This window comes from Malaclemys terrapin, chromosome 21 (genome assembly GCF_027887155.1).
Source record: "Malaclemys terrapin pileata isolate rMalTer1 chromosome 21, rMalTer1.hap1, whole genome shotgun sequence".
NCBI classification, from domain to species: domain Eukaryota; kingdom Metazoa; phylum Chordata; order Testudines; family Emydidae; genus Malaclemys; species Malaclemys terrapin.
The window spans coordinates 3,097,983-3,234,121 of NC_071525.1; the positions used below are offsets into that span (position 1 = coordinate 3,097,983).

Consider the following 136,139-nt stretch of genomic DNA (forward strand, 5'->3'; position numbering starts at 1 on the left):
ATCAAAAAAAAAAAATCATTTTTTGAATCAAATGAAACTTATCACACGACCTGAACTGTTTTGTTTTATTTGGCGTTTAAAAAAAAAACATTTTAAAGAGTTTTTTAAATAAATCTGAGGGAAATTCCACAACATCTTTCGGAAACATCTTGTTCCGACTTTTCCGAGTTTCTTTATTCTTGAGCAAGAATTCACCAACATCAACCAGAATTCCTACATTGTTTTGGTCAGCCCAAATCTGCATTTTTGGTCAAATAGAAGTTATTTGCCTGAAATATTTCACCCAGCTCTGCACTCGAAAGCCTGCAAATGTTCTCGCTGCTGATGTCCATACAACCTTAACTCTTCCCCTGGTCAGTCTGCTTTAGTTTAATTAATTAGATGATTGCATGCTATTATTTCGGCAGCATTGTCTGCCATTCAGGAGGACTTACTGTTACCTTATTCGTGATTCTTTGGAGAACTCCCAGGTCATTATGAAAATGTTTGCTAATCTTGAAAGCTTCTTAGTCTTTTACTGTAAATGGTTAGCCACCTAAAATGTCATCCCAGATACTTCTCTAAGTCAGTTTCAGGTACCTAACCAGAGCGCAAAAATGATACCATGGGACCTAGCAACCAGTCACTAACCGTCAATTAGAAAGAGCTGGAACTGAACAGTTCCTGAAAACTGCTCATCGAAACCAGCTATTGAATATTTGCATCCAACATAGTGAGGGCAATAGGTAAAGCGCTGCTAACCAATAAAAGAGGCCAATTAAAAGGGTCTAAATTCACAATCAATGTTATTGTTAGTATGATAGCCGTGTGAGAGGCCACAAGGACGCCCAGGGCCCTGTTGTGCTAGGTGTTATAACCAGGCTGTCCCCGACCTGCAGAGCTTACATAAATCAGTCAGACAAAGTTAGGAGGGGAAACTGAGGCACAGAGTGGCGCAGTGACTTGCCCAAGGTAGGTCAGTGGCAGAGCTGAGACTCTAGATTCTAATTCAGTGCCTGATCCAGCTATGTGCAGTTAGATAGGCAGGGCTCCCTCCCATCTTAGGCACCTACATGTTCCATTGCTTCTGTCCTATCTTTCTTCAGCTGAGGAAAAGTGATCCCCAACTAGATCAGTGCCTCCCTTTTTATAACCTTCCAGTCTCCTCTGTCAGGTGACTCCCTTGTCACCCTCAATAGGTGTCTTCACTGCCAGGCAACCTCACCCCGGCTAACCTAGTTTTCCTAGTTTGGAGCCAGTCCGTTGTCGAACGTGATCACATTTCAACGGGCGAGCACTTAAGTTAAATGACCCCCTACCATTGGGCCACGGCCCCTACCCCCTCCTGTTCCGACATGCAGTTGAAAGGACAACAGAGACGCCAAAAGGCTGCATATTCCATATGGCATTTTCAGCTTGGTAAAGGTACATACAGCGAGTTCGTAACTTCACACCAAAGTCATAAATTAGAGAGATTTCCCCAAAGTAGCACAGCAACAAGTAGGGTGACCAGATATCCCGATTTTATAGGGACAGTCCCGATTTGGGGTCTTTTTCTTATATAGGCTCCTATTACCCTCCACCCCCTGTCCCGATTTTTCACATTTGCTGTCTGGTCACCCTAGCAACAAGCAAGCCGCGTGAGTTGTGGGCTAAGCTGCCAATGTCACGGTGATGCCATGAGTATTTGGTTGTTTCCTACTCACACTTTCTTTCATGCCTCTGCCCCTTTTGTTACTGTCACGGGGTGTGACTGCCTGGCAGCATCACCCACTTCTGGCTAAATGTGGCATTCCCTGCCTCAGTTTCCCTTCTCAGGAACCCAGTAACTCCACTTTAGGCCTCTTGACTCAATAATAATCTCTATATTGACTCAATATTATTCACTATGGAGTGAATTTACTAATAAAAGCTGGTGCCAAATAGTCCAGAACAAACATCTTTAATAAAGCAGAGATTCTCCTGGCATTTGGGGTTGCTCTGAAGCCCTCCCCTTGAGCCCTGTTCCCAGCCTGGGCTACCCCTCAGGCTCTCCTTGTGGCAGGAACCTCCACCCTCCTCCTGGAGCAGGTTAATTCAGGCAGTCGTTACCTCTCTCCTTCAAACAGGAGTCTGCGGCTCTCCCCTGCTGGGAGGAAGTACGTTGGTCCCCTTCTCCCAGCTCATCCCCAGTTGGGAAGAGAGGGGAGCCTTGCCCTGACCTCGCTGCAGGCTTCCCAGCTGTTTCCTTTCTCCCAGGTCCCTCATAATTTGTCACAGGTGTGGCAACTTCCTGGACAAACCCTACTGAATACGGGTTAACCTTCTTGAATTAAGTCTATGTATCGCTGAGTGCCAAGGACAAGGCTGCGTGAGAGACAAGAGAGAGGGAGGTACTCTCTTTTATTGGACCCGTTTCTCTTGGTGAGAGAGACCAGCTTTCCTGCAACTCTGGCTTGTCTGTGCAATTCCCTCGGGGAAGGGAGGTCACAGCCTCTCCGGGTATTCAGAACAGTGCGGGGTTGTTATGCAAAATCCCTCAGGTTGTAACACCTCCCAAGAAGTCCCACAACCAGACATGTCAAACCATGTCAAACCTGTGTAAAAAACACAGAAATTGGGCTTGTTTTTGGTTTAATTGGCTTGTGAGTTGCTTGTTGGCTAGTTTTTGGCTTGTAGCTTTTTGGCTTGTAGCTTGTTGTTTCTTTTTTTTTTTTTTTGATCAGCTCCTGGCAGGCAGGGGCAAGGGGAGCAAGCAGGGGAGAGAGTCGGGGTGCACAGTGGGCCCATAGGTGCCGACTCTGTGGGTGCTCTGGGGCTGGAGCACCCATGGGGAAAAATTGTTGGGTTCTCAGCACCCACCAGCAGCTCCACGCCCAGCTCACCTCTGCCTCCCAGGGCTGGATTAACCTTTTGTGGGCCCAGCGCCAAACATATTTGTGGGCCCCCCTGGAGGCAATGGAGCATGGTGCGGGGAGGTCAGTCCCCAGAGCAAGGGGCCAGCCAGAGGCAATGGGGCATGGCATGGCAGGGGTGGCCCTGCTCCACCCAATGCGAAGGCACTATTTACATACCGGCAGTTGCCAGATGCACAGTGGCCTGCCCGGCCCTGTGCTGCCACTGCCAGCATGCCCCTTCCCCTCAGGGGTGGGCCCATGCCGTGCCACACAGCCCGCCCCGCTCCCACCCAACACCCCACGACTCCCTATGGCCGAAGGTCCCCCAGACCCACCCCCAAATGCACAGCGCCCTGCACAACACCCCCCCTGCCCATAGTCCCACCACAACTGCCCAGCACCCCCCCCACACATAGAACCCCCACTCCCTAGTGCCCCAACACACACAGATCTTCCCTGCCCCTTCACAGGCCAGCACCCCCCCCCCCCATACTTCTCATAGACCAGTGGCTCTCAAACTTTTGTACTGGTGACCCCTTTCACACAGCCAACCTCTGAGTGCGATACCTCTTATAAATTAAAAACATTTTTTAATATGGTTAACACCATTATAAATGCTGGAGGCAAAACAAGGTTTCGGGTGGAGGCTGCCAGCTCGCAACCCCCCATGTAATAACCTCACAACCTCCTGAGGGGATCCTGAATCCCAGTTTGAGAACCCCTGCCACAGACCCACTCCCCCACCCCCTGCCTCCCGGCCGTGTTGGAAGGCGACTGTGTCTGCCGGGCTGAGCCGGCAGCGCAGTCAGGGCTGGTCCCAGGGCCGGGAATCACTCCATCTCCGTGGGAGTGGCGCAATCAACCAAGCCAGGATCTACCCCGGCTGGGCTCCCTCAAGACATATTTGCCTGGAGGGGCCCAGCCAAGCCCTCCACACTGTTCCCCCCCCCCCATCCCACCTGGCTGAGACCGGCCAGGCTTCTGCACCAGTCCCAGGTGCTCAGCTCCGGGGAGACAGGTGGGGCTCCACAGGTAGTGGGAAGCAGAGACTGCCCAGAGTCGGAGGTGCACTGGGGTCTGGCCAAGGGGCAGAGAGGAGCCCTCAGTGGGCAGGCCAAGAGAAGCAAGTGGTGGGCGGGGGGAGCCAGTGGGGTCTCGGGGCGCAGTGCAAGCGGAGCAGGCCAGGGCCCCTGCTCAGCACTGGCCCAGCTCCATGGATCCACTGGAGCCATTGTAAACCTGACACTGCCTCCTCCACTCTGCCTCCACCCCTGAGCACACCGCGTGCCCGCTTTTCCCCCCTATCTCCCAGCACTTGCCCCTCAGTTCTCTAAGTCCCTAGTTCAATCCCCAGTGTGTTGGCAAGATGGTGGATGGCTGTCAAACGCGGCTATTTCAGGAGCTCATTTTGGTCTTGTGTGTTTCACCAGGCGGAGGCAATCAAGGGGTTCATTGCGTTCCCCTGGCTCCCCAGCCTTAGATCCAGTTATGGACGAGGAGGAGAAATCCAAATGCCAGGATGGAATCGGCCGTCTTCCGAGCCAGGGACAAGGGCACGGCTGAGTTTTTCTCTGGAACAAGACAAGAGCCTGTTATTTATAGGATGTGCCAGCCAATAATACACATGGGCTGCCTCACCCCTGCCATGGAATACCCACAGGAGGAGGTAGAACTTGGGGGCAAGGATGAACAGGGGTCTAAGGAGAGAGGAGCAAGGAGAGGATGCCCAGCGAAACACAGGGAAAGCAGCCCTGTCCCTGGCCTGAGTGCTCCGTCCCCCCCTGACTCCCTGTGGGTGCAGCGAGAGCCCCCCTGCTGCTTCAATCACCCAGGATGACGTTTCTCTCCTCTTTGTGCGGACACCCCCAAAACCCAGAGGATCCCCCAGTTATCGACACAGGCTCCCAGAACCTCACTGCTGGCTCCAGAACCCAGTGCCCGGCTGCAATGGCACCGTCCTTGTGGCTAATCCTCTGGGATCCCCCTAGAACACACAGTCTGCACTGCACCTTCCCCAGGGAGCCCCTCCCAGGGTGGAGAGGGACCACACCGACCCCCCACCCCGCATCACTTTGTACCTTGTGCTAACGCAGACACCACACCCTGCACTGGTGCCTCTAATGGACCCCCTTGGTCAGGCCAGCACCAGGGACTGTCCCCGCAACCTCTAGCTCCAAAGCACTGGCCTCGACCCCTTGAACTCAGCCCATCACCCGAACAACAGCCCATCACCGCAGCAGCAGGTGGCTCTCCTGTGTCACAGGCACACACGGCCCTTCCATCCCTGGGCAGCATCACACCACATGGCCAGGATCCGTCATCCAATACGCAGCACCCCCAGCAGCACGGCATTCCCAACCTAGCCCCACGGTGGCTGCAGCTTCACCAGCAACTCACAGCCCAGGGCAGGTCAGCAGAAGACTGCTCTGGGGTCCCCTGTGGGGGAAATACACACTGGGGACCAGCGAACGAGACTCTCCTTCAAAAGTCACCAGAACCACGGCTGCCCTGTTTCAATGGAGACCTAACCCGAGTGGCTGCATAGGTAGCCTCTACAGCCAGATAGACGCAGCAAGAGAAATGAATGCAAAGTGAATGTTACCATTCCACGTGCAAGGGCTTCTGTAATAGATGAAGCCCGTCTCTTCGCTGGCGGGGTTGCTGACGATGCATTTGTAAGATGCGTCACTTTCTGACTTTAACGCAACGTCCAGTGTGCTGCTATTTTTGCCCACTAAATCCTTTTCATTCTTGCGCCAGTGGTAGGTCACTTGGGTGGCATCCACAATGCACGCCAGGGTGACATTGCACCATCCATCTTCATTGGCCCTGATAGTGAAGTTCACCCTGGGTTTAGGGACGGGCTCTGGAAACAGAGAAAAGAGAAATTCAGCAACAGAGATCTAACCCTGGGCCATATCCTTGGATGATGTAAACTGGTGGGGCTCCAGTGAAAGTGATTTATACCAGCTGGGGGTGTTGCCTGTATAGATTTTATACAGAAGGGTCTATTAACTAGACAAATTCAGACTGCAAATAAGGCGTAAAATTTTAACGGTGAGAGTAATTGACCATTGGAACAATTTACCAAGGGGCGTGGTGCGTTCTCCATCACTGACCATTTTAAAATCAAGATGGGACGTTGTTCTAGAAGATCGGCTCTAGGAATTGTTTTGGGGCAGGGCTCCAGCCTGTGTTATCCAGGAGGTCAGGCTACATGACCACAATGGTTCCTTCTGGCCTTGGAATCTATGAATGATGCTCATCTAGTCGGACTTCCTGTGTAATGCAGATCAGACAATTTCACCCAATGGCGCCTGCTTCCAGCCCATTGACCTGTGGCTGGATGAGAGCGTATCGTTTAGAAAGAGGGTCCAACCATGATGTGGAGACCTCAAGTGATGGAGAATCCACCATATGCCTTGGTGAGCTGTGTCAGTGGTTCATTTCCATCCCCGTTAAATGCAAACACGAAATGAGACTAAACTTTCTTCTAGCTTCAACTTTCAGCCAGTGGATCTTGTTCTACCTTTATCTGCTAGACAGATAAGAGAGGGCTCTTCACGATCTTCTCTGTGTGTGGGCACTGCTTTGAGAGCGAGTCACCTTTTAACCTTCCCTTTGATAAGCTAACTAGAATAAGCTCATTAAAAAGTTTCCCACTGGAGAGCCTGTTTTCCAGATGTCATCGTTTTCCTTCAGCATTTTGGGGATCATGAAATGCAGCCCTTGTTTGGATCACAGACATTAGATTAACAATACCAAATTCCCTGTGTATCCCCTCACTCACCTACAGAGTGCATGTGACCCTGGGCTCTGTCTGGGTGTTTAGCCTCCATCACCCCAGGACCTCTCAGGACTCAGTGACCATATCCTCACGCCCTGAAGCACAGAGAGACCCCTGGCCAAGGCCTTAAGCCAAGACTTTGAAACGTGACTAGTGACTGTGTCCCCCGCAATTCTGGATCCCCTGTAGGAGCCCGATTTTCAGAGCCCAGATGCTCAACACTTTCTGAAAATCAGGTCCCTTTAAAGTGTGCCCAGAAAATGGGGCATCCAAAATCCTTAGTCATTTTTGGAAACACTGACCTAAGTGACTAAACCAAATCTCCTGGGTGCCAGTCCAGTGCCTTGGCTACAAGACCATCCTGATTTAGTTGGGGATTGGTCCTGCTTTGAGCAGGGGGTTGAACTAGATACCTCCTGAGGTCCCTTCCAACCCTGATATTCTATGATCCTTCTTGGCCCTTACCAGCTTAGCTTGGAGGGTTATCAACTCATTTCTTTTATGGAGCCCCCTGCCCCAGAGGCCTTCCTGGCGCTCACTAGCTGGTCTCCCCTGCTTTCTGATGTGTGTGTAGCTGTTCCTCGAAGACGTCTGGGTGGCTCCATTACCCCACCTTCTGCCAGCAGGGCAGCAATCTGCTTTTGCCTCTGTTCCCATTTGGTCCGTTGTGGGAGGTCCCAAAACAGGAATGTCATTAAGGTCGGTACCTGACCCCTCCCCTTAAAGCGCCATCCACAAAGATTCCAGAAAGAGCAGCTCTGGCAATGGAGAATTGGACCCAGAACCTGAGATGAGGGTCTGGCCCATTTCCTGGGAGCCTCTTTGTCCCATCCAGGCTGTTACCTGCTCCTTCCCCTGCCTTGTGGGCGTTTCGGGGTGGGGAGAGAGGAGGGTGCATTATCAGGGCCTTTCTAGCTCCCTGAACCTCACCATCCCTGACCCTGTGCGAAGAGGCTGCTCCCGACTCACCGTACACGTCCAGTCGGAATAATTCATTTGTCTTCTTGCTTAGGTTGTCTTCCACTTCCATCCGGAAGGTGCCGCTGTCTTGCTTCTGCAGGTGGTTAATTTCCAGGGTGTGATTTTCGTAGTAACGCAGTTTAGTATGAAAAGAGCCACTGGGGTAAGACTCTGGCTGATTCCATTTTTTAGTCAGGATCTTTTGGGACTTGTTGAACCGCCAGATGATCTGCTGGTAATTCTCTGGGACTGACAGTATGGGGTTTAGATACACCGTGCCACGGACAATCCCATTCACCTGACTGCGCGGCACCACTGTGGCCTCGTAAGCTGTCAACAGACAAAAATCAGGGTTGCAATGGGAAGCAAAGGAACAAACATTACTCTTAGTTGTTGGGGTGAACTGAGACAAGCTAGCGCAAATGTCCCTCACTGTGCCTCAGTTTCCCCCTGTAAAATGAGGCACAGGCCAAATGAGGTCTGCCCAGCTAGATGAAAGGACACTGGCCTGTCCCTCAAAGCACAGAGACCAGGGAGACTGGCATGAGGGAGATGCCCATTTCTTGGGGTCGGTGCCCCAAACCGGCATTCGGGAGGGGGACTGGGCTGTTTATCTCCAGGGGCAGGAGTCTGCCATGCTGCTCTCTTATGTTGAAATTATTGGGATAACTTCGGCAGCGAGGTCCTAGAAATATCTGCGGGGGGAGGGGGGAACAGGGATTTAAATGGCAAATATGGTTTCCACAAAAACCAACATTTTCCATGGGAAAAATATTGATTTGGGCTGAACTATTTCTTTGGCGTGTTGGGAAAATCAAAACGGAATGTTTCGCCCTTCATTTGTGTCCAGCTGGGCTAGTGCAGAACCTCACACCCCTGTTCCCCTCCAGCCTACATCTCCCACGATGCACAGCAGCCGTTCATCCCGAGGGGAGTCCCCACGAAGTGCCACGGCTGCAATCAAGCAGCAAGGATGGGACAGGATATTCTTCCTGCCAGGGGAGATTTAACTGATACACCATATTTTCCTCATGTGCTCTAGCAGGTGGATCCTGCCAAGTTTGGCTACACCCTGACAGCACTGCCACCGACTCACTGACTTTGGGCAAGTCACTGCCTCACTCCGTGCCTCAGTTTCCCCCTCTGTATAATGATTCCCAGCTAATTCCCAGCGAGAGCTGGTAAGGTTCAGTTGAGGTTGACATTTGTTGCTCCTTGGTAAGTAAAGTTGCTACAGAAATGCAAAGTATTGGTTTTATTTCCAGTGTGGGCTTAGATTGCACCTATTTTTATTTTCTCTCCTGCTCCTAATTTGTTCTCTGGGTTCCTAATCAATAACCAACATACGATGGTCTCACCCTTTACATTTCCTGTTCCACCCACCCTCCCCATCTAGAAATCGCCCAGAATTAGTAGGAGAGGCTGCTTTATGCTGAGCCACTTCCTGTCCCATCATTTCCTTTCTCAAAGATCATTTCGTCTTTTGAGGGAGTTGGTTGTTTTTCTAAATCATGGTGTGACAGGTTGGGTCATAGAAACCACCTTGGGACTGCCACCAGATGTGCTGGCACTACCTCTGAGCCCGTTTTCCCTGACAGCTTGGGATTTCAGAACCTTGCCTGGTTGTGCCAGACACACTTGCCTGCTGCAAACACAGATCCATGTCTGAACCACATTCCCCAAAAGCTGCAGGCTTAACTGAAAACAGCTTAAGAAGTGCTCCTGTCTCCAACACCCAGACACCCAGTTCCCAATGGGATCCAAGCCCCAAATAAATCTGTTTTATTCTGTATAAAGCTTATACAGGGTAACCTCATAAATTGTCCGCCCTCTATAAGACTGATAGAGAGATATGCACAGCTGTTTGCTCCCCCCCAGGTATTAATACTTGCACTGGGTTAATTAATAAGTAAAAAGTGATTTTAGTAAATATAAAAAGTAGGATGTAAGTGGTTCCAAGTAATAACAGACAGAACAAAGTAAATTACCGGGCAAAATAAAATAAAACGCGCAAGTCTAAGGCTAATACAGTAAGAAACTAAATGCAGGTAAATCTCACCCTCAGAGATGGTCCAATAAGCTTCTTTTACCGACTAGACTCCTTCTAGTCTGGGTCCAGCAATCCCACACCCCTGTAGTTACTGTCCTTTGTTCCAGTTTCATTCAGGCATCTCCTTGGGGTGGAGAGGTTATCTCTTGAGCCAGCTGAAGACCAAATGGAGTTTTGGAGTCACATGGGCAAGTCACAGGTCTATGCATGACGCAATTCTCTACAGATTGACGCCATTGCCCACATGTTCGCCACATAATGCTTTATAGAAATATGCTTATGAGTGTAAATATGACCTAACTGGAATATGTTTTATGCTAAATCTGCCATGTAACATATCTTTGCAAAGGTTATGTTCTTCTGCATGTATTCATCCTATCCGTATGCATGTATCATTTTTATATCTGAAGTTATGAGTATTGTCTCTATGTTTGTATTTAAAGTGTTTGCTGTAGGAAACACATAAGACAGATTTGGTCAACCTAGTGTGAAGGGGTTATTCAAGTACTTGGGAGTACTTGGAGAACAATGAACCTTGATAGACGCCAATCCACATCTGAGCTTTTCTTGGAATGTCCTGTAGAAAACTGAGTCATGCATGGACATGTGATTTGCCCAGGTGACTCCCAAACTCAATTTTGTAGCTGTGATTCTACACAGGGGGAGAGAGGGGTTTCCACCCACAAGAGAGAGACTGTATAAGCCCCTGGAAACTCCTCCATTTGGTCTTCAGCTGGCTCAAGAGATAACCTCTCCACCCCAAGGAGAAGCCTGAAAGAAACTGGAACAAAGGACAGTAACTACAGGGGTGTGGGATTGCTGGATCCAGACTAGAAGGAGTCTAGTCTGTAAAAGAAACTTATTGGAACATCTCTGAGGGTGAGATTTACCTGCATTTAATTTCTTCCTGTATTAAGGCTTAGACTTGTGTGTTTTATTTTATTTTGCTTGGTAATTTACTTTGTTCTGTCTGATATTACTTGGAAACACTTAAATCCTACTTTCTGTATTTAATAAAATCACTTTTTACTTATTAATTAACCCAGAGTATGTGTTAATACCTGGGGGAGCAAACAGCTGTGCATATCTCTCTCAGTGTTATAGAGGGCGAACAATTTATGAGTTTACTCTGTATAAGCTTTATTTGGATTTATTTGGGGCTTGGATCCCATTGGGAACTGGGTGTCTGGGTGTTGGAGACAGAAGCACTTCTTAAGCTGTTTTCAGTTAAGCCTGCAGCTTTTGGGGGACATGGTTCAGACCTGGATCTGTGTTTGCAGCAGGCAAGTGTGTCTGGCACAACCAGGCAAGGTTCTGAAGTCCCAAGCTGTCAGGGAAAACGGGCTCAGAGGTAGTGCCAGCACATCCGGTGGTAGTCCCAGAGGGGTTTCTGTGACCCAACCTGTCACACATGGAAAGAGCATTTTCATGAGTGACAGAAGTAGCGAATCCAGGAGGGCTCATCTTTAGGGTCAGGGATTATCAGCAGTCAGAACTGATGTCTCACACTTGAGCTAAAGCAGTAACTAACTCTATTAGCTAGTAGCAATAGTAGATTGTTACCCCAGCAGCATCAGAGTCGGAGGGGATGGACACACACACACACACACACACACACATCAGGTGTGTTAAACACATTCATATTAGAAGTTGGACCTTTTGAACTGATAATCTAGCAAACAGAGAGTGCTGTATTCACTGGAGAATGTCTAGAGCACTGGACTGGGATTCAGGAGATCTGGCTTCTATTCCTGGCTGTCCTGCTAGGTGAAGTCACGTCCCTTCTCCGTGCCTCCGTTTCTCACACTGTGAAATGGGGACAACGGTACCAAGCACATTGAGATCCATGGGTGAGAAGAGTTAGGGGTGATTGTTTTTATTTTTGCTTCTTGCTTGGATCAAGCAAAATGCCCTACACATGACTGCTGCAGATTCTGGGGGAAGTTCAGCTCCTTTCACCACTTTATGGTCTCTTGATTCACTGTATGTGCTTCACGTTGCTGCTGTGTTGTAAGCTGCTGCGTGATGATGAGACAGTGGTTTTTGCTGTTTCAACTCAGACTACTAAACTGGACCATCTTCTTCTGTACACAAGAACTACCGTAAAAGGCCATTACTAAGGGCGGGGTGGGAGGGACACCACAAACACCGTGTGACTTGCCATAGACACGTAATGGATGACATAAGGATTAATAAATACACCACCCTTTGCACCAGCATTGAAGGCACTGACACGCCTCTACAAAGTTGGGACTTTCAACTCGCGCCCCTGCCCCACCACCGCCATATTGCCAACTCTGTGCCTCCCAAAATCACGAAGGAGGTCCCTCGAGCATTAGATTGTCTTTTTTTAAATATTAATTTGGGGTTCTTTTTTATGTGCCTGCTGGGTTTAGAACATTTATGGATCATGTTTTCAAGCTTTTCTCCTCAACCACAAGGGCTAGAAAGTTAGCTTTCTTTTTTTTTTTTTTTTAAGTGAGATTCTCACATAAGCACAGGGCTCTGTGAATCCCTATTTCGGAGTAAGTAGAGCAAAACCCCTGTCTGATTCCCCTGGTCACTGTAATGCTGTACACAGGAGGAAAAAACAACCCTTTCTGACCAGAAGTGTGGAGTTTGATGGCCCTGATTTCAGTGCGTGCAGGAACAAATGTTGTCAATGATAAAAAATGACGAGCTTCTAAATCCTTGGAGACTCAAATATTCTAGAATCTTTCTCTGGAGCGTTCCAGTCTGTGGGCTGGGGTTAGTTTCCGCCCTTTGATACATGGGCACGGTTCTAACGGACATCAGTGAACAAAGACTAGGCAGGATAAGGAAATGTCAGTGGTCCAGCACCCCAGCTAACTACAGTTAATGAGTTCTAACAATCTCTCTGGAGCTTTGATACAGAGACTCGTGTGAGCCGCTCGGCTTTGGTCTCTGTGATGGAAAAAATGAGCTTTCGTTTAAAAAACAAAAACAAAAAATAAGTTTCTAAGCCTGTTCTTGTGATGAGCCTGAAAACTGTAACTTGAAAGGAACAAGGCAGCCGTGCTCCACTTAGCAAAGAAATGTCGGCAAAACACTTGATCAGAATTTCAAATTCGGATGAGAAATTTTGATGGGAAGTTTTTGAAAAGTCCCAACACGTTTTTCTTTCCCTTTGATTGTCACCATCTTAGTCACTTCTACAGCCAGAAGCTAAAGGGAACCAACAATATCCTTTCCCCCACCTCCAGCCCTCCAAGATAAAACTTATCTCGCACAAGGCAGGGAAGTTTGAGAAAGAATCAAATCACTACACGTGTGCACACACAGCCCAAATCTGAAACCCGGATCCAAAACGGGTGAGGGATTTTGGAGCGACAGCTCCGCAAAAGAACTTACATTAGAACAGCACCCGCCCACTGCGAAGGATCAGCCTTAAAGCCATAAAGAGAAGTGCCAGGACGGCTGGAAGAGGAATGTGAAGCAAGCGCCTTTTTCAAGAGAAAACACAAAATGTTCGTCTTACCTTGTAAGCTGCTGAGCACCACGAGGCACGCAAAGGTTTGAACAGCTGCCACCATCTTCCCCAGCATCGCGGCAATCGAAATCCTCTAATCAAGTTACGTTATCAAAGGACCTGATTCTCACTTACACCAGGCATGTAAAAGGGCCTTTATATGGGACCAAATTACAGTACACCTGCATTAAGGGTTTCATGTAAATGAGAGACGGGCCAATCGATTTTAAAACAATTACTTTACCAAGGAAATGCAATCAGACTGGTATGGCCGTCTTCAGTGAATATAAAGAGAGTTAAAAGAAAAAGGAAGTTTGGTTTTTTTTTTGCAGCATGTGACCAGCCAACCACAGGAACATGAGCTAACACCGGCTTTTGGATAGATACCGGCAGATGTCTGACGACACACATGCCAGAGCAACAAATTGATGAAAAGATGAGCTCATTAATATACTAATCTATAGGAGGACACTCCAACATTAGTAGGGTGAGGAAATACAAACAAGGACGAGGGGAGAAACCCCTACTGAATAGGCATTAGACAGAATGACGTCAGCATAACATATTATAAAAGTTGTATCCCAGCCTGTGGGCAGGAAGAGAGAGCTGTAGCCCTGGAGAGGTGCCCAGCTGATGGCCACTGGTGATGAGGGGGAAGGTGAGGAGGAAGACAAAGGCTAAGATTTCAGGTTGGTCTGCAAGGGAGGGTGCAAGTTTATGGATCTTCCGATGGACATTCTGTATTGTCTCTACCTACCTTGCAGGATTTGAGTGTTTGTGACTTTGCTAAATGTATCCATGAGTTATCACAAATACCGAAGGATTCCTAAAGTGTGAGCATCACAACTGTGCACAGCAGGGTTCCCAAAACAGGGCCTGATTTGGGGCCTGTCAACCCTCAGAACGATTACTTAAGAATCCCCAGTTATCAATATAATCAATACACAATCCATAGATCAGACTAAATATTGTCTGCTTCTATTTATAGGCAGCAAAAGAAGGACCCATTAGGATTGCTCTAGTGCAGTGGTTCTCAACCTATTTGCCATTATGGGCCACATAGGCAGCTCTCTATGTGTTATGTAGCCCGCATCCACACAGTATATATACACTACCCGTATGGCCCTGCGGATATCACATGGCTGCACCTGGGTGCTGATTGGGCTGCAAGCAGCCATGGGCCACGGGTTGAGAACCACTTCTCTAGTGAATCCGTCCACTTAATAGGGCTGGCCGGAAAACGAGAATTCTGCTTTGCAAAAAGCTGGATACAACATAGACGAGTGATGAAAGCCCCGACCTGCTCAGTAGAAGATGAAAGATCAAGGCCCTGTTCTGCTTTGATTTGGAGTGGGGACTTCAACCTGGGTTTTCCACATCCCAGGTGAGTGCCCTCCTCTGCCCCCAGCCTACTGGGGTTTTGCTGTCTCTTCTTTTGACCAGAAATCCCACCCTGCACCTGCGAAGCCTTCTCATGAAAACCAGGATGTTTCCACAAAAGGTTTTGTTGTCAACGAATCAGCATTTTCTATCCAAAACACTTCCCAACCAGCTTTACTGTTTAGCTCTGTTGGGTGGGCTGTCCATGTGACCCCTCTGCTCAGGGCCGGCCCACAACATTTTGGCACCTGAGGCAGGGAACTCAAATGACGCCCCCATTCCCCTTCACTTGGGCCAAAACTTTGAAAGGTCTCAATTCTGCCTTCTTCCTGTTCTACTCCTCTAATGGTACTGCTCTGCTACGTACCCCAATAAAGAACTAACAACTTAAAATGCCTTGTGCAAAAGTTTTAAGTAACACTTCATTTTCAAACACCTGAACAGCAAATGTAACTTTTCTTGTCTGCATAGTAAACACTGGCATTTTTATCAGTTTGAATAATCAAAGTGGTGCTTTCCATGCCTTCTTGGTTTCAAAGATTTGAACTGTTTCCTGAAAGTCCACAGTCTGGGCCAGCTTGTGCTCTATTGAGATGGTTGCAAAGCTGACCAGTGTCTCCTGTGTCATTGTGGAGCATAGATGTGTTTTTATTAACTTCAGTTTAGAGAAGCTGTGTTCTCCACTGGCAACTGTTACAGGAAGTGTTAGAAGTATGCGCATAGCAACAAAAGCATTTGGAAAGAGGGTGGTCATCTTATTTGTGCACATATATTCCAGAACAGCCTTTGGAGTTGATCCTGCTGAAATGTATCTTGAAAGGGCTTTCAGTTATAATAATAAAATAATAATAATTAATGGAGATATCCCATCTCCTAGAGCTGGAAGGACCCTGAAAGGTCATCAAGTCCAGCCCCTTGCCTTCACTAGCAGGACCAAGTATTGATTTTACCCCAGATCCCTAAGTGGCCCCCTCAAAGACTGAACTCACAACCCTGGGTTTAGCAGGCCAATGCTCAAACCACTGAGCTATCCCTCCCCCATACATAGTTCCATTAATGTCAATAGAGCTGTGCCAAGTAATACCAATTGAGGATTTGGGCTGGAAATTCCACACATCCATACACACACACACACACACACACACAAATACTCTCTCGCTCGCTCTCTCTCGCTCTCTGCAGAGCACCAGGACATTACAATTCCCCAGCCCTGCTGAACTTTCTTCTTGTAGCAGGCATGGAAAGTCCTTGCTCAGGGTTCTCAATACAGCTTCCTGTTAGTGATTCCAATTCATGCTTCGCAGGGTGCAACTGGAGTGGAATATCCTGACCCAGGATTCAGATCATTAGGAGCAGCACACAAAAGCCATTACCCCCTCAAGCGTGGGAAGTCACTGGATGGTTCCAAACTTCCTCTTGATTCTCTCTATTCTGCTGGTTTGCATTTCTCTCAGCCAGGACAAACTTGGCTGGTCAGTTTCACCTTTGTTTCTAGTCAGTTTGACTCTTGCTCACTCTAACAAGACACTGGACTCCCCTTGTATTAGTCTTGTGTAAAATAAAACAATTGGTAAGAGTCATCATCTTCCTCAGGAAGACGCACACTGGTGCAAGTAGAAATCATTTCTTACTGGTACTGCACTCATGTGAAGGACACAAGGAAGGGCATGTGACCACCCCACATGACCCTCCATGTGACTCTGCCCCACCCCCACACCAGGGCCCCCACACTCTCCCTATCCTCTCCAACACTCCCCTTATCTGTCTGAAATTTTACATTGCACCTGTTAAACAGATGCAGTTGTAAAATGATGCTTTGGGTCCCTGGTGCCACCTGTACTTCCACGTGCCAATGAGGATCCAGCAGCACCCCAAATTAAAACGTCTTAAATGAAAGGAGGATTGGAAGGACAATCACCCCACTTCCCCGTAACACACTATCAGTGCCTCCCTTATGTCCAAACTAAGCTTCTGCCAGCTTGCCTTTCTCTAAGTATTGCTCTCCACCAGGCATTTGGAAAGCAAAGATGCTGTGCCATCCGGGTTTGATGGAAAAGAGGCATAGAGCTGTGTGTGCCATGTGCATCTTGATAGAACTACAGCCCAGATTGTTTTATTATTTTCCTCATTATGACATACAAGAGGGGCAATCAAATCAGCCTGGTAGAACGTGCATGAGAACTGGATCTGGACAGATAAGCAATTGATCAAAATCACATTATCTGATCTCTCTATTCCCAAAAGAGATTCAGAAAAATCACATCACATACCTGAGACCCTATGTGCCAGCACTGTCCCGCACTGGAGTTTTGTTATCTGTTATGTAACAATGGAGACAGAGCCAGTTACATGACTCCATTTAGTTTAAAAGGGCAAGGTTAATTTTTAGCTGTTCTGGTGTAACTGCATCTCTAGTCAGGACATACTGGCTGACACACATTCAGGTTAATGGGCTTCAGTGTTCCTTTGCAGTTAACTTTTTAATGTTAATAAATCTGGTAGGTGCTGAGGTGGTTTAAAGCATAACACAGGTTTTAGGTTTGCAAATCTGTGAACCTCTGCCTCTTGGAGATTTTATTATTATTCTTGCTAGTCATAATGTGGAAAGGTCTCCTCTCCACCCTCTGCTCATGAGGTTATGTATTGTCTTGTAGCAGTCTTCTGAACACCACTTGGAAGGAATTTTTTTTTTTTCCAGTAAGTGTGGACTGATTCTTCTCTTAGAAGGCATATACTTTTTTCAGGTTCACACTGATTAACCCAAAAACAAGTGGAGCTGTTAAACTTTCTTCAAATTCCATAGAAAATTAAGTTCAGTTATATTTTCCAGTACAGTGATGAAATAGGTGTTTGTGTATACAACCATCAACATGCTTAACTACTCACTTTCCCCAAAAAGTATGTAGTATTTCAGTCTGTTTATATGGAATATGGGAGTTGGGTGAGGAGCTATTTCAGCATATGTATGACTTATTAAAAGGCAAATTGGAAGTAGAACTGTATCCTAAACTGCATTATGTTATTGTACCCAAACATTGCATTTCAATGGGGGATTCAACTTCTTTTATAGGAACAGACTCGTGAAACGCTTACCAGTCCACAAAAGGGGTCCATAATCTTGCAAATAATCCCATTGTCTTCAGTGGGATTGATCAAATTAAGGGTTTACAGGATTAGTCTCCAAGTTTGTAAATTGTTCTGGATGAAACTGACAATCCCTGAGCTGTCAGATCAGAAGGAGCATCATTCGAATAAAGGTGGACAGATGTGTGATAAGTCTTAGCTCCGTAGCTAAAATGAGGAACATATTTTCAGCAAAGTTTTGGCAGATTCCTGAGGCAGCTAGTTTAAGGCCATCCGTGTCTGGCATTATAATCTTCACTTATAGTTCTCTCACCCACAAAGCTGGAAAATGAGGCATTTGTTTTGCCGCTCCAGTTAGCAAAATGCATATTAGACTAGTTTGGCTGCAAAGAAGAATTCTATGTACATTGGGGACAACACCTGATACCTGCAGACCTGGGCTGACATCAGAATCCAAACATCCTCCGGTCAGTGCAAGCAGAGACATTCCTCTAATGAATTGGACTTGATGTGATGCAGTATGAATGTCATGGATAATTCAGACCAATGGGGAGAAACAGAATCAAAACTACTGTTTAAACACGTTCCGTCCCCCCCACCCCACCCCTTGGAGGACTCCTAACTAATTTAACAGCACAATACATATGCTAACAAACTTAAACAAGGGCTTTGTTTAAGTTTGTTAGCATATGCATTGTGCTGTTAAAGCCATATAAAGAATGAATGCCCTCCCTAGCCGTGTTCTGCTCCTTTAAGAAGCAGAGTACAGCCCCACTCCGCCCTTGGGGGGGGGAGGGGGAGCTAGCCCAAAGTTAGGGTTACCATTCGTCCGTACAGGGCAGCCGGCCGGATGGTGCCACTCGCACGGGGCTCCGGCAGCCAGAGCCCTTCCTTCACTTCCCCCTCCTCTCCTCTGCAACTTGACACCACTCCCCTCCTCTCCCTCCCTCCCCCCGCCCTGCATTCACAGATCGCCGTCCGTCGCCTCGGCCTCCGGCAGTCTGGAGCTCTGACCCTGCTCCCCTCCCCTGCTGCTGAGTGCGCTGCTCTGCAGCACAGTAAGGGGGCCGGGGGTCAGAGAAGCGGCAGGGAGGTTCGGGGGGGGGGTAGTCAAGAGACAGGGAGCAGGGGGGAGGGTTGGATGGGTCAGGAGTTCGGGGGGGGCTGTCTGGGGGTTGGGGTGTAAGGTTTTGGGCAGTCAGAGTACAGGTGGGGGGGGTCTCAGGAGGGGGCAGTTAGGGGACAAGGCACAGGGAGGCTTAGGTAGGGGGTGGGGTTCTGGAGGGCAGTTAGGAGCAGGGGTCCCAGGAGGGGGCAGTCAGGGGACAAGGAGCGAGGGGGTGTTTGGGAGTTCTGGGGGGGCTGTCAGGGGGCAGGAGTGGGGAGAGGGATCGGAGCAGTCAGGGGACAGGGAGCAGAGGGGTTTAGATGGGTTGGGAGTTCTGGGGGGGGCTGTCAGGGGGCAGGAGTGGGGAGAGGGATCGGAGCAGTCAGGGGACAGGGAGCAGAGGGGTTTAGATGGGTCAGGAGTTTTGGGGGGGGCTGTCAGGGAGTGGGGAGTGGTTGGATGGGGCGTGGGAGTCCCAGGGGTCCGTCTGGGGGTGGGGTGTGGATAAGGGTTGGGGCAGTCAGGGGGTAGAGTCCTAGGGGGCCAGTTAGGATGTGGGAAAGGTCTCAGGAGGGGGCAGTCAGGGGACAAGGCGTGGGGGGGGAGAGGGTTGGGGGTTCTGAGGGGGTGGGAGGGAGTGGAAGGGGCAGGGGCGGGGCTAGGGCAGGACAGGGGCGGGGCTAGGGCGGGGCTCCTCCCGTCCTCTTTTTTGATTGTTGAAATATGGTAACCCTACCTAAAGTCTTTTTGGTACCCCGTACCCCCTAAAAATCTCTTGCCAGTACTGCGTACTGGAGAGTACCACCCTACTTGCACTCCTGATGACTCAAGACCTGGGTCTGGGGCTCTTAAACAATTCAGTCACTAAAACTTTTAACATCAAATTCCAGTGCCATTCCCTGCCCCTTAGACACCTCCCTGAAGAGTAGGGGCTGAATCTCCTCTCACTTACCCTGGTTTTACACAGCTGTAGCTTGGAGCTCTGTTGATTTACACCAACAGAGTATCTGCCCTAGCTGACTTCAGTGGAGTTATTGCTGATTTACACTAGCATTAGGGTGAGTTACATCTGTCCTGCTTAGCTATATTTTAAAGCTATGAATAAGCTAATTAACCCACAATGCCCATTGCTTATGCAGTTAAATCTCTACACATCCCTGCATGCAAACTGCACAGGAGTGTTGAACCAGTTGAAATTAACAAAAAAATACCCCCAAACCAACCATCTTTCCACATCAAACCTTCTCAAACAACCTTTCCCAATGAAAGACAAGTTCAGGTATCTGTTCTCTGCTCCTTCTGTGTATTTGTTTTCAATGAGCCTTCACGGTTTGGCCTGGGACTGCATGATATGAATGAAGACGCTGTTATTGTGTTATTTCCGCCCTGAGCACAAGGAGGAAGAACCCCAAGTCTTGTACATCCAAGCAGGTCAGATCATAGCTGTGCTTATCTGCACAGGTGGAGGTCTGTCCATCAGCAAGGAGTCGCTCCACGGGGAAAAGGCCTTTAAAGAAAGGAAGGTAGTGTCCTGCTGCGAGGGGCTGCGGAAGCTAGGAATACAGATGCCCAGGATTAGGTGAAGATGAGCGCTGCTTTTGAGGCTGCCTGGGTCTGGAAGGGGCTTCTTGAACCTACAAGAAAACCAGCTACCTTAATGTGCTTCAATAACAGGAAATCACATCAAACTCAACCCCCCCAGAGGCACCAAATCTACTGATTTTACAATCCTTGGGGGGAGGAGGAGGAGGAGGAGAAGACAGGTCCATGAGGCTGGATAAGAATTTTTGTAAGGAAATTAGCCATGTCAAATGCAAGCACTGATGGGGAGTGACAAGGACAGTGTTTGGATGGGAGATGAACCCAACAAGTCTGTGAAAAGGAAACTGGAGCTGATGTACAGCATGTGGGGACCCTGGCCCTGAATTTTAACAAAGATGTTCATTGGTATCAGTGGCAAGCGGTTGACGCAAGACTGATGATTCTGTTCTTGCGTCATTCGCTTTATAATTAGCGGGTTGTTCAGCAATGCTTTCAAAGCTGAAGCCAGACCGTTGGTGTGAGCATTAGCTGGCTCGCCTGGCAGAAGGGACAGAGCCCTGGAGAACAGGCTGCAGAGAATAGCAGCTACTGAGGTTCCTTCGACAGAACAGGGTCAGACTGCGCCAGCGCCGGCTCTGCGAGAGCAGGACCGCCTCACCCTGCTTTGAAATGGAGCTGCAGCCGGAGAGGAGTCGCTGTCAGCAGAGCGAGTGGAAGCTGCTCATGCCCAGCAGGGGAAGAATCAGGCCCCAGGCAGGAGAAATAAACATGTGGGACCGGATCTTCAGCTGGCATAAGTCAGCCTGGACTGCATCTACTTACACCAGGCGAGAATCCAATCCCCCCCCCTCCTCCCCCCAGTGGTGGGATGGCTCATTTTACCCCAGCTCGGGATCTGAGCCCATTGAAACCAGAGTGACAGCAGATGTAACAGAATTACAGCTCGTTTACACCAGCAGGGAACTTGGCCCACACCTATGTGGGATTTTCCTCTTTTCATCCCTTTGAAGAGCTGGAGGAGGGGTAAATGCTCCCTCCCTCTCCCCACCACGGGAAGTGGGTCACGGGGACAAAACTAGCATTTTGCCCTGAGGTTAGTGGCCTCTCTTAGCTCTGGTGGGGCGTGGGGGAGGGGGCATTCAGCTACCGATAGGGCTTATTGTCCCTCGAGCACCACAGGGGTTCAATGTGGCAGGATTGGACCCCTTACCTCCGTGTAGATGGTCGAGATGAAGGACGGGTTGATTTTCTTCTTCTTGACAGAAGGAGGCTGTGAAGCAGAGCATTTGTCGGTGACGAATGGCGAGGCAGACTGATTGCCGAGTAACAATGGTTCACACGTGTCTTTGCTAGAGCGTGGCAGGGAAGCTGGGGTTTATTGCCTGGCTTACGGATGTTATAATCAACCGTCTTGCTCTGCTTAAGCATCCGTAAGCCAGGCAATAAACCCCAGCTTCCCTGCCACGCTCTAGCAAAGACACGTGTGAACCATTGTTACTCGGCAATCAGTCTGCCTCGCCATTCGTCACCGACAAAGCCATCAGGGAATGAGGGCTGCAAAGGGCTCTTATTCCATCAGGAAAGGTAATGCTCCAAAGGGACAGGAGCCTAAATAGCACAGTTCATGCCCCTGTTGGATGGGCTGCAGGGCGCAGAATGGTAAAGTAAAGCCAGGCATGCGAAGGGCCAGATCCTGCCAAGTGCTGAGTGCTTCCCCTGTGACCCCTTCAAGGCTGGCGGAGATTTGTGTGCCAAGCCCAACAAACATCTGCATGCTCACCTCAGTCCCAACTCCTGTTCTGCTTCCTCCACGCACGGGACTGGCTAAGGCTGTGTTATCAATAGTTATGTAGCTGCTGGTGTGGGGCTATCTGGGGATTGCATGTGGGCAAAACGATCCCTCCACCACTGATAATGCCCAGCCCAGGGTCCACCCGTGTGTTAGACTCTGGGATTTTCAAAAGCACCTACGCGACGTAGGAGCAGGACTCCCATCGACTGGCAGTGGGACTTAGCCGAGCCTTCAGGGTTAGAGGATGGGATGAAATCCTGGCTCCATTGACTTCAGCAGGATCAGGACTTCACTGTTAATGTCAGCAGCACAAGTCCCAGTGGGGACCATCTAAGTCATTAGGTGCCTTTGAAAATGTTGCCCTCCAACCTTTACAATTTGGATTTTCAAAGGGGCCTAAGTCAATGAAAGTTGGGGCCAGATTTTCAAAGGTATTTAAGACCTAAGCCTAAAAATGCAGATGGTGCCTAAGCTTTTGAAAATCCCACTAACCACTTATCTGCATCATTAGGTCCCTAAATACCTTTGGAAATCTCATCGCATGTGTCTAACACCCTTAGGGCCCTTTGCAAACCACAGCCTAGAGGTGCAAATCATGCAGTGCTCCAGTCCAGGTCAATGTGTAACACACCTACCTGCTGACCTTTAATGGCCCCTTCAAACCCCTTTTGTATAACAAACTCACCCTTTTTGCCTGCTTCATTTCAGGGGGTCTCCTACCACATGCCTGACCCCTTATGCTTAACAATCCGCCCCAACTTGTAGTTAGCTCGCACACTGATGGGCATCCCCAGACCTGCTCCTGAAGAGGAGTTCGGTGGAGCTGGGAAGCTCGTCTCTTCCACCAATGGAGGATGGTCCAATAAAAAGAGACGACCTCCCCCATCTGATCTCATATATCCTGGGACCGACAGGGCTACAGCAACACTGCCAACTCCCATTAACATGGATGGGAAATCCTGCCAAGCCCCTTGAAAGTTTACCCTTCACACACTAGTGGGCCCAGCCACGTCGGATGAAACCTTTGCAGAACCCCATACGGCCATTTGCTGTGGCTTGCCCAGATACGGCTACCACCACAGCAAGACAGACTCACCCTCTGGACAGAAGCGTACACCGTGAAGTCTCCGACCTGGGGAAAGTCAAGACATCAACATCAGTGAAGAGCAAATGATGGACAAAGGGCCCAGCTGGTGTAGGTCAGCATAGTTCTATTGACTTCAGCGGAGCTATGCAAAATGCACACCTGCTGAGGACCTGGCCCTGGATCCTTGTACTAATAACAAGGTAGTGCTTCTGGTTGTTAGATCTCAGAACACTTCACTCACTCAGTGAGTCGGCTGGAGAGCTGGGATTCAAGACTAGGTATCCCAAGGACTAGCACAAACCACTAGAACACAGCCCTTTATCAGGGGCTGTTCAAGGAGAGAATTAGTTAGATTAGAATTTGAACCGAGCAAAAACGTTATGGATTGAAGGTAATCAATGGTTCACTGTCAGAATGGGAGGGCGTATCTGGGGGGCCCACAGGGGCCAGTCCTGGGCCTGGTACTATTCAATATTTTCCTTAGTGACTTGGATACGGGAGTGGAGAGTGTGCTTATAAAATTTGCAGATGACACCAAGCGGAGAGGAGTTGCAAGCACTGCGGAGAATTCGAATTCAAAACGGAGAATTCAAAATTGGAGAACTGGTCTGAATTCAACAAGTGAAATTCAATAAAGCCAAGTGCAAAGTACTTCAGTTAGGAAGGTGGGGGGCAGGGAAATCAAATGCACAACTATAAAATGGGGAGGTGGTACAACTACTGAAGGGGATCTGGAGGTTACAGTGGATCACAAATTTAATACGAGCCACCGATGTGATGCACCTTCAAAAAAAAAAAAAAAAAAAAAAAAGCAAGCCAATATTCTGGGGTGTGTTAACAGCATGTTGTAAGAAAGACACAGAAGATAAATTGTTCAGTACTGGGGAGGCCTCAGTTAGAGTATTGTGTCCAGTTCTGGTGCCGCACACTTTAGGAAAGATGTGGACAAGCTGGAGAGAGTGACCAGAGGAGAGCAACAAAAATGATAAGAGATCTAGAAAACCTGACCTTTCATAGGTTTAAAAAACCCCTAGGCAGGATTAATCTGTGAAGGGCTGTTAGAGGATGGGCTGAATGGTTCTCCATGTCCACTGAAGGTACAGCAAGTAGTAACGGGCTTAATCTGCAGCAAGAGAGATTCCAGGCTCTAGCTCATAGAACTATCCTGAAGGTATTTTATGGAGCAGTGATGTGAGGAACCCACAGGTCAACACCTGCAAGATATTTCCCTTTAGTAGTTAGCATAAGGCTTGGAGGCCTCTGAGCCTGAGCATAAGTGAGTTACCCACAGGGTATTCAGTGGCAATTCAGTGGCGGGTACACCGAAGGCGCGGGACTGGCAGACCTCCCACAGGTGCGCCGCCGAAGGCTGCCTGACTGCCGTGCTTGGGGTGGCAAAATACATAGAGTGGCCCCTGATTACCCAACAGTAACCCTGAGCTATCAGGGAACTGAGAATATTGTGTTTAGGGGATTTGGGGTGTAAAATGAGATCAGGGAACCCTAGAGATAGGAACAGAAACCAGCTGTGGATATTTTAGGATAGGAACATTCAGGTGAGTGTGATCATTGTGCATGTCCGGGTTCCCAACCAGACATTGAATTTCATTCTGTTGTGCTGATACTGGGATTAGAACCTTTCAAACCTCAAATCTAATCACTGATCAGTTGGAAATTCTGAAGTCAATATAATCAATAACCACTCAACACAATCAGGCAACAGGTTAGATATCAGAAAAAGCTTTCTAAACTTTCAGGGGAGCTGAGCTCTGGAATAGGTTTCTGAGGGAGGTTGTGGAATCCCCATCACTGGAGGTTTTTCAGAACAGGTTGGACAAGGGGTGGTTCTTGGGTTATTTGGCCCTGCCTCAGCTCAGGGAGCTGGACTTGATGAGCTCTCAAGGGCCCTTCCAGCATGGCATTGCTATGATTCTTCAAGAACCATTGGCCAGATCCTCAGCTAGCATAAATTGTTATTGCTCCATCAAAACCACAAAAATCAATGGAGCGATGTCAATTTATACCAATAGATGATCTGGTCCCACAGGCCTGAGGTGACTCCTTTCATCCATATGCCTGCACATGGAGTAGCTTGATGTAAAACAAAACCTACGGTTTGAAGGCAGCAGAGTGAACCTGGCTTGGGAGGACCACTGGGCACTTACTTGCGGGTTGCAGTTGATCTCAGCGTAGATGGTGTTTCCTACACTTCTGTTCTGTGCATTTCCGTTCTGTACAGGGGGGAAAAATAACAACCAGGTTGGTTTAAATATCTTAGTTATGGGGGAAAAAAATAAGGGATTTAATTTCCTTCCTGTCTCTTCAATCAGGATCACTGGCTCAACTGCTGAGAGAATAAAATTCAACCACCCTTTGGGGCCAGATCCAAGGTGCAATGAAATCAACAGGAACCATTCCACTGACTTCAATGAACTCTGAATCAGGTTGCTAGAGGATGATGGACCCATGAATGACAAGCACCACTGGGGGACTGCAAAGAAGAAGTCATGCTGAAAAAAACTTGATAAGCTTTTTTAAAAACAGACAAGAGAAGTGGATGGCAAGAATGCAGTAGAATGAATCTCTTTGGGGTTTTATAAAGCATTGGATACCATCTCTCCTTAAAGCTAAACTCACAAAGTCAAGACATACAGCGTAGATAGGCCACAGTGGTGCAGACTAAAAACTGACCGGAGGGGACTCAAGTCCTGACAACCTTTCCACAGACAAACATGCCCTCCAGACCACAAGGTTCAGTCTGGCCATACCCTCTGGGGAGGGGTAGCGTAGTTCCATCACCTACAGCTTGTTTGGAAGGCAGCAGCACATTTGCTTATTTGGTCAGGCCTTCAGCGATCACTAACAAATCTGTGGTCACCCAGAACGTCTCAGTAACAGCAGGGGTAGAGCTCAGAGCAGTACAGGGCCTATGACACAGAGGTGAATTCTGATTCCAGTCAGTAGAGGACAGTGGGGCATATACACATTAACCAACAGTGTTACCTCTCTGATTTTTATGCTGCTTTTATACATTAAATATCTGTACTTTTATTATGAAAAACCCATTGTTCATCTGACATTAGCTCCACTTACTGAAGAAATACAGAGAAGTGAAACGTAACAAAACAAGAAAGACGAGACGAATACAGGGAAAGTATTTTTAAGACTGCCGCAGCTCCAAAAGAGTGAGATGAAATGAGTTCCAGGGGGCAGCAGAGGATCAGAAACAGAGCTGCTATGCTGTAAACTGGCCAGAAGGTGGCAGCAGGTGGTTATGAATGAATCCTGCATGTTGATAGGTCAATGGAATGTCTGTCTGGAAAATATATTTCTTATTTCAGATCTTACAACAAGCGTATTTCTATAGCAGTTCTATCCTGCAGGACTGCAAAGCAAAGTATACACTATACACAGATTTCAGAGTAGCAGCCGTGTTAGTCTGTATCCGCAAAAAGAAGAACAGGAGTACTTGTGGCACCTTAGAAACTAACAAATTTATTAGAGCATAAGCTATGCATCTGAAGAAGTGGGCTGTATTCCACGAAAGCTTATGCTCTAATAAATTTGTTAGTCTCTAAGGTGCCACAAGTACTCCTGTTCTTTTTACTATACAGAGTTTACTTCCCCCACCCCTGCAAGGCAGCCCCCTCTGGGGTGGAGCATGGCAGCTGCTTAACAGCTATGCAGCAACACAAATATTTAGATGGGAAGTACAGAATGCCTGTGGCATTCAAAACTTCAGGGGGAATTTAGGCAGGTAAATTATAGTAACCCCAACTGGATACACAGCCCAGTGGAAATGGCACTGGAGCCGGGAATCAGGGGACCCAGGTTTCATGCTCTGACCCTGAACAAGTCACTTTCCTCACTCTGTGCCTCAGTTTCCCCATCCATAAAATGGGGGTAATTATGTTGACCTGACTTCATAAAGTGGTTTGTAATCCATAGGTAAAAGGCAGCAACAGAAGTGCTAAGTTACGTATGGCGACGTGATGCTCCATATTCTTTATAGAAATATGCTTATGGTATGAATATGGCTTAATTAAGATACATTTTATGCAAGATGGCTCATGTAAGATATCATTGGAAAGTTTATAATTTACTGAATGTGATTATCCAATTTGCATGTGTGTATCATTTCTGTATCTGGAGTTAGGAATATTAACTATGTAACAATTAAAACTGTGGTTATACTTGGAGATGCCCACCAGACAATAAGCAATCAGTCTTAATGGGCCATTAGGAAAAAGACAAAGTCTTCAAAGATGTGGATCCCCATCTTGCCGGAGTTCCTTCCTGTGGACATTGCAAATAAACCTGATTTCATGGTTGCTTTGACACTGCAAGATCAGGTGATAATGTCATCTGGTAAAAAGTGCCACCTTGGACACTGCTGGTACTTTTCCACTGGAAACAAAGGCTTCCCGCCTTATGTCAATTCTATTTAAGGCTGGGGGGGGGGGGTAAGGCAAACAGGACTCTTCTCCATTGCTTTCCTGCCCAAGAAGAAAGACAGCTGAAAGTATCTGAAGAGACAAAGGAACTAAGCTGAGGGAAAGACAAGGGCTGAGTCCAGACTAAGACAGGAGTCTAGTCTGTAAAGAGAAATAACTGGAACTCTAAGCTCCAGGAACTCTGCAATTTGCCTAAAACAACATTTATGGTGAGAAATTACTTCTTGAAACCTGTCTCTTTAAGATCTTAAGCTTAGTTTACTGAGCAAATAAAACAAAACATGCAATCTACTTTGTTCTGTTTGCTATCCCTTATAATCACTTAAACTTTAGTTTATTCCAAAACCCAGTTTGTGCAATTCATATCTGGGGGGGAAGGGGGTAAAAAGTTGTGCATATCTTCCTCCATATTGAGGGAGATGGCGAATTCATGAGCATTGTGACAGACCCAGACTAGTGGGGTACAGGAGTCTGATAGAGGGCAAATATACTGGTCACTGGATGAGTAGTTTTCTGTTCCCTGAGTGAACAGAGCAGGGGCTGCACTAGAGTAATCAGGAACCTGCTAGAATCAGTTATGGCAGGCAGGCTAATTAGGACATCTGGAGCCAATTAAGAAGCTGCTAGAATCAATTAAGGCAGGCTAATCAGGGCACCTGGGTTTTAAAAGGAGCTCACTTCGGTTTGTGGTGTGAGTGTGAGGAGCTGGGAGTAAAAGGTGCAAGGAGGTGAGAGCTGCTGGAGGACTGAGGAGCACAAACATTATCAGACACCAGGCGGAAGGTCCTGTGGTGAGACTAAGAAAGGTGTTTGGAGGAGGCCATAGGGAAGTAGCCCAGGGAGTTGTAGCTGTCAAGCAGCTGTTACAGGAGGCACTATAGACAGCTGCAGTCCACAGGGCCCTGGGCTGGAACCTGGAGTAGAGGGTGGGCCTGGGTTCCCCCCAAACCTCCCAATTGACCTGGACTGTGGGTTCTTCCAGAGGGAAGGTCTCTAGGCTGTTCCCCAACCCACATGGTGAATCTCTGAGGCAAGAAAATCCACCACTAAGCGCAGGACCCACCAAGATAGAGGAGGCACTTTGTCACAGCATACTTTGTACAGATCTTTACAGCACAAAACAATATTCTTTTGGGTGCAGTTTCCAGAGGGGAGCTGCACTTGAGTGCTGGGCGATTTCCTAGCTGAGTCTTCTCAGAGAGCTGTTTGCCAACTCTGTGATTCTACAGCTGGTGGGGGCCGGCCGGCCAGAGAGCCTCATTCTGCAAAACAGAGAGAGGGATCCCAGGCTAGTGGAGCAGGCAGCTCCGAGAAATCCCAGTACATCAGGTGGCATCCCGGATGGGGGAGCCAACCCGCCACACTTATTATTACATGGGACTTTCTAGGACATTAGCACAGAAGTCTCTGTTCTCCCTTTGTGCTTGTGTTGAGACAGGGATGTTCAATGACAGTGAAAGGTGACACAGTCAAAGCCAATAAAAGGAACTAGTTGTTCAATTAATGCATAATTAGACCGTGGAACTCACTCCCACAGGATGTCATTGAGGCCAAGAGGCGAGTAAGAGTTGAAGAGGGAATGGAGACATTTATATGGAGAACAAGGATATTCAGAGTTATAGCAATTAATGAAAACAGAATTTTGGAAGGGATAAAAACCTCATTCTTCAGGGCTTAAACCAATCTTGGACTATTAGTGGTGAAAATGAGGCTTTCCTTGATAGCAGGTTATCCCACACCTGCCTAGAGAAGGGTTCTTTCCTCTTCCAGAGGCATCTGGTGCTAGCCATTTCCTAGGGACGGTTTTCTATCTGATCTGGGTGGGAAGGCTGTCAGTGATATCCGTTCCTTCTGCCAAAGCAGGGTGGCGCTCCATGAGACTCACTCTCTGCAAAAGATTTCAGCCTTTGCCACCATTAAGCCGGGCGAGCTGTAACAATACTGCCCTGACCTTGCCTACAAAGAGGGAAAACAAAGGGATTCCCGTCGGACTCACAGCGTTTCTTCTGGGGCGGGCGTCCTCCACTTCCTCGTAGATGGTGATGGGCGAGTCACCCTCTTTGCAGGAGCCTTTGAAGAGACAGAACAAAGTGACTTGTGTAAGAGACCCCATCGCATCCCAGTCTCACAGCATGAAAGTTACTCCAGACAAAGCCCTCTGCTCAGCATTGCACAGGGTGTGGGCAGCTTGCCACTAACAGATCACCCTCAGCCCTGATGTTTCCCAGAGCCACCCACCCTGGTCCCAGTGATCTTAGCATTTCCTCTAAGTCTCTTGCCCTCCTGCCCCAGGGTCAGGTTCCAAGCTGCAGTGCAGTAAATCAGGACGAGCATTTAAAAATCAACAGACAAGAGGCAGTTTCAGGGGGTTACTATGGATTTACAGGGCCAATTTTTCATGTCTGAGTCAGACTTTCAGTCCAGAATGGAGTCAGAGGACCAGTGTGACAATCTAGCCTGATCTCCAGTGTAACAGGTGTCAGCAGGGAGGACTGACTGTGTATAGACAGCTCTCCGCCATCCGTATGTGGCTCTTATCTTAGTCGCTTTCATGACCTGAAGGTGACATTCCTCTACCGGATGAGCTTCCTTTTAACCACTTACGTCGCTTCTTCCGATGCTTGCAGAGGAAGATGAGGGCGAGCACCGTGAGCAGAAGCAGCAGCCCCAGCCCTGCAGCAACAATTGCCCACAGTGGGACTTTCTGAAAAAAGTCTGTAAGAGAGAAAGGTGAAAAGCGGAGCTCTCGTTACACGGCAGAATGCCAGAGCCTTTCCTGACCCTTATTCTGCACCCTACTTTATAGCATGTTTATAATGGGTTAGTTAATGGGCAGTAGATGCTTTAGTAAGTGATAGATCAATTGTCACAGAGCCCAACAGACTGGGAGAAATATTGCCAACCGCTGGTATTCAATAAAATCGTGAGTTTGGATTACAAAATCCAGGTGTGTGTGTGTGTGTGTGTGTGTGTGTTTGTTTTTTTTTTTTTTTTCCTTTATTTGCTCTCTGGTTTCCAATCCTTTAGAGTTCACTTGGGTAATATTTTCAGGTTTGTCTCTCAAACCCATTGATGGCTAGACATTTTTTTTTTTTTTTTTAAGTAAGCTGAGGGTCTCACCTTGTCTCCTGACTCCAGGAGTTGGGGCTTTAATGAAAACACTTAAGGTCATAAGATTTGCAACAAAATCACAAGAGCCTATGGCATATAACCATCTGTAACATCTCCTACAGATGTGCTCATAACACATACCACTCAGATCCTTAGAAAGCTACTGGCCAAGTGCAGCAGCAAGGCTGTCCAAGCTAATCACCGGGGCCCAATTCAGAGACTTTTAGCAAAAAATAAAACAAACAAACAAAAAACCACCAAAAATTTAAAATAAAAAAACAAAATAGACTTTTTGACATCAGTCTGTTTACTCACCCCAAATATTCTCTACTATGTCTTACACGGGCCAGGTTCCTCAAGGTAAGGTGATGTTTCCTCATCAGCCCTGCAACTCTCACTCTCTTGCTTAGAGGGAGTCATAGGGTGACCAGACAGCAAATGTGAAAAATCGGGACGGGGGTGGGGGGTAATAGGAGCCTATATAAGAAAAAGCCCCAAAAATCGGGACTGTCCCTATAAAATCGGGATGTCTGGTCACCCTAGGGAGTCAGGAGTTTTATAAAGGGTTTTTCTACCCAGAGTCCATTGCAGAGAAAGAAAGTCCCTTCCCTTTTCTCTGGATGATTTCCAGTTTGTCTGGCCAATCAGTTCTCTTTTCCTCACTTCTAGTTCTATAGGCACATCACCCACTACAATACTTGCAACTAGAGTGGGTCACAAATGTTTTATTGAAAATATTTGACCAAAAATGGCATTTTTTGAAGAAAAACAACATAGATTTAGTGAAATTTTATCAACATGCTTCATTTTTCCTCCGATGTCAAAACATGCCATTTTCAGAATGAAACGTTTTGCTTTTCATTCTGAAACAAATTTCTCCTATTTTTATTTTTTTTTTTAAGTTGAAACAGTCAAATAGGAACACAATGTTCTCATCTGATTCAAATGAAATGTTTTGATCAACCTAAAATGCAACTTTTTAAATTTTAATTTCATTTGGGAGGGAAATTTCAATTTTGTTTTGTTTTGTTCCACTGGGGCTTTGTAGGTGCTACCGCAATCATAATTATAGCAAAGAGTCACTTCCTGAAGAGTTTATAATCAAGAGGAATAACAGCAGGTCTATTTCCTTGAACAGCACCACTGGTTTTCCCGAGGTCTCCCATCCTCCTACTGAACCAGTTCAACCCTCCTTAGCAGGGACTGGGAGTGCTGACATCTGAAATTGCAGGTGTAACCCTGCCTATCCCTTTACTGGGATGAGCTATTTGAATCCTAGAACCCCAGCAATGTCGGGCAGGAAGGGACCTTGAGAGGTCAGAAAGTCCAGCCCCCTGCGCTGAGGCAGGACCAAATAAACCCAGACCAGCCCTGACAGGGGTTTGTCCGGCCTGTTCTTAAAAACCTCCAGTGATGGGGATTTCACAATTTCCCCGGAAGCCTGTGTGACGGTACCTCCCATAAGGCTTTATGGAAATATGCATAAGAATGCATATATATAACATAGCTAGAATGTGTTTTATACTACAAATGCCATGTAACATATCTCTGTGAAGGTTATGATCTATTTACTCTATTAATCCTATTTGTATGCATGTATCATTTTTGTATTCGAAGTTATGACTATTGGCTACATACTTGTTTGATTCTAAGTAGGCTGTAGTGAAGCAGTTGGTCAGTTCCTGAGAAAAGACAATTCTCAGTAAGTGGCCAATCCGGAAACACTTAAGCCAACAATGAACTTGGAGACACCAGTACACATCTGGGCTTTCCCAGGACTGTGGCTTGGCTGGTAAGGAACTGAGTCATGCATGGGCATGTGACTTGCCCAGGTGACTCCAGAACTCCATGTTAGAGCTGGACTTTGCATAGGAGAGGGGAGGGGGTCTCCACTCACAAAAAGAAAGTCTATTAAGCCCGTGGGAGACCCCTCCATTTTGTCTTCAGCTGGCTAAAGAGAGAGCCTCTCCACCCCCCAGGATACTGAAAGAAACTGGAACAAAGGACAGAGACTGCAAGGGGTGTGAGTGATTGCTGGACCCAGGCTAAAAGGAGATTAGTCTGTAAAAGGGAGCATTCTGGAACTGGTGAGGATCTTATCTGTATTCAGTTTGATTAGACATAAATTTGCGTCTTATTTTATTTTGCATGGTGACTTACTTTGTTCTGTCTGTTACTACTTGGAACTACTTAAATCCTACTGTCTGTATTTAATAAAATCACTTTTTACTTATTAATTAACTCAGAGTATGTGTTAATACCTGGGGGGACAAACAACTGTGCTTGTCTCTCTATCAGTGTTATAGAGAGTGAACAATTTATGAGTTTACCCTGCATAAGCTTTATACAGGGTAAAACGGATTTATTTGGGTTTAGACCCCAGTGGGAGTTGGGCATCTGAGTGTTAAAGACAAGCACACGTCTGTGAGCTGTTTTCAGTTAAATTTGCAGCTTTTGGGCACTTCGTTCAGACCCTGGGACTGTGTTCGAGCAGACGGGTGTGTCTGGCTCAGCAAGACAGGGTGCTGGATTCCCAGGCTGGCAGAGGGAAAGCAGGGGCAGAAGTAGTCTTGGCAGGTGGCAGCTCCCAAGGGGGGTTCTGTGATCCAACCCGTCATAGCCTGTTCCAGAGCTTAACTACCCTTAGCAGGGCCATCCTTACATATATGCAAACTGCGCATCTGCATAGGGCACCAGGTAATTTGGTGCCCCAAATTTCCTGGTGCCCTACGCAGATGCATGCTGCTCCAGCAACCAGCCCAAAAGCTGCCCCCACCCCTGCTCCGCCCCCGCCCCACCTCTTCACCAAAGCCCTGTCCCTGCTCTGCCCTCTTCCCACCCCTCCTCCACTCCAGTCCTGCCCCCACTCCATTCCTTCCAGGGGACTGCTGCAGCAGGTGTCGGGCCTGACCCCACACTCACAGGGTAGCGGGAAGTGGAGCGACCCGGCCCCAACCCACTCCATTCCGCTGGCTTACAGCCGCACCACCGGTGAGTGCTGGGGGGCGGTTTCCTCCTGTCCCCCAAGTCCCAAGGCTGGGAGCCAGCGGAGTGGGCTGGGGCCGGGTCGCTCCTCTTCCTGCCGCCCCGTGAGTGCAGGGTCGGGCCCGCCTTGCAATCACCGGGCGGAAGGAAGGGGAGCGACCTGGCCCCAACCCACTCCGCTCTGCTGGCTTGTGCTGGGGGATGGTTTCCCCGCAAGCCCCAAACCTGCTCCTGCCCCCCGCAGACCTTGGGCGCAGCCCCCTCCCCCATGGGGTGCTGCGTAGGACACCACAATGTCTAGGGACGGCCCTGACCCTTAGAGCTAGAAAGTTTCTCCTAATATCTAACCTAAACCTCCCTAGCTGCAGATTAAGCCCACTGCTTCTTGCCCTACCTTCAATGGACATGGAGAACAATTGATCACTGTCCTCTTTATAACAGCCCTGCACCTATTTAAAGACTGCTGTCAGGTCCCCCCATCTTTTCTCAAGACTAAACAAGCTCAGTGCTTTTTAATCCTTCCTCACAGGTCAGGATTTTTTAAACTTTTGTCATTTTTGTTGCTCTCCTCGGAACTCTGCAGTTTGGCTCCATCTTTCTTAAAATGCGGCACCCAGACCTGTACACAGGACTCCAAATGAGGCCTCACCAGTGACCAGTAGAACGGGACAGTGACCTCTGCTGTCTTACACACGACACTCCTGTTAACACACCCCAGAATGACATTAGCCCTTTTGGTAACTGCATCACGTTGTTGACTCATATTCAATTTGTGATCCATTGTAACCCCCAGATTCTTTTCAGCAGTACGACTCCCTAGCCAGTGGTTTTACTGCAAACATGTGCAGACCACGTGTCCCCTGCACTGGGAACAGAAGGTAGCGTGAAGTTTGTGGTGGTTCTTAAATCCCACAGGAGGAACTTCCATGGGCTTGGACCAGCCCCAAAAAACTGTTGCCTTTGCAGACGAGCTTTACCCTGTTCTAAACTGTTTCGCTCACAGGGTCCTCTGCGCTGGGGTTTGGGAGCTAGATTTACACAGGCTCCTTTGAAAATCCCAATCCTGGCTAAAGGGCTGGTCCAAAATTTTCCTTCACACATATTTTGACCGAAAATTGTTGTGGGTTTGTTTGTTTTTTTGGTTAAATAAAATATTTTCATGAAGAGCATCTGCTTCCGGTGGAAAATTTTGAGTTTTGTGTGGAAAAAAACCCCAAAAATAAAAAAATATGGGCTCTGGCCAAAAATGTTCGGGTTTTGGTTTATTGATGAAAAGTCTAAATGTTGTGTGGAAAATTTACATTGAAACAATTTTGTTATTTTGTGTAAATTTTCTCCGTATTCGGGGAGGGGGGAGAAATGTTTCCCAAAGAGCTCTACCTATCCCACAATCCCTACCTCCCTTCCAGCTGCCTCTGCCCCGTGTGACATTGGGCAAGTTACATCACTGCTTTGTGCCTCAGTTTTCCCATTTGTAAGATGAGGGTGATGATACTACCCTCTTTTGTGAAGGACTTGGAGATTTCCAGCTAAAAGATGCTATTTAAGAGCTATTAGTCAAAGACAGCAGGATCCGTACTAGTGGAAACACACCAGTATCACTGAAACCTATGTGACTAGCCACCAGAGCTCTGGCTGTTCCAGACCCAGAGACCCATGCATTGCAAATGTAAATTGCAGAACACAATAAATCCACACATTTATTCTGCTGAGGAATATTTACCTGTGGCTGGGAAGTCACACAATGATTTGACATCTACAGTGTCTGCGCCCCAGCTGGCTCGGTTACTAGCGTTACATCGGTAGAAGGCGTCACTGCTGTCTGCATTAATCACTACGAGCAGCAGGGATTGGTGCCCAGGGAGCTGATGGTCCCTGTCAGACGGGATCTGGGACGTGCCTTGGTACCAGTCGTAGGTGACTCTGTCAGCGCCGGGCACCGAGCAGGACAGGGTAACGTTGCACTGGCCGAGCTCCGTGTGGGCAGAGAGCACCGTGAGGTTTGGCTGCTGGACTCGGTCTGAAAGGAGAGATCCTGGTGAGAGATGCTGAGGAAGGCGGCTGCCGTCAGTGACACACACTAGGGAAAAACGTGATCTGTGCTACTCACCAAACACAGAGACACGGAACTTTGTGATGTCTTCATGGCCTCCTCCAGTGTCAATTAGCAAGGTATAGAGGCCACTGTCTGACTTATTAAGGGGATCAATCTGCAGTGAGAAATTCTCAGGGTGGAAAGTGACTCTGTTGATAAAATGTGGGGATGACCCAAGGTTAGGGGGACCCGTTTTATTAAATGTTACAATCCGATACGTCTCTGCTGAGTCTAGTGTAACCTCCCAGGTCATTTCTGTCCACGGCTCTGGCAATTTCACTGGCAGTAACTGGACGGATTCCCCTGCAATTGCAGCCACTTCCATTTCTTTGCAACCTGGGGGTTCAAAAGTACAAAGAGCGGGTGAGTGAAGGGTTAACTGGGTCCCCAGCTTGTCAGGGAAACATGGGAAAAACAGGATCATTTCCTGGCCTGGCTTAGGGGTGGGTGGAATTTAGTGCTGGTGAAAGGTACTGAACTGATCAGCCTGGAGTCCTCTATTACACCACAGAGCGGCTGCACCCCAGGCTGTGTGCATCAGCACTGACCTGCACGGGGCGGGGTCAGCCCCCATGGACAGTTTGATCCTTGCTCCACCCCACTTTTCACTGTCACGGGCAAAGGGGTTTCCACCACGTCCCTGGAGAGGCTGATCCTTAGCCCCACCCATTCCACTGTCTCACACTTCTTGGAGCGGTGAATTAGGCTTGTGGCTAAGGCACTGAGCCAGGCCTCGGGACACCTGGGTTCAGTGTTGCCAGCTCTGCCACAGATTCCAGGGCTGACCTTGGGCAAGTTGCTTCACCCCCACTCTGTGCTTCAATTTCCCTCCTGAAAGTGGGGCTACTCATAAGATGCCCTTTCCTTCCAATCTCTGTCTTGTCTCTTTAAAGTGCCAGGTCTATGGGGCAGGGACTGTGTACCTGCAGCATCCCACGTGTTAATAACCCCTGGCTCTTATCGGTACATCTCAACGTGCTTTCCAAAGGGGGTCAGTTTCATTAGTCCCATTTTACAGCTGGGGAAACTGAGGCACAGAGACGGGAAGTGGCTTGCCCAAGCTCACTCAGCAGGAGAGCTAGGAACAAGCACTCAGCTCTGCTGAAAACCATCCCAGTGCTCTAACCACTCAGCCACACATGATGGCCCCTGGGGACTACCAGAATATCATCACTGATACTCCTGGCTAGATGTTCAGTCTCCCTGGCTCATCCGGGCCCCAGATTCTTTCTTCAGTCTGTCAGCTAAGTTGGGAAATGAGCTTTCATTCATTTACATGACAGTGCCAAGTGGGATGGTCTTACGGACTGTACCTTGGACCCCTTTCCCCAGAAGCTGCACGGAGCCCCACACTCTCTTTTCACACCCGCCCCGGAGCAGCCCCTGGGTGCTAGCAGCTCCTGCAAAGCGTCAAGCTAAAAAGCTCTTGAAAAATAACCCCCAAGACCGAGAGCATTTTCTGCTCATCTGCCTTTTCCTGTGTGTGGTTAAGTAGGTGCCATTGTCTCCGAGCCAGCAGCGCAGGTAAGCTGCTCTGGGGACCCTCAGAGGAAGGACAGGCGTGTGCAAATGGGGCTGTTAAACAGCTTCCCTCTTTCCCATCACAGCTGCTGGGGGGCAGGGGGAGACACAGAGGAAGCCGCTGGGGTGAGCAGGATTGCTGGGACCGGAGCTTCCACACTCAATCAGATCATTGGTCCATCTAGCCCAGCCTCCCACTTCCAGCAGCACCCACCAAGGTGCAGGGCAGAAGCTGCTGTGCCCGGCAGGGGCAGCTCCAGGCCCCAGCGCAGCAAGCGCGTGCCTGGTGTGGCAAGCTGCGGGGGGTGGCCTGCCGGTCGCCGTGAGGGCAGCATTCAGGCAGCCTTCGGCGGCATGCCTGCGGGAGGTCCACCGGTCCCGCGGCTTCGACGGCGGGTACGCCAAACGCGCGGGACCGGCAGATCACCCGCAGAAATGTCGCCGAATCCACGTGACCAGTGGACTGCCCGCAAGCATGCCGCCGAAGGCCGCCTGACTGCCGTGCTTGGGGTGGCAAAAAACATAGAGCTGCCCCTGGTGCCCGGTACGAGGACAGCGCTGTTGTTACAGACGCTTTCCTCCCACACCCACTCCCTGGGACGCAGGCAGCCACAGCAGGAGACAGAGGGCCTGAGTGTCATTCACACCGATTTTATAGGGACAGTGCCAATTTTTAGGTCTTTTTCTTATATAGGCTCCTATTACCCCTACTCCCATCACGATTTTTCACATTTGCTGTCTGGTCACCCACCGAGACCCCTTTACGCGGCCTGAGAGTATAAATAAGATTCTGATGTTCAGGGCTCAGTTCTCAGTTGTGCTCAATTTCTATTTGGCTCAGCACTGGGGGCGGGGGGGTACATGGGACCTTTCCACTCTGCTTATCTTGGGCATCCCAGAGACTGGAATGGTCCGTGGCGTAACTTAGATCAGCTTCAGGGCTGCTCTAACTTACTGTGTGCCACCAAGCATCTGTCGGAGCTTTGCGGGCTCTGCCCCACCCCCTCCTGAACCTGGCATGCTCCCCGGTCCTCCCTGACACACTCCCTACCCAAGACTTCCCCTGAAACAGGGAGAGCCCTCAGCTGCCCGTTTCCAGCAGCCTCGTGGTGGCTCAGTGGCGTAGAGGACTGAGCCTTTCAGTAAAACTGATTCCCGGACAGCAGCCTAGCACGGGGCCTACGCGGAAGTGAGGTCTCACTTCAGCCCACAGGACTCAGGGCTGGCCACTGTACAGTGAATCACACACTTAGCTGCTGCCTCGAGCCGGCCTGGCTTAGAATAACACTGTGGTCTGTGCTAACGCCTCTGTGTATCTTCCGCTCAGCAGTCAGGCTGCACTGGATTTAACTCACAGGTCAGCCTCTCCCCGAGACGCATTCTCCAAAGCAGAGCAGTCCGTGTTAGCTTTACACTAGGGTTGCCATTGGGGTTGGAGGTATTCCTGAGGTTGGACATTTTTCTGAAGGTTTCACCACATGATGATCTTTAATTAAAGATTAATCTTGAATTCCTGGAGACTCTCCAGGACAATCCTATTGGCAGCCCTAGTTAACACACACACCCTGCCCTCTCTTCCCCACACACTTTTACATAAATAGCCACAAGGACAAGGTTGAATTACATGAGAACAATCAAAAGGAAGAAGCTAGAATAAGTATTGTCCCATGCTCAGTATGACACCAAAACTTAGGTTTACTCTTTAAGAAACTGAATATTGTAATAAATAAGAATCCGTTTTTCGTAGAGGGCTTTTCATCCATTGATCATCATTATCCTCATTTTACAGGTGGGGAAACTGAGGCACGGAGCAGGGAAGTGACTGACACTATGCATCGTTGTGGAGCTGGGAACGGAACCTGGAAGGGGGAGGGGAGGCAGATCCCCAGCTGGTGTCAATCAGAAAACGCATCTCCATTGCAGGCAATGGAGCTATGTCAGTTTATACCAGATGAAGATCTGCTCTCGCTCGCTCCCACTCCAGAGCCCTATCCATGGATAGCGCACAGCGATGGGCCTGATTCTCATTTACCCTAAGGCCCCTTTACACCCCTCTGCCAGCGTAAAGCAGCCTTAAAGTGGGAGCATCTGTAATTTACATCTACTTACAGCCCCTTTAACACGGCCAGCGTGATATAAAGGGATCTTCGTGAAAATGAAACTCGGGCCCGAAATGTTTAGCGCTTTTAACCTCTCCTGACAAATGAGTTTTTCTGGCCCCTGGATAATTTGTGCTGCTTGTCCATGAATTCCCTTCAGTTTGTAAACTCTCCTGTACTGAATTATCCAACACTGAACCGAGAAACACACAATCACCTCTCTGTTCCGTGATGTGATACTTCTGCATATGCTTCCCCAAAGCACATCAGCTTGCCCCTTGCTGCGCTTATCTCTTTCACAGCTCATGCCCAGGCCCCTAGGCCTCCCTGAACGCCGACAAATGCATAGCGGGAAACTCGCCTGTGTGTTAGTGTCATTACCATCGATAGCAGAGTCATAAAAATGTGTCCAGACTTTATGGAATGCTTGTAGGATGCTGCATGTTTTAATCCTACTTAGAATATCTGTCTCCCATGCCAGAAGGTGATGTTCTAATGTTTGCTCTGTAACTAAAAACATTTGCTGAGACTGTAGATCCCCCCCAGTCAGGGGAGAAGCAATATGAAGTGCGAAATGCTAGTTTACCACAAGCAGGGTTCTCTCCTCCCCACCACCACAAGGTGTACAGACACCAGACAAACCGCTGTGGATAGAAGCCTTTGTTGATTTTGCTTCCCCCACACCTCTGAAGAGGGGACATGTGCAAGCCCACGTCCCGTCACAGTTTGAATGTGGGGGGGAAGGGATTAAAAATGCCTGTTTAGGAGAAATTGGTCTCTTTATGCTGTCTGGAGTCTGAGGGGCAAAGATTCCTAAACGTAAGTGAGAGATCCCCCAAGCTGCTTGGCTTGGTTAGCCATTAAGGACGTACAAGCTTGCTTATTAACAACACATCTATTGCCTTTTGTGTATGTTCACCTGCTTTAACCTTGTCAATAACGCTCATTTCTTTTTCCTAGTTAGCAAACCTTTAGTTAGGTTGTTACAGGATTGGTTACAAGAGTTGTCTTTGGGTTAAGATACCAGTGCAACTGACCTAGGGTAAAAACAATGGCACCTTAGAGACTAACAAACTTATTTGGGAATAAGCTTTCAAGGGCTAAAACCCACTTCATCAGCTGCATGGAGTGAAAAATTCAGAAAGCAGAATAAATATTACAGCACATGAAAAGATGGGAGTTGCCTTACCAAGTGCGGGGGTCAGTGCTAACGAGGCAAATTCAATTAAGATGGAAGTGGCCTATTCTCAACAGCTGACAAAAAGGGGTGAATATCAAAGGAGGAAAATTACTTTTGTAGTGCTAGTCAGAGTGCCCAAGGGGACTGTCTATGGCTCCCTATTAAGGTTGATATAGGGCCTGAGGAGTTGCCACGTGTTACTTGGTTGGTGAAATCTGAGTATAGAACCCACAACCAGTTGGGGTTTGTGTGCTGGTTCTTTACAGTCTGCCCTGAGGTTAGCACTGACGGTCGTGAGCCACTCCAGACAGCGTGACAAGTATCACCTGTGGGTCTCTTTCAGCCAATCCAGCTTTCCAGAGTCCTCTTTCCACTGCAGCAGAGAGATGTATTTCAGTCCTACGGGTCCTATCCCATGTTGAACCCCGTACTCAGGTGGCAATTTCCTGACTGCAGGGAGTCACTCCGGAGGTGCAGAAGTCAACACTAATGGAGCTCAATGCAGGATTTGTGCCATTTACAAAAAAAAAAAAAAAACCCAAATACCCACTGGAGAAAGGGGATAGACAAGACTGGGAGCTTTCAGGGGCAGGGTCTGTCTTTTTTCAAATTTTTTCATACAGCACAATGGGGCCCCAGTCTCCTAAATAGCTCACTGCCTGGAGTCGGACTAGAATACTTTGACAAACGTGCTAATGAGTGAAAGACAGGCTAACTCGCAGCATTGCCAGCTCTTGGAATTTTTCATGAAACTCATGATAGTTCGTGTTTTCCTTAGAGCCCCAGCTCCTGGAATCATGTGATTAGGTGAGAATCCCCCTTTCCAGTTTGCAAAAAATAGAAGTTTCTAGCAGAGATGGTTGGGAATTTTGCGACAAGACATTAAGACATTAAAAAAAATGTCACTTTGTCAAATCTGTTCTGCTTACGGGAAAGGGGCGGTTTTGGCAAATTTCTCAATTTGAAAAAGTAAGTTTTTTACATTGTTGCGTCCTGTTTTGACAAAATGAAACATTTCGGTTCCCTGGTTCAAAACAACTTTTTGTTTCAAAACTTAAGGACGCTGCAGGTAAACAAACCATCTTGGCCCGCCAGCGGGCTGCATGCCACATCCCTGATATGAAGGCAACATGATATTCTCTGTCCTATTCTCTATCCTTTTCTTAATTATTCCCAGCATTCTGTTTGCTTTTTTGACTGCCGCTGCACATTGAGTGGATGTTTTCAGAGAACTATCCACAATGACTCCAAGATCTCTTTCTTGAGTGATAACGGCTAATTTAGACCCCATCATTTTATATATATAGTTGGGATTATGCTTTCCAATGTGCATTACTTTATATTTATCAACATTAAATTTCATCTGCCATTTTGTTGCCCAGTCAGCCAGTTTTGAGAGATCCTTTTGTAGCTCTTCGCAGTCTGCCTGGGTCTTTCTTAACTATCTTTAGTAATTTTGTATCATCTGCAAATTTTGCCACCTCACTGTTTATCCCTTTATCCAGATCATTTATAAATATGTTGAATAGGACTGGTCCCAGAACAGACCCCTGAGGGACACCACTATTTACCTCTCCCCATTCTGAAAACTGACCATTTATTCCTACCCTTTGTTTCCTATCTTTTAACCAGTTACCAATCCATGAGAGCAGCAGCTTACTTTGCGTAAGAGCCTTTGGGGAGGGACTTTGTCAAAGGCTTTCTGAAAATCGAAGTACACTATATTCACTAAAAAGAACAGGAGTACTTGTGGCACCTTAAAGACTAACAAATTTATTTGAGCATAAGCTTTCGTGGGCTACAACCCACTTCATTGGATGCACAGAATGGAACATATAGTAAGGAGATATATACAGGGCCGGCTCTACCACGTTTGCCACCCCAAGCAAAAAAAAAAAAAAAAGCCGCTCGGACTGCCACCCTAACTGCCGAAGCAAAAAAACTGAACTTGAATTAATATGCAAACTAGATACCATCAATTTAGGCTTGAATAGAGACTGGGAATGGCTGAGCCATTACACACATTGAATCTATTTCCCCATGTTAAGTATCCTCACACCTTCTTGTCATTGTCACTACACATTTTTTTTCCTCCTGCTGATAATAGCTCATCTTAATTAATTAGCCTCTTAGAGTTGGTAGGGCAACTCCCACCTTTTCATGTTCTCTGTACGTGTATATATATCTCCTTACTATATGTTCCATTCTATGCATCCGAAGAAGTGGGCTGTAGCCCACGAAAGCTTATGCTCTAATAAATTTGTTAGTCTCTAAGGTGCCACAAGTACTACTGTTCTTTTTGCGGATACAGACTAACATGGCTGCTACTCTAAAACCGATATCCACTGGAGCCCCTTGGTCCACATGCTTGTTGACCCCCTCAAAGAATTCTAGTAGATTGGTGAGGCATGATTTCCCTTTACTAAAACCATGTTGATTCTTCCTCAACAAATTATGTTCATCTATAGGTCTGACAATATTGTTCTTTATTATAGTTTCAACCAGTTTGCCCGGTACTGAAGTCAGGCTTACAGGCCTGTAATTGCCGGGATCACCTCTGGAGCCCTTTTTAAAAATTGGCATCACATTAGCTATCCTCCAGTCATCTGGTACAGAAGCGGATTTAAATGATAGGTTACAGACTATAGTTAGTAGTTCTGCAATTTCACATTTGAGTTCCTTCAGAACTTCTGGGTGAATACCATCAGGTCCTGTATCAGGGGGTAGCCGTGTTAGTCTGTATCCACAAAAACAACAAGGAGTCCAATGGCACCTTAAAGACTAACAGATTTATTTGGGCATAAGCTTTCATGGGTAAAAAACCACTTCTGAAAAAAGTAAGACTTTTACCCACGAAAGATTATGCCCAAATAAATCTGTTAGTCTTTAAGGTTCCACCGGACTCCTCGTTGTTCATCTGGTCCTGGTGACTTATTGCTGTTTAATTTATCAATTTGTCCCAAACCTCCTCTAATGATACCTCAATCTGGGACAGTTCCTCAGATCTGTCACCTAAAAAGAATGGTCAGGTTTGGGAATCTCCCTCACATCCTTAGCCATGAAGACCGATGCAAAGAATTCATTTAGTTTCTCCGCAATGGTCTTATTGTCCTTGAGTGCTCCTTTAGCACCTCGATCGTCCAGTGGCCCCACTGGTTGTTTAGCAGGCTTCCTGTTTCTCATGTACTTAAAAAAATTTGCTATTACTTTATGAGTCTTTGGCTAACTGTTCCTCAAATTCCTTTTTGGCCTTCCTAACTGTATTTTTACACTTCATTTGCCAACGTTTATGCTCCTTTCTATTTTCCTCACTAGGATTTAATTTCCACTTTTTAAAGGATGCCTTTTTTCCTCTCACTGCTTCTTTGACTTTGTTGTTTAGCCATGGTGGCTCTTTTTTGGTTCTCTTGCTATGTTTTTTAATTTGGGGGATACATTTAAGTTGAGCCTCTTTTATGGTGTCTTTAAAAAGTTTCCATGCAGCTTGCAGAGATTTCACTTTTGGCGCTGTGCCCTTTATTTTCTGTTTAACTAACCTCCTCATTTTTTCTCTCTTTTTTCAGATCAGCCACTGAACCAAAAAAATCAATGATTTGCTCAGCATGAGTGAGGAGAGCCTGGCAGAGAGTTGCAGCTGTATTGATGGGGCGGAAAGGCTGGGTGTTATTCTATAGGCCCTACCAAATTCACGACAGCTGCCGCTCTGCAGCCGCTAAGCTCGGAAGGCAGCGTCACCACCAGCAGCAGTGCAGAAGTAAGGGTGGCCTCCCTACAATAACCTGTCAACCCTCCCACAACCCCATTTTGTGTCAGGATCCCTACAGTTACAACACCGTGAAATTGACCAAAATGGACCATGAATTTGGTAGGGCCCAGGCTGGATGTGGTGTTCTGCAGAGTTGAAGATGATGCTTAGGCAGGGATTTCCCTACACCCCCCCTGAATTTCCCCAACCCCCCTGCCCCAGTTTTGTGAACTAGTTACACGCAGGTTTCAGAGTAGCAGCCGTGTTAGTCTGTATTCGCAAAAAGAACAGGAGGACTTGTGGCACCTTAGAGACTAACACATTCGGATGCATCTGAAGAAGTGGGCTGTAGTCCACGAAAGCTTATGCTCTAATAAATTTGTTAGTCTCTAAGGTGCCACAAGTACTCCTGTTCTTTTTGCGGATACAGACTAACACGGCTGCTACTCTGAAACCTGTTTAAAGACACAGCTGATTAGGCTCCATAGATAGTCTTTTGTTTTGTTAAGTGACCACTACAACTGAAATCACGGATAATCAGGTCTAAGTGCTTAGACCTGCTGTGGGACAGTGTTTCTGTGGAAGAGACACCCCAGTCTGCACTAGCAGTGAGATTCCCCCACTGAGAGCTCAGCTGAAATCACAGAGCTGGTGGAACCTCAAGAGACCAACTCACAGAGGTCACAGTGGCAGGTGGCAGCAGAAGGTGACAGCGCAGGGTCATTGGCAACAGAGCGATGGAGTGAACGGTGGCACAATGAACAACAGTGGCCAGAGTGAACAGTGAGCAGCTGGAGAAAAGAGCAAGGTGCCTTCTTGCCCCCAACCTGGGAGGTGATCTCATGTGAAAGCACCTCTGAATCCTGATCTCCACTGACCACGGACAACACCGGTGAGCGTTAATGAGGCTGTGGCATCATGGAATAGAATCATAGAATATCAGGGTTGGAAGGGACCTCAAGAGGTCATCTAGTCCAACCCCCGGCTCAAAGCAGGACCAGTCCCTAACTAAATCATCCCAGCCAGGATGGCTGTTATCTATTTAAGCAAGAGATAACATTGGCCTACAGTTTGTCGTGTGTGGTAAGTGCATTGTCATTTGTTCATCCTGAAGTTGAACACTGGTTCCGAACAAGACCAGCAAATGCTCACTATCTTTCTGCAAGAAACTCAACTGACTGGCTAGAAGCATGTGGTGCAACAGTGAAAGACTCAACAGTTGAAAAAGTGAAGAACTCTCTCACCACACTCAGAAAATTTGCAATCAGAGAGCTGTCCATTGTAAAAGTACTGGAAGAAGCAAAGACTTCAGTCCAGAAGTTGACTAATGAAGGCATTTATATTGAATCCTTAAGTGAAGAGGACAAGAAGTGTTTGTTAAGGCAACTGAAAAAGTACACAGACTTGATTCTTAAAAATCTACAACAGCGACTTCTAGATTCTACTCAACCTCTACGTAGCTTTTACAGATCCCTGTCTTATAAAACACCAACAGTTGAGTGGAGTGAGGCACTACCAAAAACGGGGCGGCCATGCGCTCAGGACAGAATAGAGAAGTTGAACACAGAGTGGAATAGCATACGACGAAGGAATGAAGATTTGACTTCAACTTCTTTTTTATCATCACTAGTGGCTCGACCCGATCTTTGTGCTATGTTTCCTGGGATGAAAGAAGTAGAAATTCATCTCTTGCTACTCCCAGTCCCAACAGCTACAGTGGAGCGTTCTTTTTCATCATGGAAAAGAATTTTGTGTTCTGAAAGAAGTCGCCTTCTGCCTGATCATGTGAATGAACTAATGAGCATATCAATTGAAGGAATGGAAATACCGGACACACAAGAAGCCACCAAAGATGAATACACTGCATTCAAGAAGTGCATTAACAGAGTTGCGCAAATTATAACAAGAAACCAAGAAGGATGTAGATGTCGTGCTTCATAGAAGGCTTGAGTAGCCAACTTTAATTTGTGTGATGATTTTAAAACATGAGTTAAATCTAATAAAATGGTCATGAAACATTTTTTCAGTTTTTACTATGGTGCCATACAGCCCCCCTTCACCCTCACGGTCTCACCCCTCATCGGCCCTGACCCCCACCCCCTGTAAATTCGAACACCCCCCATCCCCCTCTAATTCCTGGGGAAAACACTGTCTTAGGTTACAGGCCTGATTGACGGGGGGAAATGGCTGCTATCCACAATGACTGAAAAAGGAAGGAAGGGGAAGATTAATTTCTTCAACTCCACTGTACCCCTGGATTTAAAGGGATATTCCCAATTGTTAGTCATTACAATCTGAGACCCCCTCTGCTGCCGCTTTAAAAAACCTTCTTGTATGGTCCACAATTCTATTGAATTCTGTTCAATACGAACTACATTTAGTTGGTTGGGATTCTTGTTTTACACCCTAGGTACATTAGCTGCATTTCTCCAGGTTGAATATTTATCTTCTGCCCAAATTTCACAGGGGAGACCAGCGTTTCTCAAATTGGGGATCCTGACGCAAAAGGGAGTTGCCGGGAGTCGCAAGTTTATTTTAGGGGGGGTCGCAGTATTGCCACCCTTACTTCTGCGCTGCCTTCAGAGCTGGGCAGCCAGAGACTGACGGCTGCTGACCACGGCCCCAGCACAGAAGTAAGGGTGACAATACCCTCCTATGCCATCCCTACTTCTGCGCTGCTGCTGGCCGCAGCTCTGCCTTCAGAGCTGGGCTCCTGGCCAGCAGCTGCAGCTTTCTGACCACCCATCTCTGAAGGCAGCGCCTTCATGACAACACCGTGACATTTCAGATTTAAATAGCTGAAATCATGAAAGTTACGATATTTTTAAATCTTACGACCGTGAAATTGACCAAAATTGACTGCGAATTTGGTAGGGCCCTACCCATGGGGCCACCCTAACCCAACCTGTTGTTGTTTAATTGCAACTTGGGGGATGGTGTGAACAGCCAGGCCAATGGGAATTCAGTTTTCAAGTAAGGTTCTGTTCTAATCTTTTACCAAATCATCACCGGAGCAAGGGCTGCTTGCCAGGCTATAGTTAACCCTTGCCAATCATGGCTTTTTAGAAACATGTCCTGTTTCTGGGACTGAACAGTTCTTTTTAAGATGTATTCCCCCCCCACACACACACACACACCAGATTAAAGACAGCGGGTCAGACCATCTGCTGGTATAAATTGGCATAGCACTGCTGGCTTCAATGGATTTACAGCTGCTGAGGATCACATCCAGCCTGATTCGCTTCTCATTGACACCAGTGTGAATCGGGAGCAACCCCTGTGAAGTCAGACTAGTGCAAAAGTGAGAGGAGAACTGAGCCCTGTGCCCTGTATATGTACAGTGTGTGTAGTAGGTACCAGCTGTATTGGACACAACTAACTGTTGTAACGGCAAGATCTTATCTTTGCTCCCCTTCCTCTATTATCTTGTTGTTCTCCCTTGTGCCGTGTCTAATATTTTAAGGGCCAGATCCTCAGTGGGTGTCAGTTGACACAGCTCCAAGGAAATCCCTCAGGCGATTTCAGTTGTCCCCAGCTGAGGTTCTCCACTTTAGTAGCTAAACTCTCTGGCTCAGAGCACATAAGGCATTTTGGTTTGTCTGCACAGCCCCAAGCACGCACCCTGGTGCAGAACAAGGCATAGTAACAGACACACATTGCAGGGACACTGGGCTGAATTCTGCTGTAAATCCAGTGACTCCACCATTCACACCGGTGTCACTGGGAGCAGGAACTGGCTGACAGGGTGTTGTTTAAACCGCATCTGTTCACTCGAATCATTTGCCAGATCCTCTGTTAATCCAGACCCTGATCCAATGGAAGGACTATCGAACAGGCTCCCACAGGACTGATTCAGCAGAGGTAATGCAAGCTCGCCCCATGCTCCCCCACAGACCTGCCCTAAAGGGATCAGCATGGAGGAGGGAGAGGGATGGTGGAGTTTTCAGGCTCTCTTTGGTCTCTCTACTAGGACTGGGGCACAACGCTGTGATGTGCACTCTGAGAAGTGGGCTGAGAGCATTTCTTGCGATGCACCCCACCAAACAGCTTCCAGCTGACGATAGCTGTCCGTCATTACAGACCTGCACCGGATCTGAACCGGGGAAAGGTTCTGCGTTCCCATACCAGCCTGCTACACCACCCCGTCTTCAGAGATCAGCCCACTTTGGAGTCATGCCTGCAGCCCACCCACCCAAATCACCCCAGAGTATAAAGCCCCGTCCACATCTTGCTACTGAAGTAAATCAGCATTGTCCCAGATGGGTAGACAGTGCCCTGGGAGCCTACAGACAGCCTCGTGTCACGGGGGAGCTAGAACACAAGGCAGCGTTTTCCAAAAATGTTGCAACACAAATAGACTGAGGGTAACATTTTCCGAAGCACTCAAGTGAGTTAGGAACCTAGGTCCCATTTTCAAAAGTGACTTAGGCACTTAGGGCCAGAGCACCAAAGTACTTAGGCACCTAAAGATATAGCTAGGTACCACGGTGACTTTGAAAACCCCCCTAGGCATCTAACTCCCACAGGTGCTGAGCTGCCCGAGTGGGATTTTCAAAAGCACCTAAGTGCCTATGTGAGTTAGGAGCCAGGGTGATTTTGAAAATTCTTGTAGGCACCTATCTGCATCTTTAGGCACCTAAACACCTTTGAAAATCTGGTCCTTAAGTCTTATTGACAGCCAGTGGGATTTAGGTGCTTTTGAAAACATTCCCCTCTGTGGCCATGACACAAAATGGTGTGCAGAGCCCCAGGCGAGTTGACAGCACGATAGGAATCAGCCTGAATTTTAAGAGTGAGTGGCTATCCCTGGCCCACTCGAGACCCCTCAAAGGGAGCTGGGTTGCTCAGGACAGATCCCTTGAAGGCCTCTAGAAATTGAAGCATCCCAATCACTCGTCACTTGGGAAGATTTAGGCCAGTGACTTTAGCCCCAGTGTTGTCCCCAGAGTTTAAGAAAGTTGTTGTGTCTGTGCAATTCAGGTCTGTTATTCCACGGCAGAGCTGTTTCAACGGTGTGAAAACCCAAGCGCAAACAACTCACCAAACTCAACTTGCAGTTTCGAATGAGCCCGGGTGCACCTTCTGATTAGCTGCTGTTTGCAAACATTCGGGCAGCTTTTTTCTATATACGTGTTTGCAAATGGTGCATTTCAAGCCCACGGCAGAGCTTAGCTAAACCAAGAGGCCAGATTCTCCCCACTTGTAAGTCGGCATCATTCCACTGAAGTAAATACAGCTATACTGATTTACCCCACCTGAGGACAGGCTCCAGGAATTGGTATAGATGTATAATAGATTGTCTCTCGATCACGCTCTAGAATGGGGTTAAAGTCGACTCCCACAATTTGTCCTTTGCCCGGGTGCTGCTCTGTAATTATCCCCATGGCTCATTGCAGAGCTATAAAGAAAATTAAAATGCAAAGGGCCAGTTTTTTGCCTGCACTCCCGTTCTCTTTGCACTGCTCCACCATCAAGCTAAAAGACCAGACCCTCTTCTCCCTTCCCGTCCATTTCCCCCTCTCCTGCTCTGGGGCTGAGGGAGCGGAGCCGTGCCTTTGGCCCTGGACTGTTCTGCTAAGGTGCCAACAAGGGGAGATAACCAGACCCAGCTTCAGTGGGTGTTTTGTGCCTAGGAGGCTCGTCCGTTTGGGACTGAGACCCCCGCAAGCTTATTGCATGGCCACCAAGCTGGGGTGGCACCCTCGAGGTGAAGCGTTCTGCAGCCTACAACTCAGCTCTTAAGCCATGTAGCCCCCCCTCCTGTCTGTTGCACAGACTTGGTGACACGACTGGTGAGTTAACGGGGTTCCCTCGAACCTGATGTAAAAATTAACACTGCATACCTCCACCGTGTACCACAGAGAAAAGCAGCAAACACAAGGAGATCCTCATGATCTGGTTCCAGAAGAGAGAATCAGCTGCACCGGTCGCTGTTAATAGCTGGAATATTTCATGTCACCCTCCCTGCTCTTGACACCCCAAGATGACAGCGGAGGCGAATTTCTGACAGCGAGTGATAGAAAAGAGACTCCTTCGAGATGGTCGGTCAACGACTTCCTCTGCTCCGTGTGGTTTCTCTGCAGCGAGTCCTGTCATTTCACAACAGAACATTGACCGCTCTGCTTAGAAAAGCCTACGCGCCATATCCTCCCAGCTTCCTTTTAAAGCCCCCAGCACAAACGCTAGCAACCAAACCGTGCGTGCTATTTGCAAGCACTTTGCTGCTCGCCACTTCCAATCCAGACAGAGTTTGCAGGAGAAGTGACTAAAAAAGCTCCGGGAGCAGGAATGGGGAAGAACTAGTTCCAGTAGGAGGGTAGATGTGACTTGAGAAGAGCTGGGAAAGAAATTGCTTCCTATTGTAACTGGGTTTTTCAGTTGCAAACTACAAAATACTTTACCAAGAAAGCTCCTTTTATTTATTTATTTCAGTTTTTACTTCCCTGTAATAGAAGATTGTGATACTCCGGGCTCCCCAACTATCTTAAAATACACATATCATTTATAAACAGACCCAAGATCAAATGAAAGAACCCAGCGACAGCATCGGTATCACCCGAAATTAATTTACCTGCCCAGAATCTCCACCACTGCTAGCAATCACCCATCTGCTTGAACAAGATGGGTCTTCCAGCGTGGTTTGAAGGCTGACAAATTCAGGCTATTATAGACCCAGTTTCCAAAGGCTCAGGGCCCGAGGTAAGTAACATTTTCCTATTTTACAGATGGGGAAACTGAGGCACAGAGAAGGGCAGTGACTTGACCAAACACACGCAGCAGGTCCATGGCAGAGCCAGGACCGGAACCCAGAGGTCCCAAATCTTATTTTGCTGGCCCATGCTACCACCTACCAAACCCCAACCAAGTGAGAATTCATTCTGTTGCCCCTGATGAGGAATGTTTTAGAGCAAGAGTGTGTAGGGCAGAGCGGGGCCTTTCACCTCCAGCGGCACCATCATTTCAGTCCCCCCTGAGGCCCCAATCCTGAAAAGACTTATGCACACTCTTCACTTTACGCACAGCAGGGAGGATGGTTTTAGCTGGTGCAGGGTGTCAGAGCTCACTGATTTCAGTCTGCAACGGCCTCTGCACCTAGCTCAGTGCACTGCAGTGGGACTCCTCACAGTGCATACAATGAAGCCCATGCAGCAGTTTTTGCAGGACTGGGTCCCGGGACCCCTGATGTCAATGGCAGAGTTCCCATTCACTTCAGTAGGAGCAGGCCTTTAGCGACTAATCCAGGCATCCTATTCCCTGATCAACCCCATTGCCTGTCTTAGCCTATTCAAGTATCCTCCCCTCCCCTAATTTTTATACAGCTAATATTCTCATTTTCTGAAAAGGGAGAGATTGTTTCCCCATGCAGTTTCACACTTCTTGTGGCGATCGCACCTGCTTACCTTGGGCTGGACCACAGAGGAAAATAGACTGGAGGAAGTAAGTTATAAAGCCACGATGGGTGGGATTTTCCCCACCGCAGCATATGCCTGCTGGTCAGCGTCTCGCTGCCTCCCACAGGCCAAACCATGGAAGATGTAGGGTCCTGTGTCTGAAGGGGTTATAAATAAGACCCATTCCCCTGCTGACATTCATAACCCCATTTAGCACTTACTTAACGCCGCCTCCTGTGTCCGGGACTGTCACTTACAGGCAGGGGTGAAAGTAACTTAACAGACTTACCGGTACGGAGGTCCTGGGCAAGGGCGGGGGGAGGCTCTGGGCTGCCCTTTCTTCCTCCCCCCCACCCCAATAAGTGGCCCTGCGGGTACGGTTGTCTGTGTACCGGCGGCCACTTTTTTTACCAGTATGCCATACTGGCTTCCTTTCACTTCTGCTTACAGGTCAAGGCAACAGCGTTAAATCAGGGATGTGGGCTATTTAAGGGCTTCATGTAAGTTACACATGCACTTACCCTCCCTTGCACTTCAGGAGATCAGGGTCAGTAGATCTGGGGGAGGCTAAGGGCTCTATCCTGTAAAGACGATGAGCCCTCTGGCCCCAGTCCAGCAAGCCCCCTAACCAAATGCCTAACCTTACACATTGAAGTCAGCGGGTCACTCAAAGTCAGGTTTGTGGGACGTTCATACTACCTGTTCCACTGATACAGAGACCCCCTTCTCCAGGGCTACCGAACGCCTCTCCGTGGTTCTAAATTCCAGGCTATTGACATGTTCCCATTTTATCCCACACTTCCCCAACAAGCTCTGCAATCCATTAACCCGTTACCCACCACCCGGCTCCTGGTATTTGTGGACCACCAGGCCACAAAGTAATAGAAGTGGCTGCAATGGCGGAGGGCTCAGTCCTGTTACAACTAGCTAAGAGGCCAAAGACACATGGAGAAGTCAGGGGGATGTTCTCACTTGACTCGGCAGAGGAACTTTGGCTTTTAACCTTCGCGAGGAGGGAAGATGTGCACTTGCAAACCCTCACCTTACCAGCAGAGTCGCTTTCACCCAGAGGATCTCTCACTGCTGATTAGTCCTTTTAAGGAGTCGTTCAGAAGCTTCTATTTCCTCTCCGTTGACAGTGGATCAGGCCATGATGACATTACAAAGTTCTGTGTTTCTGCGTTTGGTGAGCGTTGAGGATTACAGTCGTTTTTAGGGTTGTCTACACATGAAAGTTCATCTGGAATAAGATAGGGTGTAAATTTAAAGCACTTTAGTTTAATGCACTTCCTAAATGGATGAAGATAATCAGGAATAAGACTCTCTTATTCTGCAATAAGAGCAGCCGTACATGGAGTTAATCAGGAACAGCTATTCCAGAATAACTCGCCATGTAGACAAGCTTCTCAGGGTGATGGATGCATTAACCTTACGAGAGCAGATGCTAGGGCGATCTTTGGCACCCGCCTACATTGGCTCTCTAGATACTGACTGGCTGTAGGGGCACTCCGTGTTGATGGTGGGGGCGGGGGGCAAGGCAGAGAACAGAGCCCCCTCTGCGGGGTACGGCTCACCCAAGGAAGTGAATGTTGCTGCCTCGCTCTGGGTACAGCCTGTGAAGAAAGGTCTCGGGCAGCAGCTGTCACCGGGCTCGGGGGTTTACACTGACGCTGGCCCAGCTCCATAGTTTCACTGCTGCATTTTTAGCCATTGCTAAATCTGTCGTGTTCTCACCGAGGATTTCTGTTTCGTGGGCAGAGGGCGAGGTTCTGCTATTTAGTGCTGTTGGTCCTGTCGAAGGATCCCAGGGCACTTTGCTACAGTCGAGGTGTTGGGCCTGGGGCTAAATCCAGGTGTGGGTGAATTACATCGGTGCCCTGCATTCCCCTCCAGTTTAATTAGATTCAGTGGAGGCGTCCTCGCCCCTAACCACTGTTTACTGGTGCAGAGTGGCCGTTACACAACTGGCCCATTCCACCCCAGAGGAGGCTGCAAAATGCCGACAAACTTAGAAAAGTATGTTGGGATCGTACGTCTGCAGTGGCCCCTCTGCACCCCAGTCATGAGAGACGAAATCAGGCTATCAATGAAAACGCTCCAGGGGGGCAGATGGGGAAAATGGAGCATCCAGCAATCCATGGAAGTGTTTTACCCCAATGCCAGAGGGTGCGTGCACCCAGCTGGGGTGATACTAGCCAGCCCGCCTCATGGAGCAGGGACGGGCTGTGAACAGCCATTTAGAAAAGCCATTTCTACTAGCACAAACCAGAGCCCAGAGACACAAGCGAACCGCTGACCCGGGGATGGGTGCAAACAGTGTGTGTGTGCATGTGTGTGTGTGGGGGGGGGTGGGGGTAGAGTACAGGGCCCAAATGGGAACTGGTTCCCTTTACTTTACTTTGCTGTCCCCTTAATGCTACTCCAAACGCTCTCCCTGCTGGTGGATGTTCAGATGAGCTTAGATTTCCGGCTGACCGACCAGGCTGGGGGGGAATTGGGGAGAGACATTTTTACAAGGGGGCAGGGACTTGAGGAAACTTGACTGGAAAGGGGACGAGCTGGAGAGTGCCGGCAGGGGGAGGAGCCAGCCAGAGAGTATGGGGACACAGGAAAGAGAACAGGGATGGGAGGATGTAGGGATACCGGGGATGGAGGGCGGGGGGCACTGCAGAGGGAGGAGGGGCATGGGAGGGATCTTTGGCAGTGGAGGGAGTTATGCAAAGGAGGTGATGCATAGTCAGAAAATACACAAATCAGCATGTTACATCATTTGCATGGAGGCGTCTGGTTTCCAGCCCTAGCAGCTCTGGGGTGGACGTCGGCCTGCTGCGCCCTGCCAGCCCGGGGGCTGCTCTGAGCTAGGCTGAGTTGCTAGGTTGGCACCAGCTGCTAATGGCCCCTGCAGCTTCAGACCTGCAGCCGTTGCAGCTTGTGCCAATCGCATCAGCGGACTCGTCAGCGAGCGGGAGACCTGCAAGGGGAAGCCAGGGGCTGCCCACATGGGCCCAGGCTCGGTCAGCCTCATCCCCCCTGCTCAGCGCCTCCTGCTGGAACCCCCCTGGATTTCCCTCCCAGCCTGAGCAGCTGCCCTGGCATCACGCCCCACGCTGCGGCCATGCTGAGAGTCACTGGATCCCTGTGACCAGGCCTCTGGCTGGGGAACGGCCCGGCACTCGGCTCCCAGTGACTCAGGCCAGCGTCTCATTGGCACTGAGCCCCCTGACCCCTCGCTGCCAGCGGGAAGGGGCCTTGCTGTGAACGGGAGTGCCCCGGGGGCCCGATCTCAGGCCCTTGCACACCGGAGATAACAGGGGCCTAATGTCCTGAGACCCCGGCCCTCAACTGTTAGGGGCAAATTCCTAAAGTTTGTGTTTGTATTGTGTAGACCATTATGATTTATTGTACTTGTATGACATCCATTTCTGACCTGTCGCAAAGCGAAGACTCACCGTCGCGGCGCCTCCTGCTGGTCATCTTGGGCATTAGCTCTTTCCAACCTTTGGGGCACCCTCTGCCGGCGGGTGTCTTGCCTGCTGCTGGCGCCGTGTCCCTCCCGGACCCTGGTGCCCTTTACCTCGGGGTTCTGCCCCGCAGTACCCCCACACTCTGGGTCTCCCCTCCCAGGGGAACCCTCTAAGCCCACCTTGCCTCAGTGCAATGGCCACTCATCACTGGCAAGGGGGTTAGGACCTGCTGCCTTGGCCTATTCCCAGGCTGCATCTCTGCAGCCCCAGTACCTCTGTAGGCCTTCACCAAGGCCTGCAGCCTGGGGTTTTACCAGGCTGGAGCTCCCCAGCTCCCTTGCCCTATTCCCTAGCACTGCTCCAGTTCAGGTACCCTCCTCTCAGGCAGCTAACCCTTCTCCCTCCAGGGCTAGAGCGAGATTTCTCCCCTGCTCCTGGCCCCCAGCCCTCTTATCAGGGCCAGCTGGGCCCTAATTGAGCTGGCCACAACTGTGGATGCTTCCCCAATCAGCCTAGCTTGGCTACTGTTAACCCCTGTTCTCCAGGAGTGGGACAGCCGCCCCACTACATGACCCAACATGGAGGATGGAGTCATGTGACTAGAAGGGCAGTTGGAGTCTTTCCCGCCCTTTTTAACGGTCAGTGGTGGCGCCAGTGGTAAAGAAGGACCAGTTTGGACCGGCTTGACCCGGGGATTCTACGGGGCTTCCCTGAGGGGTTTGGCGCCGGAGAATCTCTCCTAGGCCGGCAGTTACCTCAGTTAGGGACTGCTCGTCCTGAGCTCCCCCGAGAAGGGTGATATTGTCTGTTATACTCACCTTCCACTCCATGTGGGACTCGTTTGGGCCTTGACTTCAGGCCACACATTCACTAAGTCCCTGTCCCTATAAAGCAAACGAGTTTCAGTTAATGTTTGTGCATCTGCCCATTCCCATTTGTGTACCTCAGTTTCCCCTCAATCAACACCCCTTGTTTGGTTTATAGAGGTCTGCTTCCCTTTGCATTATTCCATCATAGGGAGGGAAGGGAGGTTACATAATGGAGGGTGGCTGCCAACCAGATGACAGATGCTGGTGTGGCAGTAGAGGACTGTGAGCTCAGATATTGTTAGGGGGCTCCCTGCTGCCCTTCCATTTTTATTTCTTGTACCTAACACAACTCCTAGTGTGACAGGCTCTGCGATGAAATAGACAGAACCATCGAAGGTAGAAGGAGCCGTGTCCATTTCAGACCCACCCGTCGCCTCTCAGCCCTGAGCAAGGCCAGTAAGAGGAGCCGTCCCCAACCCAGCGCCCTGGGCTGCTTTGAGCTCACTGTGCGAGTTACCACAAAAGGAAAGAGCGTCTCGCGGGGGAAGTTGCAGAGCTGTGGGGCGGGTCATTTCTCTGCAGCCCCTCGGCACCATCAGTGATTGGCCACTCAGCAAACTCTGCCGGCCAGTCCGCTCCGGCTCTGTTCAGTCAGGACACCCGTTATACGGACTGACGGCCGCCCGTTCTGCCTGCCCCTCGCTGTCAGGATGGACAGGGCTCGACGGCCTTCCCTTCTCTTGCTTCTGCTGGTTTTACAGCCCGTAGGTGAGTGATCTGTCTGAATTCCAGGGCAGGAAACCACCAGTGACAAACAGCGTACCCTGCAAACCCTGCACTTGGGTCCCCATCATCCCCTCCAGCAGCTGGGGGATAGACCAGTGGGAAGCTGCCCAGACCCTGAAGAGCCCAGGGTGGCCGGAAGACGGGTAGGCAGGCCCTGAAGAGTCCCTGGGTTTGGGACGTGCATCCCCCATAAGCATGGGTCAGAGAGATGACACTGAGAGGGAAAAAGATTGGGGGGGGGATTGAGATAATGAAAGGAGAAGCACAGAGTGATGGGGGGCTCTGGGGCAGGGAGACAGGAGGACTTGGGGGAGGGAAAAGGAGGGGTTGGGGCACAGCGTTGGGGGGAGGACAGAGGAGGACTTGTGAAGTGGTCCCTAGGGGTAGCGGGGCGGTGGGCAGTGGCAGGGTTATTACTGCTCTCCTGGTGGCTGCAGGTGGCTGCTCAGGAGGGTCCGTACGGATTAGTGCTTCCCGATGCCTGCTCCCCACCCCCTGCACAGGGACTGCCAGACAGCCACACTGGGAGCGTGACCTGCACCCAGAGCCGCAGCAGGGCCACCAAACTACACAGGCCACTGGAGAGGGACAGAGAGAGAGAGCCCAGCTCAGGAGGGGAGAGAGGAGGGAGTGGAAGCTGAATGGCTGATGCGACTCACTGGAGCTGAGATGACCCGGCCTGATTCTCTGAGTCGATACCAGCGACGGCTGAGATGTTCCAAGCCCGCTGGGGAACGGAGCCCCGGAAAGGGCTGATCCTCCATTGCCCTGGGGGTGAAATGTCCCCGGTTCACAATGGCGGCATTTCACACTCACTTTGCACTGGGGGAAACGGCCCTGCAAGGTGCAGAGCGATGGAGAATCAGGCCCAGGATCTTCTCAGCCTCTGTTTAGTTTCGCTTCTGCCTGTGCGCGCCCTGGCCCCCGGCGTTATCACAGGTGGGGATGTTGAAAAACTCAGAAATACTGTTCCAGCGACTGCCAGCAGCTACCAGCCCTAGGAAGGGCCCAGGCTCCCCTCTCCTGCCGACCTAAGGGCTACGGAGAGGTTGGGGCAGGACCCTGAGATGCCAGTCGCGTTTCTCAGCCCTTTGAGGTTCCCATCACAGCAGGGACCCGGCTGCTAAAACGCCTGGCAGATCATTTGCTACGTGGAGACACTGACTGCAGCCATTCCCCCTGCTATAGTGTTGGCAGCAAGACCCACCGCTCCCCAGGACCCTGAGGCAGAGACAGAGAGAGAGAGAGGTGAGCTTGGAGACAGTCAGACACAATCAGCCATTCAAGGGGCTGTCATACAATCGTCAGCCGCCCTTGAGTCTATGCCGAAAAACTCCTTTAAAAGTTTGTAACCTGCTCTGACACAGTGCGGGTCTTTGTCCCCATCTAGGGGCGGCTCCACATAAAAGTGTAACAGGTTTCAGAGTGGGAGCCGTGTTAGGCTGTCTCAGCAAAGGGAACGTGGCGTCCTTGTGGCACCTTAGACACGAACACATTTATTTGGGCATAAGCTTTCGTGGGCTTCAGCCCACTTCATCTGATGCATAGTGGGTTTTAGCCCACGATGGGTTTTAGCCACGAAAGCTTCTGCCCAAATCAATTGGTGAGTCTCTAAGGTGCCACAAGTCCTCCTGTTCTTTTTATAAAAGCGTAAGAGTCCCCTGCTGCTCCCAGGTCTCTCTCCCCCGGGCTTTGATGTGTTCAAAAGTCTGATCTGGAGCCAGAGGCCTGCGTGGGGTCCGAGGCGCTGCTGCGTTATCAATAATAATTCCAGAAGTTTATTAAATGCACCTAGAGCTGATAAAAAAAAGTTTGCAGAAATATCAGCAAATTTGAAAACTTTGTTATTCCATTTTTTTTTCTACCACAATTATTTTTTTTTCTGAATGTGCCATGGAGTTCATTTAAATGGGTTTAAAAATAATTTTACTTAGTATTTTCCATATAAAAATTTCCACACATTTTAATTTTTTCAATTATTCTATTTTGTAAAATATTCAATTTTTTTAAAGGCCAAGGTTCGTGCTAGAACTGGTTTGTCATTATGGGAAAATATCTAAAATAATGATATTATATATATATACACAGTGCGGGTCTTTGTCCCAATCTAGTGGCAGCTCCACATAAAAGCATAACAGGTTTCAGAGTGGCAGCCATCTTAGTCCGTATCAGCAAAAAGAACAGGAGTCCTTGTGGCACCTTAGAGACTAACAAATTTATTAGAGCATAAGCTTTTTGGCAGGTATAGTCAGAAAGCATATTGTCATCAATTAACTTTTCCGGATAGGGAAGAGGCACAACTTTTAAACATGTGATTGTATTGCACTACAGATTGCTGAAACACTTGTGCAATAACTACGTGTATTCACAGTTTTTAAAAAAAACATTGCTGGAAGTTTTCAAACATCAACCCTTATTCATATATATATATATATATATATTCTTGTCCCCATTGAATAAATATTCTAATTAAAAAGAAAATTGAAAGAAAACAATCAGAAACTGAATATTGATAAGAATAATTTCAGATCAGCCAAGAGTAAATTAGACCTGGAGTGGCTGAAGCATGAAGGGGCATGCTGATGTTTAGCACATTTGGCATTAAATACCTTGCAACTGCAACTACAAAAGTGCCATGCGAATACCTGTATGAGGTGAATTGAAAAGTACTGTTTCTTTTGTTTATCATTTTTATAGTGAAAATATTTGTAATCAAAAGTACTAATATAAAGTGAGCACTGTACACTTTGTATTCTGTGTCGTAATAGAAATCAATAGATTTGAAAATGTAGAAAAACATCCAAAAATATTTAATGAAGTTCAATTGGTATTCTATTGTTTAACAGTGCGATTCATCGCTATTCATTGTTTTAATCACAATTAATGTTTTGAGTTAATTGCGTGAGTTAACTGCGACTAATCGACAGCCCTAAGTAAAACCACTTTTGGTTGGATGAAAATTATGTTTCCTCTGGGAATCCTAACCAGGAATTTTCTGCACCTGATTCTCAGTTACGCTAAGGCCCCACCCTGTGAAAGGACCTCAGAGTGCCTGTAAATTACAGTCACACCCAGCACAGATTAGAATTAAGGGCCATTAGATCGAAGTTTAACTACACAGCTGCAGCTGGCCTAGCGAGTACCTGAGGGGAGCACTGGGCTGGCACCCAGGAGACGGGGTTCTCTTCTTGGCTGCTCCACTGGATTTCTGGGTGACCGCGGGCAGGCCATTACACCGCTCTGTGCCTCAATTTCCCCATCTGCAAGATAGCAATCAGGCTGTTTTACCTCCTGTGTGAATAGTTTTGAGAGCTAGAGGTGAAAAGTCCTGTATTTTAATTCAAACTGTTACAGATCAAAGAGACCTACATGGTATTTAAATACGGCTGTCCCTGCTCACCGTTAGAGAGGGTTGCTCTAAGTCAGGTTTGTGGGAGGCTCATAGCGCCTGTTCCATACCTCTGCTGTGGATAAACAGAGCCCTCCTTCTCCCAGGGCTGTCTACCCAGTGCCTCTGAGCAGCTTCAAATTCACCTGAAACCAGGCTAAGAATGGTCTTGTTTTAGCCCATGTTTCGCTGACAAACTCGGGACTCAGTTAACCCTTCACTCACCTGCTTTTTGTTTTTTGTATTTTTGAACCCCCAGGTTGCAAAGAAATGGAAGTGGCTGCAATTGCAGGGGAATCCGTCCAGTTACAGCCAGTGAAATTGCCGGAGCCTTGGACAGGAATCACCTGGAAGGTCACACTAGGCTCAGCAGAGACGTATGCGATTGTAACATTTAATAAAGGGGAACCCCCTGACCTTGGGTCATCCCCACATTTTATCAACAGAGTCACTTTCCATCCTGAGAATCTCTCACTGCAGATTGATGCAGTAAAGAAGTCAGACAGTGGCCTCTATACCTTGATAATTGACACTGGAGGAAGCCGTATCAACATCACAAAGTTCCGTGTCTCTGTGTTCGGTGAGTAGCAAAGATCACGTTTTCCCTAGTGCGTGTCACTGTCGGCAGCCGCCTTCCTCAGCATCTCTCACCAGGGTCTCTCCTTTCAGAGCGAGTCCGGCAGCCAAACCTCACGGTGCTCTCTGCCCGCCAGGAGCTCAGCCAGTGCAATATTACCCTGTCCTGCTCCGTGCCTGGCGCTGACAGAGTCACCTACGGCTGGTCCCGAGGCACGTCCCGGATCCCGTCTGACTGGCAAGTCCCTTGGGCCCAGATCCTCAAAGCTATTTAGAACCCTAACTCCCACTGGATGTGGGGAATCTAAATACCTTTGAGGGTCTGGGCCTTAATCTCTCAGTGCCTCAGTGCCCTACCTGTAAAATGGAGAGAGTGGGGGTTATTTTTGCATGGCCATGGGGTCTGGGAGCCCCATTCTGGATCAAGAGCCCCCGGTGCTAGGTGCTGTACAGACCCAGGACAAGTGACACCGTCCTGGGGGTGCTGGGAGGATGGAGACATTGAAGACAGTGAGGTGCGGATACTACAGAGACGGGGGCCAGAGAACTCTGGCTAGGGCTGCAGTTTTCTCGCGGCAGGGTATCGACACATCACCGCGCAGTCAGGGTCAGTTTAGTACAAATCACGGGTTTGGAGGAAATGGTGAGTAAAGTCTCCCCACCCCAAATTCAGAGAGGGTCCCCCAAAATCAGAGACCCGGCATCTTTGTCCTTCCCTTCCTCCTTTGCAGCTACCTCCTCCTCACCCCACCGAGGGGCCCAGACCCCCCTGCAGCAGCACCCTCTGGCCGGGGGGATGGGAGAGTGAGCCTGCCCCACATGCACCCCACAGAGGCAGCTTCTGTCCCACAGGGCTGGGCCGAGCTTCCTCTTCTGGGCGGCGACACCACTGGCTCAGATTGGCCGCCCTCTGTCATGACTGTGCCAAACCTTAGCTGTACTGCGAGCCCGGGCACCAGGTCACCATGCCCAGGACTTGAGCCCAGCCCCACGGGACAGGAGCCCCCACTGCGGGGTGAGTTCAGGGCTCCAACACCCCACCCGCCCCACCGCACTTCTCCTCCTCACCGGGCCGGCGGCTCACCTCGGAAGTCACGGACACAGAGCTCTGGTATCTGTGACACATTTGCCCAGAAATCCAAAGCCCTAATTCCGACGGACGGAGCTGGTCTGCGCCTAAGCCTCCTCCTCCACCCCCTGCCATCGCGTCTGTTCATTTCCAGGCCCCTCGCTGTCCTACTGCGCCGGGAAGGGGATTCTGCTGCTCCTGGCCTTGGGGCCATGGTCGCCATGACGGCAGCGACTCACGTCCTAACCAGAGACGGGCAGGGACCGGATGAAAAGGGAGAAGAAAGGTCTGCGGCAGCAGCTGTCGCCGAGCTCGGTGGTTTACACTGACGCTGGCCCAGCTCCGTGGGTTTCACAGAAATGTTGAATTGCAGCAAGCCAGGGCAAAATGTCCCTAGAGATCCGTCTGATTTGTTTCCTGGTTTTTCAACCAGGTCTGATGAAGACCATTAAAAAACAAACTTTCAAAACTCCGAATATCCTGTCGTCTCTACACGACTTCCTCTGTTGAGCAACAAAACCTTCCCTCTCCATAGACCCTGCTCAGTTTCAGTCTGACACACGCAGAATCTCAGCTGCTCTGCAGAGTTCTTAGGAGCCGTTCAGCTGCCGGGTTTCTGCAGAAAAGAGCGAGGGGAATTTGCTCACCACCTGGGGGCTAGATTATCTACAGACCTTTCAGCAGGGGACTCACAAGATCCTCCTGTCCAACCACTCCGAGCTCTTTGCCCAGCTGGTCTGGATATCCGCTCTATAGACCGATTACTCCTGGCTTAGCAGCCCGTCCCACCCTGCACTGCCACGATGCTCGGACCTCGACGGCCTTCCCTTCTCTTCCTCCTGCTGGCGTTCCAAGCTGCAGGTAAGTAACAATTGAAGGTGAAAGAGCAAGAAGCCAGCAGGCCAGCCACAGGGTCATAGCTAGAAGTCTTTGAGATCTGATGAAGCTGGTTGTTTGTAGCCCGGTTGGGGTGGATAGCCTAGTTTTATTTGAAAAGGTATTAACAGAACCCAGCATCTGGGCTCACCGAGGGTCTGTCTACACAGTAATCGGGAGGTGCTTTGCACCCTCGGTCGGCATAGCCCAGCGAGCTAGGAAAACTAGCCAGCTAAAAACAGCGGTGAAGCTGCAGCAGCATGGATGGGGACATGGACTAACCACTTGAGTGGGTACCCAGGGATCCAGGCTGGCTTGTACTCAGACAGCCAGTCGGCCCCACCCCAGCTTCACTGCTATTCTTAACCCCTGGATCAATCGAAGGTAGCTCAGTGATGCCTACACAGGCCTCCCGATTGCACGGTAGACACGTCCTCGGACAGCTGCTCCCATCACAAAGCGCTAGTTGGCACCAGGTCTCGGTCTGAGTGAGACTCGCAGCTACGGGAGATGCGGAGGAGGCTCCAGGCACATCACCAGCTCTGGGGAGGGGATTCAGGCCAGCAGCATGGGGCCCGGAGAGCAGGGATGACGTGCTTAGACAGAGCTGCGTGGGGGGCTCTGGACTGGAATAGCATTGGGTACTGCGGGTCTGGACTGAGATGCACTGGCTGAGTTGTGTGGAACGGGGTAAAACGGATATTTCGCAAGTCATAAAGCGGGTGCATTAACAGAGCTGGACAGCAAAGTCTGCCAAGCCGAGAGCTCTTCCAGAAAAGGGTGACCCCTTGGGGGGCTGGCACGCTGCCGGGGGTCCTCCCAAGGGGCTGGTTACAGGCCAGGGACTAGCACAGAGCAGTGGGTTGGATCCATGGCAGATGACACAGCCGTGTGGCTCCAAACCTGATTAGAAGCTTTGGTGAGTGTTTACACTTCCCACTTTTGGTCAGGGCTGGAAGCAAAGGCTGAGAGGCAGGGCGGCTCCATGGGCAGATGTCAAGTCCCTGCTCCGTTGCGGACTCCTTGTGTGACCTTGGGCAAGTCACTTAGTCTCTCTGCGCCTCAGGTCCCCTCTCTGAAGGTGGGGGTGACAACCCCTGTGTTAGGAGGAGAAGTCCATTAGAGACAGGCAGGGGTTCGGATACTATCATGATGGGGCCCAGCGGTGTCCCTCAGGTGCACGTGTATCTGCAGTAATATCAGGTTGAGCAAGGCGGGGACAGGGCTGCTGGCGGGCAAGGAGACGACCAGAAGGGGGGATGGAAAGAAGGGCAGAAAAGAGAAAAAAGCAGAAGAGGAAGAGAGAGAAAACAGGGGGCGGGGAGGCACTTGGGGCTTGTTTAATCTGCATCTAAAAACCTCCTTCCCCCACCTCAGCTCCCTCTCCATTTTCAGCCCAGCTCTACTCTTGCTAGACCAGGGATGGGCAAACTCTTTGGCCTGAGGGCCACATCGGAGTGTGAAACTGTATGGAGGGCTGGGTAGGGAAGGCTGTACCTCCTCAAACAGACTGGCCCCCGCCACCTATCCGCCCCCTTCCACTTCCCGCCTGCTGAATGCTCCCCCCAGAACCCGCGACTCAGCCAACCCCCCGCTCCTTGTCCCCTGACCTTCCAGGATCTCCCGCCCCTAACTGCCCCCCCGGGACTCCACCCCCATCCAACCCCCCCCTCCTCCCTGTCCCCTGACTACCCCGACCCCTATCCACACTCCTGCCCCCTGACAGGTCCCCCAGGACTCCCACGCCTATCCAACCCCCCCTGTTCCCCGTCCCCTGGTCGCCCCCCCAGAACTTTCGCCCCATCCAATCGCCCCCTGCTCCCTGTCCCCTGACTGCCCCCCCCAGGACTCTCTGCCCCTTATCCAACCCCCACCCGCTCCCTGCCCCCTTACCATGCTGCTCAGAGCAGCGGGACTGGCAGCCGCGCCGCCCGGCCGGAGCCAGCCACGCCACCACGCTGCCCGGCAGGAGCTCACAGCCCCACCGCCCAGAGCGCTGGCAGCACGGCGAGCTGAGGCTGTGGGGGGGTGGAGGGGCAGCAGGGGAGGGGCCGGGGGCTAGCCTCCTCGGCCGGGAGCTCAAGGGCCAGGCAGGACGGGCCTGCGGGCCGGATGTGGCCCACCTCTGTGCTTTTCCCCCTGCACTCAGGAAAGTTGCGTGGCTGTACCAGGGAAGAATTGACACCTTAAAAATAAACTGACGGGCAATATAATATCCCAGAGGCCAACAAAGGGCACCAGCTCTGTGGGGCAGGGACTGTCGCCGTTCTGGTTTTGTACAGCACCTCGCACCCTGGGCCTGGGCCGGGACTGGGGTCCCCGGGCCCTCCGGTAATACAGGCTATAAAGGGTTTATTTAGTCTCATCCTCGGCGGCAGGTTTTCAGTGGAGATATTTTAACAGGTGCAGGGGGGAGAACTTGGCTCGTCTGCGATAGGTGGCGGGGGTGGGGTTTGTTCCGGCTGGATCTTACAGTTTCCTTTTCTGTCTCCCCAGCTGCAGGAGCCCCCAGAGAAGAGTCTGGGTCCGTGAGGCTGAACGGGATTTGGGGAGAGTCCGTCACTTTCTCTCCTGTGGTTCCAACAGGAACCCGGGTTACCAACATAGTCTGGAATGCAAAAACAATTATAGCAGTTGTGGAACCAGGAAAACAAGCCCCCCTCAATGTGATAGATCAGCGTTACGCAGAGCGACTGAGAGTCCCTGACGGGGGCTACTCATTGCAAATCACTGGCCTGAGCCAGGAGGACACGGGCACGTACACAGCACAAATAACCATACAGGGAATCACTGAACCCATCTTCCAGAGATTCGCCCTGCACGTGTACAGTAAGTCCCGGACAGAGATGTCAGCCCCTTTCTCTCCACAGCAGATGGATGGTTCTGATTTTGGTTGTTCAGTGCGTTGCCATGAGGGGTGTTGCTGGGGGATGCGGCCGGGGGCAGAGGGAGGACGGTCTGTGGTGGCAGATTCCATGGCAACGCTGGATGAAGTGAGTTTTGCCCTCTGGCACGGCAGGCTCTCAATACTCGTATCGCTGTCGTGATCTCCCAGCCCTGCCCCCTGGGCACTTTCCGGCAGCTGCTGGTGAGAATCTGCACAACTTGTGGCACAGTAACCTTCTCCTGATGAGCTAGACACATGAGCCTCTCCAGTCCCTTGCTATAAGGCAGGTTGTCCAGGCTGCCAATCGTTCTTGTCACTCTTTTCTGAACCCTTTCCAGGTGGAGCTCAGGCCAGAAGAGGAGGAAGGGTGGCCCAGGGGCATGGGTTCTCGCTGGGGACTCAGGGAGATGGGTTCAAATCCCCGATCTGCCACAGACTTCCTGTGTGACCTTGGGCAAGTCACTTAGCCACTGTGTGCTTCAGTTTCCCATCTGTACAATGGGGATTAAAGCCCTGCCTCACAGGGGTGCTGCAAGGATAAAGACTGAGAGACACTATGTTATCCTGCATAGCAAACTCAGACCGGATTTGCAGTCCCCCTCTCTGCATCTCGTCCAGCCACTCCGCTCTGTGTAGGTTCTTCCACTGCCCTCATCACCGTAGTATCTGAGCACCTTCCAGTCGTGCACTGGGCGACGTGACGACATCCTCACGGGTTGTTTGTTCTCTCTCATCTTCTCCCCCTTTCAGAATTTCGTGATTTCCAAATTCACCTGCACAGCAGGTGCCAGAGCAGCTGTCATCGCTGATGAGGTTTTTTTTCCTCTCAAACAGAACGACTGACAGAGTCAGACATCACAATCTTCCCTGTGCAGGACTCTGTGCGCACTGTGAATGGGACGTGTAACGTCACCCTGCACTGCACCCTCCAGGGGGGAGGAGAGGATGTGACCTACACCTGGAACCAGACATCAGAGAGCACTGTTGTCTCCAGCGAAGCATCCATTTTCATCTTGCACAGACTCGGATGTGGGGTCTTACCTGTTACCTGCACGGCCAGGAACCCCGTCAGCAGCAGCTCAAAATCAATTTCTCTCCAGGAATTTTGTGAAGGTGACATTCTACAGCAACAAGTCCTCCAAACAGTCATTCTTGCTGTATGTGTCATTTCTGATGGTAGTTGTAGCTAATCCACTTAGGGGTAAAATGTGCCCCAGCAACAGCAGATCAAAAACTGTCCACCTGGAAAGGGTTCAGGGAAGAGCTACAACAAGAATTCGAGGTTTGGGAAACACGAATTTATAAGGCGAGACTTTAGAAACTCCATCTACTTAGTTTAAGAGAAAGTTTGCAGGCAACTGGATCTTAGCCTACAAGTCTCAGTGATTTCGGATCGCAGAGGGCTCTTTAATCTAGCCGGAGAGAGCACAACGAGATCCAATGGTGGGGAGCTGGGGTCAGGAAGGAATTTGCCCCCGTGTCAGATTGGCAGAGACCTCTGCAGCCTGGGGCGCGGGTTCCCAGGCGCCCCGGCCCCTTCCCCTGTTGCACTCTGTGGGTCCAGCAACCGCAGAGTGTCACCGATCGCTCCCCGCATGAACTAACCCTGTCACGTTTCTTCCTTCAGGTTTCGCGAGCAGCCCAGCGAGCTATTGCCAGGTGAAGGGGATTCTCCTGCTCGTGGTGCTGGGAACCCTGGTCACAGCCATCGTCATGGTGCACGTCCTCACCCGGGACAAAGAGAGGCTGGATTGAGCAGAAGGGCCAGTGCAAGGAGCTTTCCTGGCTTCGTGGGGAGACGTTTCATCTGCAACGGGGTCTCTTCACTCCCCTACTGCAAACAGGAACCGCAGCAGCACAGCTGTCGATGGGCCTGGGTTTGGACCCTTCTCTGCTCCTTTGCCCTGCCGTGCTGGGGCTCAGCATTCAGAGCCCCTTATACCTGACTGCGAATGGGTTGCCACCACCTCCTGGCTGGGCACGGGCGGCCGGTGCTCTGCCTCAGTTTCCCCAGTCTCAGTTTCCCCACCTGCTGGGACGGTTCAGCTGGCTCAGCTCTCTGGCTGGGTCAGTGCGGACGCTCAGCCCCCTTCCAGGGTATCACAGTCCAACCACACACAAGATATAGGAGCCTTTGTTCCAGCTCGGCTGAGTTGTCTGCCCCTTTCCCGTTACCCGTCTGCCCACCCCCTGGACTCAGCTCACAGTCGCTCTCCTGCCCCTCCGGGGCCTTGCGTTAGGAATCATCCCAGGTACTTCCAAGCAGTCCCCTGTCAGGGCCTTCTGTCCCCCCAGGTAGGCCCAGTCAGGCCTCCCAGTTCCAATCCCTAGCCCAGCTCCCCTGTCCCCGTGAGGGCTGTTGGGTTCCTGCTCCTTCCCTTCCATCCTGGCCCTGCTACAGGTGCAGCGGGCAGAGCTGACTGGGCTGACAGCAGCCTAGTGACCCCTCAAGCTTCCTGTGGTGTTTGGATTATGGGTTTAAAGCATTTTTCAGTGTTTATCAATTTATATATTCACAGTTCCAGGACATCGGGGGATGGGGGTCAGAAAGTAATTATTTAATAACAGACCTTGAGACGCAAAACATTAAAGCTTTATCATGAGAGAAGAAGGGGGAGGGAACATCTGTTATTGGACCAACTTCTGTTGGCAAGAGAGACAAGCTTTCAAAAAGCTCTTGTGTAGCTCCAGAGCCGGTCTCTCTGCTCCAATAAAAGACGTTCCCTCACCCACCTTGTCTCTCTAATATCCCAGGACCGACGGGGCTACCAGAAGACAGAATACACAGCTTTGTCCTTGTCATTTTGACATGCCAGGCTGACAACGTAAATAGCCTTCAATCCAATTCTAATATTTTCTGAAGCAGCATTTTTCTTACCTGGCCTAGCTGTAAATTTGAATAATTATCATTGGAACATAAGAACATAAGAAAGGCCGTACCGGGTCAGACCAAAGGTCCATCTAGCCCAGTATCCTGTCTACCGCCAGTGGCCAATGCCAGGTGCCCCAGAGGGAGCGAACCTAACAGGTAATGATCAAGTGATCTCTCTCCTGCCATCCATCTCCATCCTCTGACAGACAGAGGCTAGGGACACCATTCTTTACCCATCCTAGCTAATAGCCATTAATAAAAATGAAATAGACATTTACCGATAAAAGTCCAGTCCTTCCGAGTGTGCAGAAACCACAGCCGCTCTTGGATGGGACGAGAGCACTGGGGTAAAATGCGTGTGCACAGGGTTGGCTACAAGGCTGGTGTGTTCAGTCATTCCAGGTGTGTTTGTTGTTTAACAGTGAACTGCAAATCAAAAGGGAACATTGAGGGGAACCCAAGTTTCTGGGCTGGATACCGCACTGCAGCGATGCCGCCTACCTGTCTGGCTCCGGGCTAGCCACTGCCTGTGTTTCTTCTCTTCCAGCCTGGCTGGGTTGGAACGGGAGTTTGCCCCTCCAGCAAAGCCATTAAAGGAAAAGTCCAGCCCTTCCAGGGACCCCAGTCCAAAGCAAACACACGAGTCTTCTTCTGCCCCCATATCACGCTGGGCCCATCCCCTCCTGCCTGGGGGTCTGTGTCCTCGTCAGCCTGTCCTGGGCACCTTTGATGCTTCCCCTTCTCTATGGAGCAGCAACTCCCACAGCTTCCTAGCCTGGGTCTCTCCAGGCTTCTGTCTTGTCAACACACACACACACACACACCCTCCAAGATCTGGTTTAGCCACATGACCTGCCTGACATGGGACTTAGCTCACCTCCCCAGGTGGAGAAATTGAGCAAAGTGGGTCACAGGTGGGGCTGGATGGACCCCTCTCCACTTAAAGGGCCAGTCACCCCGCAAAAGCTATTCACCTGGTAACTCAGTTTTCAGTGGTGTAACGCACACCAGCCGGCCAGTCCTTTTACATTGACATTCAATGAGAGCCTGACCCAAAGCTCATCGACCTCCATGGAAGACATCCCCTGCCCGGCGACCGCAGGGGCTTTGGATCAGGCCCTAAGGATGTGGATTCAGGCGTCTGCCTCGTGTCTATGCACAGTTGTGAATCACCCGCTCGTCTGGCGCCGAATGCGCTGTGACGGTTCAAGGGTCCTAACTAACCACAACCCACCCAGCCTGACCTCCCTGCCTTCCTCTCCGCGCGTGGTTAAGTGCTTCATGCTCGCTAAGCGCTGACGGCCCAGAGATGCAGCAGCAGCCGGTACCGGAGCAGAGGTGGACGCGGAGCTTAGATCTCCCCACTGACCGGGAGTGGGGGGGGGGGGGGGGCGTGCTGGGGAGAGACATATTTACAGGACTTGGGAAAAACAGAACGGAAAGGGGGAGGAGCTAGGGAGTGACAGGGGGTGGAGCCAGCCAGAGAGTGACGGGTCCCGGGGAGAAAACAGGGATGGGAGGATGTGAGGATACCAAGGGGGGCCCCACAGAGAGAGGAGGGACAGGGAAGGGATCTTTGGCCGTGGGGGGAGTTATGCAAATCAGGTGTGACATATTCAACAAATGTGCATATCAGGACATTATGTTATTTGCATGGAGGCTCCTGGTTTCCAGACCTAGCAGCTCTGGGGTGGACGTCGGCCTGCTGCGCCCTGCCAGCCCGGGGGCTGCTCTGAGCTGGGCTGAGTTGCTAGGTTGGCACCAGCTGCTAATGGCCCCTGCAGCTTCAGACCTGCAGCCGTTGCAGCTTGTGCCGATCGCATCAGCGGAGCGGGGCTGGGACTGGTCAGCGAGCGGGAGACCTGCAAGGGGAAGCCAGGGGCTGCCCACATGGGCCCAGGCTCGGTCAGCCTCATCCCCCCTGCTCAGCGCCTCCTGCTGGAACCCCCCTGGATTTCCCTCCTGGCCTGAGCAACTGCCCTGGCATCACGCCCCGCGCTGCAGCCATGCTGAGCGTCACTGGATCCCTGTGACCAGGCCTCTGGCTGGGGAACGGCCCGGCACTCGGCTCCCAGTGACTCAGGCCAGCGTCTCATTGGCACTGAGCCCCCTGACCCCTCGCTGCCAGCGGGAAGGGGCCTTGCTGTGAATGTGGGTGCACTGGGGGCCCGATCTCAGGCCCTTGCACACTGGAGATAACGGGGGCCTTAGTGTCCTGAGACCCCGACGCTCAACTCCTAGCGTGACAGGCTCTCCAGTGAAATAGACAGAACCATCCAATATTGCAAGAGCCGTGTCCATTTCAGACCCACACGCCGCCTCTTTCAGCCCTGAGCAAGGCCATGAAAGAAGCCTTCCGAACCCGGCACTCTGGACTTGCACTGACCGAAGGCAGCGTGATCCCTCGCCCAGAGCCCGGCTGGGTGTAGCCCGGCGCTCAGAGTGACGCACCCTGCGGGGTTTAGGGAACTCAGCTACTTTGAGCTCACTGCGCGACTTACCACAAAAGGAAAGAGCGTCTCGCGGGGGAAGTTGCAGAGCTGTGGGACGGGTCATTTCTCTGCAGCCCCTCGGCACCATCAGGGATCGACCATTCAGCCAGACCCTGCCGGACAGTCCGCTCCGGCTCTGGGTCTGTTCGGTCAGGACAGACGTTATACGGACTGACAGCCGCCCGCTCTGCCTGCCCCTCGCTGTCAGGATGGACAGGGCTCGACGGCCTTCCCTTCTCTTGCTTCTGCTGGTTTTACAGTCCGGTGGTGAGTGATCTGTCTGAATTCCAGGGCAGGAAACCACCAGTGACAGTGTCCCCTGCAAACCCTGCGCTTGGGTCCCCATCATCCTCTCCAGCAGCTGGGGGATAGACCAGTGGGAAGCTGCCCAGACCCTGAAGAGCCCCAGGTAGCCAGGAGAGGGGTAGGCAGGCCCTGAAGAGTCTCTGGGTTTGGGACGTGCATCCCCCGGCAGCAGGGGGCAGAGAGGTGACATTGGGAGGGAAAGAGATGGGGAAGGGGTTGGGATAACGAAAGGAGAAGCACAGAGCGATGGGGGGCTCTGGGGCAGGGAGACAGGAGGACTTGCGGGAGGGAAAAGGAGGGGTCAGAGGAACAGCGTTGCAGGGAGGACAGAGGAGGACCCCTGCGAGGTGGCCGTGTTGCAGCAGGGGATGCACTGAGCCCTGGTGGCTGCAGATGGCTGCTCAGGGGGGTCTGCACGGATTAGTGCTTCCCGCTCCCAGCTCCCCACCCCCTGCACAGGGACTGCCGGGGCCCAGCCACACTGGGAGCATGCCCTGCACCCAGAGCCGCAGCAGGGCCACCAAACTACACAGGCCACTGGAGAGGGACAGAGAGAGAGAGAGCCCAGCTCAGGAGGGGAGAGAGGAGGGAGTGGAAGCGGAATGGCGATGCAACTCACGGATGAGAGTAATAGGGCTGGGATGGCGCGGCCTGATTCTCTGAGTCGATACCAGCGACGGCTGAGATGTTCCAAGCCCGCTGGGGAACGGAGCCCCGGAATGGGCTGATCCTCCATTGCCCTGGGTGTGAAATGTCCCCAGTTCACAATGGCGGCATTTCACACTCGCTTTGCACTGGGGGAAACGGCCCTGCAAAGTGCAGAGCGATGGAGAATCAGGCCCAGGATCTTCTCAGCCTCTGTTTAGTTTCGCTTCTGCCTGTGCGCGCCCTGGCCCCCGGCGTTATCACAGGTGGGGATGTTGAAAAACTCAGAAATACTGTTCCAGCGACTGCCAGCAGCTACCAGCCCTAGGAAGGGCCCAGGCTCCCCTCGCCTGCCGACCTAAGGGCTATGGAGAGGTTGGGGCAGGACCCTGAGATGCCAGTCGCGTTTCTCAGCCCTTTGAGGTTCCCATCACAGCAGGGACCTGGCTGCTAAAGCACCTGGCAGATCTTTTGCTACGTGGAGACACTGACTGCAGCCATTCCCCTGCTACAGTGTTGGCAGCAAGACCCACCGTTCCCCAGGACCCTGAGGCAGAGACAGAGAGAGAGAGAGAGAGAGAGAGAGAGGTGAGCTTGGAGACAGTCAGACACAATCAGCCATTCAAGGGGCAGCCGCCCTTGAGTCTATGCAGAAAAACACCTTTAAAAGCTTGTAACCTGCTCTGGCACAGTGCGGGTCTTTGTCCCCATCTAGGGGCGGCTCCACATAAAAGCATAAGAATCCCCTGCTGCTACCAGGTCTCTCTCCCGTAAGCTTTGGTGTGTTCAAAAATCCAAGGCGCTGCTGCCTTATAAATAATAATTCCAGAAGTTTATTAAATTGCAGTTAGAGCTAATAAAAAAAGTTTGCAGAAGTATCAGCAAATTTGAAAAATTTGTCATTCCATTTTTTTTCTCCCATAATGATTTTTTTTGTGTGAATGGGCCATGGAATTCATTGAAATGAATGAATTTAAATGATTTCTAGACCTTGATAAATGATTTTTTAAAATAATTTTGGAAAGTGTTTTATTTTCAGAGAGAAATCAAATTTTGCAATTTGTGGGAGAAAAAGAATGAAAATGAAAAAAAAAAAAAAAGTTCACAGAGCCACCAATGCACTCAATAGTTTTGCTTAGTATTCCATGTAAAAAATTCCAAAAAATATTCCTTTAAGGCCAAGCTTCCTGCTAGAAGTGGTTTGTCATTTTGGGAAAATATCTAAAATAATTATATTTCTTGTCCCCGTTGAAAAAATATTCTCCTAATTAAAAAAGAATATTGAAAGAAAAAAATCACAAACTGAATATTAATAAGAATAGTTTCAGATTAGTTAAGATTAAATGAGAGTTGGAAGACATGAAAGTGGAGAAAAATGAAATGATGGTTTACATAGTGCTGAGGGAAAACAATCTATGCTTAACGAATCCTGCCGTGCTTCCATGGGGATTGGAAAACACTCGTTATTAATGAAACTGAGACCCAAGACCCAAAGTCAAGACATTCATTGATAATGTCCCCAAGAACAATGTCGAATCCACACTGCAAATATTGGCTCCCATTCTGCTCCCCTTTACACCAATGGAAACGTGAAATGGTTCCTTTGAAGGGTTACTCCAGATTTACACCAGCGTGTAAATGGGAGCAAGATTTGGCCCATCCTGCATAATAAAGTAAATAACAAATATAATCATTAAAAACGCTTTGGTTTGGAAGAAAAGTGCGTTCCCTCTGGAAATCTTAACTTTGGATTTTCTGGGTCTGATGCTCAGTCACACTAAGGGCCCACCACGTAAAGGACCTAGAAATGGGTGCAAATTACAGTTACACCCAATGCCGATTAGAATTAAGGCCCATTATTCCAATATTTAAATACCCAGCTGCAGCTGGCCTATAGAGAACCTTTAAGAAGCACTGGGCTGGCACCCAGGAGACTTGAGTTCTATTCCTGACTGGGTCACCGTGGGCAAGTCATTACACCACTCTGTGCCTCAGTTTCCCCATCTGCAAGATAGAGAGAAGGCTGTTCTAGCTTCTTTGTTAATTGTTTTGAGAGCTACTGATAAAAAGGGATATACGAGCACTAGGGATTATTATTTTAAATCCAGCTATGGCACAATTCCAAGAGAGCGACATGGGATCTGAATACAGGTGTCCCTTCTCACCCAAGAACGGTCGCGTCATGTCAGGTTTGTGGGAGGCTCATAGCAGCTGTTCCATACCTGTTCTGTGGATAAACAGAGCCCTCCTTCTCCAGCGCTGTCTACCCAGCGCCTCTGAGCAGCTTCAAATTCACCTGAAACCAGGCTAAGAATGGTCTTGTTTTAGCCCATGTTTCACTGATGAGCTCAGGAAACAGTTAACCCTTCACTCACCTGCTCTTTGTACTTTTGAATCCCCAGATTGTAAAGAAATGGAAGTGGCTGCAATTGCAGAGGAATCGGTTCAGTTACAGCCAGTGAAATTGCCAGAGTCGTGGGCAGAAATCACCTGGAAGGTCACACTAGACTCAGCAGAGACGTATCGGATCGTAACATTTAATAAAGGGGAACCCCCTGACCTTGGGTCATCCCCACATTTTATCAACAGAGTCACTTTCCACCCTGAGAATCTCTCACTGCAGATTGATCCCGTTAAGAAGTCAGACAGTGGCCTCTATACCTTGCTAATTGACACTGGAGGAGGCCGTGAAGACATCACAAAGTTCCGTGTTTCTGTGTTTGGTGAGTAGCAAAGATCACGTTTTTCCCTAGTGTGTGTCACTGACGGCAGCCGCCTTCCTCAGCATCTCTCACCAGGGTCTCTCCTTTCAGAGCGAGTCCGGCAGCCAAACCTCACGGTGCTCTCTGCCCACGCGGAGCTCGGCCAGTGCAACGTTACCCTGTCCTGCTCCGTGCCTGGCGCTGACAGAGTCACCTACGGCTGGTCCCGAGGCACGTCCCGGATCCCGTCTGACCGGGACCATCAGCTCCATGGGCACCAATCCCTGCTGCACGTAGTGATTAATGCAAACAGCAGTGACGCCTTCTATCGTTGTAACGCTAGTAACCAAGCCAGCTGGGGCGCAGACACTGTAGACGGCAAATCATTGTGCGACTCCCCAGCCACAGGTAAATAGTCCTCAGTATAAGCAACATCGGAGCCTGATTCGCATTAACACTGGGGCCACTTTGTTCTCCTCTAGCAGCATAATAGGGTCTTACAGTGGCAGTCCGTTCTGTGTCCAGTCGTTATGTATTTCATAATATATGTCACTCATATTTTTTCCTGAGTAAAGTAGGAGGAAGAGGCTCTGGATTCAGCCTGTAGATTTCTGCATTCGTCAGATCTAGAATTTACCCCAGGGTCTGACACAGCCCCTGATGGGGTCTCCTGCTTCCAGTGAGATCCTCTGAGCATCCCCCCACCCTGTCACCTTCTCAGCCTGTTTCAACCGAGGAAACTTACGATTCCTTCGTGAGCGGAAGGCTGGTTCAGTGGTTAGGGTACTGGGCTTTGGGAAACCTGCGTTTGCTTCCCTGCTCTTACTCGCTATGTTCTCCTGGGCAAGTCCCTTAGGCCCAGATCCACAAATGTATTTAGACTCCTAACTCCCACTGGATGTGAGGAACCTCAATACCTTTGCGGGTCTGGGCCTTAATCTCTCAGTGCCTCAGTTCCCTAGCTGTAAAATGGAGACGGGGGTTATTTTTGCATGGCCATGGGGCCTGGGAGCCCCAGTCTGGATCAAGAGCCCCCGGTGCTAGGTGCTATACAGACCCAGGACAAGTGACACCGTCCCGGGGGTGCTGGGAGGATGGAGACATTGAAGACAGTGAGGTGCGGATACTACAGAGATGGGGCCAGAGAACTCTGGCTAGGGCTGCAGTTTTCTCGCGGCAGGGTATCGACACATCACCGCGCAGTCTTGGTCAGTTTAGTACAAATCACGGGTTTGGAGGAAATGGTGAGTAAAGTCTCCCCACCCCAAATTCAGAGGGGGTCCCCCAAAATCAGAGACCCAGCGTCTTTGTCCTTCCCTTCCTCCTTCGCAGCTACGTCATGCTCACCCCACCGAGGGGTCCAGTGCCCCCCCGCAGCAGCACCCTCTGGCCGGGTGGGATGGGAGAGTGAGCCTGCCCCACACGCACCCCACAGAGGCAGCTCCTGACCTGCGGGGCTGGGTCCAGCTTCCTGTTCTGGGCCTTGGAGCTGGTTGAATATTTCCCATCAGAATGGGTTCCGGTTTGGTTTGGATTCTTTTAATATAGAAACTTTTGTGACGTTCCCCTGGTGTTATCTGGACTGGTGATCTGCTGGGTCACTCCAATCCTCGACTCTGTGAGCCAGCCTTACCCTGCTCTGCTGTGAGAACCCCCACTCCTGGGCTGTTCACGCACAGCCTCTGGCATGTCAGCTGCTCCTAGGATTGTGCAACCGAATGACACTAGCCAATCTCTCCGGTCCCAGACACAACCCTAGAAACCTCCGTCTGGCAGTGTCCAGGTATGCCCACTGGACACTGCAAGGTTATATGAGTTTGTCAATTTAACAAAGAAATTGATATGTACCAGGCTCGTTATCCCAAGGGGAGTCTCTGACACACTTCAAACCAAATGCACTGCTCCAGGGAGAATAAACAAACACATTCATTAACTAAACAGATAGATTTTAAGTGATTATAAGTCAAAGCACAAGTCGGATTTGGTCAAACGAAATAAAAGCAAAACGCATTCTAAGCTGATCTTAACACTTTCAGTGCCCTTACAAACTTAAATGCTTCTCACCACAGGCTGGTTGGTTGCCCTTCAGCCAGGCTCTCCCCTTTGATCAGCGCTTCAGTTGCTTCCTGGTGATGTCTGTAGATGGAGGTGGAAGAGAGAGGAAGAGCATGGCAAACGTCTCTCCCTTTTATCATGTTCTTTCTACCCTCTTGGATTTGCCCCGGCCCCCTTTAGAGTCAGGTGAGCATTACCTCATCGCAGTCCCAAACTGTCCAAAGGAAGGGGGGTGACTCACTGGAGAGTCCAAGAGATCCTTTGTTGTTGTCTAGGCCAGTGTCCTTTGTTCCTGTGAGGCTGGGCTGGGTTTGTCCCATACATGTCCTGATGAGGTGTGAACTGCCCCTCTGCTCTTGGGGAGTTTTTGCCTGGGCTTGCTTTAAGCCATGAGGACGCATTTTCAGCCTCATAACTATATACATGAAATTACAACCTATAACATTACCATAACAACAATGCTCAGTACATCATGAGCCTTCTGAAGACACACTCAACATGACAAACTTTGCATTAGATACCACATAATCATATAAGGATGAACATGAGGGTATAGGGTGTTCCCATGAGGTACAGACCGTCACAACTGTCCACCTGGAAAGGGTTCAGGGAAGAGCTACAACAAGAATTCGAGGTTTGGGAAACACGAATTTATAAGGCGAGACTTTAGAAACTCCATCTACTTAGTTTAAGAGAAGGTTGACAGGTGACTGGATCTTAGCCTACAAGTCTCAGTGATTTCTGATTGCAGAGGGCTCTTTAATCTAGCCGGAGAGAGCACAACGAGATCCAATGGTGGGGAGCTGGGGTCAGGAAGGAATTTGCCCCTCGGTCACATTGGCAGAGACCCTGGGTTTTTTTTTCCACTTTCCTCTGCAGCCTGGGGCGCGGGTTCCCAGGTGCCCCGGCCCCTTCCCCTATTGCACTCTGTGGGTGCAGCATCCGCAGAGCGTCACCAATCGCTCCCCGCATGAACCAATCCCGTCATATTTCTTCCTTCAGGTTTCGCGAGCAGCCCAGCGAGCTATTGCCAGGTGAAGGGGATTCTCCTGCTCGTGGTGCTGGGAGCCCTGGTCACAGCCATCGTCATGGTGCAGGTCCTCACCCGGGACAAAGAGAGGCTGGATTGAGCCAAAGGGCCAGTGCCAGGAGATCTCCTGGCTGCGTGGGGCGACGTCTGCATCTGCAACGGGGTCTCTTCACTCCCCTACTGCAAATGGGAACCACAGCAGCACAGCTGTCGATGGGCCTGGGTTTGGACCCTTCCCTGCTCCTTTGCCCTGCCGTGCTGGGACTCAGCATTCAGAGCCCCCTATACCTGACTGCGAATGGGCTGCCACCACCTCCTGGCTGGGCACGGGCTGCCGGTGCTCTGCCTCAGTTTCCCCAGTCTCAGTTTCCCCACCTGCTGGGACGGTTCAGCTGGCTCAGCTCTCTGGCTGGGTGGGTGCGGACGCTCAGCCCCCTTCCAGGCTATCACAGTCCAACCACACACAAGACAGAGGAGCTGCACACACAGCTTTGTCATTGTGTATTTTGACATGCCAGGCTGACAATGTAAATAGCCTTCAATCACATTCTAATATCTTCTGAAGCAGCATTTTTCTTACCTGGCCTAGCTGTAAATTTCAATCATTATCCATGGAAATGTTTTTCCGTCTGTTTTTGTGTGTCTGGCAAAATCGACATTTACCAATAAAACTCCAGTCCTTCCGAGTGTGCAGAAACCACAGCCGCTCTTGGATGGGACGAGAGCACTGGGGTAAAATGCGTGTGCGCAGGGTTGGATACAAGGCTGGTGTGTTCAGTCATTCCAGGTGTGTTGGTTGTACAACGGTGAACTGCAAATCAAAAGGGAACATTGAGGGGAACCCAAGTTTCTGGGCTGGATACCGCACTGCAGCGATGCTACCTACCTGGTCTGGCTCCAGGCTAGCCGCTGCCTGTGTTTCTTCTCATCCAGCCTGGCTGGGTTGGAACGGGAGTTTGCCCCCCCAGCAAAGCCATTAAAGAAAAGTCCAGCCCTTCCAGGGGACCACAGTCCAAACCAAACACAAGAGTCTTCTTCTGCCCCCATCTCATGCTGGGCCCATGTCCCCATGCCTGGGGGTCTGTGTCCTCATCAGCCTGTCCTGGGCTCCTTTGATGCTCCCCCTAGCTGGGGTCTCTGTGGGCTTCTCTCTTGTCAACACCCCACACCCCCAGGTCTGGTTTAGCCACATGACCTGCCTGACATGGGACTTTTCTCAAATTCTCCACCTGGGGAGGTGAGCTAAGTGGGTCACAGGTGGGGCTGGATGGACCCCTCTCCACTTAAAGGGCCAGTCACCCGGCAAAAGCCATTCAACTGGCATTTAGACCAGTCAATACATTCCTAACTCAGTTTTCAGTGGTGTGACGCACACCAGCCGGCCAGTCCTTTAACATCGACATTCAATAAGGGCCTGACCCAAAGCTCACTGACCTACATGGAAGACTATTTAACATATTCATAAACAAACTGGAAAAAGGGGTAAACAGTGAGGTGGCAAAGATGATACAAAACTACTCAAAAGTCCCAGGCAGACTGCAAAGCGCTACAAAAGGATCTCACAAAACTGGGTGACTGGGCAACAGAATGGCAGATGAAATTCAATGTTGATAAATGCGAAGTAATGCACATTGGAAAACATAATCCCAACTCTACATATAAAATGATGGGGGTCTACATTAGCTGTTACCACTCAAGAAAGAGATCTTGGAATTATTGTGGACGGTTCTCTGAAATCATCCACTCAATGTGCAGCGGCCGTCAAAAAAACAAACAGACTGTTGGGAATTATCAAGAAAGGGATAGATAATAAGACAGAAAATATCATGTTGCCTCTATATAAATCCATGGTACGCCCACACCTTGAATACTGCGTGCAGATGTGGTTGCCCCCATCTCAAAAAAGATATATTGGAATTGGAAAAGATTCAGAAAAGGGCAACAAAAATGATTAGGCGTATAGAACGGCTTCTGTATGAGGAAAGATTAATAAGACTGGGACTTCTCAGCTTGGAAAAGAGGCGACTAAGGGGGGATATGATAGAGGTCTATAAAATCATGAGTGGTATAGAGAAAGTAAATAAGGAAGTGTTATTTACTCCTTCTCATAATACAAGAACAAGGGGCCACCAAATGAAATTAATAGGTAGTAGGTTTAAAACAAACACAAGAAAGTATTTTTTCACGCAACACACTGTCAATCTCTGGAACTCCTTGCCAGAGGGTGTTGCGAAGGCCAATACTGCAAAAGGTTCAAAAGGGAGCTAGATAGAGTCATGGAAGATAGGTCCATCAATGGCTATTAGCCAGGATGGGCAGGAATGGTGTCCTTACCTCTGTTTGCCAGAAGCTGGAATTGGGTGACAGGGGATGGATCACTTGATGATTCCCTGTTCTGTTCATTCCCTCTGGGGCACCTGGCACTGGCCAGTGTCAGAGGACAGGACACTGGGCTAGATGGACCTTTGGTGTGACCCAGTCTGGCCGTTCTTATCTTCTAAGCCACCCCCTCCCCAGCGACTGCAGGGGCTTTGGATCAGGCCCTAAGGATGTGGATTCAGGCGTCTGCCTCGTGTCTATGCACCCAATATCACCCAATCGTCTGGGGCCGAACGCGCTGCAACGGTTCAAGGGTCCTAGTTAACCACAAGCCAACCCAGCCTGACCTCCCTGCCTTCCTCTCCTCGCGTGGTTAAGTGCTTCATGCTCGCTAAGCGCTGACGTCCCAGAGATGCAGCAGCAGCCGATACCAGAGCGGAGGTGGACGCAGAGCTTAGATCTCCTCGCTGACCGGGGGGCAGGGGAGGCTGGGGAGACACATTTTTACAACAGATACAGGACTTAGGAAAACCTGAACGGAAAGGGGAGGAGCTAGGGAGTGACGGTGGGGGTGGAGCCAGCCAGAGAGTGACAGGTCACGGGGAGAAAACAGGGATGGGAGGATGTGGGGATACCAAGGAGGGCACCACAGAGAAAGGAGGCACAGGGAAGGGATCTTTGGCAGTGGGGGGAGTTATGCAAATCAGGTGTGGCATATTCAACAAATATACAAATCATGAAATTAGGTTATTTGCATGGAGGCTTCTGGTTTCCAGCCCTAGCAGCTCTGGGGTGGATGTCGGCCTGCTGCGTCCTGCCAGCCCGGGGGCTGCTCTGAGCTGGGCTGAGTTGCTAGGTTGGCACCAGCTGCTAATGGCCCCTGCAGCTTCAGACCTGGAGCTTGTGCCGATCGCATCAGCAGAGCAGGGCTGGGACTGGTCAGTAGGGTGACCAGATGTCCCGATTTTATAGGGACAGTCCCGATTTTTGGATCTTTTTCTTATACAGGTTCCTATTACCCCCCACCCCCGTCCCGATTTTTCACACTTGCTGTCTGGTCACCCTACTGGTCAGCAAGCGGGAGACCTGCAAGGGGAAGCCAGGGGCTGCCCACATGGGCCCAGGTTCGGTCAGCCTCATCCCCCCTGCTCAGTGCCTCCTGCTGGAACCACCCTGGATTTCCCTCCCGGCCTGAGCAGCTGCCCCTGGCATCACGCCCCGCGCTGCGGCCATGCTAAGCGTCACTGGATCCCTGTGACCAGGCCTCTGGCTGGGGAACAGCCCGGCACTCGGCTCCCAGTGACTCAGGCCAGCGTCTCATTGGCACTGAGCCCCCTGACCCCTCGCTGCCAGCGGGAAGGGGCCTTGCCATGAATGGGAGTGCCCTGGGGGCCCGATCTCAGGCCCTTGCACTCTGGAGATAACAGGGGCCTTAGTGTCCTGAGACCCCGACGCTCAACTCCTAGCGTGACAGGCTCTCCAGTGAAATAGACAGAACCATCCAATATTGCAAGAGCCGTGTCCATTTCAGACCCACCCGCCGCCCCTCTCAGCCCTGAGCAAGGCCCATAAGAGGAGCCTTCCCCAACCCGGCACTCTGGGCTTGCACTGACCGAAGACAACGTGATCCCTCGCCCAGAGCCCGGCTGGGTGTAGGCCGGCGCTCAGAGTGACGCACCCTGCGGGTTTAGGGAACTCAGCTGCTTTGAGCTCACAGCGCGAGTTACCACAAAGGAAAGAGCGTCTCGCTGGGGAAGTTGCAGAGCTGTGGGGCGGGTCATTTCTCTGCAGCCCCTCGGCACCATCAGGGATCGGCCACTCAGCAAACCCTGCCGGCCAACCCGCTCCGGTTCTGGGTCTGTTCGGTCAGGACACCCGTTATATGGACTGACGGCCGCCCGCTCTGCCTGCCCCTCGCTGTCAGGATGGAGGGGGCTCGACGGCCTTCCCTTCTCATGCTCCTGCTGGTTTTACAGCCCGGCGGTGAGTGATCTGTCTGAATTCCAGGGCAGGAAACAGCGTCACCTGCAAACCCTGAGCCTGGACCCTCATCATCCTCGCCAGCAGCTGGGGGAAAGACCAGTGGGGAGCTACACGACCCTGAAGAGGCCAGAGTGGCCGGTGGAAGGGTCTGGATAAGCCCTGAAGAGTTGCGGGAGTTGGGGGAGTGTAGACGACACTAGGACAGAAAGGGATGGGGGTGATTCTGGATAACGAAGGGAGAAACACAGAGAAATGGGGAGGCTCTGGGGCAGGGAGACAGGAGGACTTAGGAAGGGAGAGGCAGGAGGAGATGAAGTGAGGTTGAAGACATGGAGCTAAGCCCTGGGAGGGGCGGAAGGGGGACTCCAGCGAAGTGGCCGTGTTGCAGTGGGTGATGCCTCTATCCCTGTGGGTGGTGGGGTGGTGCAGAGGGGCAGGGTTATTACTGCTGTCCAAGTCCCTGCTCAGGTTCCACATGGATTATTGCTTCTCCCCCCGCCCCCTCCACGCTCCCCACCCTCGGCACAGTGACTGCCGGGGACAACAATTTTCTGAGACTCTGATCTGCCCACTGAGCGGAACGGCCCCTCCCTGCACTTGCACGCCAGCTGGGCCCCACACAGCATGAACCACGGGACAGCCACGGGACAGGTGGAACCCTTTGGTCAAGACAAGCAACGGCTGAGATTTTCCAAGCCCACTGGGGAATGGAGCCCCATAAAGGGCTGATTCTCCATTGCCCAGCGTGTAGGGGGAGAGCAAATATCCTGAAGGTGGAGTTAAAAAAAAAAATCATGCTTTAATCTTGTATAAGAACCTCATGATTTTTGGGGGGGAGAAGGGGTCTGACTCCTGATTTTTGAACTGTTGGGGCTAGCAGTGCTGCAGATCACAATGGCGCCATTTCACCCTCGCTTTGCTCTGGGGGAAATGGCCCTACAAGGTGCAGAACCCCGGATCTCAGCCCTTCGTCATTTTCACTTTGCCTCTCCATTTCCTTCTGTTTCTGCACTTCTCAGTCAGTCCAGCTGTAACCACAGCTGGGGGGGCTGAAACACCAACAGAAATGCCACTTGGGTCATTTCCAGCCTGAGCAGCAGCTAGAAAGGGCAGGATGACACCAGTCCCAGGGGAGAGACACCCTAAGGGGCATGAATAGTTTGGAACAGGACCCTGGGGTGCTAGATGCTTTACTCGCCCGTTTGAGGTTCCCCTGGCACCAGCAGGACCTAGCTGCTAGAGCATCTGGCAGATAATTTGCAAGGAGACAGGGGCAAGACTATTTTTGTGATGGTGTTGGCAGCATGACCCCCTCAGGACCCGGAGAAAGAGATGGGTGTGTGCGGACATTTGATAGATAGCATCAGCCATTCAATGGGCTGTAATGAAATCAGCCTCCCATGAGGCTATGCAGAAAACCCCCTGTAACAGCTGTAACCCACTCCAATACAGGGCGGGCCTTTGTCCCCTTCTAGTGGCAGCTCCACCTCAAAGGGTCAGAGCCTCTTACTGTTACCGGGTCTCTATCCCCCAATAGTTGATGCATTCAAAAGCCACCCCAGATCCAAATCTGACCACTGGCCCCTCACTCGGCAATAGCCCAATCACAGCCCCAGGAGTGGGGCCTGGCCATGGGGCGCTGGACACCATGATATGGGAGGGTTTGGGCCCAGCTCCATAGGAAATGGAACTGTCCCCGCCCAGCCCCGGAACAGCAACCCCCTGGTTTTTGAGAGAAGATGTCACAAGGGCTGGGGAGGGGGACTGGCCTGGTGTCCCCGCGACGGGGCGTGTGGTCGATCTGGTGCTGAAGGGTCCTGTTCTCTCTCCTGGGGCAGGGTTCGGCAGAGCAGAGGCAGACGCGCTGGAGCTGAGCGGGATTCTGGGAGGGTCGGTCACTTTCCCTCTGGAGATCCCAGCAGCAGAGCAATTCGAGATCGCTGCCTGGACTGTAAACACAAACAGTCTAGCAACTGTAACACCAGGGAAACCACCCAATGTCGTTCTGATAGACAAAACAAATTACCGCGGACGCCTGGAAATCCTTGACCAGAGCTACTCCCTACAGCTCACCCGCCTGCGGATGGAGGACACGGGACAATACAGAGCGGCCGTAAACACGGATAAAGGCTCTGTTACCAAGCGCTTCACACTGCGCGTGTACAGTAAGTGGGGGGCCGATGAACCCCGGGGGAAGCTGGAACCCGCCCTGCTCAGGGACCTCCTCTGGGAGATCAAGGGCAGCAGGGTCCCAGTGTCTGTGCAGACCTCTCAGTGCGGCTGCTTCTCCTCCCCTCCCTGCTCCTGTCCCTGCCACTCCCCCATACCCCAGCCCTGCCTGTCTGCTCCTCCTCTACAGCCCTTTCCCACTTGTCCTCTGCAGATACCTTCCCCCATCCCGGCTCCTACCCCTGCTCCAGCCCCTTCCCCGAACACACACAGCCCTGGTCCATCAGAAACCCAATCTCCTCTTGGCATGTACGTTTCCTTCACCCACCCCAGCGTTTCATTGTTCGTCCATCTTCCCCAGGCCCCACTCTGATCTCCTCACCCCACAACTCCAGAGTGATCTTCACCCCAACAGAGCTGGTCAGACAGAATTCCCATCCCGCAGGACATGCCGGTATTTCAACAGCAATTTTCCTCCTGCATCAAGAGGAAAAGTGGAAAGAGCAAAAATTTTCAAACTGTTTTCTTCCGTGAACATGTTTGATTCAGAAAGGAAAATTTTCAACATTTTCAATCAAAGCAAAAAGTTTTGTTTCAAAGCTTTGATTGGTTACTTAGATGTTTCCACCGACTGTGCCAATAAAACGGTGCTTTGAGCAGAAATGTCAGTTCAAAATGAAACAGTTTGTTTTCAAATGTTGCTTTGGAAAATTAAAAAATTCCACTGAAATGGACAATTCCCCCTGGAAAATGTCAATTGCAACAAACCCACATTTTCCAACAGAAAAAAATATCATTTGAAACTTTTGATCATCTCAGACCCCCAACAAGCCTAGAGACTGGGCCTCCCTGCAGCCCCCAATTCCCTAAATGATCCTTTCCTTCCATCTGCCCCCCACTTCCTAGTAGTGACAGCATCACACTTCCCCACTGCCCCTGCTCCAACCATGCTGCGAAGATGCAGAGAGCTCTCCGCGTTCTTCTTCCCCCAGCAGTTCCAGGCAGCAGCTAATAAGATGCTGCTGTGATTTCATCCTGTTCCACGTTTCTCTGCACCCCTCTTAGAGCCAGTACCGGAGCCAACTGTCCTCTGTGACTCAGTGACCTGTGTGAGTGAAACCTGTAACTACAACCTGAGCTGCACCGTCAGGGATGGAGGGGAGCATGTGACCTACAGCTGGACTCACACAGCAGGGGGCGCTGTTGTACCCAATGAGTCCATTCTGCACATCTCTCTGAGCCCCCGTGATGCTCACCTGAATGTCACCTGCACAGCCCAGAACCCCGCCAGTAACAGCTCCACAACGGCCTCTGCAAAGAACCTTTGTGCAGGTAACTCCCTCTGCAGGATCGCGCTGCCCAGTGCTCACAGGGGGGAGCTGGCATCGGGTCGCTGCCTTTGCACCAGTCCCAGGCCTTTCATCCCAAATTGAACCTGGCCCCCACAACCCCATAAGCCACCTCGCTGCAGATTTTAGCCTGTAAGATTTTAGCCCCCAGGCAGGGAGCGGTTTGCTCTGGATTTGTCTGTGTCACCAGAGCAGCGTCGCAGGGTCAATGGGCAACAGCCTGGGCCCAAGTAGAGCCGTGTGCAGGCAGATATTCGGGGACAGGGGGATGATGTGGGGGGACCCCGAGAAGTTTAGTTATTAAACACGCCTGATCTCAAACACTGACTCACTTAAGGAGCCACATCACCCCCCCCTCCATCCCCTCCCCCAGCTCTGAGAAGGCTCCTACCTGGGAGGTAGCGGGGTAGGGGCAGGAACATCAGCGCAGGCTGCCCCGGGGAGAGGTCACAGCCCCACCCTGCGCAGGTGTGATGAGCTGCTCATGGGTGGGGGGCGTAGGGACGAGCCGGCGGAGCGAGGGGCTTAGAGTGGGGACCCAAGGGGCTGTTTTGGGCGCATCAGAGCCCTCTGGGCCCCGCTCTGGGGACGGGGGGATCCTGTGCCTGGGGGCCGGATGTGGCCTCTGACCCCCCAGAGAGGACACCGGAGCCAGGGTCGGCTCCAGGTTTTTTGCTGCCGGAGCAAAAAAAAAAAAAAAAAACACCGAAGTGCCACCCCAAAGGGCCGGGGTGCCGCCCCTTGAAAAGTGCGGCCCCAAGCACATGCTTCGAATGCTGGTGCCTAGAGCCGGCCCTGACCGGAGCCGAGATCAGTGGGACCCGGCCCAGACTCAGCCCTGTTTGCACAGCGTCACCTCCTGCCCTGTATGGAGCGGGGGGCAGGTTCCCAGGCACCCCGACCCCTTCCCCTGCAGTGTGCTTGGGACAACGCCAGTTCCCCCTGCATGAACTGACGCCATCACCTTTAGCTCACTCATCAGCCCCGGCCTCCTCGCTGTCCTACTGCCACGTCAAGGGGATCGTCCTGCTGCTGGTGCTGGGAGCCCTGAGCGCCGGGATCATCGTGGTGCACGTCCACCCCGGCAGGGAGCGGAGACGGGACTGAGAGCAGAGGAGCTCCCACTGCGGCTGCCAATCCCGCCTGCGCGTTCCCCAGCCCGCCAGCCCGAGGGTGATACAGGGGGACGCTCGCTTGCAGCTTCCGAAGGGTGAATGTCACTGAGTGGAAGGAGGGGAAGTATTGGGTCCCTCTGTGTGGTGGGAGATGTGGTGGAGAATCGGCCCTGCTCAGAGGCGGCCTCTGGCAGCCGCCAACAGCACAACATGTGCGCCTGCCTCAGTTTCCTCCCATCAACCTTCTGAAAAGACCCCAGTGTCTAATTGTTCCCCTACCTGGGGCTGATTTATTATCCCAGAGTGTAAACAGTCCCCAGGCGCCCAGCCCAGAGCTCACACAAATTCCCCGACCCAGAGCTCACTGCTCAGTCCCCACGGCTCCTCCAGTGCCGGATTCTAACCAGGCTTCCCAGGCCCGTCTGGGCTTCCCAGACCTTTCCCAGGGACTCCCTGCCGTGCCCGCTTCCCCCCCGCCAGGCTCTTCCCCCCTCCATGGCATCCGGCTCTCTGGGGACAGGAGCTCACTTCCAGCTGCACCTGGTTAATGCCCAAGGCAGGCCGGCCCCGGCCTCTGGCTGTTAAAGGGGCAGAACACCCTGTCACGGAGGCACTTTCCCCCCACTGTGCTCTGGGGCCGATGACTGTGCGGGGCAGGGCGATGGAGAGCCAGGACCAAGGAGTTTGGCCTGGAAGAAACTCAGCTGCCTTGTGAACCCAGGACTGGCCCTAAACACAGGGGACCCTGGCCTGGTCTAGACCCAGCTGCTGCCCCAGTGTCACTCTACTGGTCAGTGGGTGATTTTCTACTGGTACAATGAAAGCGCTGCCTCCCTTACTGGGGATGCCCTTGTCTCAGTGGAAAGGGGCATCTCTGGGTGCAGCCCCAGAACCTCTTTAACTGTCTCGGTTTCTAAGCCAAGCCCGTGTGGAGACAAGCCCTTAGGAATTACCACATGGGATCAGAATCCCGGCCAGTCTAGATCAGCGTCCCTACTCCAGCCCTGCCCTGCCTCGGATACTTCAGAGGAAGGAGAAACACTCCCCGTAGTGGGCAATACTGGAATAACCTGCCCATATGAGGAATTTTCCTCACCCCACGCACAGAGAGAAGTTGGTTTATACCCTGGTGCCAAAGAGTTAATGTCCCTTCCACATTCTATCTCTCCTCCCCAGCAGAACCGTGAATGTCCTTGTGATTCAGACAGGTCAAGGGTGTGTTGGGTTTTAATCCTGCAAAAGCGTGACAAAGCGATAATATCCAGTGGCAATGAGTTCTGCGGGATAACTTTCCATCATGTAAATAAAGTCTCCACTTCTGCACTCCACCGGGTCATGATCTTTGTATCGCCAGGGTAACCCTGCTACTGGCATCACACTCACTGCGGGGTTTCCTCGGGGCCCAGGCTCAGTCACCATCTTCCCCACAATACTCAGCACCTGCTGCTCACACCCGATCCGGATTTGTGTCCCTGTCCCAGCACTGAGCTGCCAGCCATGGGGAGGTGCCTTCAATTCCTTTGGGCAGGCCACTGTCTAGCAGAGAACCTACAGACCCTCCGTTCAGAGGGGATCACAGCCGCCCGGGACACAGGGCCAGATTCTCATTCACGCCAAGCCCCCGTCACACCACCCTGGCTGTGCAAAGGGCCCTGACAGTGGGTGTCAATATACTGGGTGCCCCGTCGAAGCGCTTTTCATTGTCAGAGCCGTGTCAAGGGGCCTCAGGGTAACTGAGAATTCCTAGCGTGACAGGCTCTCCGGTGCAATAGACAGAACCATCCAATATCGCAGGAGCCGTGTCTGTTTCAGACCCTTTCAGCCCTGAGCAATTAGAGGAACCTTCCCCAACCCAGCGCCCTGGGCTACTTTGAGCTCACTGCGTGACTTACCACAAAGGAAAGAGCGTCTCGCGGGGGAAGTTGCAGAGCTGTGGGACGGGTCATTTCTCTGCAGCTCCTCGGCATCATCAGGGATCGGCCACTCAGCAAACCCTGCCAGCCAACCCACTCTGGCTCTGGGTCTGTTGGGTCAGGACACCCGTTATACGGACTGACGGCTGCCCGCTCTGCCTGCCCCTCGCTGTCAGGATGGAGGGGGCTCTACGGCCTCCCCTTCTCTTGCTCCTGTTGTTTTTACACCCCGACGGTGAGTGATCTGTCTGAATTCCAGGGCAGGAAATGGGGGAAGAGAGAGCGGTGCCATTTCAGATTTCGCGCCCGAGGGGGGGAGGAGGGGGGAGAAGGTCGGCACTTTAACCGTGAATCCAGAGGCTACTGGGCACCTGAAAACTCTGTTTTTTTGCAGATAATAAGAGAGATACAGTGCACCTGTCAGATAATAGTTTCTAATTCCTTTAAAAGAAAGAAAATTAAATAAACATTAGACCCACTCAGCTCTAATACTAACATGTTCTGATGTCTTGTGGCAAGTCACCTAGGGGACACGGGTTAGGTTTAAAATGTTACTGTATATTCCTACTTTCTTACTAACTCTTGAATACAACGCTGGAAACAATTGTAGAAGAACCTAGAGAACTTTCTATCTCTTTTTTGCAGTTCATCAAGCTTGGAATAGATCCTTTAGCTTTTGGAAACATCCTATCAGGGGAAGGCCCCGTGAGTTTATACTGCACCTGCCTGGAGCTCTAGGGGTGTTACCCCGCCACAAATAATAGCCTAGAAACTGACTTTAAACAGGAGTGAAACTGACACTTTCAAGTCACTTGCAGAGTATTGCCGACCCCAAGTGTTCAAAAATCAAGAATCAGACTCACCAAAAATCCTGAGATGGGCTTTAAAATAATCAGATTGTATAAAAAATAATAGATTTGGTGGGGTTTTTTTACATTCTGCTTTTTGAGCCTTCAAGATGCACTGGGGTCACAGTTTGAAGCTTTCTCCACAGACACAAGAGCTGGAAAAGTCATTGTTCTTTAAGAATGAAGGCTGAAATCATCACATCTCACTTGACTCCAGGTGCCGGGGTTTTAAGGAAAACAATATTTATCATGAGACTCAGGACAAACTCATGAGAGTTGGGAACACTGGTTTCACTTCTGTTGAATGGCTCGTTACCTTCCAGAAGTGTCTTAAATACAACACCCCACCGCCCATGGACTTCCTGTCTGACCTCAGGGCAGCGCCTTAGGGACAGAGTCTTAAGGTTTTTAGGCACCCAAAGCTGCAGCCAGGCATCCAGTGGGGTTTACAAAGCACCGAACCTTCTAGGCGCTTTTGAAAATCCCACTCGGTGCCTAAATACCTGTGAAAGTCTGACGGTGTGTGTCTCAGTGCCCATCTGTACAATGGGGAGAACAGCACAGCTCTGCCTCACCCAGGGGCTGTGATGTGAGGTGTTCAGATACTGCGGTGATGGGGCCACATCAGTACCACAGGTAGCGTGGGAACTTCTCTGTGCCACTGCTAGTCCTGCCCTGGGGTTCTGCCCCTTCTTTTCACCTATGCCCCTCACACCTTCCTCTGTTCTGAATGTAGCCTGGGATCACAGGGCTTGGCTGTATTTCGTCTGAGTCCCCTGAGTTCTTTCCTCAACCCCTCACCCACACAGGGATTCCTGCTTTACAGGTTCATCTAACCACTTCCAGATCCTTCATTTAATTACCGGCCCTTCCTTCTCCTAATCACCCTGCCTGTGTTTGTGAACAAAGCACTGACTCCCTGCCCCAGGAGACAAGCTGAGAGAAACCCCTCTCTGTAGAACTCACAATCCACTGAAGAGCTCTGCCCGGGAGCACACCCCCTGTATGAAACTCGGGGGAGAGGGGGTGGCAGCCCCCCCCGTCCTACCTAATTGTCGCTCTTCTACAGAGAGACAGAAGGAGACGAGTGGGTCGGGGGATGGACAGACTCGGCCATTCATGGGCTGTAATAGGATCATCAGCCTCCACTCAACCTGTGCAGGAAAAACGCTTGTGAGAGCCTGTAACCCGCTCTGGCACCGGGCGGCTCTCTGTCCCCCTCTAGTGGCTGGTTCACAGCAGAGGGAAAGAGCCTCCTACTGCTACCGGATCTCAACCCTCTGAGATCGGATGTGTTCAAAACCCAGATCCAGGTCCAGATCCGGACCCACATCTGATAGCTGGCCCCTAGCTCTGTAATATCCCAGGCCCAGCGCTGAAGGCGGCCTGGCCATGGGGCGCTGGACACCAGGATCTGAAATCTGGGAGGGTTTGGGTCCAGCTCCATAGGAAACGGTACCGTCCCCTCCCCCGGCCGTACTCTGGCCCGGGAACAGCAGCGCTCTGGTTCCCGGGGAACGTGTCACAAGGGCTGGGGAGGGGAACTGGCCGGGGGTCCCCGTGACGGGGCGTGTGGTTGATCTGGTGCTAAAGGCTCCGGTTCTCTCTCATGGGGCAGGGTACGTCGGAGCAGAGGCAGGCGCCATGGAGCTGAGCCGGATTCTGGGGGACAACGTCACTTTCTCTCTGGGGATCCCAGCAGAGCAAGTTAAATCTGCTTTCTGGATAGTAAATACAAGGAGGAGTATAGTAACTGTAGCAGCAGGAAACCCCCCCACGGTCATTGAGGGGGAGACATCCTACGAGGGATGCCTGAGAGTCCCCGAGAGCTACTCGCTTCAGATCAGCAGCCTGAGGATGGAGGACACGGGCACCTACAGCGCTCAAATCACCACAGCTACAGGCATCATCCACAGACACTTCCCGCTGCGCGTGTACAGTAAGTGGGGGGCCGATGGACCCCGGGGGAAGCTGGACCCCGCCCTGCTCAGGAACCTCCTCTGGGAGATCAAGGGCAGCAGGGTCCCAGCGTCTGTGCAGACCTCTCAGTGCGGCTGCTTCTCCTCCCCCCCCCCCGCCGCTCCTGTTCCTTCCCCCCCCGCCATTCTCCCCGTCACCCCCCCAGCTCTGCCTCTCTGCCCACTTCTCCTCTGCAACCTCCTTCCCCCGCCCCGTCTGCTGCCCCATTGCTCCCGCCCCACACGGCCCTGGCTCATCAGAAACCCAAACTCCTCTTGGCACGCGGCTTTCCTGTACCCAAGCCAGGGCTCACCTGCCCGGCCCCTTTCCTCAGGCCCCGCCCCCATCCCCCCAATTCCAGCAAACCCCCATTTCCTGACGGAAACACATTTCAGTGAGGTATTTCAACTAGCTCAAGGCTGGGCCTCCTGGTCACTTCTCCAGCACCCCCAAACCATCCCTCCCTTCTTCCCCCCACCTCCAGCTGGGGCAGAGTCTCCCTAATCCCCGGCCCCTGCCCTAACCGTGCTGCGAGGAGCCAGACAGCTCCCTGCGCTCACCGTGCCCAGCACATCCAGGCAGCGGCTCGCAAGATGCTCTGGGCATTTCAGCCCGTTCCACGTTTCTCTCCCCCCGGCAGAGCCAGTACCGGAGCCAACTGTCCTCTGTGACTCAGTGACCTGTGTGAGTGAAACCTGTAACTACAACCTGAGCTGCACTGTCAGGGATGGAGGGGAGCATGTGACCTACAGCTGGACTCACGCAGCAGGGGGCGCTGTTGTACCCAATGAGTCCATTCTGCACATCTCTCAGAGCCCCCGTGATGCTCACCTGGCCGTCACCTGCACAGCCCAGAACCCCGCCAGTAACAGCTCCACAACGGCCTCTGCAAAGGACCTTTGTGCAGGTAACTCCCTCTGCAGGATCGCGCTGCCCAGTGCTCACAGGGGGGAGCTGGCATCGGGTCGCTGCCTTTGCACCAGTCCCAGGCCTTTCATCCCAAATGGAACCTGGCCCCCACAACCCCAGAAGCCACCTGGCTGCAGATTTTAGCCTGTAAACCTGCCAGGCAGGGAGCGGTTTGCTCTGGATTTGTCTGTGTCACCAGAGCAGAGTCACAGGGTCAATGGGCAACAGCCTGGGCCCAAGGAGAGCCGTGTGCAGGCTGAGATATTGGGGGGGGGGAACACCGAGAAGTTTAGTTATTAAACATGCCTGATCCCAAACACTGACTAACTTAAGGGGCCGCATCACCCCCCCATCCCATCCCATCCCCCGGCTCTGAGAAGACTCCTACCTGGGAGGTAGCGGGGTAGGGGCAGGAACATCAGCACAGCCTGCCCCGGGGAGGGGTCACAGCCCCGTCCTGCACAGGTGTGATGAGCTGCTCACAGGTGGGGGGTGTAGGGAGGAGCCGGCGGAGCGAGGGGCTCAGAGTGGGGATCCAAGGGGCTGTTTTGGGCGCACCAGAGCCCTCTGGGACCCGCTCTGGGGACGGGGGGGCTCCTGTGCCTGGGGGCCGGATGTGGCCTCTGACCCCCATTTCCCAGAGGGGACACGGGAGCCAGGGCCGGCTCCAGGTTTTTTGCTGCCGAAGCAAAAAAAAAAAAAAAAAACCCGGAGTACCGCCGTCGAAGTGCCACCCCAAAGGGCCGGGGTGCCGCCCCTTGAAAAGTGCTGCCCCAAGCACGTGCTTGGAACGCTGGTGCCCAGAGCTGGCCCTGACCGGAGCCGAGGTCAGCGGGGCCTGGCCCAGACTCAGCCCTGTTTGCACCGCGTCTCGTCCTGCCCTGTATGGAGCGGGGGGCAGGTTCCCAGGCACCCTGACCCCTTCCCCTGCTGTGTGCTTGGGACAACGCCAGTTGCCCCCTGCATGAACTGACACCATCACCTTTGTTTGTTTAGCTCCCACACCAGCCCCGGCCTCCTCGCTGTCCTACTGCCGCGTCAAGGGGATCGTCCTGCTGCTGGTGCTGGGAGCCCTGAGCGCCGGAATCATCGTGGTGCACGTCCTCCCCGGCAGGGAGCAGAGACGGGACTGAGAGCAGAGGAGCTTCCACTGCGGCTGCCAATCCCGCCTGCGCGTTCCCCAGCCCGCCAGCCCGAGGATGCTACGAGGAGACGCTCGCTTGCAGCTTCTGAAGGGTGAATGTCACTGAGTGGGAGGAGGGGAAGTATTGGGTCCCTCTGCGTGGCGGGAGATGTGGTGGAGAATCGGCCCTGCTCAGAGGCGCCCTCTGGCAGCCGCCGGCAGCACAACATGTGCGCCTGCCTCAGTTTCCTCCCATCGACCTTCTGAAAAGACCCCAGTGTCTAATCGTTCCCCTACCTGGGGCTGATTTATTATCCCAGAGTGTAACCAGCCCCTAGGCGCCCAGCCCAGAGCTCACGCAAATCCCCTGACCCAGAGTTCACTGCTCAGTCCCCACGGCTGCTCCAACGCCTGGTTCTTTCCAGGCTTCCCAGGCCCTTCCGGGCTTCCCAGACCTTTCCCAGGGACTCCCTGCCATGCCCGCTCCCCCACAGGCTCTCCCCTCCTCCATGGCATCCGACTCTCTGGGGACAGGAGCTCACGTCCAATATCGCAGAAGCCGTGTCTGTTTCAGACTCTTACAGCCCTGAGCAATTAGAGGGACATTCCCCAACCCAGTGTCCTGGGCTGCTTTGAGCTCACTGCGCGAGTTACCACAAAGGAAAGAGCATCTTGCGGGGGAAGTTGCAGAGCTGTGGGGCGGGTCATTTCTCTGCAGCCCCTTGGCACCATCAGGGATCGGCCACTCAGCAAACCCTGCCGGCCAACCCACTCCAGCTCTGTTGGGTCAGGACACCCGTTATATGGACTGATGGCCGCCCGCTCTGCCTGCCCCTCGCTGTCAGCAAGGAGGGGGATCTACGGCCTTCCCTTCTCTTGCTCCTGTTTGTTTTACAGCCCGGCGGTGAGTGATCTGTCTGAATTCCAGGGCAGGAAATGACAAGGGCGCCATTTCAGATTTTGGTGGTTGGGGGCAGTTTAACCATGATTCCCGAGGATACTTATGCACCTGAAAACTCTTGGTTTTTTTGCAGATAATAAGAGAGATACAGCGCTGCTGTCAGATAATAGTTTCTAATTCCTTTATAAAGAAAGAAAATTAAATAAATATTCGACCCACTCAGCTCTAATACTAACATGATCTGACCTCTTGTGACAAGTCACTTAAGGGACACTGGTTAGGTTTAAAATGTTACTGTATATTCCTACTTTGTTACTAACTCTTGAATACAACTATTCAAACTATTGTAGAAGAACCTAGAGAACTTCCTATCTTCTTTTTTGCAGCTCATCAAGCTTGGAATAGATCCTTTAGCTTTTGGAAACATCCTATCAGGGGAAGGCCCCGTGAGTTGATACTGCACCTGCCTGGGGCTCTAGGGGTGTTACCCCACCACAGATGATAGCCTAGAAACTGACTTTAAACAGGAGTGAAACTGACACTTTCAAGTCACTTGCAGAGTATTGCCGACCCCAAGTGTTCAAAAATCAAGAATCAGACTCACCAAAAATCATGACATTGGCTTTCAAATAATGAGCTTATAGAAAAAAAAATAATAGATTTGGTGGGTTTTTTTCTTTACATTTGTTTTTTTGAGCCTTTAAGCTGCACTGGGGTCACATTTTGAAGCTTTCTCCACAGACACAAGAGCTGGAAAAGTCATTGTTCTTTAAGAATAAAGGCTGAAATCATCACATCTCACTTGACTCCAGGTGCCGGGGTTTTAAGGAAAACAATATTTATCATGAGACTCATGACAAACCACTGCTTTCACTTCTCTTTAAAGGCTAGTTCCTTTCCAGAAAGGTCTTAAACACAACACTACAGTGATTGAGTTGCAGTTTTCACAGGAGAACTTTTTAAATCAAACACCAAGAAAATTCCATGTTTTAAAGTGGGGGGAAAATTGACACTTCTGAGGTATCTCAGGGCCACTGCAGGCAGGAAAAGAAATTAACACGCACAGGAGCTCTGGGCAGCTCTTCCTGTTGAAAGAAAGTTGGAGGGTCAAATCTTCTAGTCCCTAATCAAGTAAAACGTCTATTGCCATCAGCACCTCCACTCATAGATATAACATCACCGTGACCAGGTGCTAACACGTGTGCTCAGTAACTACACGCTCACACTGAAATATCTGAGCCGTCGTACCCAGAGTCACACAGCTTAGATGCCTTGGCTCAGGGACTGGATTTCTTGGAGTATTCTGAACAGCGCTGAGCACACAGATGGTGCCCCGTGAATAACACAAATCATGACAATAATCGCCGACGTTATGGACTCCGTGGAGGGAGTTTCTGTTCTTTGTTCTGGAATTGGCCTGAGTACAGTTGAAACCCTCCGAATTTGATGTGTAATCACATCTGATACTCAGACGACACTTCCTCATTCCTTCCTTTTCTCAAACTCAGAACAAAAAAATGGCAAAACAAAATGATTTTCAGTTAAAATTTAAATTGCCCAGCTGGCATTGCTCTACAACCCAGCCTGGGGCAGAACCTGCCACCCACTGGCGGTTAAGTGCTCTCCTCTCACCTGACTCTCATGCTCTTCCTGATCTCGGAGCTGCTTTAGAGACCTTCAACCATGACATGCTTCCCAACCCCTGGGCCCGTGTGCTGGAGTCTCCGAGAACTGGCCTTCTTGGTTTTGCTCCCATGCGTCAGAAACCGCTTCTTTGCAGCATGCAGCATGCAGCAGAGAGAAAGGCTGGTCCAGTGCATAGGGAGTGGGCCCTGAGAGACCTGGATTCTGCTTCCCTCCCCCCATAGACTTCCTGTCTGACCTCAGGGCAGCGCCTTAGGGACAGAGTTTCAAAGGTTTTTAGGCACCCAGAGATGCGCCAAGCATCCAGTGGGGTTTAGAAAGCACCGAACCTTCTAGGCACTTTTGAAAATCCCACTCGGTGCCTAAATACTATGAAAGTCTGGCTGTGTGTGCCTCAGTGCCCATCTGTACAATGGGTATAACAGCACAGCTCTGCCTCACCCAGGGGCTGTGATGTGAGGTGCTCAGATACTGCGGTGATGGGGCCACATCAGTACCACAGGTAGTGTGGGAACTTCTCTGTGCCACTGCTAGTCCTGCCCTGGGGTTCGGCCCCTTCTTTTCACCTATGCCCCTCACACCTTCCTCTGTTCTGAATGTAGCCTGGGATCACAGGGCTTGGCTGCATTTCGTCTGAGTCCCCTGAGTTCTCTCCTCACCCCCCACCCACACAGGGATTCCTGTGTCACAGGTTCATCTCTAACCACTTCCAGATCCTTCATTCAATTACCAGCTGTGACGTTGCTCTCCACATGATTTGTGGAAATATGCTTATCCTTGGGGCCCCGGCTCAGTCACCATCTTCCCCACAATGCTCAGCACCTGCTGCTCACACCCAATCCGGATTTGTGTCCCTGTCCCAGCACTGAGCTGCCAGCCATGGGGAGGCGCCTTCAATTCCTTTGCGCAGGCCTCTGTCTAGCAGAGACCCTCCGATCCCAGGGATCACAGCTGCCCGGGACGCAGGGCCAGATTCTCATTCACACCAAGCCTCCATCCCTCCTCTAGGGGGGAGGGATAGCTCAGTGGTTTGAGCATTGGCCTGCTAAACCCAGGGTTGTGAGTTCAATCCTTGAGGGGGCCACTTGGGGATCTGGGGCAAAATCAGTACTTGGTCCTGCTAGTGAAGGCAGGGGGCTGGACTCGATGACCTTTCAAGGTCCCTTCCAGTTCTAGGAGATGGGATACCTCCATTAATTTAATTTAATTTAATCACACCGACCTGACTACGCAAAGGGCCCTGACAGTGGGTGTCTATGTACTGGGTGCCCCATCCAAGGCACTTTCCATTGCCAGAGCAGCGTCAAGGGGCCCCGGGGTAACTGAGAATTCCTAGCGTGACAGGCTCTCCGGTGCAATAGACAGAACCATCCAATATCTCAGGAGCCGTGTCTGTTTCAGACCCTTTCAGCCCTGAGCAATTAGAGGAGCCGTCCCCAACCCAGCGCCCTGGGCTACTTTTAGCTCATTGCGCGAGTTACCACAAAAGGAAAGAGCATCTCACGAGGGAAGTTGCAGAGCTGTGGGGCGGGTCATTTCTCTGCAGCCCCTTAGCACAATCAGGGATCGGCCACTCAGCAAACCCTGCCGGCCAACCCACTCCGGCTCTGTTCAGTCAGGACACCCGTTATACGGACTGACGGCCGCCCGCTCTGCCTGCCCCTCGCTGTCAGGATGGAGGGGGCTCTACGGCCTTCCCTTCTCTTCCTCCTGCTGGTTTTACAGCCCAGTGGTGAGTGATCTGTCTGAATTCCAGGGCAGGAAATGGTGGCAGAGACAGCGGTGCCATTTCAGATTTCGGTGGGGTAGAGGTGGGCACCTTAACCACGATTTCAGAGGCTACTGGGCACCTGAAAACTCTTGGTTTTTTTTGCAGATAATAAGAGAGATACAGTGCTCCTGTCAGATAATAGTTTCTAATTCCTTTATAAAGAAAGAACATTAAATAAATATTAGACCCACTCAGCTCTAATACTAACATGTCCTGACATCTTGTGGCAAGTCACTGAAGGGACACTGGTTAGGTTTAAAATCTTGATGCAGCCAGGAGGCATCCAGTGGGGTTTACAAAGCACCGAACCTTCTAGGCACTTTTGAAAATCCCACTCGGTGTCTAAATACCTGTGAAAGTCTGACGGTGTGTGCCTCAGTGCCCATCTGTACAATGGGGAGAACAGCACAGCTCTACCTCACCCAGGGGCTGTGATGTGAGGCGCTCAGATACTGCGGTGATGGGGCCACATCAGTACCACAGGTAGCGTGGGAACTTCTCTGTGCCACTGCTAGTCCTGCCCTGGGGTTCGGCCCCTTCTTTTCACCTATGCCCCTCACACCTTCCTCTGTTCTGAATGTAGCCTGGGATCACAGGGCTTGGCTGTATTTCGTCTGAAGTCCCCTGTGTTCTCTCATCAACCCCTCACCCGCACAGGGATTCCTGTGTTACAGGTTCATCTCTAACCACTTCCAGATCCTTCATTTAATTACCAGCTGTGACGGTGCACTCCATATGCTTTATGGAAATATGCTGATGAATATGACATCACTGGAATATGCTTTACGCTAAATACCCCTTGTATGGTGTCAGTAGAAAGCTTCTAATCTACTAAGTGTTTACGTGTCTTATTTCTATGTCTGGAGTTGGGAGAATAAGATATGAACTTGTATCACGGATGTAAACATATGAAGTGGAGGCCATTAAGGGAGCTCCAGAAACAATCAGTTGTAAATGGTCTTAGTTACTTGAAAGCCTTCCTGTGGACGTGTGGGCCAGCCCATGGGGAATGGAGAGCGGGGGTCTTACAGTGACGTGTGACCATGTCACCTGATACTGGAATCCATCTTAAATCTAGTACTTTTCCATTTAGAAGGAGGGGTGGGGACCCAGAGAGACAAAAGATTCCCGCCTTGTGCCAAAGCTATAAAACGGGGTGGAGCAGGACAAAACAAGCTGCCAGTCCTGAGAAAACCCCTGCTTACCACCTGAGATGTCTGCTGGAACTAACAAGGACTACACCAGGGGAAAGGATTGGGCCCAGACTAGGAAGGAGTCTAGTCTGTGAAAGAAGCTGATTGGAACATCTGAGGGTGAGGTTTCATCTGTAATCAGTTTCTTTCTGTATTTGGCTTAGACTTGTGTGGCTTTGCTTTATTTTGCTTGGTAACTTACTTTGTTCTGTCTGTTATTACTTGAAACCACGTAACTCCTACTTTTTATACTGAATAAAATCACTTTTGTTTATTAATAAACCCAGAGGAAGGTCTTGGCTACACTGGTGCTGTACAGCGCTGCAAGTCGCTGTGCTCAGGGGTGTGAAAACGCCCCCCCCCCAAGCGCAGCGAGAGCGGCGCTGTAAAGCACCACTCTAATCAGCGCCTGCAGCGCTGCACGCTCGCTCGCAGCACTGCAAGCTACTCCCCTCAGAGAGGTAGAGTACTTACAGCGCTGCGAGAGAGCTCTCGTAGTGCTGGCGGCGCGACTACACTCGCGCTTCACAGCGCTGTGAATTGCCAAGTGTAGCCAAGGCCTAAGTGATTAATCCTTGGGGGAGCAAACAGCCGTGCATCTCTCTCTATCCGTGTTCTAGAGGGCGGACAATTTATGAATGTACCCAGTATAAGCTTTATACAGCGTCAAACTGATGTATTTGGGGTTTGGATCCCATTGGGAACTGGGTGACTGGGTGCTGGAGGCAGGTAACCTGCTGAGCAGTTTTCAGTTAGGTCTGCAGCTTTGGGGACGTGGCCCAGACCCTGGGTCGGGTTGCAGCAGGCTGGCGTGTCTGGAACAAGGCAGGGTTCTGGAAATCCCAAGCGGGCAGGGAAAATGGGCTCAGAGGTCATTTCAGCACATCAGGTGACAGTCCCAAAGGGGTCTCTGTGACCGAACCCGTCACACCAGCCTTTTCTTATCTCAATCACCGTGCCTCTGTTTGTAAACAAAGCACTGACTCCCTGCCCCAGGGACACAAGCTGAGAGAAACACCTCTCTGCAGAACTCACAATCCACACTAACTCTGCGCAGTGAAGAGCTCCGCCCAGGAGCACACCTCCTGTATGAAACTCAGGGGCGTGGCAGCACCCCCTTCCCAATCTAATTAGCGCCCTTGGACAGCGAGGATCTAATGCACTCCCTGAAATGGACTGGGGGGTGACGTCATCTCCTGCTAACCACAGGAGGTGAACAAAGATGGGACGTGCATCAGGGGAATTTACGGAGCTTTGGGCGAACCACCTCAAATCCTCCACAAAGTTAGGAGGGAAATGGGGGCCCCCCACAAACAGCCCCTGTGTAGGCTGGTTGGCTCGGGCACGCCCCTCTCGGGGCGGTGGGGACCCAGACCACTTGGCCGCACTGGTCAGGTGTGTTGGGGAAGTAGCGTGATCCGGCAGCAGTCAGTCAGTATTAGCAGTCCCAGGCCCTGGGTCAGGGCGGGGCAGCGAACAGTCAGTGGTTCAGGCCCCTCAGGCAGGGGTTGAGCGAACCAGTTGAACAGCAAACTCCAGACTCCTGGCTCGAGCAGCTGGGGAGACGGGCACCCGCGAGGTGGGTGGCGGGGGGACGCAGGCCCACCCACTCCACTGCGTCCCAGCCCGGGGCCCTAGCAGCGGCAGAAGACCTGCTGCTGTGTCAGTGGGGACCCTGACCGCAACACACTGACATTGGCTCTGGCAGTGCTGCGGCCAGACCAGGGTCGGTTGCCCCCGGGCTACTTCCTACCTCCCCCTCTAGAGGTACCTGGGTCCGGACGGCGTCCTCTGCGGGGTCACACCCCATGGGCTCCTTGGGGTAGCTGGCGATCGGTAGGCCTGGGAGTTCCTCGGGGTAATGGGCAAGCAGTAGGCTTGGCAGCGTCTGTGGGCTCGGGCTAGCGTCAGATGGTGTCTGGTCTGGCCAACCTTCGGGTCGGCCGCTGATCGCTGTGGTCTGCCCACCGGGAGCTACGCCACAAGCGTCTGGTCGCTCCGGTGGCTGGGAGACAAGTGAGCTCTGGGGTCGGGCTTTTATACTTCCTGTCCTGCACCCTGACCTCTGAGGGACGGGCAAAGAGTTTGCTGGCTCCCCCCACTTTGGTGTCTGGATGGTGGGGAGCCAGACTACATCGCTACACCCTGCCATGGGCTTGAGAGACTCATGCCCCCTCCCCAGCCAAAGGCGGCTTTGCTGGGTCTGCCCCAAGCTCCAGCACCCCAGGGCTTTTTTGGGAGCACCGCAGCCCCCTCCCTTGTAAGCCCAAAACCCCCTGCCCTGACCCTTAGGTGGGTCCCTCGCCCCTGAGGATCTAAAACCTCCCCACATTCAGAGCTAGGTGCAAATTCACCTCTTCAGCCAAATTTCCTGCACTAGCCCCCAACTCAACACAGTCACCCCCTGCTCACCTACGGCCAGTGGGGATCATGAAACCGCCCGAGACTGCTGGGACGGGAGAGAGGAATCATAGCTGTCTCCCTTACTCTTGGGATGTGCTCAGATACCGGGGTGATGGGCACTAGTGTAAGCACCCCCAGAAGGAGACAAGTGGGTCGGGGGATGGACAGACTCGGCCATCAATGGGCTGTAATAGGATCATCAGTCTCCTCTCAACCTGAGCAGGAAAAACGCCTGTGAGAGCCTGTAACCGCTCTGGCACCGGGCGGCTCTCTGTCCCCCTCTAGTGGTTGGTTCACAGCAGGGGGAAAGAGCCTCCTACTGCTACCGGATCTCAACCCTCTGAGATCGGACGTGTTCAAAAGCCAGATCCAGACCCACATCTGACAGCTGGCCCCTGGTTCTGTAATATCCCAGGCCCAGCGCTGAAGGCGGCCTGGCCATGGGGCGCTGGACACTAGGATCTGAAATCTTGGAGGGTTTGGGTCCAGCTCCATAGGAAACGGTACGGACCCCTCCCTCTCCCCCTCCCATCTAGCGCCCTCTCATTCCTGGGGGAACGTGTCACAAGGGCTGGGAAGGGGAACTGGCCTGGTGTCCCCGTGACGGGGCGTGTGGTCGATCTGGTCCTAAAGGCTCCTGTTCTCTCTCGTGGGGCAGGGTACGTCAGAGCAGAAGCAGGCGCGATGGAGCTGAGCCGGATTCTGGGGGACTCCGTCACTTTCCCTCTGGGGATCCCAGCACAGCAACTTATAACTGTTTCCTGGACAGTAAACACAACGAGGACTATAGTAATTGTAATAGCAGGAAACCCCCCCAATGTCATTGTGACAGACCCATCCTACGAGGGACGCCTGAGAGTCCCCGAGAGCTACTCGCTTCAGATCACCACCCTGAGGATGGAGGACACAAGCACCTACAGCGCTCAAATCAGCACCGCTACAGGCATCATCCACAGAAACTTCACACTGCGCGTGTACAGTAAGTGTGGGGCCGATGAACCCCGGGGGAAGCTGGATCCCGCCCTGCTCAGGAACCTCCTCTGGGAGATCAAGGGCAGCAGGATCCCAGAGTCTGTGCAGACCTCTCAGTGCGGCTGCTTCTCCTCCCCTCCCTGCTCCTGTTCCTTCCTCTCCCCCACCCCCTGTCACCCCCCCAGCTCTGCCTCTCTGCCCACTTCTCTTCTGCAACCTCCTTCCCCCGCCCCGTCTGCTTCCCCACTGCTCCCGCCCCACACGGCCCTGGCTCATCAGAAACCCAAACTCCTCTTGGCACGTGGGTTTCCTCACCTGCCTGGCCACTTGCCCCAGGCCCCAACCCCCCAATTTCAGCAAATCCCCCTTTTCTGACAGAAACACATTTCATTGAGGAATTTTAACTAGCTCAAGGCTGGGCCTCCTGGCACCACTTCTCCAGCACCCCCAAACGATCCCTCCCTTCTTCCCCCCACCTCCACCTGGGGCAGGGGCAACCCCAGGAGCCAGACAGCTCCATGCGTTCACCTCACCTTCCCCACCACATCCAGGCAGCGGCTCGCAAGATGCTCTGGGCATTTCAGCCCGTTCCATGTTTCTCTCCCCCCGGCAGAGCCAGTACCGGAGCCAACTGTCCTCTGTGACTCAGTGACCTGTGTGAGTGAAACCTGTAACTACAACCTGAGCTGCACTGTCAGGGATGGAGGGGAGCATGTGACCTACAGCTGGACTCACGCAGCAGGGGGCGCTGTTGTACCCAATGAGTCCATTCTGCACATCTCTCAGAGCCCCCGTGATGCTCACCTGGCCGTCACCTGCACAGCCCAGAACCCCGCCAGTAACAGCTCCACAACGGCCTCTGCAAAGGACCTTTGTGCAGGTAACTCCCTCTGCAGGATCGCGCTGCCCAGTGCTCACAGGGGGGAGCTGGCATCGGGTCGCTGCCTTTGCACCAGTCCCAGGCCTTTCATCCCAAATGGAACCTGGCCCCCACAGCCCCAGAAGCCACCTGGCTGCAGATTTTAGCCTGTAAACCTGCCAGGCAGGGAGCAGTTTGCTCTGGATTTGTCTGTGTCACCAGAGCAGCGTCACAGGGTCAATGGGCAACAGCCTGGGCCCAAGGAGAGCCGTGCGCAAGCAGAGATATTGTGGGGGGACCCTGAGAAGTTTAGTTATTAAACACGCCTGATCTCAAACACTGATTCACTTAAGGGGCCGCATCAGACCCCCCATCTCATCCCCCGGCTCTGAGAAGACTCCCACCTGGGAGGTAGCGGGGGAGGAACAGGAACATCAGCGCAGGCTGCCCCGGGGAGGGGTCACAGCCCCACCCTGCACAGGTGTGATGAGCTGCTCACGGGTGGGGGGCGCAGGGACGAGCCGGCGGAGCGAGGGGCTCAGAGTGGGGATCCAAGGGGCTGTTTTGGGCCCCGTCACCTCCCTCTGCTCAGGAGGCGTCTGAGCCGCGTCAGAGCCCTCTGGGCCCCGCTCTGGGGACGGGGGGCTCCTGTGCCTGGGGGCAGGACACGGCCTCTGACTCCAATTCCCCAGACGGGACACCAGAGCCGAGGTCAGCAGGCCCCGGCCCAGACTCAGCCCTGTTTGCACAGCGTCTCCTCCTGCCCCGTATGGAGCGGGGGGCAGGTTCCCAGGCACCCCGACCCCTTCCCCTGCTGTGATCTTGCTGCATCGCCGGTTGCCCCGTGCATGAACTGACGCCATCACCTTTAGCTCACTCATCAGCCCCGGCCTCCTCGCTGTCCTACTGCCACGTCAAGGGGATCGTCCTGCTGCTGGTGCTGGGAGCCCTGAGCGCTGGGATCATCGTGGTGCACGTCCACCCCGGCAGGGAGCGGAGACGGGACTGAGAGCAGAGGAGCTCCCACTGCGGCTGCCAATCCCGCCTGCGCGTTCCCCAGCCCGCCAGCCCGAGGGTGATACAGGGGGACGCTCGCTTGCAGCTTCCGAAGGGTGAATGTCACTGAGTGGGAGGAGGGGAAGTATTGGGTCCCTCTGTGTGGCGGGAGATGTGGTGGAGAATCGGCCCTGCTCAGTGGCGCCCTCTGGCAGCCGCTAGCAGCACAACATGTGCGCCTGCCTCGGTTTCCTCCCATTGACCTTTTTAAAAGACCCCAGTGTCTAAACGTTCCCCTACCTGGGGCTGATTTATTGTCCCAGAGTGTAACCAGCCCCTAGGCGCCCAGCCCAGATCTCACACAAATCCCCCGACCCAGAGCTCACTGCTCAGTCCCCACGGCTGCTCCAGCGCCTGGTTCTTTCCAGGCTTCCCAGGCCTCTGCACTCCACAGACTCATGATCTTCGTACCTCTGGGGTAACCTTGCTGGTGGCATCACACTCACTGTGGGGTTTCCTTGGGGCCCAGGCTCAGTCACCATCTTCCCAACACCTGCTGCTCACACCCGATCCGGATTTGTGTCCCTGTCCCAGCACTGAGCTGCCAGCCATGGGGAGGCGCCTTCAATTCCTTTGCGCAGGCCTCTGTCTAGCAGAGAATGTACAGATCCTCCGCTCCCAGGGGATCGCACCCACCCCGCCGCGGACACAGGGCCAGATTCTCATTCACGCCAAGCCCCCGTTGTGACGGGTTGGGTCACAGAGACCCCCTTGGGACTGTCACCCAATGTGCTGAGACTACCTCTGAGCCCACCTCTGAACCCATTTTCCCTGCTAGCTTGGGACTTCAGTACCCTGTCTTTTCGAGCCAGACACGCTAGCCTGCTGCAACGCAGACCCAGGTCTGACCCACGCACCCAAAGCCGCAGATCTAACTGATAGAGAGATATGCACAGCTGTTTGCTCCCTCAGGTAGTAATTACTTACTCTGGGTAAATTAATAAGCCAAAAAAAAAAAAAAAGAAAGAAACTTAATATAACTTTGGATGGATTCGCTAAAAAGTGGGGAGGAAAATAAACTTCTCTCTGATCCACTGGATTACAAAATAAGGGGGATATAAACTAGCTGTTACTACGGTTCAGTGGTTTTCACTCTGGGGTGTTTTCTGCATGCTCATTTTTCTGTTTTTTAACTGAAACACACATGTAAAAATGTTAAAGGGCTCGTTCTTCATCTAGACTTGTCTGTTAAAGTGTTTATTCCTTTACAAAACTTAATATAACTTTCACTTGTATCTGTTAAAAAGCAGGCGAAGACGCAGCCTTCTTATCTGTGATCCACTGGCTTACAGACGCTGTTTTTGCTGACAGTAGCTTTGCAGCAAAATTCTGCTGCTTCAAATTGTCCTTACTAAAAACTGACCAATGTGAGTCTAAAATACAGGGGGAAACTTTTTTATCACTAGACATTACTTTTATAAAGAGATTTTCTGTGTTTTTAACCCTGCGTTGTTTCTGCGTGCTCACTTGTAATTGAAACACACACGCAAAAGGGTTGAATGAAACATTGTTTCTTCAGATAGACTTGTTTTTCAAAGTGGTCTTTTCTAATCCACTAACTTAAAAAGACTGCTTCAAATTGTTCTCACTAAAGGCATAGGGAAAAGCTTTTCAAAACTTTTTCTTAGTAAGGGTTGGTCTGTTTAGGTCTGGGGTGCTTCTGCGTGCTTTTTTTTTTATTGAAACATATGCAAAAGTGCTAACTGAAGGGATGTGTCTTCATATAGGCTTGCTAACAGGGGATTTGCTGCAGCTTCAGATTATCCTTATTAAAAAAATAACCCATTTTCGTCTAAAACATAGGGGAAAACTTTTAGAAATTGTTACTAAGGGTTTATAGTTTTAACTTTTATTAAAGCCCCTAGGTAAATGGGCTACATGGCAGGGAAAATGCTTGGGGTTTGTTTTTTTATATAAGATTAAAGCAGTTGGGGGGGGGGGTGGATCTTGTTTAAAAACCTTGGGACTGTAGGATTGGTTCAGGAAAATGAATTGTATGACGCTGCTATTGAACCACATCTGATTGGGCCGACCCAAAGGCGGTGGTTACAAGCCTGAGGGGCTGTGTACCTGGGAAGTTGCCTCTTTCCACAGAAACACTTGGAAGGGTAAGATCTCTCTCTGACTCAACCACGGGCTGTCTGGCTTTGCCCTTTGCAAAGGGGCTTTCTTTTCCCTTTTCTTGCTCTGTTCTTTCTTTTAACCTCTCTTTGTATGTTTCTCTTTTATTTAACTCTTTGTAAATGCTCTTTTCTTCACCTATCCTTATATTTAATACACCTTTTACATTATCTCAAATTGTTTTATTCTTTAATAACATACCAAACTAGTCCTTTAAAAACACCTCTCCTTATTAAACCTCACCAAAAATCTCTCTTCTCTTTAATAACTTGCCTCTATTCTTTCAAACTAACCCTTTAAAAAGAAAAATCTTTATTCTTCTTTACGTTCTCTTTCTATTCTTTAATAACATGCCAAACTAGGCCTTTAAAATCATCTCTCCTTACTCAACCTCACCAAACCACCTCTCTTTCCTTTTTTCCTCTAAACCTTACCCAAGCTTTCTTTTTTTAATCTTTAAGCCAGGGGTGGGCAACCTATGGCACGTGTGCCGAAGGCGGCACGCGAGCTGATTTTCAGTGGCACTCACGCTGCCCGGGTCCTGCCCACCGGTCTGGGGGACTCTGCATTTTAATTTAATTTTAAATGAAGCTTCTTAAACATTTAAAAAACCTTATTTATTTTACATACAACAATAGTTTAGTTCTATATTATAGACTTATAGAAAGAGACCTTCTAAAAACGTTCAAATGTCTGACTGGCATGCAAAACCTTCAATCAGAGTGAATTAATGAAGACGCGGCACACCACTTCTGATAGGTTGCCGATCCCTGCTTTAAGCTCTCTCACTCTATTCTTTCAACCTTTTTCTCCTGGAAACCTGTCAAAAAATACATGGTGATGAATGCTATCGAGGTATATGCTATTGTCGTGTCAAGGGGCCCCAGGGTAACTGTGAATTCCTAGCGTGACAGGCTCTCCGGTGCAATAGACAGAACCATCCAATAACACAGGAGCCGTGTCCGTTTTAGACCCACCCGCCACCCCTGAGCAATTAGAGGACCGTGGCTGAGTGTAGCCCCGCGCAGAGTGACACACCCTGTGGGGTTTAGGGAACTCGGCTGCTTTGAGCTCATTGGGTGACTTACCCCAAGAGCTGAGTCACATCACAGCCAGAGGGATCTGGTCTTGCTAAATCCCATCTCCCGGTGGAGAAATTGCAGAGCCGCAGGGCGATTCATTTCTTTGCAGCCCGTCCTCAGCCACAGAGGGTAGCCAGGATCGCCCTGCCAGCCAGACGTCCCCATCCGAACCGCTCCAGGCTCTGGCTCCATTTGGTGAGGCTCTCCGACGCCCGCTGCCCCACGTTGTCAGGATGGAGGGGGCTCTTCTTCGACCTTCTTTTCTTTTGCTTCTTCTGCTCCTACAGCCGGGAGGTGAGTGATCTGTCTGAATTAGCGTGCAGGAAACAGTGACCGCGGGTCAGCCACAAAGCCCGCGCCTTGGGCAACTGGGAGTCTAGGGTTTGATTCAATCCATTTGCCCTCTTTTCCATGTAGAGTTACTCCAGCCCTGCAAACAGCTACTCAGCCAGGGCTGAAATAACCAGGGGTGTGTGGGGGGGGGCTGCATGTCGGGACTGAGGGGCATCAGCAGATCTGAAGGAGGGAAGGGGAGCCCAGGGCTGGAATGTGGGGGGCTGCATGTCGGGATTGAGGGGCATCAGCAGATCTGAAGGAGGGAAGGGGAGCCCAGGGCTGGAATCTGGGGGGGCTCAGGGCTGCATGTCAGGATTGAGGGGCATCAGCAGAGCTGAGGGAGGGAGGGGGAGTCCAGAGCTGGAATGGGGGGGCTGCATGTTGGGATTGAGGGTCATCAGCAGAGCCTAACAGAGGGAGAGCCCGGGGCTGGAATAGCCCTGCACTCCCAGCTCACCTGACCCTGCAGGGTCCCCTCCTCTCCAGCAGCTGGGGGCAAGACCCGTGGGAAGCCACACAGACCCCGAAGAGCCTGGAGGGGGGGGTGAGGGAGGGGTCTGGCCAGGCCTGAGAGCGCCCCTGTGCTCTTGGGGGACCATCTCCCCGCAGCAGGGGGCAGAGGGATGACGCTGGGAGGGACGCGCTGCATAATGGCAGGGCAAAGCATAGAGAGTTGCGGGGGGACCTCTGGGGCAGGGATACAGGAGGACTTGGGGAAGGGAAAAGGAGGGGTCAGGTTGTGGGCCTGGAGGCTGAGAGGAGGGAGGGAGGGGGACTCCTGCGAGGTGGCCGTGTTGCAGCAGGGGATGCACTGAGCGCTGGTCCCTAGGGGTACCGGGACAGGGTTATTACTGCTTCCCTGGCAACTCCCGGTGGCTGCTTGAGGGGGTCCACACGGATTAGTGCTCCCTGCCCCAGCTCCCCACCCCCTGCAAAGGGACTGCCGGGGCCCAGCCACACTGGGAGCGTGACCTGCACACAGAGCCACAGCAGGGCCCTCAGACTACCCAGACCGCTGGAGAGGGAGCGAACGAGAGCCCGGCTCAGGAGTGGGAGAGGAGAGGAGAGGGGCTTGGAGTGGGGAGGGGGCGATTCCCCGATGACAGTCACGAGGCTGAGATGAAACGGCCCCTCCTTGCGCCTGTACGACAGCTGGGCCCGGCCCAGCGTGAGCCACGGGGCGGGCGGGACCAACCTGACCCTTTGGGTCGACCCGTCTCACGCACACCAAGAAGATTTTTCCAAGACCCCCTGGTCGGGCCCAATCCTCCGCGGCTCTGCATGTAAAATGCTCCCGGATCACACCAGGGGCATTTCACACTGGCTTTGCCCTGGGGGAAGTGGTTACGCAAGACGCAGCGATGGAGAATGCGGCCCAGGATCTCTGCTTCCCAGCCCCTGAACCACTAGTGGGGATGTAGCAATACCAACAGAAATGCCACGTTGGCTACTTCCGGCCTGGGAGGTAGTTACCAGGGCTGGTACTTGCCTCTCCCAGGAGACCAGCTGTCCTAAGGGGTTTGCAGTTGCCCTTTGAGGTTCCCCCTGGCACCAGCAGGGCCCAGCTGCTAAAACGCCTGGCAGATAATTTGCTAGGTGGAGATACTGTGACAGCAGCTATTCCCTCTGCTACAGTGGTTACAGCACGACCCACCATTCCCCAGCACCTGGGGGTGGGGGGGGAGAAGAGATGGGTGGGCATGGAGATAGACAGATTTGTTCAGCTGTTTAATGGGCTGTAATAGGATCATCAGCTTCCCATGGCTTCGTGGATAAAACCCCTAGAAAAGCATCTCCCGCCCTAGCCCAGTGAGGGTCTTTGTCCCTTTTGAGGGTCTTTTATCTAGAGGCTGCTCCCCATGCAAGGGTAAGAACCCCCTACTGCTACCAGATCTCTGTCCCCCAAGAGCGGATGTGTTCCAAAGCCAGATCCGGCTCTCAACCTCACAAACGGTTCCACGCTCTGTACTATCCAAACCAACGCCCCAGGGGGGAAGGCTGCCTGGACATGGGACGTTTGCCATCCAGAGCTGCAATCTGTGGGTTTTGAGCCCAGATCCAGGGGAAATGGTTTCTCCCACTCCCGTAATCTGTGACTCCCCCGGTTCCTGTGGGAGCATGAACGGGGACCGGGGAGGGAACTGGCCTGGTGCGTCCATGGTAGATCTATTCCTTGTTCTTCCCTCCCGTGCACCAGAGTACTACAGAGCAGCCGCAGATGAGGCGGAGCTGACCGGGATTCTGGGAGGGTCGGTCACTTTCCCCCTGAGGATCTCAGCAGAACAGAAATTTAAAAACGGGGCCTGGTCGGTAAACACAAGGAGTCTAGTCACCGTCACTGCAGGGAAACCTCCCCACGTCCTGGTGTTTAACCCATCCTACGAGGGACGCCTGCGATTCTCTGATGACAGCTACTCGCTTCAGATCACCGATCTGAGGATGGAGGACACGGGCAGCTACACCGTCGAATTCAACACAGACAAAGAGCAATTCGCCTACAGAGAATTCACGCTGCACGTGTCCAGTAAGTGCTGGGGCAGGGGGATCCCTGAGGGAGCCTGGAACCCACCCTGCTCAGGAAACTCACAGCCGCTGGCAAACTCCTCCTCTTCCTCCACCTCGTGCTTGTCTATTCTGCTGTTCACCAGCCCTGTCTCCCTGCTCCTCCGTCTTCTGCAGCCCTTTCCCTCTTGTGCTCTGCTGTAGCTTCCTTCCCCCATCCTGGCCCCTGACCCACACGGCCCTGGCCCATCAGAAACCCAAACTTCTCTTGGAATTGAGGTTTTCCCCCACCCCAGCAGGGCTCCACTTCCTGCTCCGCTTGCCCCATACCCCAACTCCAGCGCTGGTCACCCGAAGGGAGTTAGTCAGGAACGTTTCTCTTGCACAGGGCCATTTCGACATCTGCTTTTGTCCCAGATCGGGATGTGAAGTAGAAATCTGTCAATAACAAAAAAAAAAATTTTGTGGCCTGAAAAGTTGCAAAAGATCCCCATCAGGAAATTAAACATTTTGATATTTTCGCTCCCTCTGAAACACGAGGTGTCGAAATGCTGATCGGTTTCCACAACGACCTTGCCAATTACGGTGGACTCCAGTGGGAGGAGGGGAAAGACCGTTCGAAATGCAACGTTTGGGGTTTGGCTTTGAACACCTGCTTCAGAAAACTGAACATTTTTCTTGGCATCAACTCCCCCCTCCCCCCCCAAAAAATGTTTTGACTAAACCAAATTTTCAGATGGAAAAGGTGTTCATTGGAAAATTTCAACCAGCTCAAACCCCCAACTGATGCCCAAGCTGGGCCCCCCTGCACCTCCCCAAATGATCCCTCCTCCGTCCTCTCCCTCCCAGCTGTGCCATTACCTTCATGTCCCCCTGCCCCTGCTCCAAGCGTGCTGCGAAGATGCAGAGGGCTCCCTGCGCGCTGCTCCCCCAGCAAATCCAGGCAGCAGCTAGTAAGTTGCTGCAGGGATTTCAGCCTGTTCTGTGTTTCTCTCCCCCCACACAGAGGGACAACTGCCACCCACCATCGCCTGTGACTCAGTGGCCTGTGAGGACGACGCCTGTATCTACACCCTGCGCTGCGCTGTCAGGGATGGAAGGGAGAACGTGACCTACAGCTGGAGTAAAGCCCCCAGCAGCGTTCTGTCCACGGACTCCATCGTGCACATCCCTCAGCGGCACCAGGCGGCTCGTGAGAACATCACCTGCACGGCACGTGTCCCCGACGGGAACAGCTCCAGGAGGACGGTCTCCCCGAAGGACTTCTGCGCAGGTAATGCCTTCCGCAGGGAAACACTGGAGAGAGCTGGCATCGGGTCCCCGCCTCGGCACTCACCCCACGACTTCATTTCAATGAAACCACTCTGGTCTCCAACACTTTTGCACTTAAAGGGGCCCCGTCACCCCAGGAATCCCCTGCCCCACCTCCCACTCTGAGAAAGCTGCTGCCCCCCGGGGAGATATCAAGGGAAGGGTCTGGAGCGTCCCTGCGGCTGGGCCAGTGCAGAGTCATGGGGCTGCAAAGGGAACCGGCACGAGAACAGCTCCATAGCCGGTGGGTAGAGCGCTCCCCCCGGAGCAGGGAGCCCCAGGATCTGATCCCCTGCTCCAGCCACTCATTAATCAGAGATCCAAAGAGCCCCCCGCCAGGCTATCCCAGAGCCCGGTAGTTATATCGTTCACCAGCAAGGTGGCAGTTCAAACCCCTTCTCCCACCCAGGGGAGGACCCTCACCATGGGGGTACAAGGGGAGGACTCGGCAGCCCGCACCTAAGAGAGTGTTCCCAGCTGAGAGTCCCCAGCAAAGACAGGCGGCAAAGGGGGAGGATGCCCCATCCCCCCAGCATCTCCCATTGACTAGCCTAGGGGCTCCCTGCCCAGTGCGAATCTCTTTGTACCTGTCTGTCCCCATTCATCACACGGGACACCCGGGCGCCAGACTCAGGCTTGTGACTCTCAGTGGCGTCCCAGGCCCCTCAGAGTCAGGCGTGGCGGCTCCCAGCGTCCCTACGTTCCTTTGTGACCCCAGCCCTCGGGGTTCGTCTTGCGCAAGCCCCTCATGTGTCTCTAGTGTCAGACGGATGGACCAATAGTCGCATGACATCACGGTAATGATGCCACAGCCGGAGCTTTACTCATTCCCGCGTGCAGCTGAGCATTGCCACGCCATCTGGTCCTTTGCTCACCAGGCCAGGAGATTGCAGACTGTTAAAAAATATTGTCAACGAACCGGGTCCCGGGAATGGTCTGGTGTTGGGACCAACACCGCGGCTCACATGGAGGCTGTCTGGGCTTTGACGACAAATGAGCATTCACGCCCTCGGTGGTCTGGCTGTGCTGCCCGGACGAGGCAGCTTCTCACCGGGGAAGCTGAAGATCTGGCAGTTTTCTCTCCACACGGGCCAAAAGGGAAGAGCGTTGTCCTGGTGTTCAAAACCAAACAAGACCCAGCAGCCTTTTTTCAGCATCGTTAGCAGAGCCACGCCGAGAACGTCTCATGGCACTCGCTGGGCATCTTCTACCAACCGTCTCAAAGATCTTCCAATGTGCAGCCGTGGCTGGCAGACAAGGGATGGCCAAGTACGGATAACCCACTGTGCCATCGAACGTGAATCTCAACATTCGGTTCACTGCTTGCACCCGGCGTTTAGTCCATTCAGAACGTGGGAAACGACACTTCTGCGTCATCGGATGCCCAGAACGGGTTCCTGAATGATCAAACACGTCCTCGTGAGAGCAGGGAACACAGTCCACTTACAAGAGCGGGCGCGAGGAAGGAAAAGGGATGATATCACGGAAAAACTAAGGGATCACTCCCGCACTGACGGGGTGTTCACCCTACACCGCCGCTCAAGGAGTAAAAGGGCTCAGGGGGGCTACCTGACAGGATGGGCTGCACCTGGGTAAGGTGTGGGCTGGATAGACAGCCTGGATTGAGCCTGAAGCCTGGTTGGGCTGGTATAAAACCAGGGAGAGGAAAGCAGCAGAAAGGGCCGGGCGGGGCCAGGGGGAGAGTCACAGTCACTCTCCGGCTTGAGAGAAGGGAGCAGGAAGTAGGCTAGGGACAGCAGCACCAAGCAACAGGCCACCTGGACCCGAGCTGGTGATTGTAGGGAGCCGGAGGAGAGGGAGGGCCTGGCCTGCGGGGAGGGGAACGGGGCAGCGGATTTTGAAGACTTTCTGAGGCGGTTTATTTAGCGAGACTCTGATCCCCGTGAAGGGAGGAAACTGCAGCGGCCTGGCCTGAGGGCCAAGCCACAAAGAGGAAGCGCTGGAGCTCGCGGAGCAGGAGAGAAGCCACCAAGTGCGCGACTGGGGCAAGGGAGCCAAGAAACCACAAGCGGCGGCGGCAAACCAGCGGTGAGCGAATCCCCCGGTGAGCCACAAGGAGGCACCCCAGCCGTGAGCGAATCCCCCGGTGAGCCACAAGGAGGCGCCCCAGCGGTGAGCGAATCCCTCGGTGAGCCACAAGGAGGCGCCCCAGCGGTGAGCGAATCCCCCGGTGAGCCACAAGGCGGCGCCCCAGCCGTGAGCGAATCCCCCGGTGAGCCACAAGGAGGCGCCCCAGCCGTGAGCGAATCCCCCGGTGAGCCACAAGGAGGCGCCCCAGCCGCGAGTGGCGTGAACCCCGTGAGACACACACCCTGTTGTCTACCTTCTAGATCCATGCTTCCAAGACGTCTGCAACGGTGATGCCATTTCTGCTTGTGACCTCAGAGCGTCTCCTGCGAATTTTAAAAGCTAAACCAGCGAACAAACCGTTCGGATGGCGGTTGCAAGTATGGCACAAGCGGCAGCCCGGCCAGCCGTAAAACAGTGCGGAGTGCAATCCCCACACTTAAATCAAAGCAGCGTCCACCTTGCAATCTAGCTACAGCGGCAGAAATGCCTGTAACACTTTAAATGACTCCATTGGCCGGTTTGGGGATCCTGCACTGAAAATCCAGAAAGTGACGGAAAGTCTCCCCTGCTGTGTAAGATGAGAAAAGAAAATGGCAGATGAAGAACTGACCCAATGTTCATCCAAGGAAGAGGAAGAAGGACACACTGATGAATTCGCTGACGGGGAAGACGGCTAGGATCTACACGAAACAGATAAAGACAAATAAGAGACTGCAAAGCGAGCTGCTCGAAGAGCTGGCCAGCTGCCCGCCTAGCTTACGTGCCGTCAAAAATGATTTTGTTCTTTCTTTTTCTTTTATTTCTGCTTCATTTCATTGGTCTTCGCTTTTGTAACTGTTCAGTCTCGACTCACATTCACAGTGAGGAGGTAACAGAACGTTGCTAGAAAAGGGACCAGGAATCATTCGTCTTTCCTGTTCTTACAGCTTCGGTTCATTGGGATTTGCCCTTTTCTGAGTTCAAATAACGGAACTAAAGTTCAACACCCGCCTCCCATGGTACTGAAGACCCGGGCAGGCTAAGCCTCCCCTAACCCAGGCCCTGGCCCCACCCGTGCTCCGCCCCAAGCCGGCGGGGGCTGAGCTCCAGCCAGCGTCCAGGGGTTGGGGTGGCCTGTGACTCCTCCAGCCACAGAGGGGGGGAGAAGGGGGAGGCTCCGGCCGCTGTTGGGGGGGCATGCTTGGGGCTCTGGCTGCGGGGAGCGGGGGTGCTCAGTTGGAAGAGGTGGGGCTGTCATGCTAGCCTCCCTGAAGTGGGAGTTCACCCACCATCCCTGGTCAGTAACTTTTTTGGGGGGCGATTAAACAGAAGTCGCTAAGGCTAAGCGGACTGGAGCCCACGGCCGTATTTTGTTACCGGTGTTCCTGTTCTAATACGTCGGTGCTTTACAGTGTTTTTGACAGGATTTGACCAATGTTTGATCAGCCATCTATGGTCAGATGCTCCACCCACCCCTGCTCCAACCATGCTGGGCTGGGGCAGGGGCTTCTGCCCTCAGCTTCCTCCAGCAGTTCCAGGCAGCTGCTAGGAAGTTGTGCCAGGGATTTCATCCTGTTTCTCTCCCCCCCGCAGAGCAAGTGCCGGCGACAACGATTGTCTGTGACTCGGTGACCTGTGACAATGGAACCTGTCACTACACCATGCGCTGCGTGGCCGGGGAGAGAGGGGGACAGGTGACCTACAGCTGGACTCAAAAGGACAGCGGCGTGGTCGTATCCACCAGAGCCACTCTGCGTGTCTCTCGGAGACCTTTCGAGGCTCTCCCGGCTGTCATCTGCACAGCCCGGCACCCCGCCAGTAACAGCTCCAGGATGATCTCCCCGAAGGACCTGTGTCCAGGTAACCTCCCGGGTAAGCGCTGCCCAGCGCGGGCACGGGGAGAGCTGGGCTTTGCTCTGAGAAGGTCCCTACCCGGGGGAGAGCTCAGGGGAAGGGTCTGGAACATCAGCGGGGCAGGGCCCGGGGAGGAGGTCAGCTGCAAGGGGTGCAGACTGGGGGGACCGAGGGGCCCCATCACTTCCCACTCTCCTCATTCTGCTCCGGGTCAGTGTCGTCAGGCACCGAGCTCCTGGGCAGAACGGACTGCGATTCCCCAGAGGAGACACCGGCAGCGAGGCCGGCACGGCCCTGCCCAGACCCAGCCCTCTTGCCCCAGCTCCTCTTACCCCATATGGAATGGGGGAGAAAGTTCCCGGGTATCCCAGCCCCTGCCCCTGCCACGCTCTAATGGTGCAGCTACGCCCCGGCATTGCCCATCGCCGCCGACAGGAACTGACCCCATCGCTCTTGTTTAGATTCCCCACCAGACCGGTCCCTGGCCTCGTTGCTGTCCTACCACCTCACCATCCTGCTGCTGGCGCTGGGAGCCCTGAGCGCCGGCCTCATCGCGTAGCACGGCCTCCCCGGCAGGGAGCGGAGATGGGACCAAGACCAGAGGAGCTTTCACTGCGACTGCCAATCCCACCAGGCACCGGCATTCCCCAGCCTGCCAGGCCAAGGGATGCAAGGGTGGGAGGACAGGGGACACTCACTTGCAGCGTCCGAAGGGTTAATATCACTGTGTAGGGAGCAAAGCAGAAACACTGGGTCCAGCAACGGGGCTGTCATGTCAACTCTCTGAGCCTATGGTGAAATCGTTATTCACATAAATATCTGGGATTGGTTGTATTTTAATACCGAGGATATCTGGTAGCAGTGAGTTCCACAGGTTAACTCCCCATCTCATAAATAAAGTCTCTGCCATTTGACTCTGCGGTATCATGATCTCTGCCTCTCTGGCTTACGCCTGCTCGTGGCATCACCCTCCGTGTGGGGTTTTCTGGGGGGTGGCAAGAGGGAAGGGAACGTTTAGGCTGAAGGTTGGGAGAGGCCATGCCCAGGCAATGAGGTGTGGCCCCATGGGGATCAGCGCTGCCAGGGAGGGCCTGTGGGAAGCAGTGCCCGGTGGGCGTCGTGGCCCAGGCAGGAAAGGCTGGTGCATCAGGTGGCTTCTCTCATCCTGCTGCAGGCGGAACAGTGATGGGAAGGAAGGTGGAACTTGAGAGCGGCTGCCGTGTGCTCCTCTCACCGCCCTCGTGGGGCGACCCCGGCGAGGCCGGACACGGCTGCCCAGGCACGGCTCAGACAGGGGGCGCCCAGAGGGGAAAGGAATCACTGCTCGCCCCGCACAGACTGGGAGATGAGCACTCGCCCATCACCTGCCCAGCCAGGAAGCCAGGCTGCCCCCCAGTGACAGCTGGCCCTGGGCAGGAAGAGGGTCGCTGAGGCCTGGGGGCACAGGGCTTTGCAGTGTATCTGGCCCAGCCGGAAGAGTTGGGCGTGGGTGTCCCAGCCCCCTCCAGGCTCTTTGGAGTCACAGCTCCCAGGGCCCAGAGTGGCTGGGCCCCGAACATGTATTTGTTTACGGAGGTCTCTCCCTGCCCTGGGTCCCTTCTCTGCCCTACTGCCACGGCATAGGCAAGGGTCTGCGGGGAGCTGGGCACCCAGACCGGAATTCAGGCCTGCTCTGCTGTGCGGCGTTCCCAGCTCTCCTGGCCCCCAGACCACAGCCAGCGCAGAGCCAGCTCCCGGGGGGACTAAATCTGAGAGTTGCTGGAAAACAGACCTCAATGCAGACAGAGACTATCTGTGCAGCACTAGCCCGGAGTGCGAGGTGCCAGCCAGGCTACTGACCTGCCACCTGCAGCCCCCCAGCCGCCTTCCTCCCCCCCCCCCGTAGCTGCTCCAGGCCAGGGCTGGAGGAGGCTGATTGGCAGCTATCTCCGTTAACCCTTGCCTCGGGGATATGGACAAACTGGAGGGTGTTCAGAGAAGAGGGGGCAGGCTGTCGTGGTGTAACGGGTGGGTTGGTTGTTTTTTGCAAAAGGGGTTCAAAAGGACGCTCTGCTGAAAATGTTACTCCGGGGGGCTTTTGGAACAAGGGCTTCTATTCTGTGCGTCTGAATCCCGTCTGCACCCCACCAGCAGGGGAAATTCAAATCCAGCATCAATGTTCCTTTCCGAGGGAGCTTTGGGCGGTTGGCCACTTTTACAATACGGCATAAAAAGAAAGGTCGAAAACGCCCCTCGAGAAATTCGTGCCGCAGCTTCAGCGATGCCACCGCTCCCCCTCCCGCAGCCACCTTCCTACTTCCCGGCTGTGGTACGGACACCGGCTAATTGTTTGGTGTCTTGGCACCACCTACAGTAGAGATCTGCAACGACAATCACCCCAGGCAAACCACCAACTCCACAGGGCCTGATTCTCCGCAGCCCTGCCCCGGTGTCATTTACACCTGTGCGCTCTTCTAACAACATTAGCGGGGGAGAAATGACTGGGGGCCCTGGACTGCAACAGTGGCAGGTGCACAGGGGGAGTATTTAGAGGCTTTCTGCCCCCAGGGCCGCCCAGAGGATTCAGGAGGCCTGGGGCAAAGCAATTTCGGGGGCCCCTTCCATAAAAAAAAGTTGCAATACTATAGAATAGTATATTCTCGTGGAGGCCCCTGCGGGGCCTGGGGCAAATTGTCCCACTTGCCTCCCCGGGGGGCCCTGTCTGTCCCTGGGGCAGTCCGCATGGCAGGGCGGCCCTGGAGCATTAGATCCCAGCAGCCTGGGAATCCCAGCAGCCTGGTAGGAGACCAGACAGATCTGTCAGAGCCCAATATGTTCCCGTCGAAAGGTGTTGAACCTGATACGTTTCTGAGAATCATTTGGGGGTCAACAAATCGGTGTTTTCCGATGCCACCCTGGGCACTCTCTGTCCCCAGTAATTCACTCAACCAGCAAACGGCCGCGAGCCAGCAAGGTACTTTCCATCGCCACTGAACTAGGATGAAATTCAGCCTCAGGTCCTGCCAACACTATAACCAACAGAGCTGTCCGGCTCTCAGGCCCTTCGTCTGACAATCCCAGCCCCCTCCCGCAAAGACCACCGATCGGGCACTTAGCCGAGCTGCTGCTGCTAACTCTTCCAGGGGCCTTCTGGCTAAAGCCCTGAGCCAGGGCTCGACTCGTGGCTTGGACAGACTCCCTGAGGAGCGTACAGGCAGACACAGAACGGAGACACGGAATGGGAAACTGAGGCACAAACAGATTCAGTAACTTGCTCAAGGAACCTATGGAAGAGCTGGGAATTGAAACCCAGCTCTCCGGAGCCCAGTTCTTCATCCACTCTTTGCCTCCTTCGTGGTTTCAATTGCCTTGGCAAAGAGCCATCCCCAAACTCAAGGGGTCCGTGAGGACAGCCATCAAGAGCTTTAACTCCCTTCCGAATTCCTTAAGCGTAATGAACACCACTTTTCTCATCTTACAAGGTTTATTTACTTCCGCGGTGAACTACTGAAACTTTAAACCTGCTGCGATCTGCCAAGGACATCCCATAAAAAGAAAGTTCTGTTAACCTAATTCAGCAGCAGCTGGAAATACTGCAGCTAAACATGCTGGCACATGCTTCCGCAGAGGGGCTGGGGAAGGACCGACAAGTTCTGCCACAACATGGCTGCACACCAATTCCTAGTGTGGCTGCAATTAGCGAGGCGCTAGGAACCTTGGGATACGCCCCACCCCCAGCAATTCTAGCGCCAAACACATGTCACTGCAGCGGCTGGGGTGTGGACTGGGGTGTGGACAGTTCTGCTGGGTGGATTCTTGGAGACCAGCTTGGCAAGCCAGGACCCGGGTACGCTCTGCAGTGCAGACATAACCTTAGCATCCCAGCTCTTTGCAGTGGGGACTGTCTCAATGACACCCCAACCCCGCCTGGGACCGCGGGTAGAGACTCGAGTGCCTAGCCCACGCTGCCGTGGCTTCGCTGCTGTTATTTGAACTACCTAGCTCGAAGCTAATTCGGGTACGGGCTGCAGTCACCCCTCGGATTGCAGTGTAGACACTCCCGCAGAGCGGGTACATCTACATTGCCACGGGGGAGGGGGAGCTCGTGTAGACGCACCCGGGCTAGCTGCCGTCTCGCTAACTCACTAAAAATAAAAGTGAGTATGAACCTAGGGGGTCAGGCGGGCTGGTGCAGCCGGCGCTGAAGCCCAGTTGCGACACCCTAGCTCGGGCGCGGTGAGAGCGGGTATGTCTGCCCCAGCTGCCAGTCACACCCCCTGGCTGCAGTGTGAACACCCCCCCTAAAAAGCAGCCCCTGCCCTGGTAGGGTTGCCAACCCTCCAGAAATTAAAGATGACTCTTTAATGACAGATTATGTCTTGTGATGAAACCTCCAGGAATACGGCCAACCAAAACTGGCAGCCCCACACCCTGAAGAGCTTGGAATTTAAACAGAGGGAAGAGGAAACAGAGAGGGGAAGTGATGCACCAGACCAAGAGTAGAACCCGAACGTCCTGACTCACAGTCCTAGGCTCTACCCACTAGACCATGCTACCTCATTGGAGAGCCGGCCCTTTGCTCCTCCCCAGCACCGGCAGAGCCAAGAACAGGCCCCAGGTCTCTGCCAGCTTAGCCCAGTGCCCTATTCACCAGACCACACTGCCTCTCCCTAGCGAGTCAATCCCGTATTTCATAGGGCCAGGCCTCCTCCCCCTCCATCTGACCTGAAAAGCCTTAGCCTAGAGATAATAACCGGGCTGCAAAACAGAATCATGCTGGCAAGCGTGGCCAGAGCCCTGCCGCTCCAGAACGTGCCATAAACTCCCTCGGCAGCCAGAAGAGAGAAAAAGCTACCACGCAGGCAGGAGCGCCCCGACTCTGAGCTCATAATCTGATCCACCACATGGCTGTTTTCCCTTCAAATCCCCTCTGAACTGCACTAATCACCTTATGGTTCCCCCCATAAATCGCCTGCCTAAACCTATTGTCTGTCATCCTTTCAGCGGCTTCTCCGGATTAGCCGCTGCCTCAGCATCGGGTGTCTGTACCAGTCGGCACTGGCCGGTCCTTCACCTGGCTCTCACGGATTGCTGCCCCATCTCCCACGGCAAACAGAAACCCTTCTCTTCTCCAGGGAGCCTGCAAGGATGTTTCCATCCAGCATGACAACACTGCATCCTTCGACAGCCCCTTTCTCATTCGATGATCTCTGCAATGCACCAGGGAACTGGCAGACGTGACCCTACATGACATAGGGAAACAGAGGCACGGAGAGGGGACCTGAGCTCAGTCAGGAGACGATGCAGGAAGAGGACCCAGGAGTCCAGATGCCAGCATGCAATGAAAAACCAAATAGCCCTTGGGCTACACTAACTTACATCAGGGGCCAGAATACAGGGAATGCAAAGGAAACTTAAATCCAGTTTAAGCCGCCCACTCCACCTTCATCCCCTGCTTCCAGCCTTGGAACAGAGCGACTGAGAATCAGGCTTGAATGGGAGTGACTCTGGAATTACACCCTTGCCCTGTAGTCTCCAATCTACACAATCTCCTGGGAAAGCGAAACTCAATGCAAGGCAAACAATGTGGCGAACGGAGCAGTTAGAAGCAACCGAGGGGCCTGGGATGTAAAAATACTTTGCACAAATAGGATGCGGCGCCTTCCCTCGATGGTTCTCTCGACAAACAATCGTCCACTCACAAAGCGAGGTAGGAAAGCGAGACGCAAGACGGGGAAGTGGTTTGCCAATGAGAAAGCTTGAAACAGAACCCCGGAGTCGTGCCCGCAGCACGCCTCCATCTCTACCCATTAGACCCCACCCCCCTCCCAGGATTACAACACAGGGGTCTTGGCTCCCTTTCCCCTGCTCTAATCACTAGACCCCACTGCCCTCCTATGGCTGAAAACAGGACTCTGGAATCCTGATGCCCAGTCTAACCAGATGCACAGTAGATCTACCCTTGGCTTAGAGGCATCCCCTGAGATAACGGCACCATCATGCTGGGCCCTGTCCAGCCCCACCGTGGTGTGGGGGAGCTGTTATTTTCGTGGGGGTGGCTTCGAAGAGCGATAGTCATCCTCCATTTGGGAAGGCAGGGCGTTGTTGAATGCACAGGCCTGGTCAGGCAAAGGCCACCACAGTAGCAACCCCCCAACTCAGTCTGTGGGGAGCTTGCAATCTAAATAGACAGAGCGGGGGAGAATGGAAAAAAAGGTATTTCCTGATAGGGAAACTGAGGCAGGGACAGTGAGTGACTGTTCCAAGCTCAGAGAGAGAGAGAGGTGCCGCGCTAATCACCAGACCATGCTTCCTCTTCCCCCACTCTTTTTCCTCGCTGGTTGTACTTGTGATCAAACACAGCTGCTCTCCCCTACCCCCGTGACAGGCCATAGAGCAAGAAGCTAATTAAGGGGACAAAAGAAAACTACCTCCCCGCAAGGTTGGATGTAGCGTAGTTGTAGCCCCGTCGGTCCCAGGACCTGAGAGAGACGGGGGGGGAGGGGGAGGGTCATATCTTATTGGACCAACTTCTGTTGGGGAGAGAGACAAGTTCGGAGCTGGCGTGTCCTGGTCTGTGGCGAGCTTGCTTCCTGTTTCCGATGAGGTTGGGGGGGTTATTTGAAGGCCAGAAGAGGGGGTGCAGGAAAGCTTTCTTCCAGGACGGGGTCCCCATCGAGCACGGGCTGGAGTTGTTCGATGATACCCCATCTGGGCCCCAGTGTGGGGCTCAAACACTTGTCTCTCTCACCAACTGAAGTTGGTCCAATAAAAAGATATTACCTCCCCCACCTTGTCTCCATGGAGCAGGGCGGAGGAGATCCATGGAGCATTTCTCTGTGGCTCAGTGAAACAGGCTGGGAACAATTTACATCAATGGCTCCCTTCTCCTATGCAGCGAGGTCTTTCTTCTGCTCAGCCAGGGACGCCAAGCCACAAGCGGGTAGCCCAGAAAAGAGAGAGGACTCAAGGAAGGGAAGCATTTGCCAGGTTTCGCAGAACAAGTTTCGACGGAAGGAAAGATGCAAAGCCGCCCACGGCAAGCTGCGGGAGAGTTCGTGTGTACACCTCAATGTTAAGCCTCCCCTTCGCCCTTCCAGCTTATGAAATGCAAAAAAGAAAGGGTGGGAGAGGATTAGGGCAGATGGGTTTGTGGGTAAGGCACTGGACTGGAACTCAAGAGAGCTGGTTCGGTTCCCAGGTCTGCCCTAGACTCAGCCTGCCTTTTAAAGATACGATCTTTCTAGCCCTCGTGCATGCAAAATAGAGCTTGCTAATGAGTGACGGCCCAAGTCTGCTGGCAGCCGGAAACAACAGCTCCCAGAGGCAGCAACTGCCCCGTTCATTTTACCTCTGAAACCTGCTGCCAGGCACAGGGAAGGCGCGATGCTACGGGCTGATTTGGGCGACAGCCAGCCTGGATTGCCTTCAGTAGGGATTGCAATGGTGCTCAGGAAACGTAGGTTTGTTCCCAGCTCTGCTACAGGCCTTTTCTGTAACCTGGGGCAAGTCCCTTCACCTCTCTGTGCCTGTTTCCCCATCTGTAAAACGGGTGATCGCAGCCCTGTGCCTCACAGGGAGCTGGACAGAAACCGGCATGAGCGAGTTGCCAGGTGCTCAGGCACACGAGCAAGGCAGCAGGGGCTAATGGAGAGGGGTAGTGACTTGGGCCAAGAAGCGTCCTGGTTCCTGTGTCTTTACAAGGTCGGGCTTCATGATGCAATGGTCCCTTCTGGGCCTAAATTCGACAAACCCGATACTTCAGCGACGGAGACAGAGCGACACGTGATACTAACAGGAGTTTGGTTTTGGAACAGCTCTTCTGCCTACAGTGATCTCTGCATTTCCTGCTTCTCCCCACCCTCAGCTAAGCAAGTCCTGGATGTGTTTGTTTTAGGACACACTGCGTCTGGCTCCTGGTCATCCTGTATCACGAAGGCTGTCATTGCCCTGACAGCAAGCCTGCTGCCTCTGAAGCCAACTCTCCAGTGCGCAACCAGGGATTGAATCACGCATGGGAAGAAGGGACAGATTTAGGGTTTTTTTGGCACAATCATGTTGCCCCTCAGTTTTGCTAATTTCATCCTCCCCCCCCCCCCCAAATTTCACTTCACTGACACTGGCAGAGAAAACACAACCAGCAGCTGGGTCTACTGGGCTACTCTTTCTTACGAAAGCATCACGTTTTCATTCACCTCCTACCCGATCTACAAATGCCGCAGGCTCAGGCCAAGTCAGTTGCAGCAGGGTCACCTTGACTTTCATGGAGTCAGGCCCATTTCCACCAGCAGAGAATTTGGCCTTTGTAACCCATTCCCAGGTGCAGGGTACACTAACCCCCTCCATCCCCTTACCACATACAGGGCCCCATAACAGCATCACTCACCCAGCCCAGTTTCAGGCCAGCAGCTACTGCCTCAGTTTCTCCTCACTCAGGTCAGCTCTCCCCACCTTGCAGCTGGGTTTGGTTGCCATGGTAACCTGGCCCTCCAACCAAGTCCTTAAAGGAGAGGTCTACCCCACACAGGGTACCTACATCCAAAACAAACACACGTCATCCACCCCCCCATCTAAAGCTGGGCCCACCCCCTCCTGTTTGAGGGTCTGTGTCCCTCCCCAGCCCCCCTTGGGCTTTGCTGAGTGTCTCTAGGGAGCAGCAACGCCCAGCATTTCCTAGCTGGGGTCTTTCCTTGCAGTTCTCCCCAGGCTTCTGTCTCATCCCCACCCCAGAAAGCCCAGGTCAGCCCCCTGCCCAGCCCCTCATGTGACTTTGCTCATTTTCTCCACCTAGGGAGGTGAAGTAAGTGGGTGTCAAGATCCTAGGCAGAGGGAGCCAGGTGTCCGAGACAGTATGAGGGTCACAAGTCAAGTCAAGGGTCAGAGTGAGAGCCAGGGTCCACATTGGGGCTCCAGGGGTCAGTCAGAGTCCACATCAGTAGCAAGCACTCAGACAACCATCCCCAGGAACCCACCCAATTCCCTGAGCACAGCCCACTACAACCCATGGGCTTATATAGGGCCAAGGAGCCAATGAGGGCTCGCTAAGGCAACTGTCAGTCAGATCGCATAAGGTGGAACTTCCTGCAGAGTGCAACATCTGTTAATTGGGGAGGGCAGTATCCTAGAGTATAACCAGGTGGCAGTAGGACACTGTTGGTTTCCTACTACTCCTACAGACTGGAGTTCAAATCCCCATCATCCTTATCTGGGTCATAGGTGGGGCTAGACCAGTGGTTTTCAAACCTTCATACTGGTGACCCCTTTCACATAGCAAGCCTGTGTGTGCAACCCCCCTCATAAATTAAAACCACTTTTTTACATATTTAACCCCATTATAAATGCTGGCAGCAAAGCGGGGTTTGGGATGTAGGCTGCCAGCTCGCAACCCCCCATGTAATAACCTCGCAACCCTCTGAGGGGTCCCAACCCCCAGTTTGAGAAGCCCTGGGCTAGACCCATCTTCCCTTAGGGGTACTCTAACCCCATCCTTTTCCCCGTACCAAGACGATGGCCCTACCTTTCTCCTGCCCATCCACGCTGCACACCAGCTTGTGCTTTCTCAGTGCTTAAAACTCATTAAATCAATTGCACTAAAGTTTAAAATGTTGCTCTCTGAGGATTATCGGGAGGAGACAGTGTTGACAGAGGTGAGTTGTGTAAATCGACGTGCCCATAGGGTTAGAGCCAGAAGGAGAAGGGACCACCAGCTCACCAGTCTGTATAACCAGGCCATGGGAGTTCACCCAGGGACCCCTGTCTCTTGTGGGGGAGATCACATCTTTTACTGGAGCAACGTCAGGTGACCTGAAGACAAGCTCTGGGGAGCTTGAAAGCTTGTCCCCTGCTTCCCCCCACAAAAGTCGGGTGCCTCCCTCCACCTTGTCCCTCTAATATCTTGCCACCCACACGGCTACTGCCCCACTGCAAGCAAAGAACAAGCTCCATTCAGACCAGGTGGTGGCAGCCCTCGACCACGCTTGGCTTCGGCAGCTATTGACATTTAACAGCCAGGATCAGGCCCCCCGCCGCCTTTTCGCCAATAAGAGGGCTGGGGTCTCGGTCGTCATTTACACCCGTGAGACGTGAGCGGGAACCCCCCCCCCGATCCGTGTTTGCCCCAGGCAGGTCCCTCGCCGTTCTACCTCGTCCCACCCAGCCCAAAGGGAACCGGTTTAAGGGGACCCTTCAGCCGAGCTCCGGGGTGGCAGGAGATCTCACCTCAGGAGCAAGGCTGCTCCCTGGGGTGCTGCCTAGCTGCAAAGAGCCTGTCCCGTGGCATTGGGGTCACCATCTCTGCGACGCCATCCTCTGCATTTCGAATGCTGGGGTAGGGCCTGAGCCTGCCGCCTCCCACCAGAAAGGGCAGGGGTGAGGTGCTAGGCCTCTGGCACGAAAGGAGCAGGTCCCGGTGAAGCCCGGCTGCGTGCCTCCCAGGAGAGCGTCAGCAGCAGGCACCCCTGAGACACAGAGACCCGTCCCCCGGGATATTCCCTCGAGGGGTTAGAACAAGAAACAGCCCCACTCAGCAGCTCTCCCGGCCATTTCATATCACTGGGCTTAAATCTCTTCCCTGGTTCACCGGCCAATAACAAATGTCAGGAATGTCCAGCAAGGAAGGAAGCCGGTGACCAGGACAAACACGGGACGGGATCTGGTGTGACCAGGGCCTCCCGCCCGCCATCCCAAGCAGAATCAATTCAGCCCAGTTCCTCCCAAGGCTCTCTTCCTCGGGAGGTAATTTATCAGACTGTCCAAGGAAGAGTGTGTGTGAGTCGCTCACCGTGCTGTGACCAATCCAGAACCACCTCCTGGGACCAATCACATTTCCTGCACGCGTGGGCTACTTGCAATTTCCATTTCATGCTAAAAGCAAGGGTTGCTATTGATTCCAGTGGAAGTTAGGAGCCAAACTGTCTTTGTGGATCTGGGCCTAATAGCATTGCTAATAATCCAGGGCCTGCCTCTTCATCTACCTGAGACTCTCCACTACATATAAGCAGTATAGGGCCAATGACACACAGCTGAGCAATTCTGATTCCATTCAGGAGAGAGCAATGGCATGGAGAGTGATGGTGTGTCCTGGGATAGAGAGATGGATGACTGGTCTGATTAGCTCTGAGGAGCGGCTCCGCTCGAGCACCCTTCACTTTATTGGGACGGCCTTTCTCCGGGACGTCTTGCTGGGCACCAGCTGAACGAGCATGAAAAGCGATGCCAGCGGGTTGGGCTGGGGAAGTCATTCGCGTCTGATGCTGTCTAATGAGGAGACATTTCCCGCCAGTGCCGCTGGGCTCTGCAAGACGGGATGTGGCCCTCTGTCCGCAACCCATAGCCAGCCTGTCGCAAGGTGACCCTTTTCCTGCTTCTCACGGGATGTTGGGTCTGTTTGATGAGGAAACCCGTTTGCTTTCCCCACGTGGGTCCCAGGAGAGGACAATTTGTACAGCCTGAACAAGCTGGTTTTACCTCATCCCAGCAAGCGAGGGGCTCCCACCCCCCAAATCGTTGCCTTCTCATGGGGTCTAGGTAGGGGAAATTTGCAACGACGGAGCCAGTAAACCCCTAATGCAGACACGCTGCACCAAACCCTCCAGTCTCTCCAGCACACCCCGACGCAGCAGGAGAATCAAGCCACAGGCCTCTTCCCCCACCCCAAGAGCAGAAAACTATGGGCCCCCACCACCACCCTGTGGGTTGCTACATGCTCCATGCTCCATGGGACCTGGGGACAGGACAAGCTCCCCCCTGCCAAGGGCCTCACAACACAGGAGCCCCCCTCCCAGAGGAAGTCTCATGCCGCTCGCCCCATAGAAGCTCTGTGGGATCAGCCCCACGGTCGGTTTAGCTACGGGAGCGAGCTGCTCTAGACAAACTGAGGGCAGGCTAATGCCTCCAGTAAAGGCCAGAGCCCAGAGAATGCCTGAAGCGATTGGTTACCCTGGACGGGGAGCAGCAGTGACCTCATTGGGTTTGAGTGAAGAGGTGTCCAGGGTGCTTAATTTGTGCCAGGGTTGAGCTCCAGCACCTTTGGGCCTGGCAGTTCCTAGCCCTGGCACTTCTGGGGGGAGGGATAGCTCAGAGGTTTGAGCATTGGCCTGCTAAACCCAGGGTTGTGAGTTCAATCCTTGAGGGGGCCATTTAGGGATCTGGGGTAAAAATCTGTCTGGGGATTGGTCCTGCTTTGAGCAGGGGGTTGGACTAGATACCTCCTGAGGTCCCTTCCCACCCTGATAGTCTATGATTCTGGGCCTGGCAGTTCAGAGCCCCGGCACCTCTGGCCTTGCTGCATCACTTATGAAAGTAAAACAGTTGCTTGAGCCCCAGTCCCTCTTCCATTACAAAATAAGCAGTGGGTGGTCCCCAGCTGTTACCCAAGAACTGAAGGTGGGGGGTGCATTAAATAGCCCCCCGAGGTTTAAATGCTCCATTACAATGAATAGGAGAAGCAAGGCTTTGTGCAGCTGTGGGACCTTTCATGCAAGGATCTGAAGAACTTTGCAAACAGAAGGATTGCCATGCCCATTCGCAGAGGGGGAAACTGAGGCAGAAGGCGGCAGTGAAGTGGCCTGCCCAAAGCCAGGCAGCAACGCAGTGACAGAGCCAGGTGCAGAACCCAGGTGTCCTGTCTCCCAGTCTGTCGCTCTAGCGGTTAAAACACCATCCTGCCTGCAGCTGGGAACAGACGCCAGCAGAAATGACACCAAGTCCCTCTTCAGTTTTCACTGGACAACTCTCCTTTCTAGAGCCACGAATAGAACCCAGGAGTCCTGGCCACCAGCCACTAGGACCCACTGCCTCCATGCAATACCCTCCATGCAATACCATTCAGTGTGCTCTTTTCCTTGGGCTGCCAGCAAAATCCTAACAACACTCCTGGCTACCCCCCGAGCCACCTCCTCTGCGGATGCATTCGACCACGGCTTGCCACACACATCCAGCTTTGGCAGGAAAGGCGAACTAACACACGGGCATATTGTGGCCAAGCCCAGTTTCCTGTGCGCTGCACAGGGCCTTTATAAGACCCCTGCCCCCACACCCGCTCACGCAGAGACGCTGCAGCGCAGTTACCCGAAAGCAGAAGTCCGGGGCATGGGGCCAGCCATGGGGCTGCTGCTCCGTAGCCTCCTGCTATTGGCTCCAGGGGGTGAGTAGCAAAGGGGCCTCTTGTTTATCTGGTGGGCTGGAACCACTCTGGGATGGGGCGATGGGGCTCTCTTGACCAGTGCAGCCGGCTTTGCAGTTCCCCTGGGGCTGGCGGAGGCAGGGACGGGGAGTGGAGCAGGTAACTTTAAACCCCCTTTGGGATTCTTGGATTGTGTTGTCAGGTAGTGACGCTCAGTGACCGCTTAGTGCGGGAGGTGTTTGCAAGAGGCCTGCTTTATTCTGGGTCTCGTTCCAAGTGGCTGGGCATAACAAGAGCTTCACAGCCACCCACCCGAACGCTCCGGGTGTGTCTACACCGAGCACCAAGCCCAGGCTCTGACTCCGGTTTGAGCTCAACCCGCCCTTGCGTCCACACACAAATCAGCCTGACTCAGGTCAGTAAGCTAGGTCCTAGGACTCTGCTAGGAGAAGTGGGTCAGAGCCCGAGACCTGCTCAGACTTGGTTCCAAGCCCTGTCATTCTGCCGTGCGGACACAGCTCAAGCCCCAGACCCCAGTCAGCAGGTCTGTGTCACGCAGTGTGGATCCGTTAGCACGGCTGTGAGTTGAGTCCAGCCACTGTAAGCCCAGGTTTACAATGCAGTGTGGACGCTCAAACGCAGGCTTGGAAACACCGAGTCCACAAGCTCGGGTCCCACAGACCAGGCTTAGCATGCAGTGTAGACACACCCGAAGCTCCCCCCTTAAAGTCCCCAATACCACATGAAAGTGAGTCTGCCCCCTAGTGTCCATACTGCAGCTGGGAGGGAGTTTCCCAGCCCCGGTAGCCCGTCTCTGACCGTGGCTAGCTTGAGAGGCAGGTGCAAGAACCCCGCAGTGGGCAGATGTGGGGAAGTCCCCCTCCCCCCACATACACACCTTGTATGTCTCACCCTGGTCTCTAATACTGAGAAATGGGTTTAAGCCCTGACAGGGGCGGCTCTATGTATTTTGCCGCTCCAAGCACGGCAGTCAGGCAGCCTTCGGCGGCACGCCTGCAGGAGGTCCGCTGGTAACGCGGATTCGGCGGCACGCCTGCGGGAGGTCCGCTGGTAACGCAGATTCAGCAGCATGCCTGCGGGAGGTCCGTCGGTCCCGCGCCCTCGGCATACCCGTCGCCAAATTGCCATCGAAACCGTGGGACTGGTGGACCTCCCGCAGGCATGCCGCCGAAGGCAGCCTGCCTGCTGCTGACCCCGGGGCTTGCCGCCCCAGGCACTCGCTGGAGCCGCCCCTGTGCCCTGACCCAGGAGATTTAATTTCCCTGGCAGGGTTTGTGGTAGCGCTGGCTCTGATAACTCGGGGTCTTCGGGTTACCCAGAGATACGTCCCCTCTCAAATCTCACTAGGGACAGGTCTACACCTAAAATGGAGCTACGTTACTCAGGGATGTGAAAAATTCGTACCCGAGAGCCACAGTTAAACTGACCGAAGCCCCGATGTAGACACCGCGAGGTTGACGGAAGAACCCTTCTTCGACCTAGTGTCCGTCTCTGGGGGGTGGATTTATGACAGCAAGAGAAAAACCCCATCCAGCATCGAGGCGAATGGAAGAGGCCTTGCTGCCCACTCCCAGGGGGTTTCACATCCCCATGGGGATGACAGAGGCAAGTTCTGCAGAACGGGGAAACGAAAGGTCTTCGCAGGGCCTAGTCTCTGAGAGTGACACAGTTCCCCTGGACAGAGAGTGCCCGGCTAGTCGCTGCTTCTGTCCCACTTAATCCAGCGGGGCTGGACCTGTACAGCCCCTAGCACTCTGGCTTTGTCTCCTCTCCGGATTTATCGAGGCCGAGTTGATCTCGGGCATTTTGTCACACTGCAGCCTAACTCAAGAGAGCGCGACCGCCGGGCTCCGCGTGCCCGCTGTCATGCCCTGCGTCCGCCCTACCGTGGGAGATGCATCGTGGGGCATTATACTGGTATAACTACAGCACTTTAAATTCACACGTGAGCATATCCTGGTATAACGCCCCATGTAAATCAATTAGGGGAGGCAGTGTGATCTAGTGGATAGAGCACTAAACTGGGACTCAGGACTTCTGGGTTCTATTCATGGCTCTGGAAAGGCGTGTCCCCCCCAGTGCTGATTTTTATGGACCGATGGGCCCAATTCCTCCTGCCGTGTAAGAATCCGTATTCAATTCACCCATGCCCTCCTGCCTCCCCTCTCCTTCCAGGTCTGCGGCTCTCCTCCGGCCAGGTGCAGCTGGAGGGCTTGGTGGGTGAGTCCGTGTATTTCCCCGCCCTGCGCCCAGTGGCCAGGGACATCGTCCGCATCCTGTGGTTTTCGGAAAGGCAGGGCACTCACATCGCAGAGGCCAAACCCCAGGCCCAGGCGTTCAACGTCAATTTCTTACCCAACTTCAGCCACCGGCTGGCCATCCACGCCGGGAACCTCTCCCTGGAGATCCGCGCTTTGCGGCTGGAGGACCAGGGGCCGTACCGCGCCGTTGTGGATATCGCCTCAGACCCTACCAAGCCCAGGGCGTTCTCCTATGAGCTGTCAGTGCGAGGTAAGTCAGTCCCTCCGGCAGCTCAGCACATGGGACTGCGCTAGCCTGGGCTCCTACCCGGGTGTTACCCCAGCCCAACTCCTGTCCACACACAAACGCTCCGGTCTGGGGGTGCTTTCAGCCCAGGCTAGCCGTGTCAGGTCAGAGGCTGGGTTAGCACACAGGGGCCATGTTCAGACAGGCTGGTCACCCACCCCCTTTGCAGCGTGAACGCCAGCTGAGCCGCTCCAGTGCTGATAATCCTCCAATGCCTTCCCACCATCCCACTCTTCACCCCCCGTGTGCCCAGAAGGACAGACAAGGTCTCTCCCAATTCACTGGGAAAGAATAAGAGAGCGTCTCAGCCTGCCACAGCACCGAGCGCCATGGGAAGTGCCCCCAGAAGTCCTCGGGACAGACACACGGGGATGCGCAGAACGAGCGAAGACACAAACTCACACCCGGGCGAGGCTAAGCCGGGGGCTCGGCCCTGGGTGCCGACCACCCAGGCTCACTCTGCAGCGAAGCCAGGCCCGGAAAGGAAGGGCAGCTTTTAGGCACTGACCTGGGATTCAGAAAAGCTAGCTTCAATTCGTAGCGCTGCCACTGCCTGGCTGTGTGACCTTGGGCCAGTCACATTGTCCTTCCGTGCCTCGGTTTCCCCAGCTGTAGACACAGGGAAGCTGACTAACCCTTCCTTCATCTCTTCCGAGTGTAAGCTCTTCAGGGAGTGTCTGCTTAAGAGGGTGTACAGCACCTAGCGCAGCAGGGCCCTGATCCCAGTTGGGGTGAGTTTTATTAGCCCCAGCAGGGGCAGGAGGAGTGGGAAAGAGACTGTCAGATTCTGTGACTCATCTCAAGCCGATGGGTAAAAATTCCCAGCGCCAGCGGTGGGTTCTCGTCAGGCAGGGGGAAGGACGCGGCGTCTCTCGGCGGCCACCCCGCAGGGCAGGGGGCCGGAAAGTCGGGTGGGGGTGGTGACCTTTAGGTGCCATGAGGCTCAGGCACCCCCTCCTGTCAGACACATGCTATTTTTGTCACTTCCGCATATTGCCCAATGTGGGATGAGACCACAGGGCAAGCACAGGCCAGAGCCCTGGAGGAATCCATCCATTCTCTCCTCTTCCTCCTCTCTCCTCTTCCTCGGTTCCCTCTCGTTTCCATTGCAATCCAACCCATGCCACGGGGGCCCAATCCGCGTTTGGGGTCAATCGGTGCAGCCCCATTGAAGCCGACGGAGTCTCACTGGGGGGCTCCACGCAGCACGAAACGCCGGCAGCCTGTCTGCGTTAAAGACGCTGCTGTAGATCGAGCTGAGAAAGCCCCTCCCGCTGCTCTGGGGCTGGAGACAGGGGCTGGAACTGGGGTGGGGGGGCTGCCGCACCCCCTGGCTTGATGTGGTTTCCATCCTATGCACGGTTGGCAGTTTGGTTCCATGGCTCTCAGCACCCCCACCAGACACATTGTCCCAGCGTCTCTGGCCAGAGATCTAAAACCAACCCCCCAGCCCCAGCCGTGCATGGCAGGAAACCACAATTGCTATTCACGTGCAATTCTTGTGTTCCATCCCCGGCAAAGAACGTGGGCAGGAAGGGGACATTGGCAAAGGAGGAACCACGGACCCCCCAGGAGGCGGAGAACGGAGAACATCAACGGGCCCCCCAGCAGGAGAACGGAGAACATCGACGGGCCCCCCAGCAGGAGAACGGAGAACATCGACGGGTCCCCCAGCAGGAGAACGGAGAACATCGACGGGCCCCCCAGGAGGCGGAGCGCCTGTGACCACAAGCAGGAGGACCACACTGGCGGGAGGTGATGAGGGAGGGCAGGAGGGCGGTGGGAGCCAGGGATCGTGCCACTGCACTCTGAAGGGTTATATCATCGCGGCCGTCTATGTGCCCCTCTGCATCGTGGTGGCTATTGTCCACGTGAAGACGAGGAGCTAACGGAAGAGCCGGGGTCCCTGGGTGAGAGAAGAGAAAGGGCAGCTGCTGGGGCAGGCAGGGTTACCACCTGTCCGGGGCTTCCTCCTCTTTTTTCATCCTCTGTCCTCCAGCACCCCGTAAATACACCCTCCAGTACCCCCAGGTACCTCCTCCAGTACCCCCCCAGATGCTGCCTCCAGGTACCCCCTACCAGTACACACACCCCTCTAGCACCCCCTATATACCTCCTCCAGTGCCCCCCCAGGTACCGCCACCAGCACCCCCAAGGTACCCCCCTCCCAGTACACACACTCCTCTAGCACCCCCTATATACCCCCTCCAGTGCCCCCCCAGGTACCGCCACCAGCATCCCCAAGGTACCCCCCTCCCAGCACACACACCACTCTAGCACCCCCTAAATACCCCCTCCAGTACCCCCCCCATGTACCTCCTCCATACCCCCCAGGTACTGCCTCCAGCACCCCCAGATACCCCTCCCAGTACACACACTCCTCTAGCACCCCCTAAATACCCTCTCCAGTGCCCCCCCAGGTACCGCCACCAGCACCCCCAAGGTACCCCCCTCCCAGCACACACACCCCTCTAGCACCCCCTAAATACCCCCTCCAGTACCCCCCCATGTACCTCCTCCATACCCCCCAGGTACTGCCTCCAGCACCCCCAGATACCCCTCCCAGTACACACACCCCTCTAGCACTCCCTAAATACCACCTCCAGTACCCCCAGGTACCGCCACCTGCCACAAGCACCCCCCAAGTGTATCCCCCCTCCAGCTCCCTCTCCCTCCCCTCACAGTAGTGCCCTCTGTTGGGAGCCTGGCAGACGCTAACCCTAGGGGCAGGGCGCTTTGTTCGGAGAGCCCTGCGCCTCTGTGCTGGTGTTTGTATTGCGATAGTTCTAGCTCCTCCTGCCGGATGCTGCACAGACACATCGTGGAGATGGTCCCTGCCCCGAAGCGTCCTCTGCCTGAACAGACAAAGGGTCGTTATTGACGTGGACGGGCTACATAGACAAAGGGCAGGAGGGGAAACTGAGGCACAGGGAGGGGACGGCCACCCAGCCGGTCACTGGCAGAGCCAAGACTAGAAGTCAGGTCTCCTTAGCCCCAGGTGAGTTCTCTGGCCGCTGCCTCTCTGCAGGCGCTCGCTCGGTCCTGTAGTCTGGAGTCTCCCATGGAGCCCAACAGGACTCTCTTTTCTATCCTTCTGGTCCGAGTCCACCACTGTATATACCTATATAATGATGGGGTCTAAATGAGCTGTTACCACTCACGAAAGAGATCGTGGAGTCAGTGTGGATAGTTCTCTGAAAACATCCACCCAATGTGCAGCGGCCGTCAACAAAGTGAACAGAATGTTGGGCCTCATTAAGAAAGGGATAGAGAATAAGACTGAAAAGCAATTAGTTCAATTCCCTTTCAATCCCAGGGAAGCAGTGACATCTGTAGGCCAGAGAAGCGGAGGGGGGGGGGGGCTGAGATTCAGGAGTCCTGGGGTTTGCATAAGCAACTCCACGTGCATCCCTGAGCTAGTCACCTCCCCAAGTCTCCGTGCCTCAGTTTCCCCTGCTGTAAAATGGATGCTATGTTGCGTTTACCTGCCTTCCCAAGGGTGCTGAGCGGCTGGGCCGATGAGCATCCATCACAATAAAAGCCATGGAAAAGCACCAAGCAGGATTGAATTGCGCTGTCTGCTGCACATGTGCAGCCCTCACCACCCACAATCTCGCTAGGCTGTTTCATCCTGGCAATGGATGTTGCCCCCCGCGCCCCAGGGCTTGGGGGTGGGCACATGTAGCCCTTCACGTTCTGAGCTGGCGCCTGGAGACTAACTGCAAATGGGTATTTGGGTAGGGCTGGAAAACGGACCCCCAGACCTGCCCCTTGGAGAGCCTGTGCTAATGCCCCAGGGCAGGGAAGACCCAGCCCAGCGACTGAGAATGGGTGAGCAAAAAGGGGCTGTCAGAAAACACTGCAAGGAGAAAGGGATTGGGGAAAGGAGCCTTCTCCGGCCAGTCCTAGGAAAGTCAGGTCTAATTAGGGCCCGGCCAACCAGCTGGAATAGAATCAGAACAATCCTGGAAATCACAGACCCACGTTCCTGGAGGCCAGAAACCCCCCAGCTGAGTTTATTTGGGGGCGGGGGTTAATATATTGCTGCTGCTCTCAACGTATCCTGGTGTAGCGGGAAACGAAATCCCCGGAAAGTGGGCTTTGAACGTATGGAGCGAACAGCACGAGCCTCTGCCACTTGAGTTAAGAGACTAGCTGCAGGACGCCCCCTGGGTTTAACAGAGCCATCGAGTCTACGGGACAGGGTCCAAAATCCAGGTGTGGTGGAGCCAATGGACACAGCTCAGCCCCACTACGACGCCACTGCTCCCCGGTACCCATCACTTGATCCACGAGGCAGCTGATCTCCCTGCTGGCACCAGGCCGGGCTGGGAATTGGGGTTGGTTACGAATCTCTGTTGCAACAGCGGGAATGCCAGGCTGCGTGGGAGGACGGATCAGCGGGGCTGGGGCTGGGGTAAGTCTGGAGGCTCCATTCCCCCCTCCCCCTTCTGTAATTTTGACTAGAAAAGGCAGGTAACTGGGTGTTTCAGCCCCAAAACCCACCTTGGTGTGGTGAGCGCTGGGAGATAACCCCACTGCCTCAGTTTGCAGATGCTTCAAAGCCCCCCTGTGGGGTCCAGCGATGGCAAAGCCCCAGCGCCCCTTGGTAAAGTTGTTCCCATGGTTAATCGCCCTCACCGAGGAAGATTTGCACCTTGCTTCTAGTCTGAAATTGTCCAGCTGCAGCTTCCAGCCACCGGTTCTTTGCCTGCGAGACCGAAGAGTCTTTTATTACCAAATTTTTGTTCCCCGTGTGCTGACACAGAGCTCACTGCAGGATCCGGGTCTTGGACGGAGCGTCCTTGGTTAGGGCCAGATCCCCAGGGCTCAGCCCTCCCGTTGGGGCCAGATCTACTAAACAGCATGGCGTCTAACCCGGCTGGGCTCCTGGAGAATCCAGCCCCATTGAGGGGGAGTCTAGCCCTGTGCTGTCTGAAATACCTGCTCCTTTAGTGCCTGGCTGGTCACCTCGCTGCGAACCCCTGCTCCCCCCACTCCCCCCGGCCCTGTCGGCATATTTACGGTCCTGCC

General features: G+C 52.4%; 6 protein-coding genes across 7 annotated transcripts; 4 read left to right on the forward strand and 2 right to left on the reverse strand.

The window, feature by feature from the left end:
- Positions 1–3,809: 3,809 nt before the first annotated feature.
- On the reverse strand, positions 3,810–13,385 carry LOC128827048 (CD48 antigen-like). Its single transcript, XM_054010747.1, has 4 exons — positions 13,152–13,385; positions 7,612–7,932; positions 5,458–5,721; positions 3,810–4,426 (listed from the first exon to the last, which is right to left on the reverse strand). The coding sequence occupies exons 1-4, from the start codon at positions 13,216–13,218 to the stop codon at positions 4,332–4,334; spliced, it is 747 nt and encodes a 248-aa protein (XP_053866722.1). The 5' UTR covers positions 13,219–13,385; the 3' UTR covers positions 3,810–4,331.
- A 6,463-nt stretch (positions 13,386–19,848) lies between these two features.
- Positions 19,849–53,989, reverse strand: CD244 (CD244 molecule). Its single transcript, XM_054010739.1, has 11 exons — positions 52,759–53,989; positions 50,169–50,414; positions 35,796–36,116; positions 35,409–35,705; positions 30,710–30,736; positions 30,194–30,304; positions 29,586–29,659; positions 25,301–25,366; positions 23,145–23,180; positions 21,467–21,526; positions 19,849–20,348 (listed from the first exon to the last, which is right to left on the reverse strand). Exons 2-11 carry the CDS (start codon positions 50,215–50,217, stop codon positions 20,268–20,270), a joined length of 1,122 nt encoding a protein of 373 aa, XP_053866714.1. The 5' UTR covers positions 50,218–50,414; positions 52,759–53,989; the 3' UTR covers positions 19,849–20,267.
- Positions 53,990–61,698: 7,709 nt separating this feature from the next.
- Positions 61,699–87,936, forward strand: LOC128827305 (T-lymphocyte surface antigen Ly-9-like). The gene is made up of 12 exons (XM_054011164.1): positions 61,699–62,669; positions 65,181–65,513; positions 66,406–66,684; positions 67,199–67,324; positions 74,289–74,416; positions 74,510–74,609; positions 74,700–74,996; positions 77,646–77,763; positions 81,710–81,975; positions 83,814–84,140; positions 85,210–85,476; positions 86,464–87,936. The coding sequence occupies exons 1-12, from the start codon at positions 62,612–62,614 to the stop codon at positions 86,598–86,600; spliced, it is 2,436 nt and encodes an 811-aa protein (XP_053867139.1). The 5' UTR covers positions 61,699–62,611; the 3' UTR covers positions 86,601–87,936.
- LOC128827054 (natural killer cell receptor 2B4-like) lies at positions 70,785–78,291 on the forward strand. The gene is made up of 4 exons (XM_054010755.1): positions 70,785–71,202; positions 74,289–74,609; positions 74,700–74,996; positions 77,646–78,291. The coding sequence occupies exons 1-4, from the start codon at positions 71,145–71,147 to the stop codon at positions 77,771–77,773; spliced, it is 804 nt and encodes a 267-aa protein (XP_053866730.1). The 5' UTR covers positions 70,785–71,144; the 3' UTR covers positions 77,774–78,291.
- A 755-nt stretch (positions 87,937–88,691) lies between the features above and the next one.
- LOC128827053 (SLAM family member 9-like) lies at positions 88,692–104,819 on the forward strand. Its single transcript, XM_054010754.1, has 6 exons — positions 88,692–88,756; positions 90,988–91,308; positions 91,969–92,235; positions 101,931–102,251; positions 102,858–103,124; positions 103,976–104,819. Exons 1-6 carry the CDS (start codon positions 88,699–88,701, stop codon positions 104,110–104,112), a joined length of 1,371 nt encoding a protein of 456 aa, XP_053866729.1. The 5' UTR covers positions 88,692–88,698; the 3' UTR covers positions 104,113–104,819.
- A 2,122-nt stretch (positions 104,820–106,941) lies between these two features.
- Positions 106,942–116,349, forward strand: LOC128827044 (SLAM family member 5-like). Of its 2 annotated transcripts, none has more exons than XM_054010741.1 (5): positions 106,942–107,656; positions 109,896–110,222; positions 111,207–111,473; positions 115,175–115,441; positions 115,897–116,349. In XM_054010741.1, exons 1-5 carry the CDS (start codon positions 107,596–107,598, stop codon positions 115,992–115,994), a joined length of 1,020 nt encoding a protein of 339 aa, XP_053866716.1. In that variant the 5' UTR covers positions 106,942–107,595; the 3' UTR covers positions 115,995–116,349. The 2 variants fall into 2 exon arrangements, with proteins under 2 accessions (XP_053866716.1, XP_053866715.1); XM_054010740.1 differs by having other exon boundaries at positions 106,943–107,656; positions 115,175–115,453.
- Positions 116,350–136,139: the final 19,790 nt, after the last annotated feature.

Bases quoted from the DNA above. Each gene is read 5' to 3' on its own strand.
- LOC128827048 (XM_054010747.1), bottom strand. From the start codon at position 13,218: ATGCTGGGGAAGATGGTGGCAGCTGTTCAAACCTTTGCGTGCCTCGTG. The intron at 7,933-13,151 runs GTAAGACGAACA...GTCTGTTGACAG, and splicing joins GGTGCTCAGCAGCTTACAAG to CTTACGAGGCCACAGTGGTG. The intron at 5,722-7,611 runs GTGAGTCGGGAG...CTCTGTTTCCAG, and splicing joins ATTCCGACTGGACGTGTACG to AGCCCGTCCCTAAACCCAGG.
- CD244 (XM_054010739.1), bottom strand. From the start codon at position 50,217: ATGAGGATCTCCTTGTGTTTGCTGCTTTTCTCTGTGGTACACGGTGGA. The intron at 29,660-30,193 runs GTAAGTGGTTAA...GTCTCTTCAAAG, and splicing joins CAAGCATCGGAAGAAGCGAC to GCTCCTGCAAAGAGGGTGAC. The intron at 23,181-25,300 runs GTAAGTGCCCAG...GACTTTCCCCAG, and splicing joins AGATCAACTGCAACCCGCAA to GTCGGAGACTTCACGGTGTA.
- LOC128827305 (XM_054011164.1), top strand. From the start codon at position 62,612: ATGCTCGGACCTCGACGGCCTTCCCTTCTCTTCCTCCTGCTGGCGTTC. The intron at 65,514-66,405 runs GTAAGTCCCGGA...CCTCTCAAACAG, and splicing joins ATTCGCCCTGCACGTGTACA to AACGACTGACAGAGTCAGAC. The intron at 74,417-74,509 runs GTAACATTTAAT...CTCTCACTGCAG, and splicing joins CAGCAGAGACGTATCGGATC to ATTGATCCCGTTAAGAAGTC.
- LOC128827054 (XM_054010755.1), top strand. From the start codon at position 71,145: ATGGACAGGGCTCGACGGCCTTCCCTTCTCTTGCTTCTGCTGGTTTTA. The intron at 71,203-74,288 runs GTGAGTGATCTG...TTGAATCCCCAG, and splicing joins GCTGGTTTTACAGTCCGGTG to ATTGTAAAGAAATGGAAGTG. The intron at 74,997-77,645 runs GTAAATAGTCCT...TTCTTCCTTCAG, and splicing joins GTGCGACTCCCCAGCCACAG to GTTTCGCGAGCAGCCCAGCG.
- LOC128827053 (XM_054010754.1), top strand. From the start codon at position 88,699: ATGGAGGGGGCTCTACGGCCTCCCCTTCTCTTGCTCCTGTTGTTTTTA. The intron at 88,757-90,987 runs GTGAGTGATCTG...CTCATGGGGCAG, and splicing joins GTTGTTTTTACACCCCGACG to GGTACGTCGGAGCAGAGGCA. The intron at 103,125-103,975 runs GTAACTCCCTCT...CATCACCTTTAG, and splicing joins TGCAAAGGACCTTTGTGCAG to CTCACTCATCAGCCCCGGCC.
- LOC128827044 (XM_054010740.1), top strand. From the start codon at position 107,596: ATGGAGGGGGCTCTTCTTCGACCTTCTTTTCTTTTGCTTCTTCTGCTC. The intron at 107,657-109,895 runs GTGAGTGATCTG...CCCGTGCACCAG, and splicing joins TCTGCTCCTACAGCCGGGAG to AGTACTACAGAGCAGCCGCA. The intron at 110,223-111,206 runs GTAAGTGCTGGG...CCCCCCACACAG, and splicing joins ATTCACGCTGCACGTGTCCA to AGGGACAACTGCCACCCACC.